The sequence below is a fragment of the Andrographis paniculata genome, unplaced genomic scaffold (assembly GCF_009805555.1).
Source record: "Andrographis paniculata isolate CXL003 unplaced genomic scaffold, ASM980555v1 Contig69END, whole genome shotgun sequence".
Lineage (NCBI taxonomy): Eukaryota > Viridiplantae > Streptophyta > Magnoliopsida > Lamiales > Acanthaceae > Andrographis > Andrographis paniculata.
The window spans coordinates 7,087,829-7,232,007 of NW_026137605.1; the positions used below are offsets into that span (position 1 = coordinate 7,087,829).

At 31.5% G+C, this 144,179-nt stretch overlaps 12 protein-coding genes across 18 annotated transcripts in view; 3 read left to right on the forward strand and 9 right to left on the reverse strand.

Moving 5' to 3' along the window:
- The window catches only part of LOC127263320 (binding partner of ACD11 1), a 3,686-nt gene extending 746 nt beyond the window's left edge, over positions 1-2,940 (reverse strand). For 2 of the 3 annotated variants that reach the window (XM_051292291.1, XM_051292289.1), the window contains exons 1-4: positions 2,755-2,940; positions 948-1,079; positions 604-679; positions 1-71 (exon numbers count right to left, since the gene is read on the reverse strand). The exon at positions 1-71 is cut by the window's left edge and continues 46 nt beyond it. In XM_051292291.1, coding sequence (XP_051148248.1) covers positions 1-71; positions 604-679; positions 948-1,063 — 263 coding nt within the window. In that variant the 5' untranslated portion in view covers positions 1,064-1,079; positions 2,755-2,940. The remainder of the gene's footprint in view (positions 72-603; positions 680-947; positions 1,080-2,754) is intronic. The other variant, XM_051292290.1, reaches the window with a different exon arrangement.
- A 48,889-nt stretch (positions 2,941-51,829) lies between these two features.
- LOC127263816 (uncharacterized) lies at positions 51,830-52,495 on the forward strand. Its single transcript, XM_051293049.1, has one exon. It carries the CDS (start codon positions 51,894-51,896, stop codon positions 52,359-52,361), a length of 468 nt encoding a protein of 155 aa, XP_051149006.1. The 5' UTR covers positions 51,830-51,893; the 3' UTR covers positions 52,362-52,495.
- A 4,593-nt stretch (positions 52,496-57,088) lies between these two features.
- On the forward strand, positions 57,089-62,262 carry LOC127263636 (cullin-3A-like). Its single transcript, XM_051292748.1, has 2 exons — positions 57,089-57,610; positions 60,096-62,262. Exons 1-2 carry the CDS (start codon positions 57,447-57,449, stop codon positions 62,134-62,136), a joined length of 2,205 nt encoding a protein of 734 aa, XP_051148705.1. The 5' UTR covers positions 57,089-57,446; the 3' UTR covers positions 62,137-62,262.
- On the reverse strand, positions 62,160-64,981 carry LOC127263638 (uncharacterized). Of its 3 annotated transcripts, none has more exons than XM_051292750.1 (10): positions 64,790-64,981; positions 64,519-64,635; positions 64,300-64,382; positions 63,692-63,775; positions 63,477-63,552; positions 63,283-63,355; positions 63,022-63,100; positions 62,773-62,861; positions 62,583-62,650; positions 62,160-62,235 (listed from the first exon to the last, which is right to left on the reverse strand). In XM_051292750.1, exons 1-9 carry the CDS (start codon positions 64,881-64,883, stop codon positions 62,584-62,586), a joined length of 762 nt encoding a protein of 253 aa, XP_051148707.1. In that variant the 5' UTR covers positions 64,884-64,981; the 3' UTR covers positions 62,160-62,235; position 62,583. The 3 variants fall into 3 exon arrangements, 2 of the variants coding, with proteins under 2 accessions (XP_051148707.1, XP_051148706.1); XM_051292749.1 differs by lacking the exon at positions 62,160-62,235 and adding an exon at positions 62,321-62,473; XR_007841537.1 differs by lacking the exon at positions 62,160-62,235 and having other exon boundaries at positions 62,591-62,650; positions 62,773-62,866.
- Positions 64,982-69,242: 4,261 nt separating this feature from the next.
- On the reverse strand, positions 69,243-70,076 carry LOC127263982 (protein PHYTOCHROME KINASE SUBSTRATE 1-like). Its single transcript, XM_051293305.1, has one exon. It carries the CDS (start codon positions 70,074-70,076, stop codon positions 69,243-69,245), a length of 834 nt encoding a protein of 277 aa, XP_051149262.1.
- A 5,040-nt stretch (positions 70,077-75,116) lies between these two features.
- On the reverse strand, positions 75,117-78,293 carry LOC127263684 (probable methyltransferase PMT2). The gene is made up of 7 exons (XM_051292835.1): positions 78,075-78,293; positions 76,967-77,616; positions 76,663-76,873; positions 76,292-76,586; positions 75,827-76,210; positions 75,678-75,755; positions 75,117-75,603 (listed from the first exon to the last, which is right to left on the reverse strand). The coding sequence occupies exons 2-7, from the start codon at positions 77,606-77,608 to the stop codon at positions 75,381-75,383; spliced, it is 1,833 nt and encodes a 610-aa protein (XP_051148792.1). The 5' UTR covers positions 77,609-77,616; positions 78,075-78,293; the 3' UTR covers positions 75,117-75,380.
- Positions 78,294-85,537: 7,244 nt separating this feature from the next.
- LOC127263685 (60S ribosomal protein L34-like) lies at positions 85,538-86,995 on the reverse strand. The gene is made up of 4 exons (XM_051292836.1): positions 86,851-86,995; positions 86,649-86,728; positions 85,952-86,061; positions 85,538-85,858 (listed from the first exon to the last, which is right to left on the reverse strand). The coding sequence occupies exons 1-4, from the start codon at positions 86,927-86,929 to the stop codon at positions 85,765-85,767; spliced, it is 363 nt and encodes a 120-aa protein (XP_051148793.1). The 5' UTR covers positions 86,930-86,995; the 3' UTR covers positions 85,538-85,764.
- Positions 86,996-88,447: 1,452 nt separating this feature from the next.
- Positions 88,448-92,835, reverse strand: LOC127264070 (uncharacterized). 2 transcript variants are annotated; one of them, XM_051293431.1, is made up of 5 exons: positions 92,176-92,825; positions 90,807-92,083; positions 89,622-89,993; positions 89,352-89,557; positions 88,448-88,776 (listed from the first exon to the last, which is right to left on the reverse strand). In XM_051293431.1, the coding sequence occupies exons 1-5, from the start codon at positions 92,349-92,351 to the stop codon at positions 88,531-88,533; spliced, it is 2,277 nt and encodes a 758-aa protein (XP_051149388.1). In that variant the 5' UTR covers positions 92,352-92,825; the 3' UTR covers positions 88,448-88,530. The 2 variants fall into 2 exon arrangements, 1 of the variants encoding a protein (XP_051149388.1); XR_007841598.1 differs by having other exon boundaries at positions 88,628-88,776; positions 89,352-89,543; positions 92,176-92,835.
- Positions 92,836-95,871: 3,036 nt separating this feature from the next.
- On the reverse strand, positions 95,872-97,487 carry LOC127263983 (F-box protein At3g62230-like). The gene is made up of 3 exons (XM_051293306.1): positions 96,507-97,487; positions 96,253-96,429; positions 95,872-96,162 (listed from the first exon to the last, which is right to left on the reverse strand). The coding sequence occupies exons 1-3, from the start codon at positions 97,485-97,487 to the stop codon at positions 95,872-95,874; spliced, it is 1,449 nt and encodes a 482-aa protein (XP_051149263.1).
- A 23,027-nt stretch (positions 97,488-120,514) lies between these two features.
- LOC127263984 (uncharacterized) lies at positions 120,515-121,398 on the forward strand. Its single transcript, XM_051293308.1, has 2 exons — positions 120,515-121,226; positions 121,334-121,398. The coding sequence occupies exons 1-2, from the start codon at positions 120,515-120,517 to the stop codon at positions 121,360-121,362; spliced, it is 741 nt and encodes a 246-aa protein (XP_051149265.1). The 3' UTR covers positions 121,363-121,398.
- Positions 121,399-131,202: 9,804 nt separating this feature from the next.
- LOC127263985 (uncharacterized) lies at positions 131,203-132,086 on the reverse strand. The gene is made up of 2 exons (XM_051293309.1): positions 131,375-132,086; positions 131,203-131,267 (listed from the first exon to the last, which is right to left on the reverse strand). Exons 1-2 carry the CDS (start codon positions 132,084-132,086, stop codon positions 131,239-131,241), a joined length of 741 nt encoding a protein of 246 aa, XP_051149266.1. The 3' UTR covers positions 131,203-131,238.
- Positions 132,087-140,021: 7,935 nt separating this feature from the next.
- LOC127264175 (uncharacterized) lies at positions 140,022-143,824 on the reverse strand. Of its 2 annotated transcripts, XM_051293613.1 has the most exons (4): positions 143,495-143,824; positions 143,316-143,376; positions 142,088-142,301; positions 140,022-140,375 (listed from the first exon to the last, which is right to left on the reverse strand). In XM_051293613.1, exons 3-4 carry the CDS (start codon positions 142,268-142,270, stop codon positions 140,094-140,096), a joined length of 465 nt encoding a protein of 154 aa, XP_051149570.1. In that variant the 5' UTR covers positions 142,271-142,301; positions 143,316-143,376; positions 143,495-143,824; the 3' UTR covers positions 140,022-140,093. The 2 variants fall into 2 exon arrangements, with proteins under 2 accessions (XP_051149570.1, XP_051149569.1); XM_051293612.1 differs by lacking the exon at positions 143,316-143,376 and having other exon boundaries at positions 143,495-143,821.
- Positions 143,825-144,179: the final 355 nt, after the last annotated feature.

Sequence of the window (144,179 nt, forward strand, 5' to 3'; positions counted from 1 at the left end):
CAGGGATTGTGATCATCTTCATGATATCCCAAGTAGGTTACGGATACAGGTTGATCCAATATGTTAGTACCCTAAAATCACCATTAGACTTCGACTAGTTAAACTAAGAAATAACAAGTAATAAGGGTGAAATGAGAGTGATTGAAAAAGGAAAAAGCATATATATCGCAATAAAATATGTCGATAATCACAAGGAACACATCCGGGAAATTTTTATGCATGGCAATACTAACCAAAAAATAAAAAATTCCAAGAACACATAGAAGTCTTAAATAAGTTGGAATCAAACTTTCTTGAACTGGAATCAGAAACTTTGAAATCAAAGCAACATTCAATATATGCAACAAAAGTGGTTTCTAACACAGTTCAAATTTTAAGCACCAAACAGGATACAAATGGTGTTGAGACATGAATCATGATCCACATCATGATCCACATAACTTTACCGAAAAGTAATTTACTGTGTGTTCAATTGTTTGTGCTTGTGTCCCTAATTCATGCAATCTTCTAACACAATGCAATCAATATGAAATCTATTTTCACATCAAAAAACATTATATCCAAACCTATTTTTGCATTCAAACCATTAAATCCATCACTTACACTGATCAAAACAGCAGTTTCCGCAGCATGCGAATTTTTGAAAGTTACATAGGCAGTACAAGCATGTTCAGCAGCTCTGTTTTTCCGCAATATAGAACATTAGAAACAAGAAAGAAATCAGGTCAAATTATTTTAAAAGAGTCATGAACATCACAAAGTTCATGTGCAAAAAAATTCCCAGAACATGGATTTGGTATCAATGATAGACATATATACTAGGGAAACATATCTCTAGTGATTGGGGAATAACTTGAATAGATACATTAGGTAAATCCTTTTTCAACTATGAATTTGAACACAATTCATATGAAATAAGAATTGTAGTCTTATTAGCTGGAAAGTACCTTATAATTTCAACGTGTTGAATTGCACCACAGAAGGAAAAGAAATCATAGAGGTCCTTCTCAGTTGCATTATGTGACAGATTCTTAACTTCCACTCTATGACCACTTGGAGTCATTCCCACAAGATTAATCCTGAAAGATGAAGCAATTAGCAAACCACTCTATTGTTTGGTGTCGAAACTTTTATAGGATATCAGCACCAAAGGAGGAAAGATGCACCAGTTGCAAATTTGCACATAGTTTGGATAAAATTTCTTAATTGCTTTGCTTTATTCGCGAGAACCATATAGTTAATGATTTACTTTCCAAATTTGTTAATAAAAATCTTACTATCCAGAATATCTTTCTTTTTATTAACAGCATATAGAAATGATTGTCTATAAGCATAAAGTATGCAGCGCTTAATCTGTGAATTAATTATCTAGAAGAGAATTTCTAACAGAAAAAAGAGTCTGCCTATTGCATTCAATAAAGATCCAAAAAAGGGTTCAACTGTAACTAGACCCTATGCTAAGACTATAAAAATTGTCAAAGTTAGAGAACTTATGATTCTAGAGCTACTTCAGTATTCAAAACAGAAACAATGTACCATCAAGATGAAGAGCTGTGCTCAACATCTGTAACAGCGCAAATTCCCCTGAAGGGTTATGCTCTTGCTGAGGCTGTTGTTTACCAAATTCTGTCTACTGAGCCGAATAATATTTGGTGAGTACCGAATTCTAGTTTGCAGTCTATTCAGTTGGAAAATTTTCGTCATGGGTTTCTAATCTTTAGCATATTTCCTGGGAACATTATGAATTGCATTGATGAACAATATACATCTTGAGTGAACTCTCCCCAGCAGATCTGCAGGACTACCAATTGTATCTTGCAATTCTGTTTTCTCTAGAGCTTTCACTATAAATAGGGAATGTGATCAGGTTGAAATAAGACCTAAATATAAGAAAATTTGCACAGACCCAAAGCTATTTGGCTAACCTATAATTAGTCTCCAGCCCATGTGTGATTTGGACTAAAACACTGAATTAGCAACAAAAGCTAGATTTGCACGTCTAAGTAGATATCCAACCCTGTAAATCCTAATTACATGACTTAACTCTGGCATAGGTAATGGTAACGTCTAGAACATGACAAACAAACCCTTGACTTATTTTACTATTTTGAAGTTGCTGACCAAACCAAACTTTACTCCATTGCTCTCATTTTCCAATTCCATTGGTTTACTTAACTTCATTGCATATCTATATTCATAATCCCAAACTTTCAGTCTCAAACAGTAAACTGAATTCATTGCATCTTTGATCATCTCCTCTCAAACTCTGTTATTACAACTTCCTTCCCGGAAATTGATCTATTGCTCGACTACTGCTAATAATTCAAGGTGCAGACCACTGACCATTGCATAGCTGGGAGCAGCTGATGGATGAGTAGGCTTCCTAATTCAATTCAATTCAAGGAATGTGATCTGGGAAACCATTGGAGATTCCCCTTATCTGTCTTCCTAATTGATGTTGTGCTTGGCGACCTATTTTCAGTGAGGCCTTTTAGTCAGTCACTGGAGATCCCCAAATGATTCTTGGCAATGTTTCAGCCTTTGAGAGCCGGAATCAACTTATACTATTTGGTCGAGTCGAATTCTAATGACAAACACGAACAACGTATACTAGGTGCAGGACTTCCTAACAAGGCCGATCGACCGCACGCCGAAAATTCAACCAGAGTAATCAAAATTTCTATGAAATTCCACCATAAATTAACAAGATACAGAAATAACCCTAACATAAGTAACTGAGACAACCATGTTTACCTGAATTGGTCGTAGAGGAACAGCAAGTAATCTACGATGTAACTTGGAAAACCAAACAAAAAGATAGAACTTGCAAACAAGGCTACACCGCCGATACACGATCAATGAAACATTCCCGGGATAAGAAGCCTGTGTGTTCACATACCTTAGCTCCCTCCAATCATGAAACCAGAGTCTTCCCCTTGAAGAAAGTGTAGATTACTTGAATTTCACACCCTCTGGTTAGACATGCCAAACCGTTCGAACCGGCCGGTTCCGGAACACAGTTTTAGTTTAGATTTGACGGTTTGGTTCCGGTTTCTGAATCTCCTGTTACGGTGAACCGCCAGTGATATTAATTTGCTCCTTAGCTTTTATCGAAAGAGTGACGTTTATTTTTTCAAATAGATTTTTTAACATTAGTATTATTTTAGATTGTAAGTAAAAAATAAAAATAAAAATACTCTTATTAGTATTAGTATTGTATAATACTTTCTCCATCTCATCTTAACAAATATCTATTTTTCCATTTTAGTATGTCTTATAATAAAGTATATATTTTTTTTTTAGTAACTGTATTATCTATCTAATATTACACATACCCTTACAACTTACAATATATTACACAAATGTAGTTACATTTATATCACATAATACTAAGGTTATTTTAGTCATTTTTATTTTATTCTTATTACATTCTAATACTAATATTTCTAAAATTCAGTATAAAAAGCAAACGGATACATAGTTATGGGACAGAGAAATATATTGTAAGTTTAAATGATATTTATTATGCTAGATACAATAGTAACTTTGTTTATTTTGAAACAGACAACTTTACTGTATAAAATAACAAATATATGTATATTCATTCTACATTAAGGGTGTATTCTTTTGAAAAAGTTCGTAAAAATTGAATTTGAATTTGAATTTTTATGTGAGTTTTGATTTTTGTTTACCTTTAGATTTATGGATTTTGTTTGAATTTAAAAGATTTTTTATATGTATTATTATCGATAATAATAGGAAAAAAATTAATAATTCTACAAAATAAAAACAAAAATAATTCTATTCAGATGTCACATCAGTTAATTTTTTTAACAATGAGATAAAAAATGATTAAACTTTTTTAATAATAAAATAAAAAATGATGATTTTTTTTTATAATCAACCCATACTCCGTGCTATGTCTGGATTGCTTTATTAGAATATAAAATTTATATAAATAATAGTATTTTATATAATTTTTAAAATAAAAAATAATCAAATAATGGGTAATTTTCTTCCTAGCACTTTGTAGGTTTAAATTAATTTTCTAATTTGAACCTTTATTGATTAGTTTCAAATTTTTGTTATAGTTGTAATTTTCTAAAAAAAAATAAAACACATTGATTAAATGAGCTGTAATTTTAATTATACAACAATTCAATTCATAATTAAAGACACATTATTTATTTATTTATTACGGAATATCATGTTTAAATTATTATTTAAATAAAAAATAAAAATAATTAGATATTGTCGATATTTGTTACTATTTCTTTATTAATTAAATTATTCAGAAAGATAACAAAGAATATATCATAACTCATATTTTTATGTGTAAATCTTTTTAATTAAGTAGTACTTCTTCTATCTCGATACAATAGTCTTGTTTATCATTTTTTGTCCATCCCAAAACAATAGTATTATTTCTATAAATACTCTTATTACCAAAAAACTTATCCTATTTTTTATTATTATTACACAAATAAAAATTTACCCTATTTTATTATTATTATATAAATATAAATTTAACCTACTTTTTTATTATTATTACACAAATATCACTATTTTTTTATACTAATACAACTACAATGGCAAAAAGGCTTTTACTCGTGCTTTTTTATCAATTATCAATACAATATCATTATTCCTTAAATATTGTGTCCAACATAAATAGGATTTATAGTTTTAAAAATGGGAGAGTAATATACATATATAAATTAGGTTTAAATTATTAACAATATATTTAATAAAATTATTCCTCACCATGGATCAAGTGCAAAATTCAAATTTAGCACTGAATGGCTTAAATTATAATTATATTAATTATAAAATTTAATGGTAAAAATTAAAATATTACTTCCTCCGTTCAAATAAAAAGTATACATTTATTTTTGACGCGGAGTTTAAAAAATAATAGTATTTTAATTATAGTGGGCAGGTAAAAGTAGTGTAATGTTATTTTTAATTTGTTCTTATTTTTTTGGTATAAAAGTAATGATGTGATATAAAGCAAGAGTATTTGTGAAAAAAGTGAGTATTTAATGAAATGATTATTTTGTAAATGGACATTAAAAAATAGAAATATGTATACTTTATAATTGGACGGATGAAGTATATCATAAGTTATTCAGCACAATTCAGCAATAATTTTATCAGCACACTATTCATTCTCAAATTATCCATATCGAAATCTTTGAAAAATATTTCAAATTAATTTCTCAAACACAAATAAAAAAACTTGTCGTATTTTTTTTTTTTTTTTTTTGAAATTTAGCAACTTCAAAGATGATGCCAACGGTAGACACAACAACAATAGATTATTCCATCGAACATTTTTCAGAATTCAAACAAAAATATTCTCCGACTGCAGTGAATATAATCTCGTGAAAAAAATAAATAAATTAGGCCGTTGAAATAAATTAACAAGCCTTTAAAAAAATTAAAAATAAGAAAATCAAATAAACAAAATTTTCAATTTATTTCTCCAACAAAAAATAGTGACCTACTTTTCGGACAAACAACTTGGATCTCAATTTTAAACCTCTTGTTCAGATACAGGGTGTGTTTGTTTGGGGGATTGAATTTACACTATTTATTCAATTTTTCTTCAAAAATATCAAATCAAACACTTATTTTTTATTTTTTATATTATGCTAAAAATCAATTTTACATTTAAAACATCACATCAACATCTATTTATATCACATGTAACTATTCAAATTCAAAATTTTTACTATTTAAATTTTAATTCAAAATCCAAACCCCCAAACAAACAATTGTGCAGGAAAAAATAAATAAATAAATAATTTAGAAAATAAAAAAAATCTAAAAAAAAATAAAATCAATAAATGGCATCAACAAATTATAAAATAAATTAAAATATATATATATATATTTGTAAAATTTGATTATAGTAAATAAATGTAAGTTTATTTTTTATGCAGTTTTTATAAAAAAATGTATTTGATTTTTTCTAATCCAATTACAATTTGTTTGATTAAGGTTCTATTTATTTAATAATTTTAATTCTTGATTTTGCATGTCTTTCAATTTTTTATTACAATTTTAGTTTTTTTTTTTTTTTGTCTATTTAAATTTATTTGATTAATTTTCACTACTTAATATTGTTGTATTCTCGATCTTATATTTGATGCAGTGGAAGAAGATTACAATTTAGATTCTGGATGGTATTAGAGACAATCTCAATTCATGCATTCTTACAAAAAATATATATATATTTATTCTAAGTTTTATTTTGGATTTTTTTTTTAATTTATATTTTAATTTCTTTTTAATATTTTTTTTCTATATTATATGAATAGATTCTTATTATTCCTTTTTTTTTTGTTGGAGCAAAATTAAAATTTACTATTATTGTTGAAAAAAATTGTTGGTTGATTTGATATTTTTCGGAAAAATTGTTGTGAAGCAAATTTCAATCATCAAAGATAAGTATTTCTTTTTATAAATAAATCATTTTAAATTTATGGTTTTTATTTTAAATTTATCTTGCATATATTTAAAATTAAAAAATTATTATTATTGTTGAAAATGACTGTTGTGTTATTCAATATTTTCAAAAAATTGTTGTTCCCCGAAGCAAATTTTCATCATCAAAGATAAGTATTTATTTTATAAATAAATCATTTTAAAATTTAAGATTCTTATTTTTAATTTCTTTTGTATATATTTGTATCACTCATTTTATATAAAAGAAATATATATTAAATGTATGCAATATGATATTATTGTATTTATAATTGATTTTTGTTATTATTTTTTTTATTTACTTATGCTTTCAGTATTATAATGAAGAAAACGATGCAAATACAAAAAGTAAAAATCATATGAATATAATAAAATTATAATTACTTTATAATATTTGTACGAAGTTGTTGCCTATAAATACGAGAAATACTTAAAATATTTTTAAATATTATTTATATGATTTTAGTATTTGTTAGAAGATAACACATATATATATATTAATTAAAAAATTTAAATTATTTTCTTTATATATATTTATCTTAAATTTTTTTAAAAGTACAATTTTGACGGTATTAATAAAATAAACTTGATAAAAACTAATTTTTCTTTTTGTTTACTTTATATAGCATATATATTGAGAATTCTAAATAATTTTAGTTAATTTTTAAAAATTTAAATACTTTTTTAATAATTTTATATACAAATTTATTTAATTTTAAATAAAAGGAGTTTAATAATCTTTTAAATATTTTTATAATTAATAATTTATATTGTTTTAACATTTGAAATAAAAATGTAAAACATTGGACAATTTCTAGAAAATAGATAACTAATATAGTTGAGTAGTATAAATTTCTATATTAGCTAAAGATATATATATAATTTATTTTAAATATTTATAAAATCAGATAAAAATAATATAAAATTTTAATTTATATATAATAATTTTGTGCATAATACGAATTTAAATGCTAGTAAAAACATATATATATATAATAATAATAAGACCAAAATTAATTATTTTTATTTTTATGAGGGCCATTATTGATTTTTTTTCTCATAATAATACTATTATTTTAATTTATTTTTAATTGTAAATATTTAAAAGGAAGAGAAAGTATAATTAAAACAAGCAAACAAAAATGAGATTAATTCGAAGCCACTTCCAATATATATTAAGCTTCGTATATTAATTGCAATAGTTGTGAGAAAATTTAGCTATCAACAATAGCTATTAAAATATTTAAATGACCGTTAAACCTAAAAATTTAAATATGTATCATTTAAATATATATCATTTATTTATTTATTTATAAACGAAAGTTCACCAACAATAGCTAACAATCATGACGACAATAACAATCGAGAGAACATATAGGACAATCCCGATAACACTCTCCTCGGGTATGACGATTGGGCCATGCCTTAATGCACCCTTTGTTGCACTCGTCGACATTGTAGCATGGACCAAAATAATTTAGACAACCATCTTCAGGCAACGTTGTTTCTAGTGTTGCCTCAAGGTCATTCGTTTGCTGTGTAGCTTTTGTAACTGCACTTCATCGAATCAAATCAAAACAATCAAAAATTAAGGGTGTGTTTCTTTGGGGGATTGGATTTAGAATACATTATTCATTCTTTTTTTTTTTTTTTCTCAAAAACATCAAATCAAATACATATTTTTCATTATTTATATTATACTAAAAATTAATTTTACATTCAAAACATCAAATAAACACCTATTTATATCTGTTACGTACGAAATTTAGAATTAGGTTAAAAGCCCAAGGTAAAAAGAAGGATGGGCCTGGCAATAGAGTTGATTGAACTGACTGAAGGGTACCATGAGGAAATCAAGGAAAATAGGTTTATTACTAAGGAAAGTCCTCAGGTCGGAAGGTCTTCAGGTCGGTAGGTCCTCAAGACGGAAAGTCATTAGGACGGTAGGACCTCAGGTCGGTAGGTCCTCAAGACGGAAGGACCTCAAGTCGGAAGGTTTTCAGGTCGGGAGGTCCGCAAGACGGAAAGACCTCAAGTCGGAAGGTTTTCAGGTCGGGAGGTCCTCAAGACGGAAAGACCTCAAGTCGGAAGGTTTTCAGGTCGGGAGGTCCGCAAGACGGAAAGACCTCAAGTCGGAAGGTTTTCAGGTCGGGGAGTCCTCAAGGCGGAAAGACCTCAAGTCGGAAGGTTTTCAGGTCGGGGAGTCCTCAAGGCGGAAAGACCTCAAGTCGGAAGGTTTTCAGGTCGGGAGGTCCTCAAGACGGAAAGACCTCAAGTCGGAAGGTTTTCAGGTCGGGAAGTCCTCAAGGCGGAAAGACATCAAGTCGGAAGGTTTTCAGGTCGGGAAGTCCTCAAGGCGGAAAGACCTCAAGTCGGAAGGTTTTCAGGTCGGGAAGTCCTCAAGGCGGAAAGACCTCAAGTCAGATGGTTCGCAAGTCGGGAGGACGCGTGTCAGCATGAGAAGGGTTGGAAGACGGTTTGGAAGGAGACGTTGTAACCGTTCGGGTGACGGTTTTCGGTACGGTTTCCCAGAGGATATTTAAAGGCTTGGATAATCATTTGGCAGGGTATCTTCAATCAACTTCAACAAAGCAAAGTCAGATTTGGGGATCACCACTTTAAATTTCAGTCTTTTATTTTCCAGTTTATTTTCTGTACGTTACAGTGTTTAGAGATTCCTAATCTCAGGCACTAATTAATCAAGTTTAAGGATATTTTCCATATCTTTGAATTTTACTTTATTTTTGTTGAAAAAATTAATCAACAAATTGGCGACCACAGTGGGAGCAAGACAAAATTGCTCATTCCAATTCCGGCGATAATTTCATACGTCTTAGATCCGGCCGAATCATCGGAAGGGTTATGGCAGGTTCACAACCGCAAGCATCTTCGACACCGGTGGGAGAATCCGTTCCACCACCCATTGTGCCAAATGCCGGGGAAATCCCACAACCACCAACTGATTGGTGGTCTTATGTTCAACAAATGAACAACCAGCATACCTTGGTTATGCAGAATATGTTGCGTGAGCAACAAACGAACATGTTGCGTGAGCAACAGAGTCAGTTGCAGAACATGATAGATCAAGCACTGTCAAGGGTTAGTCTTCAACCCACTCAAACGCCACCAGGAGTGTCACCGTCCAGACCACAGGCAAATTTCGCAGGGCCATCATTCGTGGATAGTACATTCCCAAGTGCCACAAATCCCAACCGAATGGATAGGGGAAAATCTCCTTTGACTTTTCCCAACAATGTTCCACTGGGACCAAGGGTTACCAATCCGCAGCCGAGCAATACAAGGGAGGACAGGCCTGAAGGATATATACATGATCCTATTCATATTCCTGTGCAGGATCCGTTCCATGTTCCTGATCATCAACGCTTTCATGTAGATCCTGACGAGATTGCACATATATTAAGGGATCAGTATGGATTAACTCCTCAGATGGCTAACCGCCCTGCATATCAGAGACCTTTCCCAGAAAGGATCATTAATGAACATCCTCTCCCAAGGAATTTTCGACCACCCGACTTTCATGCATTCTCAGGGGAGGACGGATCTTCCACCATAGAACATGTTGGTCGGTTCACAGCACAATTAGGAGAAGTTGGCAATAACCCTTTTTATAAGTTACAGCTGTTTGGTTTATCTCTTACTAGAACAGCGTTTTCGTGGTTTGTAAGTTTGCCTCCAGGACAAATTCAGACATGGGAAGGACTGGAGATGACATTTCACGCTAGATTCTTTAATCCTTTACCAGTTGTTTCTTTAACTGATTTACTTGAATTGAGACAGTATCCAGAAGAAACTGCTTCACAGTTTATAGAAAGGGTGCGATTGATGAAGGGACGATGTCCTACGGTAATCAGTGAGAAAGAGATGACCAATTTAGTGGTCCGGAATATGCATAATCGTTTAAGAAAGGCACTCACTGCCCTGGATGTTGAGGATTTGGCAAGTCTTGCATCCAAGGCAGGACGTCTAGAGTCTTTGTTCAGAGAGGAAGATCAGCATAACAGGCGTAATAGAGGCCAACATATGGCGAGTATGGGAACAGAAACATGTGACTTTGATTTTAATAATCAGTCAGAAGAGATGGCAGCCGAAATCCTTTCTGGAAAACCTTATGTATGCCCTAAGTTGAAGCCAGTACTAGGATCTGAAGGAAAAGAGCAACCGACGTTTGATAGTTCAAAAGCTGATGAAATTTTGATATCTTGCTGACTGATGGTCAGATCCGTATTCCAAAGGGGCAAAGACTTGCCACTAAAGAAGAAATCAAAGGGAGACCATATTGTAAGTGGCATAATTCTTTCACGCACACTACAAGTCAGTGTACTCATTTCAGGAAGGAAATTCAAAAGGCCATCAAGACGGGTCGGCTCAAATACATCACTCTAGGTGTAGACCAGCAACCGTTTCCGAAAGTAACAACGGCAATGGTTGACATCCAACCAAGTTCGGAAACAAGGAAAAGTTCGGCCAATGATGGACAAACAGGGGAACGAACTCAGGCAAGCCCCGGAACAAAGAAAGGAAATCAGCCAAAAAGCAGCCGACCTGAAGAACGACTCAAAGTTTGTGAGAAACCAGTCGCTGAAAAATGGGACCATCCAGACGGTTCTTTTAATGTGGAGGTGAAAGAAAGGGCGTTAGTTCGTGACCACCCGACCAGAAAAACAGGGTCAGTCGGGAACAATTGGGCTCGAAATAAAAAGCCTTTGCCAGTTGATATAGATCCTCGTTTCCCAGGTATGAATCGTACACAGATTCGCAATGCCAAACGCAGGTATGCTGCAAAGTATGGGAAACGAGTTCCTTCAGCAAAACAATTAACCGACGAACAAAAAGCAGCCGACCACGTGGCAGGAGATCGGTCCGTTAGAGTCTCCACAGAACAACCGACCAACGAGCAGGGAGCAGCCATTCAGTCTCCAATTGGTCGGTCCAGTCGGGTCTGGTCAGGAAAGCAACCGAATGCCGAATCAGGCGCTTCCGACCATACCAAAAGAAGTTCGTCGGGACAGGGGAAAGGTAAAGGAATGGCAGATGAAATAATTAAAGGTTTTAGATGCCAACATTGTGAACGGATCAACATCAATCCATCTCTTGAAGACTTCCGTATAGAATCTTTGACGCTTCAACCTCAGAACAAGACGAAGGAAGAAGTTATAACTACAGAGGAAAGTTCAAGATCTGTTAAATCTCGTCTGGGACCACGCATCCCTTGTCGGATGACAGAAGTTAATCAGATGAGAGATGAACCGATATGGGCGAGTCTGGTAGATGATACTATGGACGAACCGTTATGGGCATTCTTGGCAGATGATGAATTAGAGGAAACAGAGTGGGCAAAGACTTCAGATTCTGAGCCTCAGTCCGAAACACCTTCGATAGTGTTTCCTCCTATTCCAGAGGGTGCGATCTCCCATTTGAAACCTCTGTATGTTAATGCTCACATTTGTGGGAAACCAATTACAAAGGTTTTCGTGGATAATGGAGCAGTCTTTAACGTTATGCCATTGAAGACTCTCAAGAAGCTAGGGAAAGGAATTCATGATCTGTCTCCTGTGGAATTCGAAATGACAAGTTTTACAGGGCAGCCGACTAAGCCTGAAGGGATGATGGTTGCCACCATTGAAGTCGGACCAAAGAAGATTTCCACTGTTTTCTTTATTGTGGACGCAGATACTACATATTCTCTCTTGCTGGGAAGAGACTGGATTCATGCCTCTCGATGTGTGCCATCAACCTTGCACCAACAATTAATGTTCTGGGAAGGAGATCAGGTCTTCAAAATGGAAGCGAATGACAACCCATTCGATGTATCAGAACAAGTTGAAGAGTCAGTGTTTTATTCCAGTCATTTGGCTCCGATGTCTCAGTTGTATATGGCCAGGGAGTACCCATACAAGGGTTATAAAGTCACTGGCCAGAACTCGATGTTCTATTAAAAGAACACCTTTATTGTATGGCTCATGATAAAGCCACACCCATTCCCGTATAATTTGTTTGTGATGGAAGATACAAGCTTAGAAGTATGTATTTCTCTTATTAATAAGTTCTATTTAAAGCAGTTATTACATAAAGCAGAAAATAGTAAAGAGATTCTGGATGTTCACCTCCAAGAAGATGAACAATTTCGTTGGCCCGACTTATTAGAAAAAACAGAACCAACAGCTTCATCACAAGACCCATTATTGGAGTTTAATTTAGGAACCGAATTGGTTCCAAAAGTGATCAGGTTAAGTGGTTATTTGTCTAAAGAGCAACAAACAATGATGCTCGAAGTTATTAGAAACAACATTGATTGTTTAGCATGGGATTATTCAGAGATGCCTGGTTTGACAAGAAGTCTAATAGAGCATCGATTGCCCATCAAAGAAGGTTGTAAACCTTACAAACAACCTCCAAGGCGAATGAGTCCAGATCTGATGCCTCAAATCAAGGAAGAAATCCAAAAACTTCTCAAAGTGGGTTTCATTCAACCTTGCCGTTATGCGGAGTGGCTGGCTAATATTGTGCCAGTGGTCAAGAAAAATGGTAAGATAAGGATATGCATCGACTTCAGGGATTTGAATCTAGCTACCCCTAAGGACGAATATGTGATGCCTATGGCCGACATGCTGATAGATGCAGCAGCAGGGCATAAAATCCTTAGTCTGATGGATGGTTATGCAGGTTATAACCAAATATTCTTGGCAGAAGAAGACATTCCTAAGACAGCATTCAGATGCCCAGGGGCTTTGGGTATTTATGAATGGACAGTCATGCCATTCGGGTTAAAGAATGCAGGGGCAACTTACCAAAGAGCCATGAATTCAATCTTTCATGATTTAATTGGCAGATCTATGGAAGTGTACATTGATGATGTTATTGTTAAATCTGCCAGTTTTGACGAACATTTGAGAGATCTTGAAGAGGCATTTGAAAGAATGAAGAAGTACAAGTTGAAGATGAATCCAACCAAATGTGCTTTTGGAATATCAGCCGGGAGCTTTTTAGGATTTCTAGTTCATGAGAGAGGAATTGAAATCGATGCCAACAAGGCTAAAGCCATTCTTGATAGTCGGCCACCCAGGACGATTAAAGAAATCCAAAGTCTTTTGGGTAAGGTGAATTATTTGAGGCGTTTCATTTCTAATGCTGCTGGCAAGGTCAGACCCATCACTAAATTGTTGAAAGCTGGAAAAAATGCTTTCGAATGGGGTCCCGATCAACAAATGGCTTTAGATGCTATCAAGCAGGCATTGGTTCACCCTCCAGTCTTGATGCCTCCTAAACAAGGTCGGCCACTCAAACTTTATTTGGCAAATACATATGAAGTGGTTAGCTGTTTATTGGCACAGGATGGTGATGACGGGAAGGAAAGGGCAATCTACTATCTCAGTAAAACCCTTACAGGACCAGAACTGAATTACACTATGCCAGAAAAAATGTGTTATTCATTGGTCTTCGCTTGTACTAAACTCGAGCATTATTTGCTGCCCAGAAGAATTGAGGTCATATCAAAGGTGGATCTCATCAAATTAATTTTGCAGAGACCTACTATGAAGGGCAGACTCATGAAATGGGCCATCAAATTGGCTCCTTTCGATCTTCAACATTCCCCGCTGAGGGCAATTAAGGGACAAGCAGTAGCCGACTTCTTGGCAGAATTCTCACAAGTCGGGTATTCTCTTTGTGATAGTGTCCGACCATTTAGTTGTTCATCATATCTGGATAATCTACAGGTCGGATGTGTGCCTTATATAAGTACCAGAACATGGTTGATGTTCTTTGATGGTTCTACCTCTGGAAACAAATCAGGGGCAGGGGTCTTTTTGCAAGGACCTGATGGTCAAAAGATCAACTTACAACTACGATTGGAATCCATGACCCATAATTCGGCAGAATATGAAGCTTTAATTTTGGGTTTGGAGGCTTTAATTGCCAGGAAGGTCCAGTCTGTAATCATAAGGGGGGATTCTCAATTAGTAGTCAACCAGGTAAACAATCAATATGTTTGCAATTACCCTCATCTTCGCAGATACAGGGACATTGTGGGTCGGTTACTGACAAAAATCTCAGAAGTAATAATTGAGTTCATTCCGAGGAAAGAAAACCAACGTGCTGATGAATTGGCTCAAAGGGCATGTAAAGGAATTCTGGAGGATATGTGGTCGGAGGTCAAGTCGGGCATAGAAGGAAAGACAGACCCGATCTGCGAAGTTATGGTCGGGCAGGAGACTATCGGACATGACCCCGACTGCGAAGTTACGGTCGGGCAGGAGACTATCGGACAGGACCCCGACTGCGAAGTTATGGTCGGGCATGAGACTATCGGACAGGACCCCGACTGCGAAGTTCTGGTCGAGCAGGAGACTGTCGGACAGGAGCTCGACTGCGAAACAGTGCCCGATTGGAGAACAGAGCTTATCATGTATTTACAGAATCCAGGTGCGAGTGTTTCGGTTGCGACACGATTGAAAGCTTTACGTTTTCAATTAATAAATGGAATTTTGTATAAGAGGTCATTTGAAGGTCTGCTTTTGAAATGTTTGGGGTCTAAAGAAGCTCTAGAGGTAATGACAGAAGTACATGGTGGGATATGTGGAGCTCATCGGGCAGGTCTCAATATGAGATGGGCCATTCATCGTTTGGGTTTTTTCTGGCCAAAGATTTTTTAAGACTGCATACAATTTGCCAAAGGCTGCCAGGAATGTCAAAGACATGGAAACTTAAACCATTTGCCAGTAACTGAATTGCAATTTTTGGCAAAACCATGGCCTTTTAAATCATGGGCTATGGATATTATTGGTAAGATACATCCTGCTTCATCGAAACATCATTGTTTCATATTGGTCGCGACTGATTACTTTACCAAATGGGTAGAAGCAGTTGCTTTGAAAAATGTGGATCAGAAAGAAGTGATAGACTTCGTTTTGAACCAAATTATTTACAGATATGGTATTCCTCAGTCTATAACAACCGACCAAGGCTTGGTCTTTACAGGGGAAAAGTTCTCTAATTTCTTGGCAGAATTCGGTGTTCGGTTACATCATTCTTCACCTTATTATCCCCAAGCCAATGGACAGGCGGAAGCAGCAAATAAGATTATCATTGGGATTATAAAGAAGATGATTGAAGGGAACCCAAGAAAGTGGCATTTGTTATTGTCTCAGGCTTTATGGGCACATAGAAATACCAGAAATACGGCCACAGGGTTCTCACCTTACCAACTTACGTTTGGCCAAGATGCTGTTTTACCAGCCGAAATTCGAGTATCATCTGGCCGAACAGAATTTACTGATAGTGATCTTACAAAGGAATACCAACAACTTATGTTGCAGCAGTTAGAAGATTTGGATGTTAACCGTCTCCATGCAATAGATCGAAGTGTGAAACAGAGTGAAATCAGAGCAAGGAGTTACGGAAAGAAAGTTCTTCACAGGACATTCCAAAAAGGAGACCTAGTCTGGAAGACCATTCTTCCTACATATAAGAAAACTGATCAATTGGGAAAGTGGTCACCGAATTGGGAAGGACCATACATTGTTCAAAAAGATATTGGAAATGGCGCGTTCATTATTGTAAATCATGAAGGTAGAAGAGTACATGATTGTATTAATGCTAAATATCTGAAGAGGTATTATCCTGCCTTTTCAGATAACAAAACTGCCTGAAACAAAATATTATTCAGAACCCATTTGTGGGGTTCGAACCTACGGAAAGGTTCATTTCTGTTAGTCATCGTGTAGTTGTGAGAAATTTTCTGCCTCTGAATCAGACTTTTCATCCCAGTGAGTGGATATTAGCTCTGGTTCTTCCTCAATAAGATCTTCCAAATCTGGTCGGTACCTTTCCCATTGGCTTTGCATTTCATCTAAATCTTGATGGGTACGTGCTTGCATGTCTGTTAGGGCTTGATGTTCACGATCAACGATGGTCCGCAATCTTGAAAAGACTTTTCGTTGATTGAAAAATATGTTATCCCAACCAAGATCTGGAAGTATGGTTGCTGCGTGATTTTCTATCATTTCCATGTGGTGATGGAGATCAGGAATGCGGCTAAGGATGTCACGAAGAGGTTCATACCCTTCAATGACTTTTTCCATCAGGCGGATGACGCGATGAATGGTTCTTCTTCCTCGTTGGGAGAATCGGAATTTGAAGTCTAGTTGCTTGAGTATATGTAACAAGTCTTCTGCATGGCCTCCAATAGGGTGATTACCTACAAAGAAGGGTTGAAGAACACCCTCCCAGTTGCTTGATGGAACATGAGGTCGGTCATTCGCCATGTTTGTTAACACTTTCAGTGTTTTGATTTTTAAAATATGCCTAGGAATGTGTTTCTTAAAATGTGAGAAACAATGTTCTTTTAAATAAGGAGTTTGTTTCTATTCCTACAAAGTTGGAAATTGAAAGGTGATCCTTGTTTTGTGAGAAAAAAAAAAAAATATGGATTACTAAGTCAAGTATTGTTACAAAGGGGGAAATATTACAACAGTGCCCCTAGGGCAGTTTTTATCTGTGTCCATTTGTTTTCATCCCTGGATAGCCTTCTGGTATTGGCAGCCGTCTGATATCTTCTGATGAATTGGGATCGGGCTTGGGTTTTCAGCTCTTGATCCAATTCAGCCTCATTTTTGGTATACTTCTCAAGCAGATGCTGTTCATTGGTAATTCGCTTATCCAGGGTAGACTGTTCTTTCCTCAGCTCCCGCAATTCTGCCTCCTTTTTCTGAATGGCATCATCAACCAGAGCTTTCGTGCTAAGGAGACCACCCAGTCTTCCAGTAGTCTGCTGAAGGGATTCTCGAGTCTTAGCCAAAGAATTCTCCAGCGTTGTTTGATCGAAGTCGGGCTGGGGGGTTTCGGCTGACAGAAGGCCAATGACTACCACTTCAGTCTTGAGCTCTGTAAGTCTCTCCATCAGCCGATGCAGAATGGGGACAGCTGGCGATTCCGTCGGAGTGTAAAAGAGAAGGCCACCAACCGTCTGGATGAGTTTGTCCAACAAGTCGGATCTCAATTCTGGCAAGGGATGGTTCATGGCCTCGGTGAAGATAGTTCGGGCCTCCGCCGGAACCGGAACAGTCGACAGGACAGCTAAGTCCGAAGGCCCCTGCAAGTCCTACAATGTCAATAAGTATGCCAGAGGAAGTGCAAATTTATTCAGATAGGATATGTGTTACCTCTGGACGGACTGCTGTCAGTGAGGGGTGCAGCAATGAGGTCGGTCGAGTAGGGCAGACAGCTGGTATAATAGCAGCCGACTCGTCGGCTGCTGCGAATGGTCGCTGAGGTGCCGACCTGGGTCCCTATGGAACGTGGTATATAAAACAGTTAGTGTTTTCTGAGGGAAACATTGTGGCATGAATTGGTGTAATCTTACCAAATTTACAGAAGTCTCCGAGTCGGATGAAGAAACTTCTTCCATTTCTGGAGGTTGGGCTGCCACAGGTGGTTCTTCTACCTGCCACTCAATTGCTAGAGGAAGTGCCGCTGCTGGCTGGGCGGCTGCAGGTTGGGCGGCTGCATCTAGGGCCACTGCAGCCGGGATCTCTGGGGCACCTTCAATTTCGGGATCAGCAGCATCAGGGATGTCGTTTTGAGGGTCAGCTTCGGCGAGGGCGGCTGGTTCTTCCTTTGACATGGATGAGTTTGATGCCATGTATGGTGGTCGACCCATCTGGGAAGTAGTCCCCTCGCTGTCAGAAGAGACCCCTGCTGCTGATCCGATGGGTGAAGGTGTCTGTGAAAAATCATGGGAATGTTGCTGATTGAATATATCAAGGTTGGTCATTGAAATCCGAAGTATTGCTGATAAGAGGACTTACTGGTTCTATAGGCAGTTCTTGTAAAGATTGCCTCCTGGTCGGGTGCCTGGCTCGACCACTCCTCGGTACGGGAGGAAGAGTTTGCCTCCTCGTCGGGTCCTCCGTCCGACTGCTCATTGGCAAAGTGAGAAGTGGAGTAGGGGTTTGGAGAGGAACTGCCTCAGTCGGGACCAAAGGTTGGTCGGCTGGGACTGGCGTCGGTTGTGTGGTCGGTGCTGTCAAGGTCGGTTCTGGTGAATGATAAGTGAAATCAGAGTTAAGATACAGTGAATTGGTTCACGGTTTTAAGAAAAATTACCTATTCGGGGTCGGATCCTTGCTGATGTTTTCGTAGTTCCAAGGTCCGCTGGTGCTTGCTGGTCGGCCCCAGAGGTCGGGGGTGTCGGCAGCCGGGACGCCTTCCTTTTTCGCGTTGGAACAATAGACCCGGTCCCCGGGGCGGCTGTTTGTTGTTGAGTGCTAGTATGTCTAGCCGCCCCTAGAACCAATCCTTGGGGTGGAAGGAGTATGTTCAGCAACCGACCTTCATCAGGGGAAATCAGGGGCCATACAACCGACCACCATTCATTGAAGGTATCTACAGTCTCAGGGTTGGAGCGGAAAGGGATATAAGAATTGGAAATTATGTACGTGGTGAGCTGGGATATATAAGAAGGGATTGAATTAGGTAGGACTCGTCGGTCAGGGCTTTGAAAAATTATTTGCGGACACGCGACGGGTCCAGGGATACCTTGGCAACAGCCGAACTGGCGCGCCAGGAATTGAGGTTCATAATTAAAGGTGTAAAAAGTTTTCTGCCCTTTTTTATCAAGTTTTTTGCTACTGAAAAGAGACCTGGGTTTGAGGGCAACGTCCCAGGCAAAAGGATAAGTGGAATGAGGACAAGGCTCAGGAGTTGGAAGCGGATTTGGTACTGGAAAAGGCCAAAAATGGTCGGGAGCATAGCCCGCATATTTTTTATACATAGAAAAGCGAGAGTTACTGCGGGTATCTGTTAAAACTGCAATTATTATTGGATCGGAAGATTGGAGGTTATTGCGTCCTGAGCAGAGTCGGTTAAGGGCTAGTCCCAAATGTTTTTCAGCTGTTGGCATAGTGGGTGGAGATCCTAAGTTAAACGCGTTGGGGAAGTAGAGTCGGAACCAGAGTTCTAAAAACCAAAAAGGACCCGACGCGGCAGTGTCTAATTTCCTATTATCATTATCTGTTAAACGAAGGCTAACTCTAGTGAGTCCTTCAAACAGATTGGCTAAAAACAGGGTGCCAAGAGAGAAAAAACGACCTGACGCGATATGAATGGCTAGGTCGAGATAAGAAGGAAGAACACATTTGGAAGGGGAAACAATGACGTACCTACAAAGCAAAAAAAGGATAAAGGCAGTATGCTCCCGGTCGGTTACAGGGGTCCCTGGAGCCCCTTGCTGGTCGGTTGCGAACTTTGTCCAACCCCATTCCTTCACACCTTGTAAAGACCACCCTGGATGGTCTTCTGATGGCTCCTGCCCATCTAGGGCTCCCATTACAGGGTCTTCACCCACGACTGGGAGATGCGCGATCATTGCAACGTCCATAAGAGTTGGGCCAAAGGGGCCCGATGGGAAGAGGAAAGTCCCATTTTCCGCATTCCAAAAGGCAGACATGGCCAACAACACCTTCTCATGCAGGTTGATAGGCATGGTGGACAGTAATATTGCTTGGTCGATTTTTTGGGAACGCCATTGGGTCTGGAAGTGTTCTGCTACCCGTCGATACCAAACGCGGTAAGGATCTTTTGGGTCTGTGAGATGAGTTTTGATGCTGTCTCGAATGCGAACTGCTTGGTAGTTAGGGCTGTTGATAGCTAAGGAATTTCGGGATTCCAAGACTTCCCTCATCCGATTTGAATCTTCAGGAGTAGTGCAATATGGACGGATCGTCGGAGTCAGTACTTTCGAGGCTGAAAATGGGCCCTCCGGGAGGGTTCCGTCGAAGGGAAGGGCAGGAATGTATTGATTCGCCATGATCAGAGTGTTTTGGGTTTGTGATACACAAAAGCTTGTATTGCGGAGAAGGAAGTTTATCAGGAGTGTTGCAGTAACTGGTGCAGTTGCTAAGGGAGTTTTTCAAGAAGGTAGTGATTTATGAACTTCCAAACATTGATTGTTAAATGGCGTTTGAAAGTCCCTTGGCGGCGGGCAAGTTGTTACGTACGAAATTTAGAATTAGGTTAAAAGCCCAAGGTAAAAAGAAGGATGGGCCTGGCAATAGAGTTGATTGAACTGACTGAAGGGTACCATGAGGAAATCAAGGAAAATAGGTTTATTACTAAGGAAAGTCCTCAGGTCGGAAGGTCTTCAGGTCGGTAGGTCCTCAAGACGGAAAGTCATTAGGACGGTAGGACCTCAGGTCGGTAGGTCCTCAAGACGGAAGGACCTCAAGTCGGAAGGTTTTCAGGTCGGGAGGTCCGCAAGACGGAAAGACCTCAAGTCGGAAGGTTTTCAGGTCGGGAGGTCCTCAAGACGGAAAGACCTCAAGTCGGAAGGTTTTCAGGTCGGGAGGTCCGCAAGACGGAAAGACCTCAAGTCGGAAGGTTTTCAGGTCGGGGAGTCCTCAAGGCGGAAAGACCTCAAGTCGGAAGGTTTTCAGGTCGGGGAGTCCTCAAGGCGGAAAGACCTCAAGTCGGAAGGTTTTCAGGTCGGGAGGTCCTCAAGACGGAAAGACCTCAAGTCGGAAGGTTTTCAGGTCGGGAAGTCCTCAAGGCGGAAAGACATCAAGTCGGAAGGTTTTCAGGTCGGGAAGTCCTCAAGGCGGAAAGACCTCAAGTCGGAAGGTTTTCAGGTCGGGAAGTCCTCAAGGCGGAAAGACCTCAAGTCAGATGGTTCGCAAGTCGGGAGGACGCGTGTCAGCATGAGAAGGGTTGGAAGACGGTTTGGAAGGAGACGTTGTAACCGTTCGGGTGACGGTTTTCGGTACGGTTTCCCAGAGGATATTTAAAGGCTTGGATAATCATTTGGCAGGGTATCTTCAATCAACTTCAACAAAGCAAAGTCAGATTTGGGGATCACCACTTTAAATTTCAGTCTTTTATTTTCCAGTTTATTTTCTGTACGTTACAGTGTTTAGAGATTCCTAATCTCAGGCACTAATTAATCAAGTTTAAGGATATTTTCCATATCTTTGAATTTTACTTTATTTTTGTTGAAAAAATTAATCAACAATATCACATCATACAACTGTTCAAATTCAAAATTTTCACTATTCAAATCCCAACTCCCAGACAAACACATGCTAAGAGTATGTTCTTTTATCACTGTAAATTCAAATCAACACTATTTATTTTGTATAATTTTAAATAACAAAATATTATTATTATTGTTTTTTATAAAACATCAAATCAAAATACTGGTAAACCAAAAACTTGAATTAACGTTTTATTTTAAATCAATTTTAAGTCACAACCAATTAAATTCTCAATATTTTTTTTGAAAAAAATTTTAAATTATGGAAAAAATAATAAAGAGAAAAAATTACCCGAGGCAAGAGTAAGGTGGGCTGATAGAAAAATTAAGATATAAGTTATAGAAGCCATTGTTTGGGAATTGGGACTCTGGTAGATGGGAGTTTGTAAAATGTATATATTTATAGGTTCTATTTATAACATTAACATTTGTTGTTGGATCAACTATTAGAATAATATTAAATTAATTATTTTTATTAAAATTAAATTTCTAAAATTTTATAAATTTTTTTATTTTTTAATAGTTTTTATAAAATTGTACCATAATAATAACTATTTATTAATATATATATATATATATATATATGAAAAGAGTATCATTTCAATTCAAAGCACTATCATTATTGGGATTTTCTTAAAATAAATCTTTCTAGAATTTTTTTTTGATAAAGTTATAATTTTTATGGAAAGTGTATTAATTTAAGAAATTCTTGTTTAAGAAAAAAATATTGACTCTTTTTTTATGGGAAGTACATTAATTTATGATTTTTTGTCTAAAAAAATTATATTTTAGATGTTCTAAAACTTTATGGAAACTACCATAATTTTAGGATATCAAAAAGATTTAATAATTTTTTTATAAAAAAAAAAATATTTTCCTATATACTCACTTTTGTTGTGCTACAAATAATCTCTTTTTGGTTCCATAAAAGATGATCAATTTTTATTTTTAATAAATTAATGTATCTTAAATATACTTTAACAAATATAAATTAATTTAATTTTTAGTTGTATTTTTTTCGGCATGTAAGATTTTTAAGAATTTTTATTATTACTTATTAAAAATTATGAAAATTTTATTAAAATATCTATGTTTTTTAAAAAAGTCAGGACCTACGGGCCAAGGACAGTCTCATGTAGATATTTATTTATTTTTTATTAAATTTATAATTTTAAATAAATTTATTTTAATATATTCGCTATTTATTAAAAAAAAAAGTAATGTGCCAAAAAATATATAGTATATACATAAATTAGGAAAATTGCAAAAAAAATATCTCAAACGTATACCTCATTATCACTTTTGTCCTGTATTTATCTCTTTGGCAAAATATATCTCACATGTTTTCCAAAGTCGCTATTTCTATCATTTGACCGCGCGTGATTGCGCGTAAGGGTGCGTGGTGTGAATTTCATGCGCGAGAAAAGGACATAAATAACGACTTTTGTAAACATGTGAGATATATTTTGCCATGAAGATAAATACAGGACAAAAGTGATAATAGGGTATAAATGTAGGATATTTTTTGCAATTTACTCTACATAAATTAGTAATTATTTTAAATTTATAAAAATAAATTTATAAGTTATTAAAAAATATACTAAAATAATTAATAATACTACAATGAAAAATATATTAATACTTGTAAAACCAATGACTTATATTTAAGGGCAAAGAAGAAATAAAATTTTTTTAAGAGAAATAACCATTTTGAAACGTTAGTTATACAACGTTTCAAAAATTAGCTTTTTGGAATTAATAAGCTAGTTCAAAAAGCTAATTTATCAAATATTTTAATTGGTCAAACAACTAAAAGTGGTTCAATAAGCAAAAAGTTCTAAAAAACGCTATTTACCAAACACCCTCATAGTATTTTACAATATTTATACTATACGAAACAATTGGTATAAAAATATTGTATATAGTACGGTACGGATAATTTGATATATCAAATTTTTATATTGTTTCATTTGAAATATCGAAATTAAAAATAATTTTATAATTTTGAAAATAGAAATAAAAATAAAATAATACAGTATCAATATACCAAATTATCGATATGTTATTAACTGAATATCAAAATGATATATTGTATTTGTTATGAGAAAATGAGAAAGAAAACAAATAAAAAACACAGAGGTTTTTACGCGGTTCGGTGACGGTGTGTCAACCTACATCCATGGGCAAGAATCGAATAGATTTTATTATACTGATTCATAAAGTTACAATCATTGTCCTATAGCTAAGAACCACAGCTATCTATTTATAAGCGTCTTAAAACACCATAAACCCTAAGTCCATTTGTTATTAATTATGATAGGCCCAAAAGGAACCATACCAATTGAAACAACTTTTTCGCTTTGGTTCCGGGTCAGGTAGACCATTAAATCCAATCACGTTTAAACAATCTTCACTTTAACTTGGAGTTTCTCCAACCGCCAAATGTTCCTCAGTATTTCTCTCAGTAGTCTCCTTTCTACCAAATGCCCCGATGGCATTTTACATCATATGAATATTCACCAAATTCAAGCAGTGTTCGAACCTCTCAGTTGGTAGCGCATTTGTCAACATATCAGCTGAATTGTGTTCTGTAGCTATTTTCTAAATAGAAAACCTATCTTCCTCCAAAACATCACAGATAAAATTCAACCTTACATCAATATGCTTGGTTCTCTCGTGATACATCGGATTTTTAGTCAAACTCAAAACGCTCTTACTATCACAGAATAACATCGGTTTATCCACCTTCAGACCCAAACTCTGCACCAGACCATGTAACCAAATACCCTCCTTGATACCTTCAGTCATTGACATGTATTCCGCCTCAGTCGTCGACAATGCAACCGTGGGTTGTAAAGTAGAATTCCAATTGACTACACATCCAAACAGAGTGAAGATAAAGCAAGTCAGTGATCTTCATTTTATCAAGTCACCCCCGTAATCGGAGTTTGCATAGCCAACCAGACCACCACCATGACCTTTATCATCATATACCAGACAAATATCAGACGCTCCTTTCAGATATCGCAAGATCCACTTTACAGGGATTAGCCATAAACCTGTTCACCACACTAACCGCATAAGCGAGATCCAATATCGTACATAACATCGCATACATAAGACTTCCAATTGCACTTGAATATGGAACCGTCTTCAAGTAGCTAACCTCTTCATCTGTAGCTGGTATAGTGCTGCGATTAAGTTTAAAGTGTGTCGCCAAAGGGGTACTTACCAGTTTGGACAGATCAACAGAGAATGCCTGCAAAACTTTCTCAATATACTTTTTTTGAGAAACCCATAGCCTTCATGCTTCTCTCTCACGCCGGATTTCTATGCCCAGTATTTTCTTTGTCACACTGAAATCCTTCATCTCAAACACACCATTTAGTAGAGTTTTCAAGTCATTAATTACATCCATGTTTTTAGCTACAATTAACATATCATCCACATACAACAATAGATACACAAAGGAATCACTAGAAACTATCTTTGAGTAAACATAGTTATCAAACTGATTACGAGTATAACCATTAGAAACCATAAAAGAATCAAATCTCTTGTACCATTGCCTTGGAGACTGCTTCAAGCAATATAGAAGTTTCTTTAACAAGCATACCTGATCCCTTTTAGAACTGTCGAACCCCTCCGGTTGAGACATTAAATCCGTTCTTCTAGATTGTCATGAAGGAATGTTGTTTTTACATCAAACTTCTTCAACTCCAGATCAAAGCACCTACCATTGCCAAAAGAACCAGGATAGTTGTGTTTCACAACATGAAAAAAGACTTCATGGTAATCGATTCTTTCCTTTTGTGAAAACCTTTTTGCCACCAGTCTTGCCTTAAACCTAGCAGGTCAACATCAGGAATTCTCTCATTTATTTTAAAGACCCACTTGCATCCCATTGGCTTCAGCCCTTTTGGTAGTGCAACGAGATCCCAAGTCTTGTTCTTTTCAAGAGATTGCATCTCTTCATTCATTGCTATAATCCAATTTTTTACATCTTTACTCGCCACAACTTCTTTATATGTCTTTGGCTCATCAGAGCCAAAATCATTACCAACCGCCAATGCATAAGCCACATAATCCATGTCACATGTATTGACACATTCTGCAAACCTAGCTGGTTTATGAATATTTCTCTTTCCCTTTCTAGCTGCTATGGAATCTTCAACCCCAGTACCAGTGTCATCCGCTTCCTCACCAACCGGTTTCCCTTAAGGTTTTGACTGATCTGGTTGATCGGATTGATCAATAGTATTATCCTACTGCTCTTCCTCTAATACAACTCTGTTAGACATCTCAAACTCCACATTCTGGTTAGCATCACAATATTTTGTACTAGCAATACTTTCACAACATCTACTCTGATCAAGCATATCAGATTCATCAAAGGTTACATCTCTGTTAATAAGAAATTTACCATGATTTCTACCTTTTGTACACCACATTCGATAACCTTTGACTCTTGTTACATACTCTAGAAATATGCATTTTACTGCCCTCGGCTCCAACTTACCATCATTCACATGAGTGTATCCAAATATTCTTATATAAGAGTAATCAGAGGGTTTACCGGACCATACCTCTTAGGGAGTCTTTTAGTCGATTGCAGTTGATGGAGATCTATTAACCAGATAGCTAGTAGTGTTAAATGCTTCAACCCAGAATTGCTTAGATAAGCCAGCAAATATGCGCATACACCTAGCACGCGCCATGAGGGTTTGGTTCATACGCTCTACAACCCCATTTTGATGTAGTGTGTGTCGTACAATGCGGTGCCCCACTATACCTTCTTTTTTGCAGAAATCATCAATTGGAGCATTGCAGAACTCCAACTCATTATCAGCTCTTAAAGTCTTCCATTCCTTGAACTTCCCAAACACCTCATCTTTAGTCTTCAGAAAGTACAACAAGACTTTTCTTGAATAATCATCTACGAAAGTGACAAAGTAAGAACAACCGCCCTACGATTTCACCGGAGAGAGACCCCATAAATCTGAATGAACATACTTCAGAATTTCTTTTGAAGTGTGATAACCAGTACTAAAGCTCACCCTGCGTTGCTTCCCTTTTACACAAGCCTCACAAAATTGAATTTTATTTGTCACATCCCTACCAAATAAACCTTGCTTGCTTAGCACAAACAATCCCTGCTCACTCATATGATCCAATCGATGGTGCCACAAATTTGTCCTGTCATCATGTTTATCCAAGGACTGGGATACCACCGCCTTTCTCATCACTGAACTGCCTTGTAAAAAATAAATTTCATGCTGTAGTTTTTCTTTTATCGTTACCAGAGCACCTTTTAGGACTTTCACCCACTCACATTCACCATGATATTTTGAATCATTCTTGGCTAAGGTGCCAAGAGAAATCAAATTCTTTCTGAGTTCGGGAACATACCAACAGTCAAATTTTCTGACAGTACTGTCATGCAATTTTACCTGCACTATCCTGTTCCACTTTATGGCTAGAACTCCATCATCACTTAACTTCACCGTTCTATTCCACTCATTGAAAGAAGTGAGTAGATCACGAGAGAACGTTATATGGTAAAAAACACCGGTATCCATAATCCAGGTATCAACAGTACTAGTACTACACACTGTCAGAACTTCACCAAGGTCCCCATCATTAGTACTGTCCTGTACCACAGCAGCACTGTCACTGCTACTAGACTCAACTTTTGTATTTCTCTTCTTCTGTGGACAATCTCTTTTAATGTGTCACTTCTCCTTGCAAAGGTAATACTTAATTTTCCTAAAGGATTTTGATTTTGAACGCGACCTCCCATTCCCATTACCCCTCTCTTGTAGTCTTCCCCTACCTGCAAACAGACCTGAACCAGAACCCTCTTCCAGATAAACCTTTTCTTTTAATTCTTTGGACATAAGGGCATTTTTCACATCATTAACAAAAATTGTAGTTCTACCATATAGCATAGTTATCTACAAAATTCTCATATGAACCAGGTAGTGAACACAGTAAATTAGGGCTTGATCTTCATCATCTATTTTAACCTCAACCCCTTGAAGATCAAGAATAATACGGTTGAAGGTATCAAGATGATCCTTTACCTGAGTACTTTCGGACATCCGAATGGTGTAAAGTCGTTGCTTTTGATATAGTCTGTTCGTGAGAGAATTGTTCTGGTACTTCTCACACAGTTTATCCTATAGCCCAAAAGCCGTCATCTGATCTACAACCTCCCGTAACACCTCATCAGTAACTAACAGCAAGATCACGAAATGAGCTTTTGTCAAAGTCTCCTTATTCATCTTTTCCTTCTTGTCTTAGAAAACTTGTTTTCTCTCTCCAACGCAGCCGCACATCCCTATTGAACTAGAAGTGCCCTCATTTTGACCTTCCAGAGCGTGAAGTCGTTCAACCCATTAAACTTCTCCAGATCAAACTTATACGAGGACATCTTCAATCAATCAGATATGGCTCTGATACCACTTGTTATGAGAAAACGAGAAAGAAGGCAAATAAAGAACACATAGGTTTTACGTGGTTTGGTGACGATGTATCAACCTACATCCACGGGCATGAACCAGAAAGATTTTATTATACTGATTCATAGAGTTACAATCATTGTCCTATGGCTATGAACCATAGCTATCTATTTATAAGCGCCCCAAAACACCCTAAACCCTAAGTCCATTTGTTATTAATTAAGATGGATCTAAAAAAACCCTGTCAATTGAAACAGTCTTTTCACTTTGGTTTTAGGTCGGGTAGACCGCTAAATCGAAGTCACGTTTCAACAGTATTTTTTTATATTTATCAATATATCGAAATACCGATATTTTATTACATACCGAAATATCAAAAATATCAAAATTATATACCGTCACCAACCAAAAAGTTTTAATACGGGACCATATTATTCCGAAATTAACAGTAAACCAAAATTTCAGTACTTCTTTTTCAAAATGCTAGTGCACAAAATTTTGCCATTTTGATTTTTTTTTTTTATCCTCAGCCAGCGTTGATTGATTTTTTGAATGTAGTATAGGGAATTGTATTAAAAATATAAATTAAATGTTTGACTTTTTTAAAATTTTGTAGGAAGTGTTAATCTTTTTTTTCTTTGAATTTATTTTGTGTGCGATATATTTTGTGTAAAAAATATAAAATATTATTTTTAGGAATCACAACTTAAAAAAAAAATTAAAAAAAAAAAAAAAGGTGCTTCAGGAACACGAACAGATTTGTACCAAAATTTTCATATAATCAAATTTACTTGGTATTGTTATGCCAAATGCTAAGCATAAATCCGAACAATATCTTATAAATAATCATATTTATTGGAATAACTAATGGGAAAATATATTCAATTTATTTTTCTTGAAAAAATAAATATTTTCAATTTTATTTTTTACTATTTAATTTTTATTTTATTTTCTAAAAGAAACCATATTTAAATTTTTGCTTTCTTGTTTAAAATATTAAATTATAAAAAAAATTTTATACAAAATATCAAATGAATTACATATTTATATGATATTAAATACTCCTTCTGTTTCGAAAAAAGCATTTATTTTTATCATTTTCGTCTGTCTAATTGAAATTTTTTTTTTAAATTTTTAGCAAAAATAACTATACACTTATACCTAAATATCTTTAATTTTTACTTAAATTGATAATATATTATTACACATATAATTACTTTATATATAAAATAAAAATGTCAAAATCTCTTTCACACTTCTATTAATTAATAAAATATTATTATTTTTCAATCTATTACAAAATTCAAATGATACATTCAAACATGACAAAGGAGGTATTTATTTTCATTGAATTTTTCATTATTTACAAATCTATTCAAAATTCCAAAATACTTGTAAAATATATATAAGAAAATTATAAATCACTTAAAAGGTATGGTTTACCTAATAAAAAGAAAACAATTGAATAATCTATTGGTTGTCATACAAACTTAATCAATTAAATATTTAATCATCAAAATGAAATGATAAATGACCCTACTAAATATAATATATATATATATATATATTATTGAGAGCATCAATCCTTTATTGAATTTGAGCCCCCCATATTGCAAGCCACATAATCTTTTTACTCAACCAATCTTAATTAATTCATTATTGAAAGTAATATTCAATTCATAATTTATCTTAATTCCACTTGTGTATTAATTAATCATCACACAAATTTAGCTATTTTATTTTTCCTAATAATACAATATAAAATAAAATATTCACTTAAAAATATATTAAAATTGGATTTTTAAAAAAAAAAAAAACACTCATAACATTATATTGGGAAAAAATTATTTTTAGTCTCAGTATAACAAAAATTCATCAATTTTGGTCACAATATAAAAATTTTCAATTTTGGTCTCAATATAACCAAAACTATCATTCTTGGTCCAAATATAAAATTTTTACCAATTTCAAATATAACCAAAACTCATTATTTTTTGTCCCAATATAATCAAACCTTATCTTTTTTGGTCCCACCGTCAAGAAACCAACGGAAAATGCTGACGTGGACTTGCAAGATTGTGCAATTTCTTCAAATATAAATATAAGGTTTGATTTATTTTTTTTCCACATAAGCATTTTCCGTCAGTTTGTTGACAGAAAATTGAGACCAAAAAATGATGAAATTTTGTTATATTGGGACTAAAAAAAATTATATTTGGATAAAAAATTGATGAATTTTGGTTATATTTGGACCAAAAATGATGAGTTTTAGTTATATTGGGACAAAAATTGATAAAATTTTTATATTTAGACCAAAATTAATGAATTTTGATTATATTAGGACTAAAAATAATTTTTTCCCGGTTATATTTTATAGGGGTGTGTGGGCAGTGGGGTTGTAAAGTTGAATTGATTAATGTTATTACACGTACTCAAACCATACAGAGTATCTTAAGTGGATTTATTTGTTAATTATATTTAAAGTCCTAAGACAGAATAATTAAAGACGAATATATTTTATTTTATTTGAATTGGATCCGAATTAAGAGATAGTTAATGGCAGGATTAATTATCTATTAAGAAATATAATTAAAGTGTGTGATAATTAATTAATTAATTAATTAATTATAATATATCCTTCATATGCCATCAATAAAATATATAATGGATTTTTAATATCATTATAATGATTCTTTCTTTGAGGTGTAATTAAAAATTTTCAATTATTATGATTATTTTAATAAAAGAATACGTACCTCAATTTTTATTTTTTTTTAAAAAAATATATATTATGTGTTGACTGAAAATGAATAAATAATACTCACAAAATAAAGGAATTTTTTAAATATATATTATTACAATTTTGGTTTAGTTTTCTTTTGAATCATAGTTTCAAATATTTTATTAAATAAAATAATATATATATATATAATTAAAATCCTACTCTAAATAAACGACAAGATTATATATATATAATTTGGTTAAATCAACAATCAACAAAGTTGTGTTTATTTTGTAAAATAATTTAAAAATATATATATTTTTTTATATGAAGTATAAAATATTATCTATGTAACTATAAAATAATAAGTGTGTAATATATTAATTTTTTTTAAAAAATAAGCTAGTTTGTTTCGACAAAAAGAACACACCTCAAATATCTATGTAAAAGGTAACAAATATTAATCTAATATATAACACATAGTTTAATAATTTATTATATAATTAAATGCAGTAAAATATATTCTGATTTCAACAAAATATCTTTTGATTTCATAATTTGACCTAATAAATAAATATCTATAAAAAAAAAAATAACAAATATTAATATTATATAGCAACATAATATATATTATTAATTTTTCTTACGATGAAATACCAATTGTTTCAAGTTAATACGTTATATTATCTATTTTGTAACGAATATCGAATTAATTCATTTGATCAAATCAACATGGTGTTGCTTTGACTTCATCAACACCTTATCTCCCGTCTCTATACAACGGAAAATGTTGAGTTTGTTCATTTAGTGTTTTTAGAGGACGATTTCTCATAAATATTATTTTGAAAATACAATATACATACATTAATATAATACAGAGTATGAGTATATTTTTTTTATTCACTCACAAAAATATCAATAATTCCAAATAAAAATATTTCTTTTAAAATTACCAATATAATTTATAATACATAATATAAAACATACTCCTATATCCATAAAAATAAATAAATAAAATAAAAATTAAAAAAAATACAAGATGGACATATCCTTTGTTTCCTTTATGGTTGTATAGACGGTTGCATAATTTGTAGATCCATTAGAACTAAAAATAAAATTGTTTATTTAGAATAACATTATATAAGTCAATCATTCCTAATTAAAAAGGCGTGTTTGGATTGTAATCAATAAAAATATATTATATATTTTTTTTACAAAATATTGCATTAAAATATTATTTTAAAAAAAAAATCAATAAAAAAAAATAAAATTCAAATTTAAACCAAACAAACCCTCGATATGGCTATAAAAATATTTTAATTTATGATATGTATATATATGATTACCACTAAAAGAATTTAGATATATATATATATCTATATATATATATACACGCAATTACTGATGAACTGTTTGTTTTCGATTTGAATTTAAATTTTATTTAAATAATACTTTAATATGATATTTTATAAACAAATATATATATTTTTGTCCGTCTCACTCAAATGTATCTATTTTTTATTTTAATAAAAAGTAATCATATACTAATGTCAAATATCTTTAATTTTTACTTAAATTATAAACATATTATTACGCATGCAATTAATTTATATATAAAGTAAAGGGTCATCCATAAAGAAGGTACGGGGTGAACTCGTAACTGTGAGATCATGTGTGCAAATCTTCGATCTGTTCAGGTTTTGATTGTTACACATGATTATTTTACTTTCAATATATCAAAAACCAAAATACAAAAGTCTATATTCTCTTTGGCTTGTGTTTATTTGGAGTTTTTTTTATGTTTATAAAACTCTTCTTCTCCAAAATTATTAAATATCAAGTATTTTATTTTTTTATATTTTACAAAAAAAATAATTTTGCATTTAAAATATTATATCACTATATACATTTATATCGCATCGAACAATTATTCAAATTAAAATTTTTCTATTAAAAATCCGAATTAAAACTTAAACCTCCAAACAAGAATACAATTTCTTTTTCATTTATTTCTACTCTACAATATTACAATTTCCTATAAATATATATACATTAATTTTTTTTTATAAAATATGGTAACATTTAAATAATTTCATCCAAAAATAAAAAACGCAAGCACACAAAAACATACGAAAATAACGAAATAAAAGCACACCCTCCGTAAGAGATGGCATACTCAGTGTTACTATATTTTTTTTTTATGACATGGAAACTTGTCGCCGTTATCCGAAAGTGCACACTGTGTTACTATTATTTGAATGCATATTAAATGCAACGACTTGTAAATCAGGTCAATCAAATAAATTTTATGTGATATGATCGAAAGAGATAAGTTAAAATATAGACAAGTTTCGTATAATATGTTCGACCAAAAAAAATATCAAACCACAATATGTAGGCAAGCTCCTAATTGTATGGCATACTCGATCAAGAAAATATTGATAGGGTCATGGGTTCAAACCTGACGCTTCGAGGTCACTTCTTACACATGGTTCACCTAGTATGACTTGTCTGTCGGGCCTAGTTTGCAAAGTATTAGATACAGTCGGAGATTTACCCAATGCACACTTTCGGGTAGCAATCGCGAATTTTTACGTCATAAAAATAATATATATATATATATATTGATAGGGTTTGAACCCTTAATCCTTAGATCACAAATTGGATCATACATGTCTTAGGGGATTTAATTTTGTAACATAATTATCGATCGATTGCATAACTTGTGGACCCAACAGCTAAATGTGGGTTGAAAGAATCAATTTTTATTCCTACTTAATATATAATACAAAATATATATATATATATATATATATTAAATGGGAGATTTTTAAATACAACATTCGAAGGGACCCTACAAGCCCATATGCTAAGTGGTTGAGGAGGCACAAATCTTAATGCAGACTTACAAAGCAAATTTCATTCTTCTTTTAGCCTATAATTATTACACGCTCGTTCCACCTACCATGTCCGCATCGTCGTTTTTGTCTGTCCCATATTTCATATCACTTTTCTTTTTTGAAAAATAATTATACACTTTAATTTAATTTTAAAATTTTAAATTTAATTTTTTTTTTTAATTTTAATTAAACTAATTAGTTATCTTAACATTAATTTATAATTATTTATATTATAGAATAATTATTTTCACTGATATATTCTTAATTATCTACTAATTATATTTATCTTAAATTCTCGTGTTTACAGTGACCCAGACATCCAACGTGGGACAGAGAAAGTACTATTATTATTATTATTTTAGTTTTTATGATTCATTTATTGTCGAAATCCTTAAAATATGTATAGTGACGCACATGCACCTTCCATCTACGAAGTGTCGAGGTGTCTTCACTTATTGTATTTTTTATTTTTTATTTTATTTTTTTATTGAATTCCTATAGATTAAAATAGAGATTTTGAAAACTTTAGAGTTTGAAAATGATAAATAAATATATATATATGTATATATATATATTAAATGTGATATTTTCAAAAAAATATTATTAATAAATACCATAAAAAATTCAAAATGTTATAAACCGAGTGTTAATTTTTTTATAAAATACATGTAAAATATAGATTTTGTTTATGTACATATTTTTTAATATTTTAATATTATTCATCAAGACAATTTTTTTAAAAAAATATCATATCAAATAATTTTTTTTCTCTAAAGTAATTGTATGTGTAATTTGAATAAAAGTTAAGGGTATTTTGATATTAATGTATGCTTATTTTTTTTAAAAAAAATAAAAAACAAGATATTTTGAAATCAGACAGATAAAAATAATAAAAATAATACTTTAAATTATAATAGAGAAAATACTATTAATGAAAAATTACACCAAAGTACAAAATGAACAAACTCCTTATATTGCACGTTCAATATTTGTCATTTTGGAATTTTTCTTGTTACTTATTAAAAATGATAAAAAAATACTTTATAAAATTGTAATTGTATTTTAATGAAATAAAATATATTATTTTTAAGTATTTTTAAAATGAAATATTCTCTTCATAATGAAAGAAGAATATAGTTTGTTTGTAAATTTTTTAATATTAGTATTATATTTGTTTGTAGTATAAAAATTAAAAAAAAAATTAGTATATAAATATGTAATATAAAAGTAATGATATTTGTATAATATATTATAAATTGTAAGAGTAATTAATACAATTACTAAATTAGAAAATATAACTCTTATTACAATGAAAATAAAATGACAAACTTAGGTGTGTTCACTTTGTGTTTTTTTTATACGAAGTATGGAGAATTATATCGATACTATAGAAAATAATATTACATCTGGCCGGCGCTAAAGTAAATATTTACTTTTTTTGCAAAATTTAAAAAGTAATAGTATTTTAATTATAATAAATAGTTAAAAATGGTATAAAATAATTTTACCATGTATACTTTCTGATTGGACGATCGAAGTACTTTTGTATTAAATTATTTTTTTTTAATAAATCAAATATATATTATATATATCATATCGTTATAATTTGTTTTTTATAATATTTACCAGAAATTGTGCTTAAAAATAAATAAATTGAATGTACCCTTACTTCACCTCCAACTTATACTATTGAACAAATTCATTATTTATGGTCGACCCCATACAATGAATGAGATCCACCACATTATATTACAATATAATTATATATTAGTTATATACTATTAAATTAATAATTTTAGTACATAAATTTTTATTTTTATAAAATAAAACATACACAATTATTTTTTTTTAATTAAGATATATAAAAAAATTATTTGATTTATTTTTTTTATTAAATATTGTAAATTAATTGGTTAGTTTTATTTAAATACTTAATACTCCCTTTATTAAATATTGTAAATTAATAGGTTAGTTTTATTTAAATACTTAATACTCCCTCTGTCCCAAAAGAAGTGTTTTGTTGGGAGTTTGTACGGGATTAAGGAATAATAGTATTTAATTGAAAATGGATATAAAATAGAATGTGAAATACTAAAATGTCGTTACTTTTTGAATGATTTTAAAAAGTAGGTTAGAGTAATAATTAGGGATAGTTTGAAAAAAAATGAATATTTTTGTTATAAAGTAGGAACCACGATTACTAAATAAGGAAACAGGACAATTGTTTTGGAACGGACGAAAATAGAAAAACAAGACAATTCTTTTGGAACGGAAGGAAGGAGTATTATTTATTATCTAATTATTATAATTTAAAACTATCGAAAATATATTTAACAATTTTTTATTTAAATATTTTTCAAATAACTTTAAGGCTGGATTTTGAAGTAGCTATAGCTGTCAGTTATTAATTAAATTAATTTATTCAATTAGCTGTTAATTTATTCGATTATTTAATTTGAGTAAAATATTATTTGTATTAATGTGTTTTTTTCTTAGTTTTAGATGAATGTATGCTTTATGTTAAGCATAAAAAATCATGTTGATAGTAATATTATATATTAAAAATTATTAATTTTTTGCGAATAAATAAAGTATTATTTATTTTAAATTATATTTTTTAGTAACATAACGTGGAAATTGTACTAGTTAAAAAAAGAAAAAAGTTTAGATAAACTTTTACTAAAATTATAATTTTAAATAAATTTATTTTCTTTTATTTATTTGTATTGTAAAATTCATATTATACAAGTTATATACACAAATCAATTTAAAGTATTTTAATAAATTTATATTTTTTACAAATAGAATATTTTTCATATAAAAGAAAATATTTTCAATTTTTGAATTTTGAAAACTAAAGTTATAATTTAGTAAGAATAGAAATGTATTAAATAGTTTTTAAATAAATTTATATATTTAAGCTGTAAATAATTTATATGTAAACAATAATTTCAATTTCTCAAAATTAAAATTAGTATTTTTTAAAAATAAAAAATAAAAATAAAATGATATTAAAATACTTACTAAATAATGCAAAAAGTTATCACATAATTATATATATTAATATTTTCTTCGTCTCATTGAAATGTTATTATTTTCCATTTTCGTTCTCCCAAAACAATGTTACTATTTTCTAATTTAGTAATTGTACTACCTACTTAACATAATAAATACTCTTTTAACTTACAATATATTATACAAATGCCATTACTTTTATATTACACCATACTAATAGGGGTATTTTTGTCTTTTTACTACAATATAATATAATACTAATATTAAAAAATTTACGTGTAAAAAGCAAACATCGCGACGGAGGGAGTATTATTTTTGTTAGGTTATCTTAATCATAAAATATATTTTAAAAAGTTGCATAATATAATAAGTAGGGTGTAAGGATAAATAAGAAGAAAAAAAATACTACCTCTGCCCGGTTCTAAGAGTCTCACTTAGTTTTTGCGTATTGATCTTTAAATATTAATTATTATATGAAAATACAGTACAAATCAAGTAAAAATGTGTGCAAAAAAAATATACAAATATAATGATATTTTTAATGTTAATTACAATAATGCAAAAGGTAAATGAGAAACTTTAGAAACCAACGGAGTGAGTAGTTAAGATCAAATTGCTAATCTAAAAGGCTGGGCAGTTTTTCAAAAATTAATTTTTTGGATCTAATAAACTATTTAAAAAATTTAATTTATCAAATATTTAAATTAGTTGTTTAATTAGTCAAACAATTAAAAATTGTTCAATAAGTTAAAAATTGATCAAAATGTTATTTTCCAAATATTTTTAAAATTAATTGTTAGACAAGTCAAACAGCTCAAAGTTGTTGAATAAATTAAAAAATATTCAAAATACTATTTTTCAAACACTCTCTAAATTTTTTTTTAAAAAAAAACTTATATATATTTCTTTCACAAAAGTCTCAATTCTTAATTTATTTTACTTTGTAGTTTTTAATAACATAATTTTCAAAAATATTATAAAAATATATACATATATTAACTAATATATAATATATATTTTATTTACATACAAACAATTAACAATTTAATATAAAATATATATTTTTTTATCATTTACCTCGTCTTTCTGATATAAAAAAAATATTTATTCCACCCACAATATAAACAAACATTTTTCAAAAGATGTTCTTTTTTTATTATTATCAAATCTATATTAAATATTACCTCGTTTATTTTATAACAAATTATGCAGATTTAAATTTGATAAAATTTATTAATGAAAAATATTTAACAAATATAAATCAATTTAATTAATTTTATAACATATAACATCTATGCATCATGTATGATTCTCTAAAAATTTATTTATTTCTATCTCTATTTTCAATAAATAAATATTTTTAATTACATTTAAAAATTTCTATCTTTTATAAAATTAGATTATATTAATTATGAATAAACAATTATAATTTTTTATGTATTTGATTATATAAAATTTGTTATCTACAAAATAATATACATATTGCATATATTTTATTGAGATATAATTTTTTAAAAAAATATTTAAATATATATTCTAAATTTATTTTAATTATATATAATTTTTATGTTAAAATTACTAATAATATTTCTTACATAAATAAAATACAATATAATAATATCTATCGTCCATAGCTAATCTTCTTATTTACTTTTATACTATATTGGATATAATAATTAATATTAAAAAATTAATCCATAAAAATAAGTAAAAAGTTTGACAGTGTACATACATATATGTATATATAATTTAATATTATTAACTAATTAAATATCATTAATTTATATATTGTGTATTAATCAAATTTATCATTTAAAATAGGACATGGAGAATAATACTTTCTCCGTCCTATATAATTTGTTCCTATTTTCTATTTTCGTTCATCCCACATAACTTGTCATTTCTATTTTTGGAAATATAATTATGCACTTTAATCGCATTTTAAATTTTAAATTTTATAATTTTTTTAATTTTAATTAAACTATTTATTTATTTTAATCTTAATTTATAATTATTTTTACTAAATAATAATTATATTTATTAATACATTTTTTAATTACTTATTAATTATACTTTACCTAAATTTCTGTATAGTAATACACCGAGGGAGTATAAAATACAGTGAAATTTGATAAAAGAACATACTCTAACCTTTAAAAAAAAACACACACACACTGTGTACCCTAATTCATCCACGCCGTCCACATTTTGGATGCGCGCCATTGACGGTGCAGATCAGCTCGGGATTTGTGCTCCATGGAGTTGCTAAACGTCGCCGTTAATATACAATATGCCAGCTGTTCGTCACATTTTAGGGCATTGAGATTTATTTATTTTTCTCTTTTTTTTTTTTGGACATTGAGTTGAGTCCACGGATCACGTGCATTTCCACTTTCTTGATTTTTTTTATGCTCCCTCCATTTTAGAATATTTCACTTTCACGATTTATGGTTTTATTTTTTATTTATTTATTTTATTCTTATTATTATTATTATTATTATTATTTTTTAGGATTTGAAAATTTTTTAATTTGAATATGATATTAAAAAAACTTTTTTCGTCCGGCTTTGGATCTAATTTATTTTTTATTTATTGATATTTGAATATTAATTATTATATTAAAACATAGTATAAATTAATAAAAGTTGCAAAGACATAGAAGGACATGTGTAAAAAAAAAAAATTATACAAATATAAGAATATTTTTAATGGTAAATACAATGACTCAAAAAGTAAATTTGATTTTTAAAGGCGGACGGAGAAAGTATATGATATAATATTTTATAAAAAAAAATATTTTATTTTTCAAAAAGTATAAAATTCAAATAATAGATATTTGAGATGTAAAGAAATACACTTGCTTTGTCATGCAATAGTTTTTTTGACCATTTTGTTTTTATTTTGGAAATTTTTTCCAAAATGACCTAAAATTTTAATAAATTTATTTCTTTACATACAATATTATTTAGGCCCGTTTGAATTGACTTCTGGCAACTATTTTCAGCTTATATTTTTTGAAAAAGCACTTTATACTTGTTTGTATTGAATTTTGTTGAAAAATAGAAGTAGATTGGAAAATATTTTTTTTCAAAAGCACATTAAGAAGTAGCTTCTGAAATAAATAGAAACTTTTTTTTAGCTAAAATCATTGTTTTAATAATAATAATAATAATAATAATAATAATAATAATAAATACAATACTATAATACTATATTATAAAAATAATTAATTTATATGTAGTATTACATTTTAAAAAATAAAAAAATAAAATTATATTATTATTTTAATTTATATACTATTATACTTGAATTAAAATTTAAAATTATAATTGAGATACCAAATTTTTAAATAAAAATATATAATTTTTTTAATTATATTGAAATCATTAAATATAAGTTATAAAATTTTATATTGTTTTTTATTTTTAATTTATATATTTTCTTTAAATTAAAATATTTAAATATAAATAATTAAATTTTAAAAATATATTTTCTAAATTTTTATTTAAAATATTTAAATATAGTTAAATAAAATTTTTAATGATTCATCCAAATATAAAATCGAACTCCTTCTGCTTTCAACTTCTGCTCCTGCTTCTGCTTTTGGCTTCTGTTTATTTTTTAAGTCAATCTAAATGGCCGTTAATAGAGTTTGTTTTATTTGGCTTTCTATTTTTTTTCTAGTTATTTATTATGCATATTTTAAAAGATAAATAATTTTTTTAATAAAAATACATATTAAATAACTATTTGAATTAAAAATTAAAATATAAAAAATATCTAAAAAATTTAAAAATAATAGTAATATTTTATTTATTAATAGAAGTATGTAAGAATTTTTTACATTTTTATATTTTGATTTTATATATAAAATAATTGTATGTGTAATATATATTTGTATAAATAAAAGTTATCGGTATATTAGTATCAATGTAAATTACTTTTACTAAAATAGAAAATCGATACTTTGAGTGAGATAAATAAAAATAAAAAAAAAATACTTTGAGTTGAGATTGAGGGAGTATTATTATTTTCTTTATAAAATAATATTACATAAATTTAATATTTAAACCAAAATTCAAAATCAAAATTCAAAATCAAATTTAATGCACATAATTAAATAAATAATTTACCTAATTGTTTCGTGCATTTTGCAACTATTAGTAATTATTTTAGGGTGTGTTTGGTTTGGGGATTGGATTTGATTTACACTATTCATCCTATTTTTTTTTTCTAAAAAATATCAAAATCAAACAACTATTTTTCATTTTTTATATTACAGTAAAAATTAATTTTATATTCAAAACATCACATCAACATCTATTTATATCATATCATACAACTATTCAAATTCAAAATTTTTACTATTCAAATCTCAACTCAAAATTCAAATCAAACACATCATAATTAGTGTTTGTTTAGTTAAGGGGTGAAAAAAAATACCAAAAATATCTTTTTGGTACGGTAATGTAAATTGAGATTTTTAATATATACTGAAAATATCGTATATTATTTTGATATTTTGGTATTTAATATTTAGTATATAAAAAAAAATTCGGTATACCAAATTATTGGTACGGTATAATATATATCTATCATACCGTTTTTTTTTATATATATCAAATTTTTGGTATAGTATCGGTATAAAAAAATATCATACTGAAAATTTTGATATGATATACCATTTCGATATATTATACCGATTCACCCCTAATTTAGTTTGTGTTTCAAAGATAACTTTTTATTATTCTAACCTGATGATTTCTATAAAATATTATATTAAAATATTATTTAAATTTAAATTTAAATTTATTTTTTTATTATTCATTAGTCATGGGCATGGACATGGGCATATATGAACAAACCCACTAACCTCCCCCCCCCCCTCATTATTTAAAAATTAAATATCTAATTCAAATGATATTTTTTGTTGATAGGCTTCATGATATATATTACTTCTGTTGCACTTTTTATGTCTAGTTAGTTTTACGAGAATTTAGGTAAAATATAACTAATAAATAATTAAGAAATATATTATTAAAAATTATTATTATATATTATTATATATTATAATTAAGATAAGTAATTAATTTAATTAAAATAAAAATATTATTAATTATAAAATTTAAAATATGATTAAAATGTATATATAATTACTTTTCATAAAAAAATAAAAATTATATGGACCGACAGAAATAAAAATAGTTGACAAATAAGGTGTGATGGAGGGAGTATAATATTTATATTTATTTTTTATATAAAAATTAACAATTCAAAGTACTTTTACCGTCCACTTTATAACTATATATTTAATTTTTGTACAGAATTTAATAAATATTGTATTTTAATAATGATCGATGATAGTTTTATATGTTAAGATTATTTTATCCTACGATGTGTGAAGTTATTGTAAATATATTGATGTAAATAAATATAAATGTAAGAATATTTGTAATATCGTAGTTCAATTCATATTTACTATAAAAAGAAAGAATTTGCTTGAACAATAAAAAATAACAAAATATATACTTATTAATTGGACGAAAGAAGTAAACTATTATTTTTTATATTATCGGTATAATTTTTTATATTTTACGTAAAAAATACTAAAATCAACATACTCATATGTGTATTTCTTTTGATGAAGTTTGAAAAATTCTGATTTATATTTTGTATTAATATAATATATAATGAAATATTTTTTAAAAAAATATATATGTATATTTTTAAAAACACAAAATTAAAATAGTAAAAAAAGTGAACTTGGCGTACAAAGAAAAATCTCTTCCCATGAAATATTCTTACATTCATTACACGCTCTCCATGTGTATTCTGTAATAGTTAAAGCCTCATATTCGATTCATTTTGTATTTTAACTTTTTCTCATTGGATACCAAACTTTTAAATAAATTTTAATTGCATCGAATATTGGATTTTATTCAATAACCAATGTAATTTGAACATAAATGCACGCAGGTAATGGATATCTATTAGACAAAGGTTAAATTATATAACACATTATTGTATTTTACTAAAATTCCAAAAAATATTATTTGTTTTATTTATTACGTAAAATTCCCTTGTATTAATGAAAAATTTGCATGAAACACCCTATTTGTCCAAAACTGATGTTTGGTTCGAAATAAAGACCACGTAAATTTTATACAAATAAAAAACATAAAATATCTTATATAATTTTTTTGAATAAAATAAATAAATAAATAATTGATCAATAATTTACTTTTATAATTTTTATAAAAATCAGAAAATGATTAACAAGGGCATCTGTTCAAACTGTTCAAGGTTGTTACATAAGAATTTTAACAACTGATGGATAACGTCAGAACTCAACTCAAATACCTTTCCTCAACACAAATGTAAAAAAAGTTGCCTAAGATTCACAAATTAATTTGGGACAATACCTCTTAAGCCTATAATCTAGAAAGATACCATCATCTGATCTAACATCAAATTTGTATCACTCAGAAAGATAATAGAACTTTGTGCGAAGTTTCCTCCCGTGATATGAGTTACTACTCATCATTTGATCTAACATTAAATTTGTGTAATTGATCTTGATTCTTCAAAATGTGGCATGTACAACCAAATGTATAAAAGTAGGATACATCAAGACTTCTTTTCTTTCCAAAGCTCTTATGGAGTCTTCTCTTAATTGAGTTTGAGATGCACTCGATTAATCATGTAGCATGTCGTATTAATAGCTTCAGTTTATAAAAACTTGACTACGTCTCTACCATGCATCATCGATTTCGTCATTTTCGATAAAGTAAAAAGAAAAAAAGGAAGTCATACATAAAAAATATTATCTTTGTCCGGTTCTAATGGTCTCATTTACTTTTTGTGTGTTGATATTTGAATATTAATTATTATATCAAAATATAATATAAATTTAGAAAAAATTGCAAAAATATTTCTATTAGTGTCTTATATAACTAGTAGAAGCACATTTGTAAAAAAAATTATACAAATATAAAGATATTTTTAATATTAAGTGCAATGACGCAAAAGAATAAATGTGACCTTTGGAGGCGGAGAAAATATCTATTAATTATCAGTTAAATACAATATTTATTATCACTGGAAATATAAACATATACTCCTTTGTTTCCGATATATCATGATAACTATAGATACAAGAATTTAAAAATTGATATGATTAGTAAATAATTTAAATTGTATTAATAAAATTAATTACAATATAATACAATTAATTATATATTAAAATTAACATAATTAATTATTCAAATAAAAATTATATAAATTTAAAATATATAATTATTTAAAAAAAGGAAAATAACATAAAATATGAACGTATATAAATATAAAATATTATTTTTGTCCGGTTCTAAAGATTTGATTTACTTTTTCGTGTTTGATATTTAAATATTGATTATTATATCAAAAGATATCAATAGAAGTACATTTGTACAATATATATATATTAAGTAAAATAATTTAAAAAATAAATAGAACATTTAGAGTGGATGAAAAGAATATAACATAATATCGCGTCCATCTACATTTTTAATTAATACTCCCTCCGTCCCAAATACCATGTCCACGTTGCCGCTTTCGTCCGTCCCACATACCATGTCACTTTCATTTTTTAGAAAATAATTACACACTTTAATCTCATTTTAAATTTTTAATTTTTTTTAAAATTTAGTTAAACTAATTAGTTATCTTAATCTTAATTTATAATTATTTATATTATAAGATAATTATTTTCACTAATACATTTTTAATTATCTACTAATTATACCCCTTCTAAAATACCGTGTCTACAGTGTAGCAGATACGGTATATGGTGCGGAGGGAGTAATAATAATCAACTTTATTCGCTCGAAGACGGTGCTCTGCCCGACTGCCCCCTGAAACAGCTACACAATTTAAAATATTTAATCATAATTAATATATTAATGGGAAATTAGTGTCAAATCAAAATAATATAATACGATATATACATATATATTTATAATTTAGTGAAATGGGCAGAGAGAGAGAGAGAGAGAGAGAGCATTGGAAAGGTGTTCGATGTGGTCAAATTAAATCTTCAAAGTACATAGGCATAGGATAGTATGAATATCGAATCACAAACAATAATATTTTAACTGATTATATATATATATATATGTATAAGTTTGTCACTAGTGTCACATCAATTATTTTATTTTAGTTTACCAAATTAATAGTAAATGCAATAATTTCTCACTTAACTGCATTAGTTGACAGCGAATGCCATGTATCATCCCAATAATGGGATGAGGAGTTTAACTATAGAGTGAGGGATGAATTTTTTTATTAGGGACATGATTTTTAATATAGTATAGATTAATAAGTTATTAATAATAAATTATGATATTAATTTATTATTTTTTATATGAATAATATTATTGGTATTTTAAAATTTTTTAAAATTATATTTCGAAAAAATATATACAGGATATCATTTTGTAGATAATAAAATTTTATCTAATACAAATAAATAAATAAATATCAATACTATAAATTAGTTTTATAAAAAAAAAAATTTTAAATATATATAAAAAATTATATTAATTGAGGAGAGAGACGAAAATAAAAGAGTTTTGAGTAGGTCCTACGTATAAGATGTTAAAAATTTAGTTATATTGATTTATATTTGTTAAGTACGTTTAATTGATAAATTACAAAAAATGAAAATGGGTCATCCTTTGTGAGACGTACCAAAAAAAATTGGGTCATATGTGACGGAACAGAGAGAGTATATTTTTATTAATTATTATATCAATTAGTATTAAAATATAAAAAAATTCAAATACAAAACAGACAGAGAAGAGATCTTTTATTTGTTTGTTTGTTTTCTCTTTCAAGATATGTGTTGAGAAATTATATACGAATCGAACACTTGTAATTCACTCAAAGACATTCAGTAATTCAAAGAACCTAAAGAATATTTTATTATATCAAAATCAAAGAACTCAGACTCAGTTATACCCAAATATATCCACTGAACCAACGCAAACACTCAACCTCGACCCAAACCACAAACGACATCCACAGAAACGCACAATCACGCTAACTAAACCACAATCTATGAAAACGCTAACATTCTAGGTCTAATTTCATCACGGACAACCAATATACACCGCGAACAACCAAAACAGACCCGAATCAAGAAAGCAAACCAATGGAAAGCTTTAGAACTCGTCGAACGTCAATGCGCACCATCGAAGCTCAAGATTCGCCGGATAGATCACAGGAAAACAGACTAGGAAGATCGATCGAAAAGCGCCGTCGCGAAGGGTGGGGTTTTTAGAGAGAGACAGATCGCGATGAGAGAACTGAACGAACCCGGTTCAAGTGAAGAGCCAATTTATATGTAAGGCTCAAGATCAGATCCAACGGCCTAGATCAATTCCTTCAATCCAACGGCTGCCATCACATCTTAACATAGCCGGGTCGGGTCGCGGCTACTGGATCTAGATTTCGGATGGGTGGGTCGGGTTGAGTGCTGTTGGGCCTCCAACAGTCATAGGACCAAAACCATCACAAATCTCTACCTTTTTGGGCTGGAGAATGTATCAAAACTGGGCGTCATCACAGTCCGAGCATTCAATGATTTCAGTCTTTTAACCTGCGGACTTATTAACGTGATTAGTATCCATAGATTTTAATCACCACCAGAAAAAAAAAGTTTACAGCAGTAACAAAAAAAAAAAAAACAAAAACAGTGTGTTTTGGCAACTTAAAACACAAAATTTTAAGTTCTACAGTTTATACAAAATTCTAATCAAAAGTATCGATATATACTATTTTCTTACACAAATTGAATTTTGTTACCGAAAAAACCTTTGTTCCCATGTCCGCAGGGTTGTATTCAGAAGGAATTTTTTCAAGTTTTAAAAGATCTTTAGACACAACATCTCGAATAAAATAAAATCTAACATCTGAATATGAACTATGAATGACATTTAACAAGACAATAGAGTTGTATTCATCTATGTTTTTATCTCCTGTGAGTTTTATATCTTGTATTAATTTGGTAAAAACATCTAAATTTTCATCTATTGTCTTAGAAAGGCCTAATTTAAAGCTAAAGAACTTTTCCAAAATGTGTATTCTATTTGGAAGATAAGTTTCAGTAAACATATTATTTAGTTTGTTCCATAAATCCTTAGCCGATTCATAAACCCCTATTTTTCTAATTACATGATAAGCTAGGTTCAAAATAATGCATGATGACGCAAGTTCATCCAGCTCATTCCTCTTTGCAATAAGAATTTCAGTTTTTGGATCAAGTTCAACGACTTTTATTAATCTTTGAGTTACAGGACACTTCTCATTTTTTGTTTCCAAATAGCAAAATCAGTTTTTCCATCAAAAGGTTGTATATTAAAGTATGCTTGGTATACCATTTTGACAAGAAAAATTATCCAAACCATCACAAATTTCTTAATTTCACACAGACAGATATGTTTTTGAAAACAGATTTTGCTTTCTAGCACAAAAATGACATCAATCAGATGTGCAATTTACACACAGAAGATTTTTAGCTTATCCACCAGAAAATTTCTAGAAAACCCAACAGCCAAAACATAAAGATTTAGTTGGGAATAACAAGGTAGCAGTTTGCTAGCCCAATTAATCACCAACAAATGCAATTTTAAGTAAACACTTCACAAAGCCTAACTGACCGTGAGTTACACTATAAAAAATAATATATTTGTAACGGAATTCCGTCTCTAAAGTTCATGTAGCTAACGTAATTTCATTCCTAATTCCGTCTCTAATGTCATTAGTAACAGAAAAAATAGATTTAGAGACAAAAATATTTTGTTACAAAAATTATTTTTTCTCGTAATGTTAGTTTCTTTGAAAAAACCAACTTACAGCAGTTACTTAACCTAAAACAGATTTACAGTTACTGTAAATCATTCACAACCACAATCAATACACAGAAAACTCCCACAAAGCAAGCACAACACACTGATTTGAATAGTAAACCGAAATTTTACCCAACTTCAAGCTCTACAACAGTTCTTTGACTTTCTTTTTGTAATCCAAAAAAACTCCTCTTGTAAAAAAATTTGTTCACTGCATACTCAAAACACAGATTAGTAATGTTTGGATGCTTCAATTAAGAAATTTATACAAATTCAGCCTCTATGGTTGAATTTCAATATCAAAACTCCTTCGAAAACCAACTCTAGCTCTTTTCAAGGAGTTACTCACGATCCAGTATAAGAGAGAAACCAATAAAAGAAGGTTTTCTTCTTCAACTAGATCAAACACTAATGTAGGGCATGAACCAGGACAACGAGAACAAGGAGTTTCCAAAATGTCCAAGATTTCAAAAATTCAGTGAATAGAAAAACAAGCCCTACAGCTCTGATACCACTTGTTGAGAAATTATATACGAATCGAACACTTATAATTCACCCAAAGACATTCAGCAATTCAAAGAATGTAAATAATCTTTTATTATATCGAAATCAAAGAACTTAGACTCAGTTATACCAAAATATATCAACTGAACCAACACAAACACTCAACATCGACCCAAACCACAAACGACATTCACAGAAACGCACAATCACGCTAACCAAACCACAATCTATGAAAACGCTAACATTCTAGGTCTAATTTTATCACGGACAACTAATATACACCGCGAACAACCAAAACAGACCCGAATCAAGAAAGCAAACCGATGGAAAGCTTTAGAACTCGTCGAACGTCAATGCGCAGTATTGAAGCTCAAGATTCGCCGGACAAATCACCGAAAAACAGACCAAAAAGATCAATCGAATAGCACCGTCGCAAAGGGTAGAATTTTTAGAGAGAGACAGATCGCGATGAGAGAACTGAACGAACCCGGTTCAAGTGAAGAGCCAATTTATATACAAGGCTCAAGATCAGATCCAACGGCCCAGATCAATTCCTTCAATCCAACGGCAGCCATCACATCTCAACATATCCGGGTAGGGTCGCGGGCACTGGATCCGGGTTTCGGATGGGCGGGTTGGGTTGAGTGTTGTTGGGCCTCCAACAGTCATAAGCCCAAAACCATCACAATATGTATATGAATATGATTACTGAAAAAACAAATCTCAATTCCATCATGTTACAAACATTGTACTATTTTGTAAAAAACTTGTAAGTATGATTGTAAAGTGGATTCATGACCGTGAGTATGAATAAAATATAATAAATAAATATTAAATTGAGATTTATAGTTAAATATTGATTATCTACTTTGTTAAAATTAGCAATAAAGTAAATTTATGGGGGAGATGAAAAAATTAAATAAAATATGTTCTTTTCCCGTTTCTTTTTTTTATTACATTTTTTTTCTTCAAATACATCATATCTTATACTTTTTTTCTTTCTAAAAAAAGTATTTTCCTTTTAAAATATTAAAATAAAAAAATACTAAACAAAATAAAAGTATTGTGTTCTTCCATAATTTTCAAAAAGTACATTTTTCTAAAAAGAAAAACAAAAAAAAACAATATATTATATACAATTATTTTTATATTACTTACACAATTTTCTATAGTCACATAAAAAATACTTTCTCAAACAATTTTAGTAAGCAAACGCACATAAGATTTCTAATTTTTAAGAATAATAAAAATTTTATTGTTAGTTATTCAAAATTATGAAAGTTTTTTGAAAACGAGGCAGATCATATGCTGAATTTACAAAATTCAGCATGCTGAAAATTAATTTCAATATTTAATTTTAAAATAATATTTAAATTAACTTAATTATCCTTCATTAATTAATGATATATGCACATGCTGAATTAAAAACACACTTTAGCATGTGATCCAAATACTTTTGAAACTTTGTGATTTTTTGTCTATGTGAAATAATTTAGTTTTTTATTTTTAAATATTCGATGAAAAACAAATTTATTTTTATTAAAAATATGAATTAAATCTTTTTCACTAAAAATGATATAATGCATAAAAGAATACACATTAAAATAGGTGAATGATGATATTTTAGAAGATGCAAATTGAATAAAAGATCATATATTAAGTAATCATTTATAATTTTTTATTAAATAAATTTAAAACATAATACAACACACTTAGGCTCTATTTAGAATTTTTAAAATTTTATAATTTTGAAAAAAAAAGAATAATAAAAATTAAAGATTTAATATCATATGTTTTTAGATAAAATATATATTTGTTATGATATTTTTCAAAATATATACTCCTTCCATTTTAATTCAAATTATCATTTTTACTATTTTTATTTGTCTCACTCAAAAGTATTATTTTACTATTTTAGAAAAAGTAATCATAAGCTAATATCAAAATACAAGTAATTTTTACTTATATTATAAAAATATCATCATATATACAATTACTTTATACATAGTTGTATTATTATTATTATTATTATTATTATTATTATTTATTTATTTATTTATTTATTTGTTTGTTTGTTTGTTTTATAATGTAAAAATCTGCAACAACTATTCTATATGTGTGTGTTTTGGATAAATTTTTGATCGAATTTAATAATTTACAAATTAGATCTAGCAAGAAAAATCACAGCGAATCAAGTATAACATGCAAGACTCGATGAAATCGAAAGAACACACTACTACTACTCTTCAATTTATTCTCTAGATAGACAACATAGATTTGCCATTATTGTAGTAGAATAATGCTTAACCATTTTTATTATTGAATTAGGTTTCAAACAATAAAAGTAATTATGATGATGATTAACTTATTATATGTTTTTCTTTTTATAATGTAACATACTATTATTAGATTATGATTGTCCGTAAATGATGATTTGATAGTGTGAAGATGGATTTGTGATCGTAAAATTATGAATTCAAATATTTGATTCTTTCGAATTTTATCTGTAACACATATTTGACAAGTGTGACTTTATTTTGTATGTATTCATTTACTTTTATTGTGTATATATTTTATTATGTTATAGATCACGTGTAAAAGTGTATTGCATTACAACATATATACTGTAAAATAATATTTTCTAATTTTGATGAAATGCAATAGTATATGATTATTTGTGTACATGTTATATAAGACATAATTTGCAAGGTATTAGGTTCGATTGGGGGTTTATCCAATGCGTACTTTTGGGTAGCGACCGCAGGTTCCCATATCTTAAAAAAAAAAAAAAAAAAAAGGAAAAATTGTTTGCTTATAAGTTTTATTAACAATATAGGGTATCATTCACTCTGTATTTTTTATCGGATTATTTTTTATATTAAGTATGAAAATTTATGTTTTTAATATAAAAAATATTTTAAGTTGATTTATTAGATTTTTTTGTGAATAAATAAAATATGTATAATATATATTGCATAAAATATAAATATGTTGCAGTTTTTACTCCCTCCGTCGTTTAAATCTATTTTCACTTTCCTTTTTTGGTTGTTATCTAAATTTATTCCCGTTTCAGTTTTTTAGTAAAAAAATACCATTTTTTTTTTATCCAAAAAATTAAAAATTTCTATTTTTACATATTATTTTTAAAACCCGTGCCCGGTCAAATGAGCACACAATTGGATGACGGATGGAGTAATATTTATAAAAAAATTATACTATTATCTAAACCAACAATTTCTAATTAAGTACATTTTTTTCACAAAAATTTTAAAAAAGTTATTATTACACAAATTCAAATTATTATACTAATCATAACAAAATGAACAATGATAAAAGTAAAAATATCTTAAAAATATAATAATAATTATAATAATAATAAAAAAAAAACTAAAACAGTAGAACTAATCATATCACATATTTTAATCATTATTGAATTAAAAAATATTGTGAATATTCTACTTTTTTCTCATAAAGTGTGTATTTTTTCTAGTTTTGCCTATTTGATACAATTTATTTTTTTTTAAAAAAATATAATTATATATTTTAAATTTTATAATTTATCATTTTTTAAATTTTTATATAATAATTATTTTTACTAATACAATTTTCAATATATTAACATAAAAGAAAGAGGAAGTAATTCATCATTAGCCGAAAGAAGAGTCATCAAGAACCATAGCTTTGTGCCATTTTATTTATTTAATTATTTGATTTGATTTTATTTTATTTTAAAAATTTGTTTGACTTTATTATTGACACCAAAATTTCTCTATAAATAGCTATGCTTCGTCTCTCTGCCCGCCCGCAACAACCATTAATTATTATAACTCATTACATAATTCCTTTCCTCCAAAGCTTCCTCCACCTCCATTAATGGCGGAGCCTTACCAGAAGCGTCCCAGGGATGAATCGGAAGGAGTGAATCACTTTTCCGACTCGAAGCGCCAAAACTCGGTCTCGGAGGGAGAACTTCTGCAGGAGGAGGAACTCTCGTCGCCGTCGTCGTCATCCGCCGTGTTCCAGCAGCAGGATCTCTCCGCCGCCTTCGATTTCGACTTTCTGCCGGCGGAGGAGGTCGAGGAGATCCCCGGAGGCGCCACCGCGGCGGCGTGCAGCTCGTCCGACGAAGACGACGGCGTGAATTCGGTCATGAGGCATCTCCTGGAGGCCTCCGATGATGAATTAGGGCTTCCGAATTGCACCGACGACGAGGCTTTAAACACTGCTGACGTGAGCTGTTCGGAGAATTTTCCGATCGATTTTGGCAACGACGGCCTGTGGGAATTCGAGGACGTCGCCGCCGGTTACTATACCATGCTGCAGTCGGAGCTTTTTATGTAGCGTTCTTTTGGGGGTATAAATGAGAGTTAAGGAAAGTTTGAGGACTGAAGGGGAAAATATGGACTTATTATTGTGATTTATGTTTTGGTCCCCATCTATCTGTTGAAATATGCATTATTACCCCCTTTAGGTTAGGGTTTGTTTTTTTTTGGAATATGAGAAAATATATTCCAATATTGATATTGATTTTTACTTTTTTTTTTTTGTAAAGTTTATTATGATAAATATTTTCATTGGTTATGGTAGATTAGTTTCGGACAAAGAAAATACTACTTGCATCCACCTCTAAGGATTTTATTTACTTTTTACGTATTAATTTTTAAATATTAGTAATTATTATATCAAAACCTAGTAAAAATTAAGAAAAAACTACAAAAATCGTTCTTTTATAATACTAATAAAATGATATTTGTATAAAAATTTATACAAATATAAGTATATTTTTATAATTTAGCACTAGTTTCATTAGGGATTGGATGCTCGGCTCCTCTTGTATCGACGCATTCATACAAAGTGTTATAATACATTATATGTAAATATATATATATATTATAACTCAGTATATATTATATTATAACATAATATATATTGAGATATGTATAAATATAACTTGACAATTCCTATAGCATATACTGGTCTGGTTAAATTAACATCATACTTGCTTGACCAGATCAGATCTAAAGCCTTTTATCATGTATTATTATTTATATATTATCTGCTTTGTATACTCACACTCACAATACTCAGTTGACTGAATCCTAAATCGGAACTAACCTTTAGTTATAGTAGAAATTACTTTAGGACAACTTAAAAATTACTTCTCAATATATATGTATAGTTAATTATACTCCCCCGTCCTAATTGAAATGAGCTCTGTGTAATTTTGTAGTAAATTAAAAAATAATATTCCCTCCGTTCCGCAACAAAGATGATGTTTGTTTTTTGCACGTAGATTTTTAAATATTAGTATTATATTGGATTGTAGTAAAAAAGATAAAAATACCCATATTAGTATTGTGTAATATAAAAGTAATGACATTTGCGTAATATATTGTAAGTTGAAAGGGTATTTATTATGTGAAGTAGGTAGTACACTTACTAAATTAGAAAATAGTAACCTAATTTTGGGATGGACGAAAAAAGAAAATGATAACCTTTCAATTGGACGGAGGGAGTAATATTTTATTAATTTGTGAAAGTGTGTAAGAAGTTTTGATATTTTTGTCATTTAATTTTATGTACTATAAAGTAATTGTATTTGTAATTATATATTTATAATTTAAGTAAAATTAAAATATATTTTGATATTAGTGGATGATTATTATTTTTTTTTAAATAAGAAATTAATACTTTTAAATATGACATATAAAAATGATAAAAATAATATTTTGAATTGCAATGAAAAAAATATATATATTGTTCAACATATACATAGTTATATATATATATATATAAACATATACAAAAGAATCGACGAAAGTATATTGTTAATCTCATGAATAATGTATAACTATTAGATTGGAAATTTCAAATATTTTTTTTTCTTAATAACGCGAGAATTCATAACTGTTACTTTTCGAGATATAAACCTATAGACATTTTGTTATATCAATATTTATTGAATTAAATACTTATCGTTTAATAAAAAGATGTATAGAAATTATATCGGTGTTACACTCCACTTTATAGTTTAATATTTCTTTCATTCGAGATAATTATATTATTTTATTTTTGGGCATGAAGATTAAAGAGTAGTTATATTTTAATATAAAAATAGCATATGTAAAAGTTAAATAAAATGAAAATTTATAAAAGTTTCATTAAAGAATTGATAAAAATATAGTGAGATATGTAAAATAATAATGTTAAATTATTGATTATAATTTATTAAAACACAATTAATAAAATGGTGGGTTGATAAAATTATCTACTAAAAAATAAATTATACATAATTATCCCGAATAGAGAGTACTTATTTTCTAGTATTGCATGTAAAAAAAATAGAAATCCGTCACTTTTACAATTCGAGTGCGGTCTGAGTAAACTTCTGGCAAAATCTAATATCCTGCGAATTAGGAATTAGGCCGTCAAAACTAATCACATTATATAAATCATATGCAACAGAAAATATATTTAGCAAATGGAATATATTACATACATACAAATCACACCAAAATATGCAAATGGATCTAATCTTCTCAAATTAAATAATGAAATTATGATTATTATTATTATTATTGTAAGCAATACACTAAGCACGTATTTATTACTTTTATTTAGGAAATTATAATACTTCTTCCTTCGATAACGAATTATTTATTTTTTTCATTTTAGTTTGTCCTATAACAAAGTATTAATTTTTTTTTTCTAGTACATGTATTATCTATCTAATATTACAAATTCCCTTACAATTTTTAATATATTACACAAATATCATTACATTTATATCACACAATACTAATAAGATCATTTTAGTTATTTCTAATTTATTTATACTTATATTTCAATATAATATTAATATTTTTAAAATTTTGTGCAAAAAACAAATGAATATATAGGCGAATAGAGTATTAGTTTTAATTATATTTTCATAAACTAATGCGGGAGAGAATGAGTTGCCTTTTTGGAAGCAAATAATAATAAATACCTACTGTCGTGGGCATCTTCATCTTTATTCCTTTTTATTTTATTTATTTATTTATTTATTTATTTATTTTTGGGCAATCTTATCTAATGTCGGAAAAATAAATATATTCCCATATATTAAGCATCTCTTTTTTGCATAGACTGTTTTGTGATTCTTTGAGCACTTCTCTTTTACCTTTTTTTTTTTTTTTTTTTTAAAAAAAAAATAAATAAATTTTGAATTGTCCATTAAAAATATCTTAAAAGTATTTTTTTTTAGTTTTTATATAATTCATAATTTTACGGTCACGGATCTATTCTCACACATTCAAAAGGGAGTATTAGAAATCGTTGTAGGTTTTGGATGTGTATATATACTCTCACTGTACATAAATTATTGGTATTATTGTGTGTCTGAAATAGGGCAGTGGTCTGACCAATTTCATTATCGAGTCTACCGTAGAAGATGATGAGCACGATGATATTATACTGTGTTTGTTCGGGGGTTTGGATTTTGAGTTGAGATTTGAATAGTAAAAAATTTAAATTTGAATAATTATATGATGTGATATAAAAGGTGTTGATGTAATATTTTGGATGTAAAATTGATTTTTAGTATAATATAAAAAATAAAAAATACGTATTTGATTTGATATTTTTGGAAGAAAAAAAGTGAATTGAATAGTATAATTAAAATCCAATCCCCAAACAAACACACTATAAAATCTCAATCACATCACGTAAGCCATCTTCATGACAATCCCTGTTATCTTATTATCCGATTTTTGAGTGAGCCTAAATAAATTTTGATCCGCTGTGATAGCAAACTATGTCCGCACATATTAGAATATAATATTGAAATTATTTATTTAAGTTATCAGATTTTTTACATATTTATAGTGATATCGTCTAAAGAAATAAATAAAATCTTACAAATTTTTTAAATAAAACAAATATCATAAATATAATATATATTTTTTAAATACTCCATCCGTTCTAATATAATAGTCTTGTTTACTATTTTTGTCCGTCCCAAAACGATAGTCTTATTTTCATAAATAATCATATCATAATAAAACTATACTTATTTTTTCATTATTATTACATAATTGCCACTATATTTTACACTAATACACTCACAAGGACAAGACTTGCTTGTCATCAAAATATAACATTGATTATAAAGAGATTTTGTCTCGTCGCACGATGTATGTTTGTTTGTTTTTTTTCATTGTAATAATCCGGAAATGATTTTTCTTATAGTGGAATGTTAAGAGTGTTTTTCTACACAATAGTATATCTAAGGATGTTTATAAGGCAGTGCCTTTTAAGATTTGCACCTATTTTATTGTTCATGTAATAATTTTAAAAGTGTTTGTTTAGAAATTTTGATTTGAATAATAAAATTTTGAATTAAAATAATTATTTAGTGTATTATAAATAAAAATTGAATTATATTTTGAATTTAAAATTAATTTTTAATGTAATAGCGGACCAAAATAAACAATGCCATAAACATACATCCAAAAAAGATAAAATAAAATAAAATAAATTATTGACCATAATCTTTTTTAATGTTCTTCCATTTAATCTATTTACGTGGATAATATTATAATAACTATAATATATCATAATTTATTTTGATTTATTAAATATGTACATTAATTATAATATAATTAGTTTATTAATTAAAAATAGTTAGTATAAGTTAATTTAATTACATATTAGGCAAAATAAATAAATAAAATGATAGACTTTTTAGGTGGGGCCCACGTCGTAAGAATGGCAATCCTAATAATGCTAGCAATAGCTCATGCCATGTACACTTATATTGGATCACCGACGTAAGTTGCTTTGTCTTGTTAAAGCATTTCAAATGGGCCTATAATATAATACTATTGGGCCTTAATGGGCTCAAAATAAGATAAAAATTTTCATATCAGAGCCAGGTTTCGATCCTGGACCTGTGGGTTATGGGCCCACCACGCTTCCGCTGCGCCACTCTGATTTTTGTTATTAATTGTTTATTTATAAAGTAAATAAATGTTTAGAAAAGAAGCATTCGGTTTTATTATAACATTTTTATTTTGTTATTTATTAGAGATTTTCAGACAAACAGAGCCTTGAGAAGGAAACCCATCTGTTCAAACAACGGGCTCTCGCAAACTTGAATCGAACCCCCTAGGGATGAATCAGTGAAAAAAAGTAACGAAACTTATGCTTTTCCTGCAATCAATCGGTATCGAAATCCTTCTGACGGTGGATTAGTGTGACGTACAGCTCAATCTTGGTCTAGATTCTCCTTGCCGTTTCAATCGCGTATGCCGGGAGTATTACCTTTTTGTCGAATCATAAATCTGGGGAGTTAAAAGAAAACAGTGGAGTGGTTGGAAATCTGTTAGTTCGGAGTGGATTTCTGGAAATAGGTTTTACGATTTTGGGGAATTTGAGGAGAAAAGGATGAGCGGCGGGCAGAAGAAGAGGAATTTTCAGATAGAGGCGTTTAAGCACAAAGTGGTTGTGGATCCCAAGTATGCAGAGAAGACTTGGAAGGTTCTGGAACATGCAATTCATGAGATTTACAATCACAACGCTAGTGGACTCAGCTTTGAAGAGCTATACAGGTTTTCCATTTTGGCTTTTTTTTCTTAATTTGGATTTGTATGGAATTATAGCTGCAGGATTGATATGTGTAGCTAGCTAGCTATCTCTTGTGCAAGTATGATATGGCTATTTGATGATTTTTCCATGAAAACTAGTTGAAGTAACTTGGATTTAATTATAGTGTCAGGTGAGTGAGTGGCATATAGCTATGTGGAATTCTGATTTTATCTGAGCTTGTTGGTTTTTGCATATAGGTTTCATTGCTGATTAATTGTTTACTCAGCAGTTCTGAATTGATAATTCTTATGTTTTGAGTTCTATTGATCATAGGAATTTGATCTATAAAGTTGCATTTATTCTAAAGGGTAGCATCTTTTGTTATCCATAGGCGATTACTATGTTGAACTTTAATTTTTCTACTAGAGCAAGAGCTTACAGAAGTACCAACAGTTTGGTATCTTTCTTCATCATGCGAACTTTGTTGCGTGGATTTGGTAGACAGGAGACCTACTCATTTTAATTAGTTTGATCACTGGCGACATAATTAGATGAATTTAATGACCTACAGCGATTTTCGCACAATGATACAGAATATATATATATATGTATATTTATGTCTTTCATTTTTGCTTTCAACATCTTATAGATATTCAATGCAACTTTATTCCCCTGCAAGGATAATCGTGTGGAAAAGAATTAGGACACAAAATATAGGTAGGTGTCATAAATAAAATGATTTGGTAACTATCGGGAGCTGTCTTTTTCTGCATTTATAATTGAAAGGCAATACAAATTCTGGTATTTTGAATATTCTAAGTTTTAAGTATTTTAAGTTCTTCGTATGATCACAACAAACTTTCTTAGTTACAGTGGACTAGTAATCATGCTGTTGAGTCCCTTTCAGCATCATTCACGTGTTGATTTCTGAAGTGTGAGCTCCATTATTTGATCAACTGAAGTATATTTGTCTTTTTCCTGTTATAAATGACCAGTCGGTTTGGTTTTTATAATTCATATTTACTGAGAAAACTATAGACTTCATCAGAAATCTAAACAAAAACAAGTTTCTAGAGTTCTTCATCTCAACCCTGAAGGCCAAAGTTAAAAACGAAAAACAAAAAAAAGTTGCACAATAGCACAAAAAAGTTGAATAATGATGCGATGATTTTCTAAGTATACGCCAGTACTTGGGGCATCATAGCGTTGAATTTTCCTATCTTACTCGAACAGTTACATATTTCTAGAAGCTAACTCATTGAACTGATGTCATATGCAAGGTATTCTAGTAGTTTAGCGCACAACTTCTTTCGATACAACTCACTATTATGTGCCTGAAAAATCATTAGAGTATACCATTCTTCAAGAAATTATTCATTGTGCATTTCCTTCTGACATATCTTATAATTTCATCATAGAATTCTACAGAAAAGCACAATGGTACTAGACTATTACAATTTTGGTGGAATAGCCATTTCTGTTTTGGAGCCATTTCTGTTTTGGAGCCATTTAAATACTTAACACATAAATATTTCCTTTAAACATAGATTGGAGGCATATAATGTTATGACTATATAAAAAGGATGCGTAAATAGCTTACCTGCTGCACTGAAAACATTTCTCTGAAATGACTTGATATGCCATGTTGTATGTAATTTATCCAGTAATCATCTCTTCTAATATTGATTTTAAAACTTTTGAAGTAGGTCTTTCTTCATCCTTTTTTGAGAAATATGATAAAAAATAAAACAAAATAAAGAGGTCTTCTTATGAGTGTAATTAATCCAATTCTCAAACACCAATACCATTCTAAACATCAATTTCTTGGTATCCCATGAGTTTCTTCTTGCAATCTTTATAGATTAACTACCACTAGCAAACATGAATGAGAAAAAGCTTCTTTTTTGGATGTTGTGATCATTTTTCTTTTTAACTTTTTTGCTTATTTCATCTGGTATATTTTGACTGATGCTCATCCTCAGTGGTTGATTGATGAGTTTACTGGAATGTTGCACAAAAAATGTGATAATAATTACTTCACTTTTAAGTGGCAAATTATTTCTCACTGAAACATATATATCTTTTATCATATCAAGGCAACATGAATTCATTTGGAAGGTAATATTAGATTGGCCTTGTTGCTTCATCCAGCAATCATGTGAATCTAACTGCTTGAATCGTTGTACATTTTTCTTTGCTGCAAACCCATAAATGCGGTTATGATTAGAGGCAAGTGCGACTATTTGATTTTCTCTTTCTTTGTGATAGTATTTACAAACTACATGGTTTCATATGCGCCATCTATTAACTTGATGGGAATATTAATATTATCTTATAATGGTTATGGTCTATCTCTGAATCTCGTTGAGTCGTGCTTTTACTGTTTAAGAGTAGTTTCAACTAAAGTTAGATTGGGTTAGGAATACGAATTACGAGTATGATCTTCTCCCTAATGAGTTTTATCTAGATGAATCCATTCTGATTTTTTTTGTTTTCCTGTGGATCTAGAAATGCATACAACATGGTATTGCATAAATTTGGGGAGAAGCTTTATTCGGGGCTTGTGTCAACAATGACCTTCCATCTTCAGTCGATGGCTAGGTGCATAGAGGCCGCCCACGGGGGGTCATTCCTAGAAGAGCTTAATGCTAACTGGAGTGATCATAATAAAGCACTGCAGATGATCCGGGACATACTTATGTACATGGACCGAACATTTATCCCCAGCACCCACAAAACTCCCGTTCACGAGCTTGGACTAAATCTTTGGAGGGACAATGTTATTCGCTCAGACAAGATCCGGACGAGGCTTCTGAACACACTTCTTGAGTTGATACTCAAGGAGCGCGGTGGTGAAGTTATCAATAGAGGGTTGATGAGAAGCATAATCAAAATGCTAATGGATTTGGGATCGTTGGTGTACCAGGAAGATTTTGAGAAGCCATTTCTCGACGTTTCAGCTGATTTCTACAGAGCTGAATCTCAGGAGTTTATCGAGTGCTGTGATTGTGGCGAGTACTTGAAGAAAGCTGAAAAGCGCCTTAATGAAGAAATCGAGAGGGTGTCTCACTACTTGGATGCTAAGAGTGAGGTGATGATAACTTATGTTGTCGAGAAAGAGATGATAGCTAGCCACATGCTTAGGCTCGTACATATGGAGAATTCGGGGTTGGTCAAGATGCTTCTTGACGATAAGTTTGAAGACTTGGGAAGGATGTACAGCTTATTTCGAAGAGTCCCTAATGGTCTCTTGACGATTAGAGATGTAATGACGGCTCACATCAGGGATACGGGCAAACAGCTCGTTACAGACACTGAGAAATCGAAAAATCCGGTGGAGTTTGTCGATGCCCTGCTCGAGACAAGAGATAAGTATGACAAAATCATAAGCTCGGCATTCGGCAACGACAAGACCTTCCAGAACGCCTTGAATTCTTCTTTCGAGTACTTTATCAACTTGAATCCTCGCTCTCCCGAGTTCATATCATTATTCGTTGACGACAAACTGCGGAAAGGACTTAAGGGAGTGAAAGAAGAGGACATCGAGACGATTCTTGATAAGGTAATGATGTTGTTCCGATACCTCCAAGAGAAAGACGTGTTCGAGAAATACTACAAACAGCATTTGGCGAAGCGGCTCTTGTCTGGAAAAACGGTGTCTGATGACGCAGAGAGAAGCCTAATCGTGAAACTGAAAACCGAATGCGGATATCAGTTCACTTCCAAGTTAGAAGGAATGTTTACAGACATGAAGACCTCTCAAGACACAATGCAAGGATTCTACGCAGCCTACGGCGCGGAGCTTTCAAGCGGCCCAACATTGGTTGTCCAGGTCTTGACAACTGGATCATGGCCGACGCAGTCGAACGTTACTTGCAACTTGCCGTCTGAAATGTTGGCCCTGTGCGAGAAGTTCCGGTCGTACTACCTCGGGACCCACACCGGTCGGAGATTGTCGTGGCAGACGAATATGGGCACAGCTGATCTGAGAGCAATGTTCGGGAACGGGCAAAAGTATGAGCTGAACGTGTCGACTTATCAGATGTGTGTCCTAATGCTGTTCAACAATTCCGACAATCTAAACTATAAGGAGATTGAGCAGGCCACCGAGATCCCGTCCGCTGACCTAAAGAGATGCCTGCAGTCCTTAGCCTGCGTAAAAGGTAAAAACGTGCTGCGGAAAGAACCGATGAGCAAGGATATTGGAGAGGACGACGTGTTTACCATCAACGACAAGTTTACCAGCAAGCTCCGGAAGGTGAAGATTGGGACGGTGGTGGCGCAGAAGGAGTCGGAGCCTGAAAAGCAGGAGACGAGGCAGAGGGTGGAGGAGGATCGGAAGCCCCAGATCGAGGCAGCCGTGGTGAGAATTATGAAGTCGAGGAAGGTTCTTGATCATAACAATATCATTGCTGAGGTTACCAAGCAGTTGCAGTCGAGGTTTCTGGCGAATCCCGGGGAGATTAAGAAGCGGATCGAGTCCCTCATCGAACGAGATTTTCTGGAAAGGGATAACTCAGATAGACGATTATACAGATATCTGGCTTGATGGAAACAAAAAAGTGATGTTACCTGTTTTCTCAGGATGCTCTTTTTCAGTTGGAATGTGTAATTTATCATGACTTTTAGAAGACAGCCGATTTGTTTCCTGCCAATATGCATTTGTTTTCATTCATCTTTCATCTGTTCAACATGCATTATAACAGTGCTTCTTGGATTGATGGACATATTCATGGAAGATAATGATCTATAGTTAACCATTCTAGCCCGAAAACAAGAACACCACACAGATGATCAAATAGCTCGACGGACCATACAGTTTGGGACAACAAAATTACGAAACTGCAAAGTTTCTCTAAGTCTTACTATTTGGATTCTGCATTTTCCTAAAAAAAAAAAAAATACATTTTATCCTCTCAGAGAACATCTTATCAAATATTATTTTTATATTAAAATCAAACCAAATTTTTTCCGAACTCATCGAAAGAAGCACACCCTAAGTTTCTGGGCGAAGGATGAGATGTTGTATGTCGGAGAATTTCTTGACGTCGTGACCCCACAACCTGCATATCCACACCAACGGCACCAGTTGAACCGTAACCATGTTAGTATATTTCCTAACAAATCAGAACATTGCATTGCATCCATCGACTAAATGTATAAAAGAGACGGTGAATAAACCGACCAGCATTCAATTCCAACAGCATTAGCCCCCGCCTTGTCAGTCTTCGCATCATCTCCGACATGAACAGCTCTGCCGGCGTCTATGGAGATCTGCTCTACATATTTTCAAAGATGTCACACACCATGAAATAAACACGAGACATTTCGTGTACCAAGACTAGTCTTCTTTTAGTAAATATATGAACTACACAACTATGCAGAATATAGCATGATTTAGAGGATGAATATGTAAGAGATTGGTATTTTAAACCTTATCTAACGCGGCTTTAAAAATCTTCTCATCAGGTTTTTCATACCCAATCTCTGATGATATGATGGCAGCATCGAACCTAAAACAAAATACATAATGTAAAAGGAATGTTGGTCTGTGCCTTGAATGACTCTCGGCTGCATCCACTCGTCGGAATAGGTAAGTTCAACACTATTTACATTCAATATAGTTGTAATTCCTACAAATAGTCTTTAAGCAAATACGGAAACTTATGCAAAGAATAAAGACATCGATGCTCACAGATCTAATACGTTTAGGTCCTTCAGTAGCTTCCTCAAGCGGGAGTCAAAGTTGGATACCACGGCTAGTTTGACTGTACCACGTCCACCATTGAGTCGATATATAAATAGTGAATAAAGCAATGCAAATGTAAATGTAAATGTAAATATAAAAAATGCTGATGTAAAAGAATCGGAATGTTACTAAGTGAAGACCTCCAGCATCTTTAAGACACAGCATTGATTCATAAGCGCCTTCTGGAAGATGCCACGCATCACCATTGGCATAGTACTGATTAAAACAAACGATTTCATTAGGTAACAGAAATGGAAATTTATGAGTTCACACATCATTTTTCACAGGGATAAAAAACACAACAATCTCGTTACGGCAGACTATAAAAGAAGTGCAATGGACCCAAGAATATGACCTCATACACTTCTTCAAAATAAGTCGGGTCGTCACAACCGGTGGCTTCAGAAACAACAAGTTTCCAAAATGGGCGTCCATCACCCTGTTGATTCATCGACAATTCTAGATCAATAAAAAATAATTTTTTTACATGAAAGCCGTGTAGAGTTCATGACACATTTATCCTATTCGTATGCAGACGATAAACTTGACAAACTCACTATCCTTCTTTGTTAATAATGAATTACAACCAAAAATCGCTCTACTTGTAGTTACAAATTCTACTCAGGTGATCAAATCACGATACGTTCTCGAAAGAACTCCCAAGAACTTATTATTTATCTCTATAAGTTACTGCTATATTGCATCTAGTAAAATATAACCATACAGAAGCAGTCACATTTTTAAAGCCAATTGCCACTTTCAACTTAACCCTTAGAATATTTCATCGTCTTCCTAAAAACAGCTTACCAAAGACCAATCTCAAATGTTATTTTTCGACACAAACCTAAAATCCATCATTCTTCAAGGCTATGTCACTTCCCTATTTACCTTCGTAAATTGATATGTGCGTGAATGTGTTTTGTGTGTTTTATGCGTCTTGCAGGTGTAAGCAATGTTTGAAACCTGGTATCGGAGCTTTTGAGGCCATGGAGCTGAGAAGGCTCTTTTGAAACCTTGTTTTATTTCTGCTGCACTACATTGAAGACCTGTAGTTGACATCATCACAAGATATTGAAATTGGATCAGGATTCGCAACCACAGCACTTATAATGAACAGAATCAAGGGGAAAACACATTATCAATACAAACAACGAGTGAATTTCAATCACGAGCTGAATTCACCATATTTCTTGCCAATAGCTAAGTAGGTCTCTTCCACCGGCTTCACCAATTGCAGGAGGGTTCCCCCAGCGTCTAACAACAATCCATCGTACATTCGCTTCAATTTCCCTTCTTTACCTTGCCAAAGATAAACGAAACTCAAATCAGCGCAAATTTGCACGCAGAGCAAAAAAATTAAACGAAAGGAGTAACACAGAGCAGGAGTGAAACGATCACAATCGGCGGTAGCCGTGACAGTAGCACACCATATCCGATTTTCAATTCCTTAAACCTGTATGAAATCCGGCAACGGAAGGAAACGAAGAACATCTCATGGGAATCAACTTCGCGAAAGGATTAAACGCCCTGAAAATAGAGGTCTCCATTAATTTCCAGGCGACGAACACAGAGAAGAATTCAGCAGCTGACTGCTGCAAAAACCTTCACTACCGAACTCAAAATAAAGCTCTGTATGTTCATTTTATTTACCAATTTATCGATCTGATCTTATATAGTTCACATTTCGCCTTTTTAATTATTTTTAAATCCAATTTTATACTTAATATAGTTACATAATTTATTTATTTATTTATTTTTATAATGTTGAAATCCGCACACGTTCGAAAGTGTGGGTAAATTCAAATGCTCCTAAACTATGTACTATATGTTTTTACATACAATTTTTGTATCATCTTCAATTCACAAACTAAATTTATACTTTTATAGCTTTTTTAAAAAATGAAGGTTAGACAATATTTTTATTTCAATCACAATACTAATATTATTCAAATATTTTATTTTTATATATTCCTTCAATCATAAAACATTTTTTTTTTCATTTTAGTATGTTTTAAAAATAATAATACTCTTTCAAAAAATAATTATATCACTTTAAAATTATTTATATTTTTTTATAATTATCACACAAATATTCTCACAAGAATATTTTAATATTTTATTGTATATTTTATACCTACTTTCAATTAATATAATTATTTTTTAAATTTGTGTACAACCCCGGCAAGACTATTACTTCAGAACAATGTGAATATTATTTTAAACATTTTTTCTATATTTATAATTTACGTTAGTTTTAAAGAAATTTTAAAAAATATGAAATAAATTAAAAAACCAAAATTTACATTTTAATTTTTTTTTTGAAAAAAAATTAAAACAAAAAGGCAATACAGTGTTGTTAAATTGACGTTACACTGTAACAACTCTAAAAATTAAACTAGAATTTGATATGAATTGGAGCAAATCCACGCCAAATTCACCAACCCAAGGACATTAACGAGGCTAAGTTGGAAATGCCCTTAGTATCATTTACACTATCTCCAATTTTAGCAAGTTCGCTGTTCCGATTTTTTTTTTTCACTTACAATTTAATTAAATTTATTTATAAATTATATTTGTATGGATAGTATTAAGTAAGATAATTTAGAAATTAGATGATGTGAAGAGAGATAAGTGAATTTAATCTTGTAAACCCACTTGCATCTAATAAGACGTTTATCCGCCAGTAGAGTCACAATACCACAAGTGTATCAATAGCCTATAGCTCTTCTAATATAGCTTGCTTCCACAAATTGTCAATATTTGCCTCTCAAAAGGACGTGAATTCATGGTGAAACAATATGGCAAAATAGCTGTAATAATCAAGGAGGTGCTTGGGGAGCTGACTTACACGAGTAGATCGGCGGATAATTGCAATAGGGACATCATGACGGGGCTCGGGCACCAGTTTAGGAGGCAGAGGCGAGTCCGTTGAAGGAGATAAGGATGACGGGACTATGCCGAGAGTAGTAGATGTGAGCTCAAGACTTGCAGAAGTAGTAAGAGGTAGAGTGAGAAGAGACATTGAATTTGGACATTGAAGAGAACATTTGATACTCTCAAAATGTGACATAATGAGAGACACGAAGATGTTTAGATATGAGATTCCAACATCAATAACTTTTATACTCTATCCCATAACACAAGAAGCAACACAAAAGAGTATGTGATTCAAGCTTATTGCGTTGGTGAGGTGGGAGAAGGACAAAACAAATAAAACCAAACGAACGAAGAAGGGAGTAATAGAGAAAGAAAACCCATTTATGGTGTAGATGGAATCAAAAGTGACTTTTCTCCAAAAACGATCAAGACAAGAGACTGATAGGAGCACATAAACAGTATTGAGGATGTGACGATACTTGCACTCTACCCGATCATTTTGTTGGGATATATATGGACAAGATTGTTGAATAGTATATTGAGCAAAAAGAAAGCTAAGAAACACAAAGTCATTATACTCTAGGACATTATCAATATGCAATATTTGGATAATACAAGAAAATTGAGTATGTATCATTTTGACAAAAGTGATATAAATTGATGGAAGTTTAGAGCATTGTTTCATAAAGTAAATTCAAATAAAACAAGAAAAATCATCAACAAAATTACAAAATATTTATACTCATTCATAGATCTTACCGGTGAAAGCCTTCAAATATCCAAATGTACCAAAGAAAAATTTATTAGCACTAGAGAAATTTAAAAAAACAAAGGAAAAAACAAACAACTTTCCAAGCTTATATAATACATACAGTCAAAGGACTCAAGATTCACAGGACTTAAGATAGTTTTATTGACGAGAGATTTGAGTTTGTTCGGAGATGCATGTTTTAAGCGAAGATGCCACTGATATCTAGAAGGAGAGGGGGAAACCGCAGCTTAAAAGGGCGAAGAAAGGGAATTTGAAGTTAACTGAGTTTAAATAATCGACTAGTTTTGCGTCCCGTCTCAACAAGTTAATCCCTTTGTGAATCATGAACTTGCACATTAGAAGATGAAAAGATAATCTCTATTCAACCAATTCACCAAACCAAATAAAATTTAAGGCTAATTGAGAAATGTAATCAATGCTAGTAAATATAAGAATGAAGTCAAAATGTTACCAAACTTGAGTTATATGCATATGTGAGTCATTGACAATGTGTATAGGATGATGTAAGGTTGTATCGGGAATAGAGGGATACATAAATTTAGAATTAAAAGTCTTATAATTACAACAAACACAATCAAAATACTAATGTGTATTATCTATAAACGTATAGAGATTAGAATTGACAGAAAGAACATGATGATGTGCGAAAAAAAAAAAAGTAAAAAATACTAGTATGATACTATGTTGGATTTGGGAAAAAAAATTATTTTTTTATTTTAAAAATTAGCATATATATATAAATATAGGGTCTGTTTATTTACACAAATTTCTCTAAATTTTACTATTTGGACTCTGTGTTTCTGAAAAAAAAAAAATTATTTTCTTACAAAACATTTCATTAAATATTATTTTAATATCAAATTCAAATAAAATTTTTCCAAACTCAACTACACGAAACATGGTCAATATTAGTACATAGAATAGTATAAATAATATAAACTATAAATTATTTATAAATGAAATTATCTTTATATTTTTATATTCTAATTTTTAGTTAATACTTATCTTATCAATTTTGTCACATATGATCATTATTTTTTTTTGTCCTATAATATATAATTTTTTAAAAAAATATTTTTAGTAAATTTATTCATCTTAAGGGGAGGGTTAGCATACATAAAATATAAAAACAACACATGCATTTATTACATATTATGTCATGTGCTAAAATCAATTGTTGTATACGTTGTGTTAGACTATATTATATTTTGTTAATTTATGTATTGTATTTGTATTATATTAACGCATAGTGTATTGTCTGTGGTAATACTGTGTATTGTCGGTTAGTACACGATGTGCAATTAAGTAATTGCTGAGTTTTATATTCAACAGTGTAGCCGTCGCCTTCATCTAAAATACAGCTAATAAATATAAATCAATTTAATTGATTTTTTACTTATTAAATTTTTTCAATTTTTATATATCTCCTTAATAAATAAATATTTTTATATACATTTAAAATTTCTTATTTTTTTAATAAAATAGTTTAAGTTAATATAAGTAAATAAATAATTTACATTATATAAAATTTTATTATCTACAAAATAATATACATATTGTATTATTAAGAAATAATACCTGAAATATTTAAACATATTGAATTTCTTTTAATTATATGTTAATTCATATTTTTATAATACTAACAATAATATTCATATAAAAAATAATATCAAAACTGTTTCTATAACAAATGAATCATTTGTTGGGAGAGAGAAGGGGTATTTGTTAATTTATTTTATGTTTAATGATATTTATAATTAATTATGATAATATAATTATATTATATTTAAATTATCGGTAAAAATATTGAATATTATTTGTAAATTTTAAAAAGTATATAAAATAAATATATAAAGAATATTTTTTTATTCTAAAAAATAAATGGTATTAAATCGGTAAAAATATTGAATATTATTTGTAAATTTTAAAAATATATAAAATAAATATATAAAGAATATTTTTTTGGTCGTATGATTAAAAATAAGTTAAATTATGTAAAAATAAAATTATGAATTAAAAGATGACTTTAAACGAAATAGGGTAGCATACTAACCTTAATTTTATCTTTTTTCTAAAAAAAATTATCAAATCAAAATATATGCTACATATTTTACTGTTTACATTTTATTATTAGAAAAAAATTATCAAATCAAAATATATGCTACATATTTTACTGTTTACATTTTATTAAAAAATAACGTAGCATTACACTAATATTTATTTATATTAAACAAAATAATTATTTTAATTTAAAATTTTAACTATACGAGGCCTTGTTCGAAACCTCGGTTGCTCTGGCGCCGACGATCTCGACAGCCTTGCGGTTCATGCATCCCGACAGAACATTCCATCGCGGTTTAAACGAGCCAATCTTCCGCTGCCGAGGAGGTCGGGAAGATTTCACATCCTCGGATTCGGACATGACCGAGAAGTCGGAGCTGGGCGCATATCCGTTTCTTGGCGACAAGCTCTCGATTTCGAATAGGTCTGAACTCGCGCAGCTGTCGCTGTCTGCCATGGACGAGGAACGGCTACTTCTACCGTCTTGTCCGGTCCCAGCTCCAATAAAAGAGTTCGAAAACATCGACTGATTTCCCGCCTTCGGATTAAAACCCGGGAAGCTGAAATCAACGTCGTTATTTTGGTGTCCCTGCCCCGATTTACCGTTACCGGTACCGTTGCGGCTGCTGCTGCCGGAGTTCTTGTCTCGGCAGGAACTGCCGCAGCCGAAGCGTGCAAGAAAATGGATCATTTTGGTACTCCTAGGTTGTTTTTGTAATAAAGCGGCTTGGCTGTTCCATGTCGACTCGGAATGAACGCTCGGTGTCGCAATGTCTACCGGATTGCGCTCGCAGTCTCTTTTTAGGTCGGGATCATAATTCTCGTCGAAATATTTCTCCGTTTGGACAACATCGATTTCTGACGTGTCCAGTGGGATCGAAACGGAGGTGCCGGTGCTGCCGTTAAGTCTTAGGACAAAGTTTTCCTCGGCGCCATTCAAATACGCCGCGAATGAAGGATCCCGGAGAATCGTCGTGCTCGTGTAAGGCGGGTTGGACGATGAAGCCAATGTAATAAGAGGCGAGGACATTTTTAGGGCTTCCGAATGTGTCCGAGGATTAGGAGGTTTTAAGGAATGCGCAAGTATAGTTAGAGTTTATAATAGAGTAAAGATTCACTACATATTATTATTTATTTGGTTTCCGTACGGATTGATTTTCGAATGGTATGAGAGCGGAGCACGTTGTTGTTGGGAGTCGTCGGCACGTGACACTGTGTGCTGCTATTACATGAAAGATTAAGTTTTGTCTTGATGAGAATGTAATGTGGCTTCACCTAATACACATAACACAACACAATCTAATTAATGTTGTTTTCTGCTTTTTCTTGACAACGAATGAAAATACTGCTCCTGGAAAGCAAACCCCTTTTGCTCTTTGTCTGCTTCTTTTAAGGGTCTCTTGGTTTATTTCTCAAACTTTTCAAATTTCTTAATATTCATTATATTTTTTTTTATATATAAAATCAAATACTTATTTTTTATTTTTTATATTATATTAAAAATTAAATTTACGTTCAAACCATCGTATTAATACTTATTTATATCACTGCCATACAATTATTTTAATTTAAATTTTTTACTATTTAAATTTCAGCTTAATATTCAAGTCCCACGCAACCACACCCTTAATTTATTCCTCTACATGGTTGTGTGAGTTTATAAATTAAATTTTAATATTCATATTTAAAATCTTATGAATCGAATTCAAATATAAATATTAAATTTGATTTGAATATAAATTAGGGTGTGTTTGTTCGGGGGTTTGGATTTTGAGTTGAAATTTAAATAGTAAAAATTTTGAACTGTAATAGTTGATGCGAATTAAATAGGGCTTAGATGTAATTTTGTGGATGTAAAATTATTATTATTATTTTTTTATAATATTAAAAATAAAAAATAGATGTTTGATTTAATATTTTTAGGCAACATCAAATAATAAAAATGAATTGACGGTTAGCTTATCAAAGTTCAAAAACTGATTTCGCCACTGTTTAAATATAAATATAAAAGTTTAATATTAAATTTGATAACAATATATATATAGAGAGATACAGAGAGAGTACAAAATATATATAGTATAAATAACTACATTTTTTCAAATTAAATCAATCAAATTAAAGTTATTTATAATATTACTTATAAAGTTTTATGTAAATAAATATATAATATAATTAAAATTAGAAGTAGACAATGATATTTTTATTTTTGTTTGAGAATGGAAATTGAACGGTGTCAATTTGAAAATTTTATAAATAGTAGACGTCTTTGTTTTTTATTTTTATCAAGTTGTCCTAAAATTATTTTTGAAAATTTCAATTATATAAATTTTCGAATATATTAACTTTGAATAAAATTGAACAAGACAAAAAAAAAAAATCAAATTTTGAATCGAATTTTTTGAATGAAATTGCTAAAATTGTATTTTAAAGTTTTGAATAGGTTGAATCAGATCGAATATTTGAAAATTATTTCAAATCGAATACAAGCATCATTTATGATTCAAAACAAATTGAATGATCAAATAGTCTTACAAATATATAATTGTATACAGCCACTTTGATTCGATTCATATACAATTATATTTCTCAATTTTGTTGGATTCGCAATTAAATCGACGACGAGCTTTACATTAAGATATATTAAAAACCAAATATATATTTACTATTAACATGCAAGTAAAATAATTTAATACTAAAAAGTATTTGAAATATTAAACAATAATTCAAAATAATTTGGTGTGGTGCTTCTTTAGACGAGCTTAAAAAAAATTCGATCTGAATTTGGTACGAAAATAATGTTTGATGGGATGTTTTGTGAGAGAAAAAATATATTTTTTTCGAAAAATGTAGAGTCAAATAGTAAAATTTGAAAATTTTTTGCTAAAGACACAGAACCAAATGAGATCAATGAAAACCAAAATAAGATGTGTCCCAGAAATTCTCATCACGTCATTTGGGGCTGTCTGATGCAAAATTTGTCATCGATTCTGGGAGAAGAAAACCACTTTCTAATCAAAGAATTTGGACAAAGGAATAATTCATGTGAGATGATAGGGACATAACATATGTCAAATAGTACGATGATGGTGGAGGATGTGCCCTACCAAAGCTTTGATTCATGCCATAAGACAAAAAAGAATTGCCCAGAAAATAATAATAAAACCATTAAATATTAAAATTATGATATTTCCTTTTCTTTAATTTTCTTGTCTTCTCCAATTTAGTGCAGAGATCAGAAGATTACTGACCACAAGAGCATACATAAAATCCACAGCACTAAGACAGTACCAATAATGTAATAATAATGTTCTGACAGCCATTGTTGTTCCAAATCTTGAAGAATATTATGATGTTCCACATTTTTGCCAGCTAATGTTGTTCTGATAATAAGTATAATGCAACACACAGCACAGCCCAAATACAAATTATCTGTTTGTATGCGATTTTTGTTATTGATCACACAGACAGATTGCTTCGATTGAACGAACAATAATTTTGATGTTGTAATAGCGGTTGTAGATCCAGTTTCGGATATAGAAAACCCTACTTTGGAGATACCAATGTAGACTGAATTTACTATCCTAATCGACACCGCAAATAGGATATGATCAATTCCCTAGCTCACGATGACTCATCTAAAGACTCACAAACCCTACGCACAAATTTGCGCATGCATTCAATGGTTGTGTAATGGTTGTTATTACACTTAGCTTTTGATCATTGGATTTTTTGATATATCATTACAAAATTAAACTAAATTTTTGTAATCTTATCTTTTTAAAGTAAATTTACTATAAAATAATTGTAATAAAAGAACTATAACACAATAACTAATTCAACCGATAGAGAATTAAGAGAAATTTTTATTTGAAAAACCTCTCATGTGAAAAGTGAAAATATGAGACCAAAGTCCATCAAATATCCGCACTACAGGGTGTGTTTGTTTGGGGGATTGGAAATACATTATTCATCTCATTTTTTTTCTTCAAAAATATCAAATCAAACACCTATTTTTATTTTTTATATTATACAGTACTAAAAATCAATTTTACATTCAAAACATCACATCAGCACCTATTTATATCACATCATACAACTATTCAAATTCAAAATTTTTATTATTCAAATTCCAACTCAAAATCCAAACCCCCAAACAAACACACCTATAAAATAGTAATAGCTCTGTACAAGAAATAACAATAACTCTATATAGAATCTTGTTGTCCCATCGAAAAATCTAGTGCTTAAGATGTCATTTGTTTGAAGATCAAGAAATAATACTAACTCTATACTTGTAGAAATATTACATCAAAAAATTCTTGTAGAAATTTTAGATCGATCCGATGGTCGGATGTTCATAAATTGCCACTTTAAGTATTTGTGCTGGAAGAGTTTTAGTGTAGTGTAGGTGTAGCCATCAACAAATATTTAGGATCGACACTTAAAATATATCACTTCAATAAATATTACCAAAAATGCCCTTAATATTTACGATCTCATTGGCACCGTTGGGTCATTTGAGATTTTATAGTAAATTAAAAAATAATAGTATTTTATTAGTTAGTGCAAGTATGTAAGAAGATTTGATATTTTTGACCTTTTCACTTATGTAAAAAAGTAAATGTATATGTAATGGTATATTTGTAATTTAAATAAAAGTTAAAAATATTTTGATATTAGTATATGATTAATTTTATTAAGAAAAAAAATAGATATTTTAAAATGGAACGAAAGGAGTATTTGACATTAATAAGGTGAGCTCCATTCAAATAATTGAGTCAACCATTAATAATATATTATATTATATATATATACTTTCTCCGTCTCAATTCTTCTTCTTTTTTACCGTCTCGCAAAATTAGTCTTATTTTTTAATAAATTAATAATTAACAAACAATAATTTAAATCTTACTTAACTATATTCTATAAATCATTATTTTTTTTTTTCTTTATAGTTTATTTGGTCATACAATTTGAAAGTTGAGTTTGAATTTTGGATAATAAAGTTGTATATTTTGATTAACATAAATAAATATGTATTGATGTTATATTTTTATATATTAAATTAACTTTTAATATAATATAAAAAAAAATATACTCCCTCCATTCTCAGTTATAGTGTATATTTACTTTTAGTGTAGAATTTAAAAAATAATATAATAATAATATTTTAATTGTAGTGAATAATTTAAAATAGTGTAAGGATAATTATTTTTATTTTTTTGGTGTAAAGTCAAATAGGAGTATTTGAAACAAAACAATAGGATCCATAATTACTAAAAAATATTGTATACTGAGACGAATGAAAACGGAAGATGTATACATTTAGGTGAAGTGAAGAGAATATTTATCTGTATTTTTAATTTGAGATTTATTTTATTTTATTTTTATATATTAGCTATATTAGAAGTGTGTTGACAATATAAAAAATAATTTTATGTTAAATTGTTAAATTTTGATAAGTTTGTAAAATATATGTTGATGTTTATATATTGTATATATATATAATAATATTAATTCTAAAGCATATCAAATATTTTTTATTAGAGTGTTTAATTTAATATTTTGGATTAGAATTTATATTTTATTTCTTTCAAAAAGAAAAAAACAAAAATTGCATACTTTTTAGTGTTTAGAATTTTTTTTTATTATTAGGGTAAATTATTTTAGTAAAAATGCATAAATATATTTTATTTATTGTGTGAAACCATTTATATTAATATAAAATTTGCACGAAAAAATCCTTCCAAATTGATATTTGATTCTAAATAAAAATTCAAATTAAAACAAAAAAAAAAACAACGTAAACTGTCTTAAATAAATTTTTTGAATAAAATAAATTGATAATTGTATAAAATGAAGGATAATGTTCATGCAAACTTTAATTTAAGATAAAAGGATTTCAAGCAATAAATAAAATACTTGATATTTTGTGTATCTTTACTAAAAATGACAGTGTTATATAATTGAAAATAAAAAATTGCAATTATCTTAAAAATAATTCAACCAATAAATAATTGCATTTTTACCAAAATAAATAATTGCAATATAACAACCATACCACAACAAATAATTCAACCAAACAGTTGAGAATATTTACGCCAAAAAAACCTCTAAAAATAACAAAATGTTATGCTCTAGAACAGCTCTCATGGCTTTGGCTATGGCCATACACTACTATAGACAAAAAAATATTCTACCTACGAATGATACATACCATTTCCTTACAAGAACAGCTCGAACAACAGAGTATTACTACGTACCTGGTTAGCCATGTCCCGGTCCGGCTCAACTTTCTTCGTCGACCAAAAACCATGTTCGCACGATGTATTCATCACGCAGAAGTCGAGTTACCGACCCAGTACTGCTTCACAGCCACAAGTACTTTCTCGGGAACAAGAGGGCCGTCCTCGTGATCCACCATTTTCGAATCCCATCTCATCCCCGCGATTATTTTCTTCACCTTGACAAGAACGTCGACTTCGTCCCGGAACAATACTGCGCCTTCAGGCCGTAGAATCCGATCCATCTCCAACAAGATGTCTTCGAACTCACATCTGCGTACGATGCTCGAGAATTAGCAAGAAACATAAATGCAAGAGAGGAAATCGAACGAATAAAGGATACTCACTTGCCCTGGTACAAGGTAAAAACGCCATTGGCGTGGATGAGATCGTACGTCCTTGGATATGTCGAAAAGGCTTCGCACCTAAAAAAGAAAACCATAAGCAAAGCAATGTAGAGAATTCGAGAAATGGCGTCGCATTGAAAAAGGCATACCAGTCGTGGTAAATGCCGATCAGTCCTCTTTCGTAAACAACGCCGAGTGTATTTTTCTCGGCAATAGTCGGTACGACGTTCATAACCCATAATTTGGGCGACTGAATTGCCGCAGCAAAGCCTCCGAACCCGGCATTCATATCCATAATGTTGCGGTATCTTCCCGAGTCTATAATCTTGTTGATCTTCCGATACGCGTCGACGTGTTTTTTCCACTCTTTATTGTCCTCCAGATACGCCTCGGCTGAAACTCCAGAAATTGCGCCATTGGCAACTCTCGGGGGAACTGCATTAAGCCTCTCCGGGAATGGTTTGAGATCTCCTGAAACTTCTCCAATTTTGGCATTTCCGATTCGAGTTATACAACGCTCCATTTTCTTGTACCTGACAAGTCGAAAAACTAACTTGAAATCGTTTTGATTGCATCTTATGCGATGTTTTTTTTTTTCGTAAAGTAATGCATACCAGACATCGTCCGCAGCTTCAGATTTACAGAATTCTGCGCCGGAATTTTCTTGCGCAGCTCGACAGGCGTCTACATCCTTCGATTTCTGCCATATCGCGATTTCTTCGTGCTCGGATTTCTTTTCCCAGCAGAGAATTTTAGCAACTTCCTCGATCCTCCTCTGTTCTTCCTCGAGTTCTTCTTTACTACGTTGCCATGCCTTGTAAGAAGTCTTCCAACTTATCGGTGGTCCGGAAAGCACCCAATACCCACCCGGTCGAAGAACACGATCAATCTCCTTCATATATAATCCATCTGTATAACGAACGAAAAATACAATGCATCGCGCGACCGTATGAAGAAAAAGGTTCGATAAGGTTAAGGTTCTTACCATTCGCACCCCAACGTATAAGACAACGTGAACAATGCGCCATGTCGAAAGCGCTAGACGGATACGGCATTTTGATAGTTCCAAGAACACCAATGACGGCAGGCACGCCGCGTTCGAGAGCGAACTGAACTTGCGCCTCGTGTGAATCTCGTGGCGCAAACGACATAGCTACGACATTCCTATTCCAAAGATACGCGCCCCAACTCGCAACCTAAATCGACAAAAACATGAAATCGAGATTAAATCATCAACAATGCAGCAAAAACAATCATACAATCAGGCGATCATTTCACGATTGGCGTACCCCGCAACCAGTGTCTAATGCAGTCCTAACTGTGCCATTCGCAATCGGGATAACCGACGCGAGCTGCTCAATGTACTTATCCGCCCCCTGAGGAAACTGTGTCCCGCCCCCTGGGAACCTAAACACATTCCCCTCATACTGAATCCAATTCTGAATCGCCTTCTCGACCGTTAAACTCTTATACGGAGCATTGGCGTAGGGAACATAATCACGGCTCTTTGGCCATCGAAACGGTGTCACATATCCTTTAGGCGCGGGAATCAGGCAATGCAGCTTCTGTTCTTGGGAGGGGCAATGCCTCTCACGGTAGAAAAAATTCTCCCTCGGTAATTTCATTGCTCGTTTTCGATCTTGGCAGGGCGTGTGATCCTTGTAGCGATGATGGCAAGGCTTATATTCGACTACTTTAGAATATGAAGTGCCCGTTGTCCTGTCGCCGTGATGTGTTTCGAAGTTGAGGCTCGGGAGGATGTTACAGCTGTCGCCGGCCTTGATCATAGCCGACGCTACAGCGTCGCCTTTCCCGAACCCACTTCGTTGCCATGCTCCGAGTATGTAGAAGAAACAGCAGAGACTAGCTACGATGAAGATGGACACTGAACTTCTTGTTCTACTGTTCCCTGTACTAAATTTGTTCGCCATTGCAGGTCCTAATACACAAAAATTAGTGTCACAACAGCAAAGTTTTTTCAAAAACTAAACATCAAAAGTAGAAAATCATCCTTTTATAGGACAGCATCAAGAAACTACAATCAGGACATAGCAAATCAATTTTAATTTAACCTTTTTGTGAATGGATAGGTAATCAACCTAGATCAGCAGCCACATTTTTCAGGATCGAACTTCAATTCAGTATTAGTAATAGAAGAAGATCTGTGTAAGAATTTGTAAATGGTGTAAATGAAGACCTGATTCATTCCAGCGAAATCTCAGTAAAAATGTGACTTGGTTTAGACTTCCATTTGAGTTCAAGAGAGCTCTTAAACTAATCAATAGTCTCTTTAAAGAAAAAAACAGGTTTACACAATAACATTTTTCACATGAACTACGAACCTAAAACGAAGACAAAGCATAGAAAAACAGATTATTTAGGAAATCAAATCCATACCTACTGATAGAAGAACTGATTTGGAGAATCTAGAAAGAACGCATCCTTCGCCGCTCAGAAAATGCTTAAATCCAACCACTAATAAGAAGTTCTGCTGATCTACAAACTGTTCGGTGAGCAAAAACTAGGGCAGAAGAGAGAGCCGACACACGCATATCGACGCACAAAACACAGATTCCATGTCTATTTACATTATCTAGTAATGGCGTGTCTTTGTTTAATTGCCATTCAACGCGCTTCATCGATCATCATTCATCAACGGGAAAATTTTAGAATGGCCCTCCTATTAGAGTTAATATTGCAATTGCAACAAATTTTTTCTAATTTGCAGGTTCGCCCCAGATCGGGAGGAAAATGAATTCAAAGGAAATGGGTCCTCATAGCATTTAGAACAAATAATTGCAATGTATGGAGCGATGATTTTTTTATTATCAAAAAAGGAAAAAAGAATATCGATTAACGATGAGTGGTCGGATTGAATCCGATTAATCTATCTTCTCCGCGTACATAACAGATGATCTGCGTGGTCTTTGGCACATGGGGCCCACAATAAAAAATTAAAGGCAGCCCTCATTCTGTTATCAGGATTTTGTAAAAAATTCACTAATTCATTTAAAATTTCTCCGTCGAAAACATATGATCAATATAAAAATTTAATTTTACATTTAAAATATAACAGCAAAAGCTATTTATATTACATCGTACAACTATTTTAATTTAAAATTTTTATTATTTAAATCTTATCTCAAAATTCAAACCCCAAACAAACACAGCAGTATTCCCATTTTCACATAACCTCTTTTCATCACCTTTTGTTTTTCTTTTTTTTAAATAATACTAATTATAATAATAATAAAATTAGTAAAAAATAATACTTGTGAATTGTCTTGTCATACTTAATTTGTACTTAATTTGCAGATTGTTAAGTTCGACTGAAATAGCTTGACCTATTAAGTATTGTATTCACTTAAATATTTTAAAATTGCTAACTATATATTGATTTGAAATAGTTGTGTATTTGTGAGTTTGCATTAATCTACATAGAATTCATGTCATTAGATATTTTTTGAATTATCTTTTCAATGTTGCAAACTGTGAATCAATTTGAAGTAAAACAAAAAAATTATTGTCAAAATAGTAACAAAAGGTTTGTTGCCTAAAATTATGTATTTTTAAAAAATGCACAAACATTTTAATTTGAGATTTTAAATATAAAATTTTATTTTTTTTATTTATATTTTACTTTTATTTTATTCATAAATACTCTTAGGAAACCCTAGCTCACCACATTTCCTTGAGGTGATTTTGGAATAAATTTTTATAAATTCTTTTATCTTATTTTTTAAATCTAAATTTTATGACTGGTATATTATTCTAAGTTATTTCAGTTATTTTAATATGAGCTTGCTTGTCATTAAATCATATTTAGATTCTTAGTGAGTTTATTTTCCGTTTGACTTATATGTTGAATATTGTTCTATATTGGTAAATATTTGGGAACTTTCCTATATAAGGGTATATAAGGGTGAAGGGTCACTCCACCTATCACCAATTGGTTTTAGGCTGGACGTCTGAATCCCTTCTTAATATGGTATTAGAGTCATGGTGCTCGTATTGGGTTTGGATCCTGTACGGATTTTCGAGATTATCATCTCGAGGGGGGAGTGTTGAATATTGTCCCACATTGATAAATATGTGGGAACTCCCCTATTATATAAGGGTGAAGGCCACTCTACCTATCACCAATTGGTTTTAGGTTGAATGCCGAACCCCTTGTTAATATGGTATCAATCTGAGTTATTTGAAAATATATATATATATATATATATGATTTTTTAGAAAGAATTATATACTATCTTTCTTGACGGAAAAGCATTGCAGAGTGTTCAACAATTTTTTTTTCTCTAATTTTGTGTTATTTTCACATTTTTGTTTCATTTAAAATGTAGATATATATATGTTAGTTTTAATTAGAAACCAAGTTCTTCCTATTTGAATGTAATATAACTTTTTAATAATTTTTATAATAAAACTACTCTAATTTTCCGAATTGAACGAATTGTGTGAGTTAAGATGATATTATGTATAATTCAAATGGTTAATCGAATTTTTGATCTTTAAAATGAAATTTAGGAATGTTATATTTGATCTCACATTAGTTTCATATTTTTTGGTTAACAAGAATTTATGATGAATTTTATAAGATATATGCTAAATTTGAGTAAGTTGATTAATTGTATTTTGTGGTTAGGTGAAGTCCAATCGAATCAAATTCCACGACTCAGTGGTAGTTGAATTGATTAGATTCCTCTAAGTAAGGTAAGGAGTTAAATTTTGCACACTTGAAATGATTGTATCCGTATGTGATATATGGTGAACTTGTTGTGAGATGATATTAGTAATTGTTAATGGAGATTGACATGATATGTAATGTATATGATAAACCGTTTATTGGGTTGTTGATGCCACTTATGGGCAAATAATAGTAGATAGTTGATGTGTGAATACGTTGTTTACACGATGAAAGATAATAAGTTGAATTATATGAGCTTTAAATTTAGCTAGAGTTGGTTATTGATTGGTAAGTCGATTGATAATTTGTATATGCCGTGTATTTTGCTAGACTTAGTCGTTGATCGATAACTCGATTGATAATTTGTGCACGTTGTGGATTTGGCTAAACTTGGTCATTGATTAACAAGTTGATTGATACTTTGTGTATGTTGTGGATTTGACTAGACTTGGTCATTGATTGACATGTTGGATTGATTATTTGTGTATGTCGTAGATGTGGCTAGACTTAGCATTTGATTTGCAAGCCGATTGATAATTTGTGTATGTTGTGGATTTGACTAGACTTTGCCATTGTTGGCATGTTATTGATAAGATATGTATGTCGCAGATTTGGTTAGACTTAGCCACTTATTGGAGAGTTGATTGATGTGTAATGTGTAGATTTGTCTAAACTTGATCGTTAATTGAAAAGTCGATTGATAAATTGTGAAGCCGTGAATTTGGTTAAATATAGCCGTTGATTAATAAATTGTGTAAGTCGTAGATTTGGCTAGACTTAACATTTGATTGGCAAGTTGGTTAATAAATTGTGTAAGCCTTGAATTTTTATTAGTTGTAATTGTTGTTTGGTTATCATTTGTCGTTGGTAATTTATTTCATACATTGCATATCTAATTCCTTATTCAGTTTTAGCTAATGTGATGATAAAGTAATGATTATGTTTTTTTACCAAATTGATGACATAGATTAAGAGAGATAAATGGTTTCTCTATTATAGAATTTATTCACACACTCACCATTCACAAAGATTTAATTTTTAACTTTGAACATAGTAAATGAGGACTCAACCGCTTAAGCTACCCATCCTTGATCTGACTTAATATCTAAGGCAGTAGAATTTAGTGAGTCAATAATTAAGGGTGATAACACGAGCCGGCCTGCTTTTTTTTCATATCGTCCCAGCCCAACCCGATTCCAAGCCGTGCTGGGCCAGCACGGCCCATTTTATAATCGGGCCTAAAAAGTTTGGCCCGTGACGGCCTGTATTTCGATTTTTTTTTTTTTTTATATTTTTTTTTTTTTTTTTAGCTTTGAATTAATTTAGAACAAAATAAATTTAATTAATAAAAGTGGACAATTGAACTCACAATCAAATATATACAAACTTAAACTTTTACCATCCATGTTGTAATTTTTATTTTTATTTCAAACATCAATATATATAACTTTATTAAATATTAAATATTAATTTTAAAAATTGGGCCGAGCCAGGTACGATCGGACCTTCATGAGCCCGGGCACAACCCGGTTCATTAGCGTGCCGGGCCAAGCACGGCCCGACAATTTTCAGGTCTATTTTTGGAAGCCCAAGCATGGATTTTTCGTGCCGTGGATCCGACTTTCGGGTCGTACTTATTTTTATTATCCCTATTAATAATATTATTTTATGATATTATTTTATTTTGATAAAATAGCATAAAACACCTATATAGTTTCCGAATTTACTGAAAATTTCATTTAGGTCATAAAATTTCATAAAATTTACTTGTGTTTTGAAAAATATTGCACAGTCGCCTCTTCCTTTAATATTTTACTCATTTTGATTGTTATACCTCTTCAAAGTTGGCTTTCATCGTACAGACACACACAAACTACTTTATACATACTCATAGGCATACACCAGTACCCATTCTTCTCATCCCGTGGCCGCCATTGGAATCCTTCGTCCCTTCAAAACCAACACCACCCTAGAATCTTTTCTTCCCTTTTTTCTTCTCTCATGTCCCCCTTTCGCTTATCTTTTCTTCCTCTTCTTTCCCTTTTTTTTTTTTTTTTTTCTTCTTCTTCTTCTCCATCTCTATTATTTTTTACAGTATCCCCTTACCCATCTTTTTTCCTCTTTCTTCATTCTTCCTATTATTTTTCGCAGTGCCTCCTTGCCCATCTTCTTTTCCTCTTCCTTCCCCCTTTCTTCTTTTCTTCGTCTTTTTCTTCCTTCCTTCCTATTATTTTTTTACATATGTGTATATATATATATGTAAAATGAATATAATAAATTAATTAATTAGTGACATCCTCGAACAAGACTAGATTGTGTGCATATATATGTAAAGATTTATTTATTTATATACCATAAGAGCCGCCAAGTTGTTACAGGGCTTGCAAAAATCTCCAGTGGAGCTCCGGTGACCAACACCGTCGTGTATTTTGGTTGGCCTGTGAGTCCTTTGTCTTGCCCTTCTTAATTCCTCCGCTACCTTGCCCCTCCTTGGAGGTGGCAGAAGCCCCACTCGCCGGAAGTCCATTAGTGTCATTTGGGTGGCATCAATTCTTTGGATTGATTCCTAAATTCCTGAGTGATTCCTACTTGTAATAGGTTAAGAATTTAATTTAGGGTGTGTTTGTTTGGGGGTTTGGATTTTGGATTGGGATTTGAATAGGAAAAATTTTGAATTTGAATAGTTGTATGATGTGATATAAATAGGGTTTGATGTGATGTTTTAAAAGTAAAATTAATTTTTAGTATAATATAAAAAATAAAAATAGGTGTTTGATGTGATGTTTTTGGGGGGGGGGGGGGGGGAAATTGGATGAATAGTAGAAATCCTCTAAAATCCTTCAAACAAACACACCCTAAATGGATTTATATTTGTTAAGTAGGTTAAGATTGATCAATTTACCAAAAATAAAAATTGGGTATCTTTTGTGGGACAGACAACGAGAAAAAATAAACAATAATTATTTGTGGCAGGATAAAGAAAATATATAAATTCATATTTTTAAATTGAAAAAAAAATAAAATCAAAGGGTGGGTTGGGAGAGGGGGCCAGACCCCTTGCCCCTACTTACATCCATCCCTATTTGACAACATCAAATAAGTTGTTTATGATGCAATTCTATTTTAACAGCTTGTTTACTCTTCAATTGAAGAAGTTAATCAATTCAAATTCATGAATAATGTAATATACGTATATGAAAAGTATCTTTATATCATTAGAAGTTCATATAAATTCTATATGATTCCAATAGAGGAAAATGCACATAAAACGTACCAAAATAAGATATTTATTACCAAAATTATATGCATCTGTCCAATCTCAAGATCATTGTATAGAGCGGATGATTTATTGATTTTTTATAAAAAATTTGACATATTTTTATTTACATACAAAGAAGCTGCAAAAAAATGAGTAGTAAAAATCAGATAACAGACACACTAATCACCAAACTTATTCAAACAATTATTAAAAATATTACTAAGACTTTCTTAATTAACAATGTAAGTATACCGGTGTTTGAATTTATTAAATTTTAGAATAAATAATGTTAGATTGTACTTAATGCTCATTCAAATTATACAATCCAACTTATTTTATTTCACTATACATTCACGTCTAACTTTGAAAAATTTGATGTGTATATTATTTATTTTTAATGTTTTGATAGATTATCTCAACCATAAAAAAAAATTTGAGTAGCCAACATGACAGAGAATTTATATTCAGCAAGATCACATATAAAAAAATAATAATGTTGATTTCAGAAAAGTTGTCACGGGCGATGGATTTGACATTGTTTTAGTGCACCAACCCCCAACTCTCCGTACATGCATATCAATGACTTTGGATTATTTAGGGTTATAGAAAGTATATGAATTGGAAAAGATTGTATTGATGTGGATTAACTAGTGAATGCAATAGCGTTATTTATTTTATTTTTTTTTGAAGAATTGAAAATTGAAAAGACAACACTATTTTTCTTTTGAACTTACAAAGTGCATAATGAAAAATATAGGACATAACAAGTACAAAATTCTACCCATGAAGAATGATGCACTAATTAGATAAGATGCTCGTGATCTATGATTTGGTGATTAATGGTTTTATATGTTTCATGAACATAGGAAATGAAGACAACACCATACTTTTTCTATCCGGATTGGAATTTGAAGTACAATATCCAATGGTTTCTCTCTTCTCAATGATAATTCTTACTTGAGCAAGAAAACAATGACATTTTTTGTGAAAAAAAGAAAAAGTAGAAAGTTACACGGATATTATACGAATGACCATGTGTCCTATGCATATTTTGTAAAATTCATACCGTGCACATATAATACATGGATATGAATGTGACTTAGACTTTGATTTTGTAATGTAATATTTGGTAAAAATCTTCAGTTTTTATTAAAACTCACGTAAAAATTCTTTTAAAACGCTGGGTTGGATAATTTTTCAAAAATTAATTTTTTGAGCCAATAAACTATTTTAAAAAATAATTTACCAACCACCTAAATTCATATTTTGACTAGTCAAACAACTTAAAAACTATTCAATACGCAAAACTTTTGAAAATACTGTTTGTCGAACACCCTCTTAATTTACCAATTTTTTGATTAAATCGAATCAAATTATTAATATAAAATTTAAACTATAATAACAATATAAATATATAATTATATTCAATTTGATTCGATTAATTGTAAAATAAAATATTAAAATCCAAATTATTTATATTCGAACTAAATTTACTCCATGTAAAATTCAATTCAGCCCAATGGTTCAACAGCTCTACTGGCTCAAATTATATGTACGAATATAAAAAAAAAAAACGATGTAATAATATAATAATTTGCCTTGATAGTCTCGTTCAATTATGCAAAAACCCTATTTTAATAGAACCATTTTATATGACAGTTTGCAAAAATATTGATCAAAATTGAAAAAAATACTGTCCTAATTTAGCCCTGTTGATATGCAAGTCAGATGTTTGTTTCTTATTTCTATAAAATTATGCTGTTGATCTATTTACCTACATATTCAAATTGAAATCTTTATTGAAGCATATAGTATATATCAAAACTCTAATCAAACAACATTATAACCAACCATACCCCTAAACATTTTTCTTCAAACTGCATTTTCTTTTAAAAAAATAAAATGAAACACTTGAAAACAACAATGCCCAAATTAACCCTGCAAGAAAATTTGTCACAAATGGGAACAAGATCAATTAATTAACCAAAACTTCGAAAAATGCAAATGGTCATCAAATGGCCGATCACAAAAGATTCTAGCGAAGTTGTTTTGTCGACGAGATGGGGGGAGGGGGGTGGGGGGAGTAAAGAGAAATGTTTCAAAGGATATGGTTAAATTTGAAGCCTCGCAACATTGACTCAGCTCTTGGTGGCGAGCTTTTCCTTTGCTTTCTGGATCTTCAAGACCTTCTTCACAATCTTCTGTTCTTCAACCAAGAAGGCTCTTATGATCCTAGAGAAGATGTGGGCAAGAAACATGTTAGACACACAAATAATCCTTTGATAGCTGATTGTTAATCATTCAATGGATGAAAAGATCTCTAACCTTTCCCTAACCGCAGGTCCGGACAACACACCACCGTAAGCACGGTTCACAGTTCTCCGATTCCTGGGTAGTCTGGACCTCTTGTATTCAGCTGGTCTTAAATGAGGAATCTGGAACCATTAAACAATGTTTTAAATGGATTCGATAGAATGGCTTCCAAGATTATAAACCAAAAGTTGGATCCTCATCCATTACAAAATAAAAACATTTAGGCCGCTTTTTCTACAAACCATGTCAACACAAGCTTTGCCATCTACTAATAGCAACCAATACAAGTGATCATGAGAGATACATTGTTCTATATTTACTCAGTCTGATTAATCATTTGTTACTAAATAAAACCCAAATCAAATAGGCCAAATTATATACTAATCAATTGCAGCCAAACAAACTTATAACTCAAAAGCAAAACTCAATTAAAACGGCATCTTCATGCCATAGAGGATACTAATTCAGTAGATATAAATTTTCATTTGATTGAAATATGAATTGCAGCCATATAAAAATAAAATTCATCGCGAAAACCCTAACGCATTGGCTACCAAAACAATCTAAGATTGAATACAGCCACAATCGACAAACCGCAAATTTGTAACTCAGGGGAGCATTCTCGACTCCACCGTAATCCAAATTAGACAAACAATAATATTCGGTTCAAAATTAAAATAATGAAAAACGAAACCGAATGCGCACATACCCCTTGGATTCTCTTTCCCGTGACAGGGCACTTGGGACCGCTTGCCCTCTTCTTGGTGCTCTGGTACACAAGCTTACCTCCTATTTTAACAAAAACGTAAACAGCCAATAAATTTAACACCACAAAAGTACTTCTCCGTCGATGCACCAAAATTAAAACAAGCAAAAACATATTCAGATAAAAATTCATACTGCATTCTTACCAGGAGTCTTGACGACCCTGTGCTGGTTGGATTTTGTGGCATAGCTGTGCCTCGTCCTGTATGTTAGCCGCTGCACCATTTTTTCTCGACGATTGGAGGCTCGGGCGGAGGAGGAAAAGGGGTTGTACGATATAGGGTTTATATATATAGGAGTCTCTTTAAGCCCTAGATCTAACGACTGATATATTCTTTAATTATAATGGGCTGGGATAAAAACTTACATTGGGCCTGTATATTAGCAGGCCCAAAAACGCTATGCCCCTTTATGTTATAATTTATGATATATTTTTAAAGTTTTGTTGTTTTATTATTTTAAATCAAAATTAACATTATTAAGTTGCTACTATTTTTAATAAAAATATACTCCCTCCTTCCCAAACCTTGCAATATTTCTTTTTTTTTTTTACCAAACTCATTGCAACATTTTCAAATTTAGAAATAATTAATAATATTTTTATACATATATTAATATACACTTCACTTTGTCCCGTCACATCACTCAAATAAAAAAAAACCAAATAACAATTTCTCTCTCCAATTACATTACTTAATATCCAAATTATCTCAAATTACCATACTTAATACTCCCTACCTAAATCCCCGTGCCAAACACAAATATTGCACGATGTTTGGGACGGAGGGAGTATTATTTCCTCTCGTCGCATCAAAATATTATTTAAACAAAAACGTAAATAAATATTTATTTTCAAATAAATTTCAAAGCACAACCAAAATATTATTTTACAATAATAAATTAGGATGTGTTTTTATATAATTTGATAGCATAAGGTTATATAATAATTAATAATTATGTGTTAATATGTTGCATCAAAATATATTAATTATATTCTTAAATACTCCATAGGTCCAAAAATTTAACTAAAAAAAATAAAAAATTAATTGAGAAGTAAAAATATTGTTGCATAAAAATAACATATTTAAAAAAAAAAAAAAAACAACTTTTTCTTTTCATAATTGTATTGATATATTATCATTAATTTAATTGTCACAAAAGTTTCATAACAATTTCAATATATATTATAAAGACAATTCAATATTTGTCTCATGATTTTTATTAGTGACAATTATACAGTGATAGCAAGACATTTGTCTAATAGTATGCAGATAAGAACGACACGCCATATTACACCAAATTACGTGACATATAAGATTTAAAATTTGAAATTATTTTACAATCATAAGTTCACTCCAAATTATCTTATCATTTCGGAACTATTATATATATATTATTACATCCGTCCGGTTCTAAGGGTTTGATTTATTTTTTTTGCGTTGATTTTTTAATATTAATTATTATATAAAAACTTAAAAAGAACAAAAATACTTATATTAGTATTTTATAATATTATTATAATGACATTTATGCAAAAAATTTTTTATACAAATATAAGAATATTTTTAAATATCAAGTATAATAACGCAAAAGATAAATAAGACATTTACAACCAGGCGGAAAGAGTACTTTTTATGACGTGGAAATCTACCGCCCTTAGTTTACTTTTCGAGGATGGTCTGGATAAATCTAAGATTGAACTTAATAGCACATAGTATGATATGCAATGCTGGAGTACCCTCAAATTCTGACTAGTAATTAGTATTTATTTATGTATTTTGTGGACAACACTGATTTGATTTACAAAAGTGGAAAGCAACATCAATTCAAGATGGGAAGAGCAAGAAAGATTGGTCGACACGAGGTTTCCTGCCCAGAAAATTAATGTTGTCGAGCTTCTTCTGGCACCAAACTAACTGATCTCTGCTCAATTTCGACAGCCTTAACACTCTCGACACTAATCTCAACTCCACCTCGCATGCCCGACCTTCATCGTCATCCTCTTCTTTCTTCTTCGACTTCTTCACTACGCACTTCTGCCTTCTCGCGCATTCCTTGCTTTTCCTCGCCTTCTGTAATCGAGTCGAATTAATTATCAAATGATTTACATTTATTAGAGCCGACGTCAGAAAAGTAGAGCTGTTAAACGAATCGAGCCGTTCGTGAACTCGGCTCGGTTAAAGCTCGTTCGCGAACGTTAACGAGTCGAGCTAAACAACATAATCAAGCTCGTTTGGTTAATGAACGAGCCTGAGCTTTGTTGGCGAACGTTTGTTTAAATAATATATTTATTATTAATATTATATATACATATAAAATTATAATTTATAAATAAATAAAATATTATTTTAAAATATATAAATAAAATAATTTTAAATTTTATTTATAATTTATATATAAATTTTTTTAAAAAATAAGATAAGCGAGTTCGAACGAACTCGAATGAGCTTAATCAAGACTAAATGAGCCGAACACGGACACAAGTTCAAACAACAAAAATTCTTAACGACCCGAGTTCGAACACTACGAACGAGCTCGAAAGCTTAACGAACAAACACGAGCCTTGTTTGCGAACATTAACTAACACTTAAAATTTGGCTCGACTCGAATCGTTAACAGCTCTACAGAAGAGGAAGAGAAGACGAACCTTGTGCAGACTTGCGATGACATTAGCAAAAAGCATCGAATCCGACGAGTCGTGAAGACATGTCCTAACTTCTTGAATGCTCGACGATAGCTTGTCGGCGAATAGAAACTCCCGGAAGATCAAGATCGATTCCCGGATCATCTCCATAAGCATTTCGAGAGAAACTGCATCGGATTCCTCTCGTCGTTCCAGCTTCGAATAGTCGTCTGCAGGTAATGTTTTAAAACGTCGATACATACCGGTTTAAGGTTGTAAGGCTTGCTTACTTACCCCTGATCGTCGGGACCTGAAGAAGGCATCTTATCGCGCACCGGCTCCTGACATAGTTCTGAATCCTCTGACCTTGAAATGGTTCGTCTTCGATGAATCTCCAGACCACCACTTGAAACTGTTGAAACTCTTCCGCTGTGCGGTTATAAAAGTGATTGCCTAAAGAATCGTATCCCGACAGCTCGTGCGCTTTCGCGTACAGCCAGCGGAGGATTTCCCACGATAGACACAACTGCCCGACGTAAACCAATTCCAAGTCGCGGTGCATTTCAACTACCGATCTATGCATTGGATCGGCGTATATCCTCTGCCCTTTGCACGACCTTTTCGCGCCTGCGCTGTATATGTCCGATTCCTTCAGCTGCTGGAAACCTGCAATTTTACGATGTTTAGAAAACACAGACAATGGCTAAGGCTAAATTGCACAAAATTCACCTGTGATTTTACGAAATTGCGTCAAATCCCTCGTACTTATAAAATTACGCCCCAAACTCTCTCGTGGTATTATGAACTCTGCATCTAACCTCTTGGCGGTCCTTATTTAACGGTATTTGAACTAAATGCGCACAAACTGCGAATAAAATTTTAGTATCTCAATTTCTAAACCTCTAAAATCACAAATATATATATTTTTTTATATTTAGCCTAAAAACAAATAGTAAATATACTCAAAAATAGTTATTTTTTTTTTCTTTGGATACATTTATGTCAAATACCATTAAATAAGAACCGCCGAACAGGTTAGTCGCAGAGTTTCTGAAATTACGAGAGAGTTTGACGCAGTTTTATAAGTATAAAGGATTTGACGCAATTTCATGAAACTACGTGTAGGTTTTGTCCCAATGACTAAAGCCTTCTTTTCCTTTTCCCTACACTCATCTTTTAGGCAATGGTGGATTTTCTTTTAGGCAGAACTTTAAATTAAGAATGAAATAGTTTAACGATATAAAGTGCCTGAGCTGACTCAAGTGACTCAACGGAAAGAAACAATGGCCCGTTCGATGAACAAAGTAGCTACATAATTGAATATAAAGGCGCCGAAATCATAAAGAACTAAAGAGCAATATAGTTTGAATAATTCTCTGAATAATAAAGGCGAACATCGAAGTTATGATCAATATTTTCTAAATCTAGATCATCGATTGATTAAATGAATTTCGATAATCAAAGTATGGTTTCACTTACTGATGGCTTGCAATGTCTGGTAATTCAAGATGTCTAATTTCCGCATCCTTTCGAGATAGCTCTTGTAGAACTTCTGGATTTCCTCCATTACATCTCTGTACTCGATCCTCTGCTCGATTTCAAGTGGCTTCAGATCTTCGACCATCCCGGCGATCTCACCTTCTTCTTCTGATATTGGAGGCAGGCTTCGGATTCTGCAGTTTTTCAGCTCGGTTTTCATCTGTTGCACTAAAATCTGATGTTCTAACAACACATCTAGCTCCTCGTCGTCATCTGTATCCGAATCCCAACATTTTTTCTGTTCTTTAGATCCATCTACTAATCCCTCTTGCTTGCTAGCATCCCCAACTGTAATTTTTTCTTCGACAATGTGCATCGGGCTCAAAGGTTGAGGCTCGAGTTCTATGTACTCATCATTTAAATCGACTGATCTTTCTGTGTGATCTAAATCGAGCCCGACCTCAACATTATCAGGCTTTATATAATCAGATTCCTCAAGAAAATTACTCATCCAGTTTCTCAAGTCATATTCATCAACCAATTCTCTATCAACTGACTTAACTTCATGTTCCTTATTCAATGTCAATAAATCTTCATCCTCGTCATTGTCGTCATCTCCACAAGCATCAGACTCATGGTTTGAATCAGGAAATGAAAATTCCCCTCCAGGAAGCAGTTTAATTTCATAAGAAACATCTTTCTCCTCCAAAGCTTCATCTTCCATTAAACATTCCCCAAAACTTTCTTCAGAAGTTAGATTCTTTTTACTGTAACCAACGTTGTCTTGTGCCGACAAACACTCCCCAACAACAACATTTGAAGGGCAAGAAACATCAATAAGTTTAAAGCGAAAGCTGCAAGAATCCAATCCTTGATCAAGATCTTCCAAAGAGTTTTCTTTTTGAGGAGCTTCACACCCAACACTTCGATCACTGCTCTCATAAACATCACCTGTGGATTCCTCCACAAACATTTCCTGAACAACAAAGTTGTCCGTTTTTGGCTCTTCAAGAAACCCACACACATCTTTCCCAGACATGAATTCATACTTACTACTGTTAGAAATCAGACCAGTTCGCAAGAAATCAGAGCCCTCTGTGTCTTCAACCTCTTCACTGAAACTCTTCTTCCCCTTTTTCTTCACATCTAAATTCTCTCTTCCAGAAGGCCCACTTGACCAAAAAACAATGGATTCCTTGCCAAAATGATTGTTCTCCTCCTGAGAATGATTGCCACTAAAAATCGAACCACTCTCTTCAGCCACACATGGCCTTGATCTGCAAAACAACAATTATGTAAAAACTAGTATATATATATATATATGTATATATACACATGTGTTTGTGTGTAATAAAGATCGAATCATTACCTGTACCAATATCTGGAAACAAACCCAACAACCTCGACGATTGAAGCAAAGACAGAAGCCATAACGAGGCTACAAAATCTGAACATTTTGTCTTTCAGGACTTTACACAAACACCTTGTAGTGAAGTAGGTCTCGAGCATATTAGAAATCCCAGAAAAACAATAATGAATTTTCATTTATGATAATATGAAATCCCTCTCGTCATCTCCAAACAAACACACTCTAACAACATATTGTAGAATTTTTCATTGGAGAAAGTGGCATAAGCACTAACAGAAGCCGAGATTAAAGGAGATAAAAAATACTACAGGGGTGGGCATCGTTTGTCTGGTAGCCCAAAACTGCTGCCGATGATTCTGATCCAGAGGAGAGGACTGATTACTCACGGAGGGCATTTAGTTAAGCCTCGTGTCGACAATTTTGGACCGTTGGTTGAGTGAGAGAGACAGAGAGAGAGACTGACCTGACCCACTTTGCGTCTTCGAGGTCTTTCCCAATTGACACGATTCTGAAAGATCCTCGTTTTGCTTGGCCCCTTTGGATTCTCAAATTGTATATGTGGAATTTTGAATTTATGATGATATCGAGAGCCCTCTTTTATTTTGTCTGTTGTTTCCTATTGTGTTCGTCTACTCACCACTTTGGGTCGCCCCACGAATTGGTGCTGAAAAGGAAATTTCCCAATTCAGAATTGGCCAAATGGATGGTGACTCTGCTTTCAAAACCCTAATCGTGGATGTCTGAAACAGACCGTTGGAATTAATTGCTGTTATGTTTTGATGAGATGCGGAAGCCTGATAGAAGAAACTGCTACTAGATATGATATATTCAAAACTAATATTTCTTCCGATCAAAAAAATAATAATAATAAAAAAAAAATTAATATTCCACCGTCCCGATAAAAATATAGGTTTGGATGAATACGGACATTAAAAGATATTAATATTTTAATATTAAAATAAGATAAATACAAAATATATTGTCAGGGTATTATACGAATTTATTAAAAGGTCGATTAAAAAAATAATAATACAAGTGAAAAATAATAGTAAATTAGATATTATTAATTAAAATAGAAATAAAAAATTATAAAAAATAAATATTTACTATATAAATATATTGTGCATAAGTTTCATAGGACTTACAAGAAAGAAATAATGACATACGAACGAAAAAGTCTATGCTAAAATAAGTTTAATTTTTTTATATTTATTATAAAAATATAAAATATAAATACTTATGATTTAAATTGGAATCGAATATTATTAACTTAGCACAATTCGTAAAATTACTATTTTTTTTTTATAGAATATCACATCAAAATATTATTACAAAAATTTAAATCAACACATTATTTTTAAATCAATTTTAAATCACAATAAAAAAATCATAAATATTATATAGGTGTGATTTGTAGTGGACAAAATAACATGTGTGTAGGGTTCCTTTAAAATTGAAGTGAAATATTGATATACAAAACGTGTGTAATTATTGTGGTGGAGAATTTAGTGTGTCTGGATTTTGGGTTCGAGATTTGAATAGTAAAATTTTTAAATTTGAATAATTGTATGATGTGATATAAATAGGTGTTATGTGATATTTTGATTATAAAATTGATTTTTAGTATAATATAAAAAATAAAAAATAAGTATTTGATTTGATATTTTTCGGAAAAAAAAATTGAATGAATAGTGAATTTAAAATTTAATCCCCCGAACAAACAATGATTTGATTATAAATGGGATGATTTGATTATCTAATGAACTTTTGGAAAACATAACAACCACCAAAATATTTTTCCAACATTATGTGTATTATATTGAAAAGGCTATTTCAACATCTTAAGGTAATACAACACGATACACTACCACACAATACAATGTCCTAGGGAGAGAGAAATTGGAGTTTTTTTTATTTTTTGTTTATTTTTTTTTAATATATATAAAAATTGTTGGTCCCAAATTCGCTCAAAACCAAACAGAAGCAATAACCGAATATGAGAATATTCACTCTAATATTCACTTTAACAAATTCAACAAGAATGAAATCTATTATTTCACTGTCTCTCTCCCAGCATCCACAAAGTTTGTTACAATCAATTTTTGTTATTCCAATACATAGATTGGGGGGGACCAACGAGCTTTCTCGATCAATTTGTTTAGGTCTTCATTAGATTGCTGCAAACAACATCAACCAAAATTGAAAAACAAATACAATCCACTTTCAACAAAGTTATACATTATCTCTCTGGAGTTCCAAAGATCTTCCATGGCTATTCAAGTTTAAATGAGCATAGAAGAAGATGATCGATCTAGCCTTGACACAACTGATGATTAATTCTTCTACTCTAAATTTAATGGTGGCCGGCTATCATTGTGGTTCCACAAGAACAACTACAATTACAATTCCAAATGCATGGTGATGCATAGGAGATTCATAGTAAGGACAAGGGAACTCAAGCTTGAGTTGGTATTTTTGATGTATTCTTGTATGCTTGGAGAAGTATATAATGAATATATCTGAATTGAGATCCTCAATCATAGGTTGTGACTGGACTGAGTAAATAACTTGTTTGTGTTATGTTTTCCTTTACTCCGCACAAGTTCAGTGTTTTTATGTTGTTGGACGAAGATGCATTGCCAAGAATTTATTTACCTGTTCGTTGTTTTAAAATATTGGGTAAATTATATAACACTTCTTTTTGTTTTTAAGTAAAAATGTACAAAATATTTTGTATTTTATTTATTGCGCATGAAATTCCTTTTTGTTAATGTAAAGTTTGCATATTTTTTAATTGGGATCCCCAAATATAGATTGTAGATAGAATTGGGTTTTCATCTACTATGTTCAAATTCAATTTTCGCTATTGTTGGAAGATTATGTATGATTATTGTCACATATTTATTTGTTTGTTCATTATATTGGAATAATCTATTAGGGAACCATATACTCGTTTTCAATCCTATTTACATAAAAAATATTTAACCAAAATCTTAAATATTCAAATCATGAACAAAACCAAACCCTTTTTACTCATCAATATATTTGCCCGTAGTCTGAGTTGAAATTCCGACATGGTATATTTTCTTGAAGCTTGTATGTAATTCTTCTAAAAGACATGTTTTTTTTTAATCAAGTTTAAAAAATTGAACGAGTTATGACAAAAAAAAAAAAAAAAACGGTTCTATTAGCTTAGTCGTGTGCATCACGTGTAAGTAGAATATATGCGATAAGGATATTGTAGATTGAAGAACTATGTTGTTGTTACAATATTTAAAGAAAGTTCCGAAACATTGTAGTTCAATGAGTAAATATCATGACCACCCGTTGTTTTTTTCAATAAAATTGAGATAGCGCACGATTATTTCACGGCGCAGAAAATTATTGGCTTTTGGCACAAGATAATGTGGTAAGGTGTAATTATTATTTTTTAAAGTTATAATCATATTTTCTTTTTTTTTTACAATTCAAATAGTTTTTCAAAAATAAAAGTTGGATAAGTTAATTATATATTCATATTAAAAGATAATAATATGTCTATGTCTCCGTAAGTTTAATAGGGAATGAGAATCCAAGGAGAAATAAAACAAACAATCAAAACAATGTATTGAGAGCCAAACTTGACAAGTTGCCTAAATTGGGTGTAATGATATTGGAAAGTTGTGTTGCTGCTGCTGACATGATAAGACCGACTAATTAATTGTAGCGTAAATATAGTTTCAAATTGGGGGAGCAGATATCGTCGCACTGCTCCATAAACTTTCGGACATTTTGTTCTTCTGCAGCAGCTTCTTCTTTGGACACACAAAAGCACAGAGCCTCCAACACTTGACCATACTTGAGCAGAAATTTCAACACCAGAATTTGGCTGTCGTCGTCCCCTTTGAAGCCCTTCACCTCCACTCTCTGCAACGTCCTCTCCAAGCACGTTGGGTACCACAAGTTGCTCACAAATGGATGCTCTCTTACACGGTACGGCGGTCTCATCTCCTGACATGTCCATCATATCAATTTCCATTGATTAAGCTAATTAATTGCACTTCATATATATAATTAATAAATAAATTAATTAATTACCTGGAAAATCTGTGTGGAGGGGCTCAAGTCGATGGACAAAACCCTGAGATTAGGGCAACTGTTGAGGAAGAAAGTGATGCCGAAATACTCCTTAACGTGCAGCTGCGTCTTCAAATGCAAATGCCTTAAGCACGACAGGCGTGGCTTCACAGAGGATTCCTCCGCCATTTGCACCATCTGCAAATTAATTAATTAAGATTTTTCTTAAAAAATTAATATATATATATAAATACATATATATATTTATAGTAGACCTGGAGCATGTAGCTGCACACACTAAGAAATTCGGCTCTCCAAATTTCCACCAGGGCGTTGTACAGCATCTCTGGATCGGCTCCTTCCTCCCACCGGAGCTGCTGCTGGAAGTCAAATTCGGCCTGCACCAAACTCGAGTGATAATCTAATTGCAGGTAGGTATAGCCGCCGCTGTATTTGAAGATCGCCAGCGATTTAGCAGTGAGGGAGATGTAATCAAGGCCTGTGCATTTATGGAGCACAAGAACCCTAAGTCTTGGTGCGGCCAAATCCAAACTGCCCAAATTCCAGCACCTCTTCACGGTTAGGGTTTCCAGAAACGGACACATCGACACCAGACCGCACAGGGAAGAGCCCGCCATCTCAATCCACCCTAAGAAGAGTTCTCTAATGGCGAAGAAGAAATTTCTCGATTCCGGAACCCTAATTTTGCAGGCAAACGAGCGTAGGGTTTCCAGCGACGAATGGCGGCCGTCTTCGAGCACTAAGGGGAGATGAAACAACGTAGTTTGGGGTATTGTGTCGCGATTAGTATCCCAGGAAGGATCCGAGAAGTCGAGATCCAGCGCCTTGAGGCCCCGGCGGTCGACGACGAAATCGATGCACCGTTGGATGTCGGGCCGGCAGAGCTCCGGCGGGTTCGAAACGGCGAGCCTGAAACTCACCATGGTAGGCTCGCCGCCGTAGATTTCTGGCCACCGGCGGATGAATTCCACCACGTTTCCCTCTTTCTGCACGAAGAGGTTCTCGTCGATGTCGACGCTCCTGGTGGATTGCCAAAGGCTGCGCCACCGTCTGGAGAGGAGGGAAGTTCTGACCGCCTCTCTGAAGGGAAGGGAGGTGATGATATTGGCGATGATGGCGTCGGGGAGTGATGATAAGTAGTCGGGGCCGCCGCCATCCTGACCGCCGCCGCACACTTCTTCTTCCCGGCGTCGTTTTAACAACATGTTTTGATTATCGTGTAGATCCTGTTCCATGGCGGTGTATAATATATATATATATCTATAGTTGTATGTATAATATATATATGTGTGTGTGTATGAGTTTGGCGGAATCAGTGCACAGCTTACCACCGGACACGATGGTTCGCTTCGGCGGGGAGGGTTGGGATTGATTTTGAGTAGGTGCTAAGGAATTTCCTTTCTAATCAATTCAAATGGTTATGGTTGTATTAATATATATAAATATATATATATATATATTATTTTTAAATTTATTAATGTAATATATAATTAATTTAAAATATTGTATTGATTACAAATATGACCGTTAATTTTTTACGTAAGTTAAATTTTAAGAAAGTAGTTGAATTATTGTTAATATATGTTACCGTTAAATATGTTACCGTTAATATATGTTACCGTTAATTTGGACATAACTTATATTTTTAAAAATGTAGTTGAGCGGTTGTTAATGCATATTACCGTTAGTTTGCAACGTAAGTTATATTTTAGGAAAGTAGTTGAATTATTGTTAATATATATTATCATTTATTTGGAATATTCGTATAATTCTTGTATTACAAAATAATTTATAATTAATTTAAAATATCGAATTTAATACAAATTATATTACCGTTAGTTTGAACGTAAGTTGAACGATAATTTTATTGTATTTCAGGAAAGTAATTAATTTAAAATATCGTATTTATTACAAATATGACTTTTAATTTTGGACGTAAGTTAAATTTTAAGTAGTTGAATTGTTGTTAATATATGTTACCGTTAAATATGTTACCGTTAATATATGTTACCGTTAATTTGGACGTAACTTATATCTTTAAAAAAGTAGTTGAGCGGTTGTTAATGCATATTACCATTAATTTGCAACATAAGTTACATTTTAGGAAAGTAGTTGAATTGTTGTTAATATATATTACCGTTTATTTGAAATATTCGTATAATTCTTGTATTACAAAATAATTCATAATTAATTTAAAATATCGATTTTAATACAAATTATATTACCGTTAGTTTAAACGTAAGTTGAACGATAATTTTATTGTATTTCAGGAAAGTAGTTGAAGATAAAGCGTCAATATTACCGTTTATTTAAAATATTGGTAAAATTTATGTATTACAAAATAATTCATAATTAAATTAAAATATGTATTTAAAACAAATATTACCGTTAATTTGGACGTAAGTTTGAACGATAATATTATTGCATCTTAGGAAGCTGTTCAAGAGCTATCAATATTACCAGTTATATGGAATATTCATACAAATCTTGTATTACAAAATAATTCATAATTAATTGAAAATATCATATTTAATACAAATATTACCGCTATTTTGGACATAAATTTGAGTGATAATGTTATTGCATCTTAGGAAGTAGTTGAAGAGGTGTCAATATTACCGTTTATTTGAAAAATTCGTATAATTCTTATATTGCAAAATAATTCATAATTATTTTAAAATATTGTATTTAATACAAATATTACCGTTAATTTGGACATAAGCTTGAGCGATAATGTTAGTGCATTTTAGGAAAATAGTTGAAGAGTTGTCAATAATACCGTTTATTTGGAATATTCGTATAATTTTTGTATTATAAAATAATTCATAATTAATTTAAAATTCCGTATTAAATACAAATACTACCGTTAATTTGGAAGTAAGTTGCATTTTAGGAAAGCAGTTGAATTGTTGTAAATATTACCGTTAATTCGGAGGTAAGTTACATTTTAGAAAAATAGTTGAATTGTTGTCAATATTACCGTTTATTTGGAATTTTCGTATAATTCTTGTATTACAAAATAATTGATAAATTATTTAAAGTATTGTATATAATACAAATATTACCATTAATTTGAACGTAAGTTGAACGATAATGTTATTGTATTTTAGGAAAGTAGTTAAAGATGACGTGTCAATTTTACCGTTTATTTTTAATATTCATAAAATTTTTGTATTACAAAATAATTAATAATTAATTTAAAAAAATTTTACCGTTAATTTGGACGTAAGTTTGAGTCATAATGTTATTGCATGTTAGGAAGCACTTCAAGAGCTATCAATATTAATGGTTATTTGGAATATTCGTACAATTCTTGTATTACAAAATAATTCATAATTAATTTAAAATATCATATTTAATACTAATATTACTGTTAATTTGAACATAAGTTTGAGCGATAATGTTATTGCATCTTAGAAGTAGTTGAAGGGGTGTCAATATTACCGTTTATTTAGAATATTCATATCATTCTTGTATTACAAAATAATTCATAATTATTTTAAAATATTGTATTTAATACAAATATTACCATTTATTTGGACATAAGCTTAGACGATAATGTTAGTGCATTTTAGAAAAGTAGTTGAAGAATAGTTAATATTACCGCTTATTTGGAATATTCATATAATTTTTGTATTATAAAATAATTCATAATCAATTTAAAATAGCTTATTTAATACAATTATTGATGTTATTTTGGCCGTAAACTTGAGGGATAATGTTAGTACATTTTAGAAAAATAAAGAACCGTCAATATTACTGTTTATTTGGAATATTTTTATAATTCTTGTATTAATAAGCAATTCATAACTAATTTTTAATATCAAATTTTAAATACTCCATTCGTCTCAAAAAGAAGTATCTATTTGTTTTTTGTACGTTGTTTTAGAAATATTAGTATTATATTGGGATATAGGAGGAATAAAGTAGAAATGACTAAAATAACCTTGTTAGTATGTGTGATATAAAGGTAATAATATTTGTGTAATATATTGTAAGTTGTAAGGGTATTTGTAATGTTAGGTAGATAGTACAGTTACTAAAAAAAATTGATACTTTGTTATGAGACGGACTAAAATAGAAAAATAAATACTTTGTTATGGGACGGAGGGAGTATTACTGTTTGCTTATAAATAATTGGAGTGTTTAGTTTACTATTGGTTAAAACATCAAATTTAATACAGGTGTTACCGTTCATTTAGGATATATTATAGCTAGATATGTATAAGTACTAAGGCTTTGTTCACTTTTAGTGTTATATTATCCATAAATATTACTCCCTCCGTTCACTTACAATATTTACATATTTCTATTTTGGAACGTCCAATTACAAAGTTAACATTTCATTAAATACCCTAAATTTTTTCCAAAAATACCCTTACTTTACATCACATCATTACTTTTACACAAAAAAGTAAGGGCAAAAATATCATTATACTACTTTTAACTACTCAGCCAAAAGTAAATGTAAATATTGTAAGTGGACGGAGAGAATATTTCCTCTGTTATTCAAATTTATTGTTATTTTATTTTATTTTTTTGACATCCAACTTTATTTTCGTTTTCTTAGTAAGAAAATACAATTTTTTTCTATTTTTTTTTAATAAAAAAGTAAAAAAATATATTTTTACCTATTTTATATAAATGCATATCCGGTGAGCACACAATTGGATGACGGATGTAGTATTAAAATATATATATATTTAGGAGCAGATGGGGGCAACTGACCCCCCAATCCCCAAAATATATATATTTTTTAGTGTAAAAAATAGTAATGTTATATATATTTTAGTAATTTGCCCATCCTATTTTTTTTCCTTTTATAATGTAAAATATCATAAAAATTTTATGTGTTTGTTGATTTATATTTTTAACCTTTAAATTTTATTTTTTAATAATAAAAAATATTGAATTTTTATGTAGTTTTGTTGAATTTTTTTCCAAAACATTTAAATTTTTTCATTTTTTTTTGTCCTGATGTGCTATGAATTTAAAAAAAACGAAAAATATTGAATCAATAAAAAAATCGATATTTTTGCCCCTCCAAACTTTTACTGCTCATTGCATATATTAACACAATATATAATATATATATTTTATCTAGTAACAATAAGTCAACAATTTAATTCAAAATATTATATTTATATCATCAATCAATTCTCGGTATTTAACATAAAACAAGCCAATTCAAAAATACAAAATAAACAAACTAATAATTTATAATTAATTTAAAATATCAAATTTAATATTTTCAACATATAATTGAATTGCTAACATCACTTTTTTATTTTTTATTTTTTGTTTAAGGATTTGGAATGGTATGTTACTGCATTTTTTTTTTGTCATGTTACTACATGTTTATGATATTTGAATGATTGTTCTATTTAATACTAAATTATAATTAATTTTAAATATCAAATTTAAAGCATTATTTGTGAAGTTTTGAATTTGAATTTTGATTTTGAATTGCAAAATTTTTAATTGAAATAATTGTTTGATATAATATAAATATTTATTTATGTAATATTTTGATACTATCAGAAATATAAGGATTTTCCACGGAAGAATTCGAGCCAAAACCATTACTATTTTGGTAAATTGGTGCGGTCTATGTCTCCATTTCAATCCATGACAAAATGGTGGTTCCAATTTCATTAGTAAGGGATTTCCAAATCTATATTACAAATTCGTTGCGCCACTTTACATGCCAGTAATTAAACAAAACGTTAAGGCGCTGAAATTGGCGCCACAACAAGCAAATATATATATATATGCTGGCGTCGAAAGCAAAACAAAAAATACACACATATATATATATATATGTTGGCGCCAAAATCGGCGCAAATAATAAATATAAATAAAAACAATATATATTGGCACCAAAAGTGGCGCCTCTAACATAAAAATAAAATATATATACATATTTGTTTGGCGCCAACTTCCGCACCGTATTTTATAATATTTTTTTTCAAATATTTTTGCATAAATAGAGAGACATAAAAGCAAATTATGAAAAAAAGATTATGACCTTATCTATTCTAAAATAAAAAAAAGACAATTTTTAATCCAAATGTGCAATAGTAATAGAAAGTTATATTAGAACACACAATTTCTAAACACGAAAGAACTTCAATAACAATTTAAACAATATTGTAGTCAAATATGGTGCCTCTCTAACAGACCATAACATTTTCATTTTCAACAATTCTAATCTTTTTTGCAAAGTTAAACATAACGTACAAAACCAATCGAACGAAGGCAATCAAACTAGAGATGATATCTAAGATTGGGTGAAAAAACGAACAAAAAGAAAAAGAAAAATGGATGGATGAAAAAATAATAATAGTAATAACAGTTTTTATGGTTGATGTGCTTACAGAAGGAGCACAAAATTGGCCTTCCTTAATGTTGATCTGTCTATAACTCAGAAAGGCCATAAGCAAATTTGTGCAACCAGTCTATAACAACAAGCAATAATAGAAAGGGAGAATTGAATTGTTAGAAAGATGTTATAATTGTGTCTAACTTGTCGGCACAAAAATGCAGGAATTTGAATTATATCTGCAACCTTGCCAACTGCTTCACATATATATTATATTTTTTCCTCTCTTTTTTAATATAGGCAAAATCAATTCTCAAAATCTCTCTGGAAAATTTCTCTTCAAATTTCTCAAGAAAATTTTCTGCAAATTTTCCTTCAAAAAACTTTCTAGTTCGGTTTGTGAAATCTGTTATTACGTTAACGATTCATTCTATTTTGGGAAGCGATTGGTGAAAAGCCAAATTTGGGTAAAAATATGATGGGCTGCGTGTTGACCTCGATTTTGAGGCAAAAATATGATCACCTTAACCTTGAAGTCGCCATCGAAATATAAAGCTCGTTCAAGGTCTTGATCGGTGGAAATTATGTCCAAACTTTCCTCTGATGCCTCATCGCAATCAAGATCCCCGATTACAGGCTCGTCTTCTGGATCTGGTCCTTCCCGAGTGTTACAGTAAAGTGTGGTTCGGTAGGGTATTTGATCTTTGCTAAGATACCCTGTGGTCTCCATTCTTTTCGGGCCTGAAGTTGCTGATGAAGGTCCTTCTGATCATGTTTCGGTCTTCCAGCGGCAGCTCCTTCTGAGTCCTGGACCTGCTGGCCCCAAGCCTGACCTTCATGGTCATCAACCTGCTCCTCCCCAAGTCTGATTCTCTTTGGAAAGGCGAGCGACCAAGCATTGTCGTACATTCTCCTCTTTTGAGTCATAGTAGGAGGTCGCATCACCTGCTCCTTTTGGTTCCTGGTTCAGCTTTCATCATCTGGAGTCCTCCCGGGAGGAGGGTCTGATGTGGTGTAATTACCACCTAATCCATGGAGTTCGGTCTCCATAACTAATTACATGAGTAAAACACTTTTTTTTTTTGTTTGTAGTGTATTGCATTGCATTTCTCAAGTATCATTGTGCCGAAAAAAGGAGAACATTAGAATCCAATTTTGGGAAATGTAATAATTTCTAGGTTGTCACTACAATAGGACAACAACAAAATTGTCTTATATTGGATGTTTGATTCGAAATGTAAGATTTCTTTTTTTTTTTTTTTTTTTTTGGGATAATGCAGTAACCGCAGCTGCTACACTTCGGGTGCACTTTGGGTAAACCCCCAGTCAAACCTAATAGCCTACAAACTAAGTTCAACAAGGCAAGTCACACTAGAAAAACTATGTGTGGCAGACAAAACTTGGATGTATCGGGATTTGTACTAATGACCTCACGGTCACGAGTCTATTCCCATACCACCAAGTCATCCCTTGGGGGTGAATTTTGATTACAAGAATGGTTAGCGGCACTAAACTATATATCCTGAAAAATGCTGATATGAACAAGATTGGCATGTTCTTTAGATGGAAATTGCATGTTGTTAGTATTATTTTTTCTTGGAAATAATAAAGTGAAAAAATGTCTTGCATCACATACACTTCATATTATGGGCTAGTAGTTGATTTTGTGAGTTTCTACAAATACTTTTGGGTTGCTTGCAAGATTGATTTTACGTAAAGTGAGAAAATATCTACAAGATGATTTGTATTAATTGTTGTGTATATTGTTTTGAAAAGGTTATTTCAAGGGTGGGTGAGTCTTTAGGTTAATACACCACCACATACAACCACACAATACAATGTTTTAGTGAGAGATTAATTAATTATATATAGAAGGAAATTTGTTATTAATTCATTTATTGAGCATTTCAGAGTTCTTCTATGGCTATTTAAATTTGAAAAAGTGTTGGGAGAAGAGGATTGATCCTGCCTTGACACAATCGATGATTAGTTCTTCTACTCTGACTTAGACGGTGGTTTGCAATTTTTATGGTCTTATGGAGGGCGGAGAGATCCCCATGTATACCTATGATCATTTTTATCCTGTATTTATGTCTTTGAAAAAATATTTTCTACATATTTGTAAAAATCGCTATTTTTGTCATTTGACCATGCGTAATGTTGACACCATCATTCGTGACTACGCGCGGCCAAATAATAGAAATATCGACTTTTGCAAACATGTGGGATATATTGTCAACAAGATAAATACAAGAATAAAGTGAAAATTTGGTATATATGGGGATTTTTTTTTTTTTTTTTGCAATTTTCTTCAAGGGCGGATGGACGTGTAATTGAGGCGGTGGCACGTGCCACTAGTGATTTTATTCTATTAATTTTTTTCAATTATTTAATAATTATGTTACCACTAAAAATTTTAATGCCCTTTAAAATATCATCCTTATCAGAAAAATAAAATAAAATTAGTAGACTATTTAAAATTTGAACGGTCACTTGTACCAAATAATCAAAATTCAATCCAATATGATTAAAGTACATTTTAAAAATATAGATATATAAAGATAATATTATATTATTATATTTTATATTTCCAATAATAATATATATATTTATTAATATTAATATGATTATTTTAATATATTTTATTATTAATTTATTTATTGTGCTAGCAGTCAAAAAAATTTAGATCCGCCCCTAGTCTTATCGAAAAAATTATCTTTGTAATGTATAGGAGATAAGGAGATTCATAGAGAGAATGAGTGAGCTAATGCTTGGGTGTGTATTGTGATGTATTCTTTATGCTTTAAGAAGTATATAGTGAATATTTTTTCATTGGGATCCCAAATATAGATTGTAGATAGAATTGGGTAAACAACCTGTATATTATGTTTTCCTTTACTATGTTCGAATTCAATTCTCTATTGTTGGACGATCATGTATTGTCACATATTAATTTGTTTGTTCATTATATTGGAATAATCTGTTAGCGAGCCTTATACTTGTTTAATTGTTTTTAATACTATTTAAACAAAATTTAACCAAAAACCTTAACTATTCAAATAATCACGACTGTAATAGAAAAAATACGAAATAGATCTAAGGGTTTATTAACAAAATCGAGTGAAAACACAAATATTAGACTAGTTTTGGTTAGGCTCAGCCCCAACCAACTCGGCCAAAATCGACACACACATACACACACGAGTGACATTCACAAATACACCGGCCTGAGACCCACAAAAATAAGACAAAAGAAAACCCCCACAGAACGTAGCGAGGCATACAACGACAACACCTCAAGGCTACCACGTTGAACGAGCCCCTTGCGGCTACGAATAACAAAACAGAGAGCAAATGTGCCAAGGAAGCTCCACACAAAAGTAGGAGGAAGGCACCGCTGTGGAACCGCCGAAAAGTCGCCGGAAAATCGCGTGAGAGTGAGAGAAGGAGAAGGCTAGAGAGGGAGGCGAATTGTAGAGAGAAGAAGTATGAATCGTCTAATGACTGCGCCTCCTCTCACTCTCACATATATACTTAGGTCAAATTAATGACTGTGGTTCGTGGGCTTGTGATGTGGGCCAGGGCCAGATGTAATTGGGCTGCATAGTGATATGTATTGTATATTATTGGGGTGGATTCGAAAGGACTATAAAATCCATCAACGACAAAACCAAACCCTGAACTCCAATATATTTGCCCATTGACTGAGTTGAAATCCCAACATGGTAAATTTTCTTGAAACATGTGTGGAATTCTTCTAAAGGTCATGTTTTTCAATCAAGTTTAAAAACTAGAATGAATTATGACACAAAAACATTATGGTTCTATTAGCTTAGTCGTGGTCTCACGTGCAAGCAGGGGCGGATGCAACATTAGGCAAGGTGGGTCAATTGACCCACCAAAAAATAAAAAAATAATACTAATTATCACTAAAATTACAAATACATTTTTAAATATTAGTGCTATATTTATTTCATGAATAAATGACAGTTGTAGTATTTGACAAGATCCACCAAAAGAGTTATTGATGTTTTGACAAACGGTCGCCTATAGGTGCTAGGGTAGGGTGGGTGGTACCGCTCAGATTGCAGCCAATCTTCCTTTTTTTTTTCTTCTTTTTCAATAGAGAGAGAGATTGTAACTATTTGCAAAATTATATCATACTGAATTTTTACAAGCAAAATTAATGATTTTCGAATTATTATTGGATAATTTCATTATTGATGTTCAATGTAATGAGATATTTTGGAATTTGAATAATCTAAATGAACTTTCTATAAAATTTCTTGAGACAAAGAAAAATAAAATATCTTGTATGAACTTCTTCCTGTTTCAACTGCAATAGTAGAAAGATCATTTTCAACAATAACTATCATCAAGAGCAAATTACGGAATAGCATGAAAGATTAATTATTGAATGATTGTTTCGTTACTATTTTAGAAAAATATGTGTTTACGAAAGTTAGTATAGATGCTATTGTCAATCAATATCAAAATATAAGATCTCGTCGTGAACACTTGTAGTTATTTTAATATATTAGTGATTTTTAATTTAAAATTTTGAATATTTTTAATGCAAATTTTTGTTATTGTATTTATTTATTTTAATTATTAATTTTTCAACCCATCAAATTTAAAATTCTAGATCCGCCACTGCGTGCAAGTAGAATATATGTGCAATAAGAATATTGTAGATTGAAGAACTATGTTGTTACAATTATTTAAAGAAGGTTGCGAAAAGTTGTAATTCAATGCGTAGATATCATGATCTCCGTTGTTTTTTTTCAATAAACATGAGGTAGCGCACGATTATTTCACCGAGCACAAAATTATTGGCTTTTGGCAAAATAATGTGGTAAGGTGTAATTATTATTTTTTAAAGTTATAACTTTTGTTTTTACAACTCGAATAGTTTTTAAAAAATAAAACTTCGATTAGTTAATTATATATTCTTATTAAAAGATAAAACTATGTCTTTTAACAAATTTTTAATGGAATATGTCTCCTTAAGTTTATTAGGGAATGAGAATCCAAGGAGAAATCAATAAACAATCAAAACAACCTATTGAGATCTTCATGAAAAAAAACTACAGAGAGCCAAACTTAACAAGCTGCCTAATTAATTGCAGAGTAAATATAGTTTCAAATTGGGGGAACAGATCTCGTCGCACTGCTCCATAAACTTTCGGACATTTTGTTCTTCTGCAGCAGCTTCTTCTTTGGACACACAAAAGCACAGAGCCTCCAACACTTGACCATACTTGAGCAGAAATTTCAACACCAGAATTTGGCTGTCGTCGTCCCCTTTGAAGCCCTCACCTCCACTCTCTGCAACGTCCTCTCCAAGCACGTTGGGTACCATAACAGCATATGCTATGTCAGGCCTGGTGCAAACCTGAGCATACATAAGACTTCCTACTGCTGAAGCATAAGGGATATTGCTCATGTGTTCCCTTTCAAAGTCATTTTTCGGACATTGACTCAAATCGAGCCTGTCACCCTTCACAATGGGAGCTACATTTGGTGAACAATCTTTCATATTAAATCTTTCTAGAACTTTCTTGATATAGGCTTCTTGAGACAAACCCAAAATGCCTCGATTTCTATCTCTATGGATCTTAATGCCAATGACATAAGATGCCTCTCCCATATCTTTTATATCAAAGTTCCTTGAGAGAAATTGTTTCACCTCATGTAACATCCATTTATCATTAGTCGCAAGCAAAATGTCATCCACGTACAACACAAGGAAGCAAATATGACTCCCACTAACCTTCTGGCATATACAGTGATCCATGACGTTTTCTTCAAAGCCGAATGAAGAGATAACATCATGAAATTTCAAATACCACTGACGGGAGGCTTGCTTCAATCCATATATGGATTTATTAAGCTTACAAACTAAATTTTCTCCACCACTAGAGGTAAATCCTTCAGGTTGTTTCATATAAACCTTTTCCTCTAGATCACCATTCAGGAATGTTGTTTTCACATCCATCTGATGTAACTCAAAATCAAACTGAGCTACTAATGCCATGATCACATGGAGGGAATCTTTCTTAGATACCGGAGAAAATGTCTCGGTGTAATTGATTCCTTCCCTTTGAGTGAATCCCTTAGCAACAAGTCTTGCTTTATGTCTTTCGATGTTGCCATCAGAGTCTATTTTGGTTTTGAAGACCTATCTGCATCCAATGGCTTTTACACCATCAGGCAACTCGACAAGATCCCACACCTTGTTTGATGCCATAGAGTCCATCTCGTCTTTCATAACACTATGCCATAAATCGGATTCTTTAGAATTCATGGCTTGTGAAAACGTTTCAGGATCATTTGCGGCTTTTATATCGTAATCTGATTCTTGAAGATACACCATAAAGTCACTAGAAATAGCTGATTTTCTGACTCGTGTAGATCTTCTTAATGTTGTTTCATCATTATCACGAAGAACTTGCTGACCAACTGATTCAACAGCATGTTGTTCAACATTTTCTTGATGTTCTTCATTAACAACTTGATCTACGTGATCATTTTCATCAGTTTGTGGAACTTCATTAGTTAATCGTCTAACACGCGTTGGAACTTGAGGAGCGTGAAAGACAATCAATCTATCATTCAGCTCAGTAGGTTGATCTTTATAGTGATCTGTTTCAGAATGAGTATCTGGAATATGATCACTCCCACTAACCAAGTCATTCTCGAGAAATTTCGCATTTCTCGATTCCACAATTCTAGTGCTATGAGATGGACAATAGAATCTATATCCTTTAGACTTTTTGGCATATCCAATGAAATACCCACTAATAGTCCTCGGATCTAGCTTCTTTTCTTGTGGATTATAAATTCTCACCTCAGACGGGCATCCCCAAACACGTATATGTCGCAAACTCGGCTTCCAACCCTTAAATAATTCAAAAGGTGTCCTTGAGACAGCCTTGGTTGGTACCCGGTTCAATACATACGCAGCCTTCTTTAGCGCTTCTGTCCACAAGAAGTGAGGAAGTTTCACATTACTCCTCATACTCCTCACCATGTCCATTAATGTTCGATTTCTTCGTTCTGAAACACCATTTTGGTCCGGAGAACCAGCCATAGTGTATTGGGCAACAATCCCATTCTCTTGAAGAAATCTAGCAAATGGACCGGCAGCTTGTCCATTTTCTGTGTATCTGCCATAGTACTCACCACCTTTATCAGATCTGACGATTTTGATTTGTTTTCCACATTGTTTCTCTACTTCAGCCTTGAAAACTTTAAAGGCTTCTAAAGCTTCATCCTTAGAATGAAGTAAGTAAAGATACATATACCGTGAACAATCGTCAATAAAGGTGATGAAGTATCTCGGACTACTTGCATTCATGTCTGGACAACAAATGTCTGTATGAATAATTTCCAAAAGATTCGAACTCCTTTGTGCACCTTTTATGGACTTGTCAGTTTGCTTGCCTTTAATGCAACTAACAGAAGTCTCAAAATCAGTGTAATCCAGGGTACCAAGTATCCCTTCATTCACTAATCTCTTAATTCTGTCAATTGAGATATGTCCCAATCGACGATGCCACAACATATATGAGTTCTCATTCATAACACATCGCTTTAAACCAGCTGTGACATGCAGTGAATCAAAAGTAGTGTCGTTTTTCAATTTGATCGAATAAAGACCATCATTAATTTCACCACAACCAACGGTTCTAGATTCAAAATCCAAGACAAAACTAGAATCCATAAAGTGAAACGAAAAACCCAAACATGATAGTCTCGATACAGAAATTAAATTTTTGGAAAAACTAGGAACATAAAAGGTCTTTTCCAACTTCAAAACAAAACCACTACTCAGCACTAAACTGCACATCCCAATGGCTTCCACAGGCGAACGCATCCGACTACCGGAATAGATGAATTGTTCACTTCCCATTGGTTTCCTTAGGCTTTCCATACCCTGCAAGGTATTGGAAACATGGATTGTAGAACCAGAATCAATCCACCATGTGTTATAATTAATATTAACCATATTGGATTCATAACAGACAAATGCAGAAGGGATACCTTTCTTTTCGAGCCAGGTTTTGAACTTAATGCAGTCCTTCTTCATGTGTCCTTTCTTTTTACAGAAAAAACACGTAGACTCCTTCTTTATAACCCGCTCAGCTGGCACAGGTCCCTTCCCCTTTGTATCATGCTTTCTCTTTTTGCTATGGACCATTAGGTTTACTTTCTCACCTTCCTCCATCAGTAGTCTCTCCTCCTCTTGAACACACATGGTCATCAATTCATTAATGGACCATTTATCTTTATGTGTGTTATAGGATATCTTAAATGGACCGTACTGATGAGGTAAAGTGCACAATATGTAATGGACAAGAAAGGTCTCAGACATGGTCACCTCTAAGCTTTTCAGCTGCGCCGCAATGTCCCGCATGCGCATTATGTGCTCGCGCACACCCCTCACACCCGTGAACCTCATGGTGGAGAACTGAATGATCAATGTGCTGGCAAGAGCCTTATCAGACTTGACGAATTGTTCATCAATAGCCTTCAAAAGCTCTCTAACATTATCATGTTGATCTACAGACGCACGGATACCAGCAGAGATCTTAGACTTTATGAGCATCATGGAAAGACGGTTAGATCTCTCCCATCGCTCATAAAGATCCACATCATCTGCCTCGCTGGTTTCAGTAATAACCGGCGGCTCGTCTTTCCGTATAGCATAATCAATGTCCATCCAGCCTAAATGAAGGAGAATCCTCTCCTTCCAGATCTTATAATTATCACCAGTCAATTCAAGAATATCACATTTAATGTCAGAGAAATTCATAGGATTAAATGCTGCAAAATTAAACATACATGCTCATCAATAATCGAGACAAATAAGTTACATGTTCTACCAATGTAAACACGTTAAAACATGAATCTAGAGACATAAAACTTGCCTGTGGGCTAAAGTTTTACTCAATTAGATTTCATCAAAAACTTTACAATAAAACTATCAAATTGTGTTCCTTTTCTCAATTCCTGTGGGTAGATTAAGAAATACAACTCGATATTTTATCCTAATTACTCGTACAAATATAAGGAGACTCCTGTGGGTAGATCTCATCACATCGTACATGATAATTACAATTGATGTCCATTAATGTGATTTCAAATAAATCATGAATAAAATTTTAATTAATCGAGGATGTTGTGGCTATTCCGCAATTAAATAAAATTTAAAATAAATCACAAACATCATGAATATATAAACTGAAGTTCACATAAATAAATCAAATTTATACCATCAGCATGCTCCAATTAAGAATGTAGTGCAGATATATGCAAAATAATAATAATAATAATAATAATAATAATAATAATAATAATAATAATAATTCAGCATGCCTTATCATTACAGTAATATTAAGTATAATAATAATAATAATAAATAAACCAAGGCAGCATGATTCATCCTTATTCAAAATACAATTAGCTGCTATATAAATAAATAAAACAAAACAAATATAATATGTATGTTTGCAGAATTGATTTTCATGAATGGATTTAGAATGATTTCACTTGCAATTAATCCATATTTGCAAATAATATATACACATGATTCCGGATGATATCATTAGAAATTTGGACTGAATGCAGATACATTAATGCGCATAGGTACATGTTTGATTTTACTAAATTGATTAACATGTATGCGCCGCAACTCGGTTGTATAAAAACACCACAATCGATAACAAAACCATACAAATCTGATTTCGATTGCAGATAAATATCATATCATATATTCAACACCGAAAAGCTTCCTCGAATAATTAATTGCGCATACAAGTCGACACAGATATGAAGTGCACATAAAATATTACAGAAGAATCTGAACACTCCATCGAAACGCAAGGAAAATTCAAAAATTTAATATTTTGCATAAATTAATTTCAAAATAAAATTTAAAATTTTCCTCAAAGACAATGAAATTTTCTCAAATCGCAGGATCGGATTTTGATCAAGAAAATATCGCAAAACAATTGTTGAAAATAGAAAACCAAAATATTTTCAAATAAGAATTTAAAGCGAATCTTGATCAAGAATTTGATGAGAAGAAAATTCTAAGCAAGGCAGAGGCAAAAATCGCTCTGATACCAAATGTTAGAAAATAAGCATATAATCAAATATGTTAGCGGAAGCGAAATTTAAACAAACCTCCTGCCATTGCTAAAAATTAGATTTATTCTCGATATTCTCTTCTCCAAGCAAAACGTGGATTGGAACCGTGGGAAGATGGTGTTGTCAGACTTTGGAACCCTTGGGAAGATGTTGCCAAACTTTGGAAACCTCCGAAGATAGTGCCAGATCGTGGAACCCTAGGATGATGTTGCCAAACCCTGACTCTCAAATAGCGATGGTGTATTCTAATTTTCTGAGAGTAGGTTTAGTAACCCGTATGTGAGAGTATTTATAATTAAAAGAAAAACCGTCCATCACGATTTTTCTGCCACTTCTCATGTATATTTTGAATGTGAAGACTTAATGGGAGAAAAGTGGGCCACAATTTTAGGTTAGTTTAATTATATAAGATAATTAAAAAATAATCAAAATTCAAATATGATTAATTAATTAATTAAACTAACAAGTTATATTTTAGGAAAGTAGTTGAATTGTTATCATTATTACCGTTTATTTTGAATATTCGTATAATTCTTGTATTACAAAATAATTCGTAACTAATTTAACATATCGTATTTAATACAAATATTTCCATTAATTTGAACGTAAGTTGAACGATAATATTATTGCATTTTAGGAAAGTAGTTGAAAATGAGGTGTCAGTATTACTTTTGTATTATAAAATAATTCATAGTTAATTTAAAATTTGTATTTAAAACAAATATTATCGTTAATTTGGATGTAAGTTTGAGCGATAATGATATTGCAGCTTAGGTAGCAGTTCAAGAGCTATCAATATTATCGGTTATTTGAAATATTCGTATAATTCCTGTATTACAAAATAATCCATAATTATTTTAAAATATTGTATTTAATAGTAATATTACCGTTAATTTGGACGTAAGCTTGAACGATAATGTTAGTATATTTTAGGGAAGTAGTTGAAGAGTTGTCAATATTACTGTTAATTTGGACGTAAGTTATATTTTAGGAAAGTAGTTGAATTGTTGTCAATATTACCGTTTATTTAGAATATTCGTAAAACTTTTGTATTACAAAATAATTCATAATTAATTTAAAATATGTTTTTAAAACAAATATTACCGTTAATTTGGACGTAAGTTTGAGCGATAATGTTATTGCAAGTTAGAAAGCAGTTGAAGAGCTGTCAATATTACCGGTTATTTGGAATATTTGTATAATTCTTGTATTACAAAATAATTCATATTTAATACATATATTACCGTTAATTTGGACGTAAGTTTTAGCGATAATGTTATTGTAGCTTAGGAAGCAGATGAAGAGCTATCAATATTACCGGTTATTTGGAAAATTCGTATAATTCTTGTATTACAAAATACTTCATAATTATTATAAAATATTGTATTTAATACAAATATTACCGTTAATTTTAACATAAGCTTGAGTGATAATGTTATTGCATTTTAAGAAAGTAGTTGAGGAGCTGTGAATATTACCGTTTATTTGAAATATTTGTATAATTTTTGTATTATAAAATAATTCATAATTAATTTAAATTATTTTATTTAATACTAATACTACGGTTAATTTGGACATATACTTGAGCGATAATGTTAGTGCATTTTAAGAAAGTAGTTGAAGAACTGTGAATATTACCGTTTATTTGGCATATTCGTTTAATTCTTGTAATACAAAATAATTCATAGTTATTTTAAAATATCGTATTTAATACTAATATTACTGTTAGTTTGGACGTATGCTTGAGCGATAATGTTAGTGCATTTTAGAAAAGTAGTTGAAAGACGAGGTGTCAGTGTTACCGTTTACTTAGAATATTCGTAAAATTTTGTATTACAAAATAATTCATAATTAATTTCAAATATGTATTTAAAACAAATATTACCGTTAATATGGGCGTAAGTTTGAGCGATAATTTTATTGCAGCTTAGGTAGCAGTTCAAGAGCTATCAATATTACCGGTTATTTGGAATATCCGTAAAATTTTTGTATTACAAAATAATCCATAATTATTTTAAAATATTGTATTTACTAGTAATATTATCATTAATTTGGACGTAAGCTTGAGCGATAATGTTAGTTCATTTTAGGGAAGTAGTTGAAGAGTTGTCAATATTACCGTTAATTTGGACGTAAGTTATATTTTAGGAAAGTAGTTGAATTGTTGTCAATATTACTGTTTATTTTGAATATTCGTATAATTCTTGTATTACAAAATATTTCGTAATTAATTTAAAATATCGTCTTTAATACAAATATTACCATTAATTTGAACGTAACTTGAACGATGATTTTATTGTATTTTAGAAAAGTAGTTGAAAATGATGTGTCAATATACCGTTTATTAAGAATATTTGTAAAACTTTTGTTTTACAAAATAATTCATAATTAATTTAAAATATGTTTTTAAAACAAATATTATCGTTAATTTGGACGATATTTTGAGCGATAATGTTATTGCAAGTTAGAAAGCAGTTGAAGAGCTATCAATATTACCGGTAATTTGGAATATTCGTATAATTTTTGTATTACAAAATAATTCATAATTAATTTAAAACATCATATTTAATACAATTATTACCGTTAATTTGGACGTAAGTTTTAGTGATAATGTTATTGCAGCTTAGGAAGCAATTGAAGAGCTATCAATAATACCGGTTATTTGGAATATTCGTAAAATTTTTGTATTACAAAATAATTCATAATTAATATCAAATATGTATTTAAAACAAATACTATTACCGTTAACTTTGACATAAGTTTGAGCGATAATGTTATTACAGCTTAGGAAACATTTGAAGAGCTATCAATATTACCGGTTATTTGGAATATTCGTATTATTCTTGTTTTACAAAATAATTCATAATTATTTTAAAATATCATATTTAATACAAATATTACGGTTAATTTGGACATAAGCTTGAGCGATAATTTTAGTGCAGGAAAGTAGTTGAAGAGCGGTCAATATTACCGTTTATTTGGAATATTCTTATAATTTTTGTATTATAAAATAATTCATAATTAATTTAAAATATCGTATATAATACTAATATTACCGTTAATTTTAACGTATAGTTGAGCGATAATGTTAGTGCATTTTAAGAAAGTAGTTGAAGAGCTGTCAATATTACCATTTATTTGGAATATTCGTATAATTCATGTAATACAAAATAATTCATAGTTAATTTTAAATATCGTATTTAATACAAATATTACCATTAATTTGAACATAAGTTGAACGATAATGTCATTGTATTTAAGAAAGTAGTTGAAGATGAGGGGTCAGTATTACCGTTTTTTTAGAATATTCGTAAAAATTCTGTAGTACAAAATAATTCATAATTAATTTTAAATATGTATTTAAAACAAATATTACCGTTAATTTGGGTGTAAATTTGAGCGATAATGTTATTGCGGCTTAGGTAGCAGTTCAAGAGCTATCAATATTACCGGTTATTTGGAATATTCGTAAAATTCTTGTTTTACAAAATTATTCATAATTAATTTAAAATATGTATTTAATTAATACGAATATTACCGTTAATTTGGATATAAGTTTGAGCGATTATGTTATTGCAATTTAGGAAAGTGGTTGAAGAGCTGTCGATATTACCGTTTACTTGGAATATTCGTAAAATTCTTTTTATTATCAAATGATTCATAATTAATTTATTATATCATATTTAATAAAATATTACCGTTAATTTAGACGTAAGTTTGAGACATAATGTTATTGTAGTTTAGGAAAGTAAAGAGCTGGTACCGTTTATTTGGAATATTTGTATAGTTTTTGTATTACAAAATCATTCATAATTAATTTATAATATCAAATTTAAATATTTTTTTTCGTTAGAAATAATTGAAGTGTTGAAGTTAGGTTTGTTAAACCATCAAATTTAATACATATGTTACCATTCATTTGGGATAGATTATATTTAGATATGTATAACTAAGGGTTTGTTCACTTTTAGTGTTTTCAGGTGATTCTCCATTAATATTATTTTAAAAAATGTAATATGCGTATATTAACACAATTTATATATAATATATATTTTATCTATTACCTAAAAGTCAAAAATTTAATTCAAAATATTATATTTATATTATTAATACAATTTTTCATAATTAACGTAAAAATATGTGGATCCTAAATATAAAGTAAACAAACTCATAATTTATAATTAATTTAAAATATCAAATTTAATATTTCAATAGAATCAGATTGTTAAACACATTTTTATTTTTTATTTTTTGTTTAAGGATTTGGAATGTTATGTTACTGCATCTTTTTTCATGTTACTGCATGTTTATGATATTTGAATGATTGTTCTATTTAATACTAATATATAATTAATTTTAAATATCAAATTTAAAGCATAATTTGTAAGTTTGGATTTGTGTTTTGATTTTAAATAGTAAACTTTTAAATTGAAATAATTATTTAATATAATGTAAATATGTATTGATGTGATATTGTGAATGTAAAATTAAATTTTAGTTTAATATATAAATATAAAATAAATATTTAACTGATATTTTTTAAAGAACATATTTTTTTAAAATAGTAAAATCAACCTTAAAATCTCACGAGTAAACACACTCAGTGTTACAACGCCACTATATGTTCCATTTCTGCGGACACAATTCTTGCGAAAACACAATTCTTGTAGAAAGGTAGCTAAGAATATGTCTTTTTGTCTGTACAAATGTGGATTAGAATAACACTTAATTTATGGAATGGTTACGGTGTTGACGAGAGGCTGAATAAATCAGATAGAAGGGATATGCATTTGCTTAACACAACATACCCTCAAGTTCATACAATTACAAAATATGTTGTACGAACATATTTTTTTAATTGAAATTATTGATGATATATGGTGTCCGAAACTACGTAATTTTATTTGTTGTATTTGTATTACATTAATATTAATTATGTACTATATATAATTATATTGTGTGATGTTTTTAATACGCGATGTATTATCAATAATGTACTAAATTTTAAAAAATTATAAAATTATATACAATTACAAGCGGACTTTAATATATTTAACAGAACACTCACTATCCAAAAAATGCTTACGGATGCTACAAATGGACATTATTTTGGCAGTGACTACAAGAAGCTAAGTTATACATTTCTTGGAGCACGATTTGGTTGGTTGAATTATATTATATGTTGTTTAACAAAGACCAGATCTCCAGCTCTACTTCCAGCAAGTTTATTATTATTATTATTATTATTATTATCATTTTTATTTTTATTTTATTTTTTTAACTTCCAGAAATTTATGTACCGTGTGCTTTTGCAGTATGTGTAATAAGAAAATATCAGCTGAAATATCTTTTGACAATCGCCCTGTGGACTGAGCCATTTGAAGAGGATAAAAATTAGTCATAGTTACTTTGTGGTAGAATAAGATTATAATTATTAATTATTATTTTAATAGATTATATAACTATGACAGTGATTAATATGTTGGAGATCGCAAGGACGACCTAATAAGAGGTCCAATCCAATGCTTTCGAATAACTTGCACAGCGGAACTGTGAAATATTTGACATAATCACAGCTTTACAACATAGTTGTCGCGCAGTTGAAACAACAGTATGTGTTTGTGCACAAATTGATGGTTGAATAAGTGCAGAAGAAAAACAACAAGCCAAGTTTGTTTATCGAGTTCGGTTTTTCAACCTACATCTGGGGATTCCAATTCAGGAGACTTAATTAAACCAAACACTTGGTTTACATCGTATAAGTCACCAAACCGAACTATCCAACATATCTTCTACCCTAAACTCTCACGGACTGGTTGTTACTGCGCCATAACGACACCAGCAGACCTGCGGCCAAGCTAAGAATAAAGTTGTTTATCGAATGAATGACTCATTCAGCTTCAACTCCAAGAAATCCTTCTTTTCGTCATCAAACCTCCATAGATGAGTTTTTTCAATACACAAACAGATGAAGAGGGAAAACACTCTCTGGTCTTAGTTGCTCACTCACGAAAACAAACAAAACATACATACAAAACATATACACACTGCACTAGAAGACAAAGTTGACTCATCAACTTTATGGTTGATTGTACAAATGCAATTAATGTCATGCAGGACAAATGAGACATGTTGGATTTGGGATCAAATATGTGTATCGAATATGTTGTTAAAGTCATTATTTTATTCAGTCTTATTATTTAAGTGATCTAATTAATATAATTGATTATTGACTGATAGGTTTGATTGTTATGGAATGAAAGTGCAGCTACCCGTATAATATTATTATTTTGGTGACGTGACAAATTAATAATATTAATTAAGGGCATAATTGTAATTGCAATTATGTTTGCCCTATTATAAATAGGCTAGGGTTAGGTCCCCATGATCAGAACGCCGTAAAAGAGATCTGATTCTCCCTGCAGTTTCTGCTCCTCACCCGTCAAGGACAGAATAGAAGCCGGCTCTCTGATCTTGGAAGACCAAACCTTTAATCACCCAAAGATTTGTATATGGCTTCATCAGGTACGCTTCCGCTTTAAGGATCGGGCTTCTAATATTCAACAATTGGTATCAGAGCCATGTTGCCCGTATTTGGTATTGATTCTGTATGGATTTTCGAGATTACCATCTCGAGGGGGGTGTCAAGTATTCCACGTTGGATGTAATGTTAGGATTCCCCTACTTTATAAGGGGTGAAGGGCTACTCCACTTACAACAAATTGGTTTTAATTGTTGGAAGTACATAAAAGGCATGCTGTGTGTGCAGACGTGTTTATGTCTATATATTTACATGGTTATGAGTCTTGAAAGTACACATATTTATTTAATTATTAATTTTCATATTTAGCATGTTATAAAGACTTGCAATTTGGCAACATGTGTATATATAATATGATGTATGTGTGCATACGTGTTCAAACACAATTAATCATGCAATCTTGATTAGACATCTCGGTTATTTATTTAATTTTATTTTGTGGAATAGAATATATTGAAAGCATGTATGTATATATATTGTAATGTTTCCTTAGAATATGCCTCTGTACATGCATGTCTGGAAATTCATTAATTCATTTATTTATTGATTTATTTATGCATTGAATACATGTCATGAATTCATGTTTATTTGTTTATAAATATATCATCAATATTTTGGAATATATTGATTATGAAATTGATGTATGCATCTTCAGAAATTAATTTTGCCTATATTGCAAATATTTCAACCTTCAGAATTGGAAACTCATTAATAATGTTTGCTGCGTTTTGACGGTGAAAATCTAGTATTTGAAGTTGCCAAAGTAACCTCTCTTATATGAAATTTTTTCTTGATAACGTAAGTGTTTATATGTTTATTTTAATTCATGTGATTATTCTTCGGCCCAAAGGCAGTCGATAATTGACAGAATGAAATATACATCTGCGATAATTGTATGGGACAATTATATAGATTTAACTTATGTGAATAGTAAATCAGTCCAAAGATTGGTTACTGTTTGACATTACCTTATTGTCCGTATATGATTATTGCAACAAGATGACTGCTTGCAGTTAATGGCATTGATCCAAAGATTAAACATTAATGTTGCGTTTAGTGTCTTGAGATGGGATTGCATTATTTTATTTTGAGTTTCATTATGCTACTTGAGTACTTATGTGTATATTAATTCCTTGTTATCTTCAGGATCGAATCTTTTGGTATCTTCTAACTATTCAGTCCCAATACTGTCTGGGGACAACTATCAGCACTGGAAAGAATCAATATTGATTCATTTGGGCTGTATGGATCTAGACTTGGCATTAAGGATAGACCAACCCCCTTCTCCTACGGAAGAAAGCACTGCAGATGAAAAGCAGTTGTTTGAGAAGTGGGATAGGTCTAATCGCCTTAGTCTAATGATCATAAAGAAAAGCATTCCAGAAATCTTTAGGGGCACGATATCTGATGATATCATTACTTCCAATGATTTCCTTGTCGAAATTGAGAAACGCTTTACCAAAAGCGATAAGGCGGAAATGAGTACTTTTCTGAAGAGTCTCATTACCATGAGGTATACCGGCAAAGGAAATATAAGGGAATACATCCTGAACATGTCTAATACTGCTTCTAAGTTGAGAGCACTTAAGTTAGACCTTTCAGAGGACATGTTAGTCCTATTGGTTTTGCTCTCACTTCCTACTCAATACGATCAGTTTAAAGTCAGTTACAACTGTCAAAAGGAGAAGTGGACTCTTAATGAGCTCATCTCTCACTGTGTTGAGGAAGAAGAAAGGATGAAGCGTAATAAGACTGAAGAGGTACATGTGGTGGATACCTCAAAGGATGCAGGCGGCAAGAAGAGAAAATATAAGGCCGTTAAGGTTGAGACTGCTAAGGCTCATGTTCCAGCTCCAGCTCCTCGGGCTCGTCCTGAAAAGACTTGCTTCTTTTGCAAGAAACCTGGACATGAGAAGAAGAATTGTACTAAGTTTCACGATTGGCGCGTGAAGAAGGGTACGTTTCTTACTTTGGTTTGTTCTGAGGTTAATTTAGCTTCAGTACCTCGAAATACTTGGTGGTTAGACTCTGGATCAACTACTAACATCAGTGTTTCAATGCAGGGTTGCCTGAGCTACCGAAACCCAACTGATGCTGAAAGACGCATTTACTTTGGAAATGGGGACTCAGTAGAGGTGGAAGCCGTGGGCATTTTCAAGCTGTTATTGAGTACTGGACATTTTCTTGAATTGCAAGACACTTTTATTATACCGTCATTTAGACGGAATTTGGTTTCTGTTTCTTATTTGGACAAATTCGGTTATCATTGTTCTTTTGGAAACAATAAAGTTGAGTTGTCTTTTAATTCATGTTTGGTTGGTTTTGGTACTTTTATGGTGAATGACAGTTTATATATGCTCGATATTTTGGTTTCCTATAATGAGGCACTTAATATGGAATCAAAAGGTACTAAGCGAAAATTTCATGACTCTAGTTTATTGTGGCACAAACGTTTAGGTCATATTTCAAGAAACAGAGTTGAAAGACTCATTAAGGATGGAATCCTTAATTCCATAAATTTTTCAGACTTTGACGTTTGTGTCGATTGCATTAAGGGTAAACAAACCAAGGTTAAAAGGATAGGTGCTTATCGAGCTATGGATGTCTTAGAATTGATACATACAGACATTTGTGGGCCTTTTCCCACTCCTTCGTGGAATGGTCAACAATATTTTGTGTCATTCATAGACGATTATTCTCGATATGGTCATCTGTACCTTATTAAGGAAAAATCTGAGGCACTGGACATGTTCAAAGCATTTAAGGCTGAAGTTGAAAATCAACTAAGCAAACGCATTAAGACTGTCAGATCTGACCGTGGAGGAGAATATTACGGCAGAAATGATGGCTCGGGTGAACAACGTCCAGGTCCTTTTGCTGACTTCCTTAAGGAGTGTGGAATCGTCCCTCAATACACCATGCCCGGTTCACCTAGCATGAACGGTGTTGCTGAGAGACGAAACCGCACATTGAAGGATATGGTTCGAAGTATGATTAGTCAATCTACTTTGCCACCATCATTATGGGGAGAAGCATTAAAGACAGCAGTCTACATCCTTAATCGAGTGCCAACTAAGGCGACTGCCAAAACACCCTATGAACTCTGGATTGGGCGCAAGCCTAGCTTAAATCATCTTAGGGTGTGGGGTTGTCCAGCTGAGGCGAAGGCCTATAGACCAAATGAACCAAAGCTAGCACCTCGTACAGTAAGCAGTTATTTTATTGGCTACTCGGAACGGTCAAGGGGGTATAAATTTTATGATCCCACATCAAGAACTATTTTTGAGACGGCTACTGCCAAGTTCTTTGAGGATGTTGAGTTTAGGGGGAGAAATACAGTTTTAGACTTTACCTTTGAGGATCAAGAAATCACTGATGTGATTGATAAAACACCTCATGAGTTAGCAGTCATTCCAGATGATTATGTGACATTTCTTCAAGAAAGTGAGGATAATGATGGCATGACTGAGGATGATCCAATTAATATTTATCATGCCATGAAGGGTCCTTATTCAGATAAATGGATTGATGCGATGCGTGATGAGTACAAGTCAATGCAAGACAATAAAGTTTGGGAACTTGTCCCATTGCCAGAAGGTGCAAAACCCGTAGGCTGCAAATGGATTTTTAAAACCAAACGGGATGCAAATGGTAATGTGGAGAGGTATAAGGCACGTCTTGTAGCTAAAGGCTATACTCAGAAAAAGGGGATTGATTATAAAGAGACTTTCTCTCCTAGTTGTGAAGGAGAGAGTGAAAGATCATCATGTCTCGATCGAGCACTTAGGGACGAAATCTATGTTAGCAGACCCCCTAACTAAAGGTGTAACGCCTAAGGTCTTCCATGAGCATACTGCTCATATGGGTGTGTTACAATTTGAGGAAGCTTCACTGTAGTGGGAATATGCATTTACATTCTTTTGTCCTTCACTTGATATTTGTTTTATACTCTTTTGATCATTATTTCGGTTATGATGTTTTGGACATTATGATTAAGTAATTTACGATCTCATTCAATTTGGACCAGTAGAAAATTGACATATTTAGATCACACTTATGTAATTTTCTCTCTGCACGTTCCATGATTGATCTATGTCATTTGATTACACTGATATTTGTGATTACTGTGAGTTTAGCTGTTGATACGGCGAATGCTTCTTTAGTCCTATATTGTTGTGATTGATGGACCAGATTGTTGCAATCCTTGTTTTATAATGACTGAAAATCGAGCTCATAAGGAACAATATGTTCATTCAGACACATACTAGATCCAGTGGGAGATTGTTGGATTTGGGATCAAATATGTGTATCGAATATGTTGTTAAAGTCATTATTTTATTCAGTCTTATTATTTAAGTGATCTAATTAATATAATTGATTATTGACTGATAGGTTTGATTGTTATGGAATGAAAGTGCAGCTACCCGTATAATATTATTATTTTGGTGACGTGACAAATTAATAATATTAATTAAGGGCATAATTGTAATTGCAATTATGTTTGCCCTATTATAAATAGGCTAGGGTTAGGTCCCCATGATCAGAACGCCGTAAAAGAGATCTGATTCTCCCTGCAGTTTCTGCTCCTCACCCGTCAAGGACAGAATAGAAGCCGGCTCTCTGATCTTGGAAGACCAAACCTTTAATCACCCAAAGATTTGTATATGGCTTCATCAGGTACGCTTCCGCTTTAAGGATCGGGCTTCTAATATTCAACAATACTCCACTGGCGTGTCTTGCTTCTCTTCCACGCGAGACAAGTCACTTTTTTCTCAAAACATTGAATGCACAGTAGATTTGACTTTTAGAAACCTCCTTTCTCAGCCAGAGTACCAGGCAGTGTCAAAACTGTGTTACAGAGTTGCTGCGACAATGAGTCAACATGTCTGTTCATTGCCAAAAATAGCAAAAAGGGATTTTAGAGTTCTGTTTGTAACACCATAATATTTATTTTATTTTATTTTATTTAATTAAATATAAAATAATATGAACTTTTAATATATATATTTATATATATATATATAATAACCTTCACGAGAGAGCTAATTATCTTGATTATAAAGTTATTAGGATAGACTTTGATTAATCCCAAATATTAATAATCTAACATACACTATAATTAAATAAAGTAAAATTACATTATAAATATAATCCATAATCAACTTGATAATGATGGCCGGACAGTTTTATTAGACCAAAACAGCTTACTTGAGCAAAGATATGTTCTATAGGCTAATACGTGTGCATATATCCTGAGTTTTTGTTGAATATATCCTACACCAGAAAAATGAGGGATCTTCGTTTGACTTATAAGGGCGAAGGGATCTCCCCTGACTTAAAGGGGGAATGATCACTCCACGTATCAATTTAGATTGAAAGCTCGGATCTCTTTTTTAACAGTTTCATATTAATCACAGTTGTACGCATGGTTCGTTGTCGCGGATCGGCCTTTCTCATTCCAGATACGTCGTAGTGTATCGGCGTGGCGTTTAAATAAAAAAAATTTGTTTAAAATAATAATAATAAATAATTAAAATATATAAAATCATAAATATAATTAATTTTTAAAATATATAATATTAACAAATATATTATGATTTATAGTAAATTAATATTTAAAATTTTGTTTAAAAAAATAAAATTAATTTCATACTTATATTTACAAAAATTGAATTAATTGGGCTAACTCCCAAAAATAATATAATTTTTTGGGTTATTTCCCAAATTTTTTCGAATCAATCCTTTCCTTCTTCCCCTAGCCCTACACCGACACGATCTTCTTCCCCAACCATCTTTTTCTTTCCAACCCTCCTTATACACACGCAGGACCACCTTCCACTATTTCTTCATCTTATCGAACACTATTCTCCGTAAATTTATCCCTAAATTCACTTCTTCTTCTTCTTCCTAAGTTTCAAATATGAAATTGAAAAAATTGAAAGAGAAAAAAGCAATAAACACACCTCAGAACGGTAGAAATAAGAAATTGAACAATTTTAGAAATATTTTTTAAAAAATCGGATATTTTCTTAATACCTGAACGGTAGGGTCTTGCCCGGTCCGATTCCGGATCAGCCGATCCGGCAAACCATGGTTGTATGAGTATCATCTATTCTTCTGTAGGCCCAAAATAAATGATTCTAAGATGACGGATCTACTAATGAGTATGTTCAGATATGAACTCAGATATTTGATGTTTCACACTTTCTCTCAAACGAATTTTTATCATAGTCTTGGACTCCATTCTTGTTATAATCCGTGGATTTTTCACATTTATATTTACTTTATCTTTCTTATTTTATCTTCGGTACTACAAGAAAATAGTCTATCATCAATCTTCCCACTTTAATATTTATGGAACTTATGTCTTTATATGCCAAAGCTTACTTTCTTAGCATAAGGTAAGTAGAAGTGGTACACATTTTCTTTCGTTAGACTTCATTCCAATTTGAAGATTTTTTCCAAAAGTGACGGAATGATCATTGGACTGAACTGTTTGTTTACTATTTCTATCAATATTTTCAATCTCATCTTTCAAATTCATGAAGTTTAATTTACAAGACGATGAAGATTTTATTCATTGTTGAACAATTAACCTCAATAGAATTCTACAATAATATATATAAACAAGAAGCAAAAACAAAAAAATAATAGTATTGATATATTGTTAGAAAAAGGATTACAACTATCAAATACATTTTAAACGCAATGCACAATAATCTCTTTGCATACTCTAAACACTAAATCGAAAAATCTAAACTCTAAATCAACTAAAGCTAACTAAAAATTAAAATTCTCCAATATTAACAACGGTAAATTGAAAAAAAAACCAATCACAAAATCGACGACGAGAGAATCCCAATGGGCTAGTTTTAGAGGGGAAAAAAACTAACCAAAAAATAAACAATAGTGTGCCGGAACTTGGCCGGCGACAAGGAGGTCTATGGAAGGAAGAGAACGATTTTTTATGGAATTCCAATAGGCTGGATTAGGAAAATAAATAGATGAAGCACCAGCAACGTGCCTGGCACAAGAGAGATGACGATGAAGTGGAAAGCTGGAGATGACAACTAAAAATGACGCCGGCAAACTATCGTCATTTCGCACATTTCAATAATGGTAATTTAGTCATTAAAGAATGCAACTTATCTCAATCACAAACATCTCACTTCATTCCCTTTGTCATTTAAATATTAGCTTAAAATTTGCTATCACTTCTAGATTCATCTCACTGCATTCCTTTTGTCAGTTAGAAGATTTTTTTTTTTTTTTTTTTGGAGTAAATTTTCAGAACTACTACTCGAACACATGTGATATTATTTTTATTTTATACAAATATTATTCTTTATATATTTTATCTTAAATATATTTTAAATCTCCCAAAACCCTTCTATCAAATTTTCATGGGAGAAGGGAATGAAGTGATCGTATCAATGTTGGATGAGTCCAAATTGAGATTCAAAATGACTTATTTGCAAATAAATCTAAACATAGTTTAGAACGATTCAAAATTAAAATATAATAAAAGACCATAGCTGGTTTGTGTTCGAGGATCCCCATCGCCCCGTATCCAACCCAACATACTTGCGCCCCCATGGGATCCTCTATCCCAATTCCAAATCTTTACTATCCTTTTATCCTATACACGCACATTTGATAAATAATAATTGCAAATTTCTACGTTATAAAATATATATATTATAACATGTGTATATGTATAGGATAAAATGTGTATTGGGACATATGATCCTGTCTCAAGCTCGTTTAACGACCACTTTTTCTTCTGATTTTCTTTTCTCCTAATAGAAGATAGATTTTTTTTTATTTTTTTTTGATTGATATAAAAGTTTTCATTATATATAAGTTATATATAATATATTCAATTAATCAAAGTTTTCATACAATAAAACATAATTTATTAGGTTCGTTCAACATCATTTTTTATTTTTTTTTTTTGGAATTATTGAATAGAATTTTCACTTTCTTGCACCAACGGCGCTATCCACCGTCCGTCGCCGCTGCAATGCACTGTTGAATATTAGAAGCCCGATCCTTAAAGCGGAAGCGTACCTGATGAAGCCATATACAAATCTTTGGGTGATTAAAGGTTTGGTCTTCCAAGATCAGAGAGCCGGCTTCTATTCTGTCCTTGACGGGTGAGGAGCAGAAACTGCAGGGAGAATCAGATCTCTTTTACGGCGTGCTGATCATGGGGACCTAACCCTAGCCTATTTATAATAGGGCAAACATAATTGCAATCACAATTATGCCCTTAATTAATATTATTAATTTGTCACATCACCAAAATAATAATATTATACGGGTAGCTGCACTTTCATTCCATAACAATCAAACCTATCAGTCAATAATTAATTATATTAATTAGATCACTTAAATATTAAGACTGAATAAAATAATGACTTTAACAACATATTCGATACACATATTTGATCCCAAATCCAACAATCTCCCACTGGATCTAGTATGTGTCTGAATGAACATATTGTTCCTTATGAGCTCAATTTTCAGTCATTATAAAACAAGGCTTGCAACAATCTGGTCCATCAATCACAGCAATATAGGACTAAAGAAGCATTCGCCGTATCAACAGCTAAACTCACAGTAATCACAAATATCAGTGTAATCAAATGACATAGATCAATCATGGAACGTGCAGAGAGAAAATTACATAAGTGTGATCTAAATATGTCAATTTTCTACTGGTCCAAACTGAATGAGATCGTAAATTACTTAATCATAATGTCCAAAACATCATAACCGAAATAATGATCAAAAGAGTATAAAACAAATATCAAGTGAAGGACAAAAGAATGTAAATGCATACTCCCACTACAGTGAAGCTTCCTCAAATTGTAACACACCCATATGAGCAGTATGCTCATGGAAGACCTTAGGCGTTACACCTTTAGTTAGGGGGTCTGCTAACATAGATTTCGTCCCTAAGTGCTCGATCGAGATATGATGATCTTTCACTCTCTCCTTCACAACTAGGAACTTAATGTCAATATGTTTTGACCTGGATGAACTCCTATTGTTGTTGGAGTATTCAACGGCTGAATTGTTGTCACAGAAAATCTTGATGGGTTTTTCAACCATCGGAATGATTCGCAGCCCAGCGACAAAGTTCTTTAGCCAAATCGCTTGTTGTGATGCCTCAAAACACGCCACGAACTCAGCTTCCATCGTGGAACTGGTAACGAGTGTCTGTTTGGCACTGCGCCAAGCGATGGCCCCACCAGCCAACATATAAACATAGCCAGATGTAGATTTCCTACTATCTTGGCATCCTGCAAAGTCGGAGTCAGAGTATCCAACGATCTCCAATTGGTCTGACCTCCTATATGTGAGCATGTGATTACTGGTTCTCTTCAGGTATCTCATCACCCTCTTGGCTGCCTTCCAGTGATCCAATCCAGGATTACTAAGGTATCTGCCTAACACACCGACTATGTACGCAATATCTGGACGCGTACATACTTGTGCATACATGAGGCTCCCAACTGCCGAGGCATAGGGGATTTTTTCCATCTCCTCAATTTCCAGATTCGCTTTAGGGCATTGGCTGAGACTTAATTTCTCTCCTTTAGCTATAGGGGTATCTCCCGGCTTGCATTTCTGCATGCTGAATCGCTCGAGTATTTTATCAATATAGCTCTTTTGAGATAATCCGAGAATACACCGAGATCTATCACGATATATTTGGATCCCTAATACAAAAGATGCTTCACCAAGATCTTTCATTTCAAAGTTACTCGAGAGAAATTTCTTAGTTTCGTGCAACATGCTCACATTATTTGTGGCAAGCAAAATGTCATCCACATACAAAACCAAGAAAATAAACTTGCTCCCACTGAACTTATGATAAACACAATCATCAACCACATTCATCTCAAAACCATATGAGAGAATTACTTGATGAAACTTGTGATACCACTGTCGAGACGTTTGTTTGAGCCCATAGATGGATTTTCTTAATTTACAAACCATTTGCTTTGGGTCACCGACCTCAAAAGTTTCTGGTTGTACCATATAGATCGTTTCATTAATGTCACCATTCAGAAACGCCGTCTTAACATCCATTTGATGGAGCTCTAAATCAAAGTATGCCACAAGAGCCATGATTGTCCTAAAAGAGTCCTTCGAAGAAACCGGAGAGAAAGTCTCTTTATAATCAATCCCCTTTTTCTGAGTATAGCCTTTAGCTACAAGACGTGCCTTATACCTCTCCACATTACCATTTGCATCCTGTTTGGTTTTAAAAATCCATTTGCAGCCTACGGGTTTTGCACCTTCTGGCAATGGGACAAGTTCCCAAACTTTATTGTCTTGCATTGACTTGTACTCATCACGCATCGCATCAATCCATTTATCTGAATAAGGACCCTTCATGGCATGATAAATATTAATTGGATCATCCTCAGTCATGCCATCATTATCCTCACTTTCTTGAAGAAATGTCACATAATCATCCGGAATGGCATTTCTCCGTTCTCTAGTGGATCTACGCAATTGCGTTGGCTCTTGAACTGTATGTTCTTGAGTTTGTTGAGTTTGTTCCATAGGTATAGGTTCCTGTTCTATGCGAACGGGTTCCTCAGTCGCACTTTGAAACTCTATGGGAGCTGGAATGACTGCTAACTCATGAGGTGTTTTATCAATCACATCAGTGATTTCTTGATCCTCAAAGGTAAAGTCTAAAACTGTATTTCTCCCCCTAAACTCAACATCCTCAAAGAACTTGGCAGTAGCCGTCTCAAAAATAGTTCTTGATGTGGGATCATAAAATTTATACCCCCTTGACCGTTCCGAGTAGCCAATAAAATAACTGCTTACTGTACGAGGTGCTAGCTTTGGTTCATTTGGTCTATAGGCCTTCGCCTCAGCTGGACAACCCCACACCCTAAGATGATTTAAGCTAGGCTTGCGCCCAATCCAGAGTTCATAGGGTGTTTTGGCAGTCGCCTTAGTTGGCACTCGATTAAGGATGTAGACTGCTGTCTTTAATGCTTCTCCCCATAATGATGGTGGCAAAGTAGATTGACTAATCATACTTCGAACCATATCCTTCAATGTGCGGTTTCGTCTCTCAGCAACACCGTTCATGCTAGGTGAACCGGGCATGGTGTATTGAGGGACGATTCCACACTCCTTAAGGAAGTCAGCAAAAGGACCTGGACGTTGTTCACCCGAGCCATCATTTCTGCCGTAATATTCTCCTCCACGGTCAGATCTGACAGTCTTAATGCGTTTGCTTAGTTGATTTTCAACTTCAGCCTTAAATGCTTTGAACATGTCCAGTGCCTCAGATTTTTCCTTAATAAGGTACAGATGACCATATCGAGAATAATCGTCTATGAATGACACAAAATATTGTTGACCGTTCCACGAAGGAGTGGGAAAAGGCCCACAAATGTCTGTATGTATCAATTCTAAGACATCCGTAGCTCGATAAGCACCTATCCTTTTAACCTTGGTTTGTTTACCCTTAATGCAATCGACACAAACGTCAAAGTCTGAAAAATTTATGGAATTAAGGATTCCATCCTTAATGAGTCTTTCAACTCTGTTTCTTGAAATATGACCTAAACGTTTGTGCCACAATAAACTAGAGTCATGAAATTTTCGCTTAGTACCTTTTGATTCTATATTAAGTGCCTCATTATAGGAAACCAAAATATCGAGCATATATAAACTGTCATTCACCATAAAAGTACCAAAACCAACCAAACATGAATTAAAAGACAACTCAACTTTATTGTTTCCAAAAGAACAATGATAACCGAATTTGTCCAAATAAGAAACAGAAACCAAATTCCGTCTAAATGACGGTATAATAAAAGTGTCTTGCAATTCAAGAAAATGTCCAGTACTCAATAACAGCTTGAAAATGCCCACGGCTTCCACCTCTACTGAGTCCCCATTTCCAAAGTAAATGCGTCTTTCAGCATCAGTTGGGTTTCGGTAGCTCAGGCAACCCTGCATTGAAACACTGATGTTAGTAGTTGATCCAGAGTCTAACCACCAAGTATTTCGAGGTACTGAAGCTAAATTAACCTCAGAACAAACCAAAGTAAGAAACGTACCCTTCTTCACGCGCCAATCGTGAAACTTAGTACAATTCTTCTTCTCATGTCCAGGTTTCTTGCAAAAGAAGCAAGTCTTTTCAGGACGAGCCCGAGGAGCTGGAGCTGGAACATGAGCCTTAGCAGTCTCAACCTTAACGGCCTTATATTTTCTCTTCTTGCCGCCTGCATCCTTTGAGGTATCCACCACATGTACCTCTTCAGTCTTATTACGCTTCATCCTTTCTTCTTCCTCAACACAGTGAGAGATGAGCTCATTAAGAGTCCACTTCTCCTTTTGACAGTTGTAACTGACTTTAAACTGATCGTATTGAGTAGGAAGTGAGAGCAAAACCAATAGGACTAACATGTCCTCTGAAAGGTCTAACTTAAGTGCTCTCAACTTAGAAGCAGTATTAGACATGTTCAGGATGTATTCCCTTATATTTCCTTTGCCGCTATACCTCATGGTAATGAGACTCTTCAGAAAAGTACTCATTTCCGCCTTATCGCTTTTGGTAAAGCGTTTCTCAATTTCGACAAGGAAATCATTGGCAGTAATGATATCATCAGATATCGTGCCCCTAAAGATTTCTGGAATGCTTTTCTTTATGATCATTAGACTAAGGCGATTAGACCTATCCCACTTCTCAAACAACTGCTTTTCATCTGCAGTGCTTTCTTCCGTAGGAGAAGGGGGTTGGTCTATCCTTAATGCCAAGTCTAGATCCATACAGCCCAAATGAATCAATATTGATTCTTTCCAGTGCTGATAGTTGTCCCCAGACAGTATTGGGACTGAATAGTTAGAAGATACCAAAAGATTCGATCCTGAAGATAACAAGGAATTAATATACACATAAGTACTCAAGTAGCATAATGAAACTCAAAATAAAATAATGCAATCCCATCTCAAGACACTAAACGCAACATTAATGTTTAATCTTTGGATCAATGCCATTAACTGCAAGCAGTCATCTTGTTGCAATAATCATATACGGACAATAAGGTAATGTCAAACAGTAACCAATCTTTGGACTGATTTACTATTCACATAAGTTAAATCTATATAATTGTCCCATACAATTATCGCAGATGTATATTTCATTCTGTCAATTATCGACTGCCTTTGGGCCGAAGAATAATCACATGAATTAAAATAAACATATAAACACTTACGTTATCAAGAAAAAATTTCATATAAGAGAGGTTACTTTGGCAACTTCAAATACTAGATTTTCACCGTCAAAACGCAGCAAACATTATTAATGAGTTTCCAATTCTGAAGGTTGAAATATTTGCAATATAGGCAAAATTAATTTCTGAAGATGCATACATCAATTTCATAATCAATATATTCCAAAATATTGATGATATATTTATAAACAAATAAACATGAATTCATGACATGTATTCAATGCATAAATAAATCAATAAATAAATGAATTAATGAATTTCCAGACATGCATGTACAGAGGCATATTCTAAGGAAACATTACAATATATATACATACATGCTTTCAATATATTCTATTCCACAAAATAAAATTAAATAAATAACCGAGATGTCTAATCAAGATTGCATGATTAATTGTGTTTGAACACGTATGCACACATACATCATATTATATATACACATGTTGCCAAATTGCAAGTCTTTATAACATGCTAAATATGAAAATTAATAATTAAATAAATATGTGTACTTTCAAGACTCATAACCATGTAAATATATAGACATAAACACGTCTGCACACACAGCATGCCTTTTATGTACTTCCAACAATTAAAACCAATTTGTTGTAAGTGGAGTAGCCCTTCACCCCTTATAAAGTAGGGGAATCCTAACATTACATCCAACGTGGAATACTTGACACCCCCCTCGAGATGGTAATCTCGAAAATCCATACAGAATCAATACCAAATACGGGCAACATGGCTCTGATACCAATTGTTGAATATTAGAAGCCCGATCCTTAAAGCGGAAGCGTACCTGATGAAGCCATATACAAATCTTTGGGTGATTAAAGGTTTGGTCTTCCAAGATCAGAGAGCCGGCTTCTATTCTGTCCTTGACGGGTGAGGAGCAGAAACTGCAGGGAGAATCAGATCTCTTTTACGGCGTGCTGATCATGGGGACCTAACCCTAGCCTATTTATAATAGGGCAAACATAATTGCAATCACAATTATGCCCTTAATTAATATTATTAATTTGTCACGTCACCAAAATAATAATATTATACGGGTAGCTGCACTTTCATTCCATAACAATCAAACCTATCAGTCAATAATTAATTATATTAATTAGATCACTTAAATATTAAGACTGAATAAAATAATGACTTTAACAACATATTCGATACACATATTTGATCCCAAATCCAACATGCACAGCCACACCATAAGATGTGTCCGTGTTTCCATTTGTGCATGTTATGTGCAGATTCGGGGACCTTCGATCTCAATTAATATTTGATTGATGATGACACTACAAAAAAATAATATATTTGTAACGGAATTCCGTCCCTAAAGTTCACGTAGTTAACGTAATTCTATTATTAATTCCGTCTCTAATGTTATTAGTAATGGAAAAAGTATATTTAGAGACAAAAAAAATTTTGTTACAAAAATGATTTTTTCTTGTAGTGATGCGACACTGGTCCAATAACATCACAATGGATTCACTTTCCTCCACAAATTCTTTCAGTTGATTCAGAATAGCTAGCAAAGCAAGGATGGATATAGAGTATGTCGAATGTGTCGATGCGAAGCAACACCACCTGCACAACTTCACTGCTTCTGAATCAATCTTCGACGCACAACAACCCATCTTAACTATATGAAAGCTAAGGTGTCGATAAAAAATAAAGAAATAAAATAAACATTAAAGTCCTAAGATTTCCAACCAAATTAAATGCTTATTTTACCCCCAAAAAGCTCTTACGACATAAACAACAAAGCACACATACAACATTCTGGCTTTGTTCACTTTGTGTGTTTGGATAGATGTGTTTTCTATCTTAGGTATGAAAAATGGTATGAAAAATTATGTTGATAATATAAAAAATAGTAATATTTTATATTGAATTATTGAATTTTTTTTTAATAGATAAAGTATATATATTATATATTGTGCATTAATACGTGTCTATATTATTTTTTTTAATACTCCCTCCGTCCTATTAAAAGTATCAACAATACTATAGACACCAGAATAAAAAATATAATTAGTAAAAATTAAGAAGTATATTAGTAAAAATAATTATTATATAATACAAATAATTATAAATTAAAATTAAGATAAATAAATAATTTTATTAAAATTAAAAAAATTATAAATTACAAAATTTGAAAAATGGTTAAAAGTATATAATCACTTTAAAAAATAATAATAATAATAATAATTAATTATATTAGACAAATAAAATTATAAAAAAATAGACATTTTATGGAAGACAAAGAGTAATATTGATGCGGAATCGTTCCAACTAAAAAGGATAATTCAACAAACCCTTTATTGATAATGGCAATAGTTTTTGTATTTTGCATTTAATGTGCATAGTAAGATATGATTATGTGCAACTTATGAGGGTGCGTTCTCGTTGTGTTTTTTTCTTACGTTTTTTCAAAAAGAAATTAATTTCTCGTTGAGTTTTTTTCGTACATTTCTCCAAAAAAACAAATTAATACATTAATATTTATTATTTTTATATTTTATACATAATTTTATATATCTCACATAAAAATAAAAAATAAAAATAAAAATAAAAAAATATCTTCAAATTATTTTACAAAACAAGCATACCATGACTCTTTTATATGGGATCTAGAATATAATCTAATGCAATGCAACATAACACTTCAGCTCAAAATATAATCATCAATTAAAATCCAACAATTTAAATATTCTCTGTTTACTATTTTGTGTTGGTTATTAATTTAAGCAATTATGCAAATTGAATGTGTATTTCTCGACACCAATTAACAGTGGTGAATAAAAAATAATATTATGGGCAATAATAGAATTATCTCTGTTTGCATATTCAAAAATGGACATATGAGCAAGTATCCAGGATGTTGTTGCAACTTTCAGTCAACACTATTTTCGAAAATCTGCAAATTACACTGGCAGTTATTGCCCTGATATATTGCCCCAAAGTTGACACACAATCAACTTTATCTCTTGTGTGTAGTGTTTGTATTTTGTGTGTTGTTTGTGTTTGTATCAAAAGAGAGATACACAACACTTCGAATCAGTATTCTCTCCACCAGTTTGTGTGTTGAGAGAGCTCATCTATGGAGGATCGAAGACGAGAAGAAGGTTACTTGGAGTTGAAGCCGAAGAAGATATTCATCTAGTAAACAATCTTATTCTTAGTTTGGTCATTGTCCTACTGGAGTTGTTGCGATGGAGTAACAGTCACTCCATGAGAGTTTGTATAAACTAAATAGAGCTTAGGTAGAAGATAGGTTAAGTAGTTCGGTTTGGTGTCTTATATGGTGTAAACCAAGTGTTTGGTTTAGTTAAGACTCCTGGATTGGAATCCCCCAATAGGTTGGAAAACCGAACTGGGTAAACAAATTTGGTGTGTTGTTTATCTTTCTACACTTATTTAGCCATCGATTTGTGCACAAACACACGCTGTTGTTATAACCACGAGACAATTGCGTTGTAAAGTTGTATTTACGTTGAACGTTTCACAGTTCCGCTGTGCAAGTTACTCGGAAACGTTGGACCTCTTATTCAATCATCTACCCGCGATTTCCAACAATCTGATTGAATTATCAATTAATTGGACATGGTTTTTTTCTTTTTTTTTTTCCTTTTTTTTTTTTTTTTTTTTGAGATTTTCTTCTTTTTTTTTTAACTAATTGATAAAGTTATTTGAGAAAGAAATAAAATTTGAGGGAAGTATCGACGCATGGCTAATACATCAAAGTTGTGACATATTTATAAATTGTTTTTGCGAAGAGGACATAATTCTTAAAATAGCAATACGTGCCCGCCTGAACGGATTTGAACCAGATTGGACTTCGTCTTGGGATTGAGCTTAAGCTTGAATTAGGTCGTGACCTTGGAAGTCGGCAAATATTTGGCTTGGTACAGCCGGTTTTGCTATATATATAGCCCATAAAAAATTAAGCTCAGGAGAAAAATGAAGTGCCCAAGTTACATTTCCAAAATGCTACTATTACAAGATGGCCTTCGTGTCTTCACTTTCCACTTATTTCACCACACCGAAGAACGGTGCTTTTCTTTCAAAGCATCTCAATTCTTTTAAGCTTGATTTTGCCTTTAGTTTTGTTCGTCAGAGCTCTGTCTTATTTGAATGCTACCTTAGCCAGAGATGTAAATTCCTTTACCTTTGAGTACGGAACGGTGACAAGGATAGCGCTATCACTATCAAGATGTATTTTTTCTTATGAGTAGAATAATTTTCCAACTTGGTTTTTTTTTTTTTTCTATTGTTTAATAAACATAACTTATTTGTTAGAAAAATTATGATATAGTCAGAATATTTTTAAAAAATAAAAAATAAAAATAAAATTATACAATACACCTTAAAAGTAATAAAATTACACAAAATCCACAACACCAAAAATAGAGTAAAGCTAGAGTGCTACTTTATATATAGAGTAACACTGTAGCAAACTCCAATGGTTGGGTTGGAGCCCAACCTCCAAATCATTACAACCCACTGCATAAACCAGTTGGTTGAAGATGTTCTTATCTAGTATGTTTTAGGCCTATAGCTTTATCTTTGTTGCATTTTAATATTTCAGGTTTTTATATATTAATTTCAGTCATTTATCTTTAAATTGTACCAGTTATGTTCATTTTTTTTTAAGATTTCGTAATTATCAACACAGATTACTCAAGAATCTCTCCAATACGTCGTTGGTCTTAGGGCAGCGCCTTCACTATCATTGGCGGTTTGAAGCCTTTCGAGGCTAAAGGCCGCACAGATTTGCTAGCCTTCTGAGTAAGGGCCGCACACACACCATATTCGATAATTCAAGGCCCTCCAAAGCTAAGGATTACACGAATTTGTTGGCCTTATGATTAAGGGCCATACACACCGTCCTTTGCAGTTCGAGGCCTCAAAGGCTAAGGATTACGAACATTGACCATCAGTAAGGCTTTTTAGAGTACTTGTGGGCAGTGACGGAACTAGCTTTCGAAATTCGGAGGGACGAAATTATTATGCTACTTTTTTATTATTATTATTGATTTTAGTTTTAATATATTTTCAACAGTTAATTTCCAATATTTTATTTGAACCAGTAGTTTAGCTTATCTATGTGTAAAAAAAGTATAAGAACCTACTCGTCATTTCACTGTCATTAATTCGTGCTAACTTTATTTTGTTTAATTTCTTTTGACACTAGAGTGAAATTATGAAAAAAAACAAAAAAATGGAAAGAAGAAAAAAAAGAATAAAAAAAAAAAAAACATATATGGTAAAATTCTATTTTTCATATAAAATATTTTTAATTAAAATTTTAAAATAATATTATAAATTAAAATAATGAATTTAGGGATAAAATTTAAAAAAAAAAAAAAAAAAAAACTAATTTTTACTTTAAAAAAAAAAAAAAAATGAATTGGGGGGCAAGTGCCCTAGAGCCTTACTGGGTCCGTCCGTGCTTGCTGGAAACCTAAGCCAATTTCCTTTCTTGCGTTGGCGGCAATCGTTTGATCAAAAGGGCGCAATATTTGAAATTCCATTTTGGAGTTCATATTCGGACAGGCCGTTGATCCCATATTGAAGGATAGTTGGCCTCTCGATCAATTCTAACTCAGGCCTTCACCCGGTGAAGAAGGTATTTCCATTAGACGTTCGGCAAAGTTCTTTGGACTATTTGTCGTGACCAGGTCAGCTCGGTCCTCCAGCCGACAATCGATTTGATTCGAGGGTACGCCCTCGAATTTTGGGAGGACTTGAAACGTCGCAAACCATGGTTTTAATATCCGTCTATTTACAAAGTTTATATTTTTATTTTTTTTTGCGTATTAATCTTTGAGTATTAATTATTATAACAAAATATGGTAAAAATTAACAAAAAATTGACAAAAATAGTCTTGTAATACAAATATATTGATATTTGTATAATTTTTTATACAAATATAAAAATATTTTTAATGTTAAGTACAATAAGGCAAAAAAATAAATATAAATTTATTAAATAGACAGAGAGAATAATATGTCTCTTAACAAACTATCTATTTTTTCATTTTTGTTCGTCTTATAATAAAATATTCATTTACACAATTGTCATTACCTTTATATCACACTCGTTTTAATTATTTCTATTTTATTCCTACAATAATTCAATATAATACTAATATTTTTAAAACTTCGTTCAAAAAATAAACAAATACATAAATATGGGACAGGGGGAGTATAATAAATAATATTAATTTTAATTTAAAATCTTCATGGGCTGTTATTTGTTCACCTAAATGAGAAAAGAAATAAAACCATGCATCTATCTCAGTTGCAAATTAGATATATTATATATATATATATATATTTTCAGATATCCGACAAAATATATGCCCAACAATTTTCAGAACCCCTAGCCATAAAAATAAAGGGTATTAGGTCCGGCCGAGCTTTATCCACTGTGCACTTTCGGTAGCTGCTGCGGGTTCTCACATCATAAAAAAAAATAAAAAAAAAAACTACTGATAACTAATTCAATTAACGGCTTGTATTAAAGTGTTTACGTAAAATAACAAACGAAGATATTTACATTATATTTTAAAAAATATTCAACTAAAATATTTAAAATTTAGAATTTTTGATAATATTTATTATTGGTTATAGAAAATTGTGAAAAATATTACTTTCTCCCACTCATATACTAGACACAGTATTTTAGGATGAGTGTAATTAGTAGATAATTAAGAATGTATTAGTGAAAATAATTATCCTATAATATAATCATTTTCTAAAAAACGAAAGTGACATAGAATATGGGACGGACAGAAACGGGTGGACATGGTATGTGGGAATGAAGGAATATTAATATATCTATTTTGCTATTTTTAAATATTTTTGTAAAAAAAATAATATATTTTTACTGAAAAAAGATAAAAAAAAAAAATTATTAAAAATAATAGTAGTATATAATATAAAAGAACAAATTTAATATATTCATTTTAATTAGAAAAAATTGGTTTTAAATCCCCAGGCACATAATAAGTTGAAATTCAGCTCTCTTTTTTTTTATTTGATTTGAATAAACTCTCTATCAATTATTAATTAATTTATTATTACTATTTTCAATAAATTTATATAAAAATAAATTAATAATATTTATATATTTCATTAATTTAATAAATTAATATAATACAAAGAAAATAAAAAATATATATAAAATAATTAATAATTTCAATTACTTTAAATTTAAAAAATAAAATCATAATTACCAAAAGTATAAATGTGTTAAAATAATAAATAAAAATATGTGCAAAGAATATAATTAATATTTATGAATAAATGAGATAAATATAATTAAGGTGTCACCTCAGACATTGCTTGATATTGTGTATCAAATATATAGTTCGTCCACTGTGACTTGTTTTGCCGGCCTATTTTGAAGCCTATTAAGTACGGCCGGATATTTATCCAGAAAACTATCGAATAATAGCAGTTGTGGTTTCGACTTAAAAAAAAAAAAAAAAAAAAAAAAAAAAGAGTTTCGTCACAACGAATCTCACTCAATGTTGGATCACACTAGCTTAGAACCAGGCTGCGTCTCTGCTTCATATTCATCATCAGCATCATGATCATCGTCTTCATCATCCTCTTCATTATCCTCACCATCATACAAATTGCCCACCGAACTCATTGTCTCTTCTTTAACACCATCCATGTCAAAGAAATCCGATCCAAACTTCATTTCACGGTGTTTGATCAAAAGCCAGCGCAGCAGCCGGTCTTCTTTGTTCAGGTAATGGAGCTCGCTGTTGAAGCTGGGTGGGGTCATCATTGTCAGCTGCATCAGTTGACCCTGCAAGAAATTATCATAAAGATCATATAAACTATGATATACACATAAATTAGAGGAATCTTTGCTTTGATTACATGAAGTCTCAAGAACACGAAAGGCCATAATCTATTTCATGAAAAGCATCCGCAAATGAATATAAATGTTGTAACAAATTTATGCCTGAAAATGACATACCTACAACAAAGAACAACAGAATAAGTATGTGTAATCTGGGAGACCCAACTAGAGTTACTGACTAATGCGATTTCTATGTGCCTTAGACAATTTAGCTTAATCTCAATTCCATGACAAGGAACAGGAAGGAAAACCACCTGAAAAAGAAACACACACTAAAACCATATGGCTGATTCAAGTAAACCCATAATGATTACCTTCACAATGCATTAAGTCAAAGAGAAAGCTATATGATTTAATTTCCCATTTGATTGTAGGTTCTTATTAAGTTGCTTCCGCCTCGAGTTGAATACAGTTTAGGAATATAATAGTATTCTAATCTACCCAATATAGTGCATCATTACAGGTATTATGCATTGTTATAGGTTCTTCCCGAAAGTGTTGCCATGTCCATTGCTATTGTAGATCTCATTATAGGGATATGTGAACAAGAGAAGAAGTTACAAGATGTCAGCATAAAAGTGACAATGATAGGATATACTTAAGATCAATGTTTGGATAAATCGAAGTGATTATGATTAAGAAGGATGTTACTGGAAACCAAGATTTCCCTTTAGTGTATGCTGTGGAATAGTCACCAAAAGTTTAGAATTAATGCTTTAATTTGGTTAACTCTAGTTGGCAGAATTAACGCCAAATGATGATGTTCTCCAATGCCATCTAGGCATTCCATCTATTAATTGTTGTGTGCTATGACAGGGCTCCATTCTTAACGTCATTCAACTAAATTGAACAAGCGTGTACACCATAAGAACACTTGATCTGTGAATGGAAAGAATTAACAACAAACTTATTTAGATTGCCATGTATGTTTAGGACTTTTTAGCACTTTATATATGTTAAATTTCTAAAGTTATGACTCAAGAGTGATGTTTTCTGAAAAAACAATATAAATTAAACGTGAGAGATTCTAATATTATTCAATTAAAAATCTAAAATTTGAGTTTCCAACAACAATACAAGATCAAGAAATTGTTGTTTTCTTACAAAAAAACAGAAAAAAGACAAACCCTAACTGCATCAATCACATTACAGTAAAACCAAGAATCACAAATCAAACAAATGCTGCTGAAGTATCTAGAAATGATTTCTCAGATAATATGAAATCATCTAAATGATAGTTTGTGATAAATAAAAACAACCAACATAGTGTCAACTAGCACAGCGTATACAAGACCTAGTAGGCAGTGAGGTCTGTTCAAGAGTAAGGTCAGATTCATTTAAAAAGATCACATGGCAATGTGATGGATGCCTATATTCTAAATGTTAGGTATATCATTTTTATTAAGAATTTTCATATCGGATTCAGAATAGGAAACCTCTGTGACCAAATGGAAGAAAATAGTAGAAATTGGGTGCTATGCATTATTCATATGGAACACACCTCCTCTTTTTAAAACTAATTGCTTGTTGCATGCAAATCATATTTACTATCAATGAAACAACAATAGCTTCGCACAAGATAATACAACTTTAAATAAATTAATTCAATAGAAAAACATATCCCATAGCATCCAAGAAAGTGAACATGTACTTACCTGATAGTATCTTCCATCCAATTTCTTTATACCATATCCCAATTGAACATTTCCAAAGGACTTAATATCAGTCAATACTCCATTTCTTCGGTACACATGCTTTCCTATCCTTTGTACCAAATCCATAAGGAGCTCTGATTTTACATTCGGTTTCAACAGAAGCATGCAATCATAAAGAGGCATCTTTCCTTCCAAGTGACTCAAGATTACTAATCTGTAAAAAAGTAAATTTGTGCGGTACAAATGAGTAATTTTCCTATCAGTAGAGACGCTTGGAAAACAAATGGAGCACCAATTGAACAGCTCCCCAGTCATGTAACATGAAAGTGACGAAAACATCATATATCAAACATCAGAAAATAAACATCGACGCAAAACTAATCCCTGATGCAATACAGTATCATATTTGCTGCAAATCCCCGATAATGAAAACCCCCACAACTCACTAAACCAGATAAATTAAAACGCTCAGCAACTATCTGAACCAAGTCCACCAAAATCAAGTTTACATAAATCAAAATCAACCGCACAATAAGGGGAGCCTAAAATGAATAGTTCGAGCTTAATACACTTCCAAAACCAATTACTCCAACGCCTATACAAAAGCACTAATGACTTACCAAAGGTGTAACTAAATTACAGCAGGATGAGATGCAAGGAGCCGAGGACGAGTTGGCAATGACAGAGGTCTAACTTCTTACCAGAGACAAGAGTTTAACTATTCGAAATGCCGTTAGCAACTCAATCTTACTATAATATTATATACATGTACACAATTGTACGTCTACTAAAATTAACAAATAAAACATTAAAACAAAGATCTTACTAAAATATTAAGCACAACAAAATATACCAAACTATAAACAACTCAAACTTACTACAATGTAAGCACAACTTGTAGATGCATCCTAAAGAAACAGAAGCATTCTAAACTAAAGCAGTCAACATAATATTATTGTTTTCCAGTGAAATGGAGCCTTGTTTTACTTAGATAGTACACCAAGGACCAATATATTTCCTTGAATCCAAAATGCAACACAGAGCACTGCAAAAAGGACAATCTTTCATCACCCTAAATAATTTATTGAAACTTATGCCCAGTACCCTGAAAATGCAAGTAACATAAACACTCTCTAATTGTTCAGATGTATAAAACAAATAAATAAATAAACAAATCAAATCAAATTAACCAACACAAACACCAATTAAGCAAGCACACACATTCCACCTGCAAACATCCCAGCACCGACGGTGACCGAAACAGTTTTTCGGCGTCTCTGTTGGAAACCCTAACGGGGAACGACTATTCAATCAACTAAAAGACGAAGGAGTAAAGACAAATCTAATAAGAAAATATGCGTCTTTTCAGAAGTCATATAAAATCTTAGCAACAATCAGCTAATATACCTTTTATCTCCCCGAAACCGGCGAGCGGTTTGGTTTCGAGTATCGAAGTGTTCGCAAGGGCTAGGAACTTTCCAGCCGGTTACGACCGTTAAAATGCGTAACGCCCTTCCAGAAGAAAAGTGTGGAACAAGAGCAGAGCTGCTCCAATCCGCCTCCACGAAGCCGGCGAGCAGTGTCAGTTTCGAGGATCAAAGAGGTCGCGAGGACGAAGAACTTAGCCGTGAAGAAGATTGAATCGCGAGTGAGGTTAGGGCGGAGAGCGGAAGAAATGAGATGCTGGAAATAGGCGATTGATGTAGCTAGGAACTAAATTGCAAAATAGATTATTTTACATTTTTTAAAATTAAATTGGCAAAATAATACTCAATTCGTTTCAAACGCTGCAATATATATATATATATATATTTTTGTCTCAAAGTTACGTCAATGTTTTTAAATTTAAAAATAATTAATATATATAAATATATATTTCACTTTATTCTATCGTATTACTCAAATAAAATAAATAAATATTTATTTCTCTTTAGTCATATTGTTTAATTTTTAAATTATTTTAAATTATCTCCAGAATTTGCTTAAAGTCTTTCGTGATCATATAATTTATTTCTAATTTTTAAAATATTGGACACTTGTCCCCATCTTATATCTAAAAACTTCCACTCACGACGGTCAAACTTGCATAAGT

Excerpts from the sequence above, each read along its gene's own strand:
- LOC127263982 (XM_051293305.1), bottom strand. The coding sequence starts at position 70,076 with ATGTCCTCGCCTCTTATTACATTGGCTTCATCGTCCAACCCGCCTTAC.
- LOC127263685 (XM_051292836.1), bottom strand. The coding sequence starts at position 86,929 with ATGGTGCAGCGGCTAACATACAGGACGAGGCACAGCTATGCCACAAAA. Across the intron at positions 86,729-86,850 it reads CAGGGTCGTCAAGACTCCTG|GAGGTAAGCTTGTGTACCAG; the intron begins GTAAGAATGCAG and ends TTGTTAAAATAG. Across the intron at positions 86,062-86,648 it reads CGGGAAAGAGAATCCAAGGG|ATTCCTCATTTAAGACCAGC; the intron begins GTATGTGCGCAT and ends TAATGGTTCCAG.
- LOC127264175 (XM_051293613.1), bottom strand. The coding sequence starts at position 142,270 with ATGCCTCTTTATGATTGCATGCTTCTGTTGAAACCGAATGTAAAATCA. Across the intron at positions 140,376-142,087 it reads TGGATGGAAGATACTATCAG|GGTCAACTGATGCAGCTGAC; the intron begins GTAAGTACATGT and ends AATTTCTTGCAG.
- LOC127263636 (XM_051292748.1), top strand. The coding sequence starts at position 57,447 with ATGAGCGGCGGGCAGAAGAAGAGGAATTTTCAGATAGAGGCGTTTAAG. Across the intron at positions 57,611-60,095 it reads AGCTTTGAAGAGCTATACAG|AAATGCATACAACATGGTAT; the intron begins GTTTTCCATTTT and ends CTGTGGATCTAG.
- LOC127263684 (XM_051292835.1), bottom strand. The coding sequence starts at position 77,608 with ATGGCGAACAAATTTAGTACAGGGAACAGTAGAACAAGAAGTTCAGTG. Across the intron at positions 76,874-76,966 it reads CATTAGACACTGGTTGCGGG|GTTGCGAGTTGGGGCGCGTA; the intron begins GTACGCCAATCG and ends TTGTCGATTTAG. Across the intron at positions 76,211-76,291 it reads GAAGCTGCGGACGATGTCTG|GTACAAGAAAATGGAGCGTT; the intron begins GTATGCATTACT and ends TCGACTTGTCAG.
- LOC127263816 (XM_051293049.1), top strand. The coding sequence starts at position 51,894 with ATGGCGGAGCCTTACCAGAAGCGTCCCAGGGATGAATCGGAAGGAGTG.
- LOC127264070 (XM_051293431.1), bottom strand. The coding sequence starts at position 92,351 with ATGAAAATTCATTATTGTTTTTCTGGGATTTCTAATATGCTCGAGACC. Across the intron at positions 89,994-90,806 it reads CCAGACATTGCAAGCCATCA|GTTTCCAGCAGCTGAAGGAA; the intron begins GTAAGTGAAACC and ends GTAAAATTGCAG. Across the intron at positions 89,558-89,621 it reads TCAGGTCCCGACGATCAGGG|ACGACTATTCGAAGCTGGAA; the intron begins GTAAGTAAGCAA and ends CATTACCTGCAG.
- LOC127263984 (XM_051293308.1), top strand. The coding sequence starts at position 120,515 with ATGGATCTAGACTTGGCATTAAGGATAGACCAACCCCCTTCTCCTACG. Across the intron at positions 121,227-121,333 it reads CGATTGGCGCGTGAAGAAGG|GGTTGCCTGAGCTACCGAAA; the intron begins GTACGTTTCTTA and ends GTTTCAATGCAG.
- LOC127263638 (XM_051292750.1), bottom strand. The coding sequence starts at position 64,883 with ATGGAGACCTCTATTTTCAGGGCGTTTAATCCTTTCGCGAAGTTGATT. Across the intron at positions 64,636-64,789 it reads CGTTGCCGGATTTCATACAG|GTAAAGAAGGGAAATTGAAG; the intron begins GTTTAAGGAATT and ends ATCTTTGGCAAG. Across the intron at positions 62,651-62,772 it reads GCTGTTGGAATTGAATGCTG|GTTGTGGGGTCACGACGTCA; the intron begins GTCGGTTTATTC and ends GTGGATATGCAG.
- LOC127263985 (XM_051293309.1), bottom strand. The coding sequence starts at position 132,086 with ATGGATCTAGACTTGGCATTAAGGATAGACCAACCCCCTTCTCCTACG. Across the intron at positions 131,268-131,374 it reads CGATTGGCGCGTGAAGAAGG|GGTTGCCTGAGCTACCGAAA; the intron begins GTACGTTTCTTA and ends GTTTCAATGCAG.
- LOC127263983 (XM_051293306.1), bottom strand. The coding sequence starts at position 97,487 with ATGGAACAGGATCTACACGATAATCAAAACATGTTGTTAAAACGACGC. Across the intron at positions 96,430-96,506 it reads TGTGCAGCTACATGCTCCAG|ATGGTGCAAATGGCGGAGGA; the intron begins GTCTACTATAAA and ends ATTAATTTGCAG. Across the intron at positions 96,163-96,252 it reads CCTCCACACAGATTTTCCAG|ATGAGACCGCCGTACCGTGT; the intron begins GTAATTAATTAA and ends ACATGTCAGGAG.